Source organism: Megalops cyprinoides, chromosome 4 (genome assembly GCF_013368585.1).
Source record: "Megalops cyprinoides isolate fMegCyp1 chromosome 4, fMegCyp1.pri, whole genome shotgun sequence".
Classification (NCBI taxonomy): domain Eukaryota; kingdom Metazoa; phylum Chordata; class Actinopteri; order Elopiformes; family Megalopidae; genus Megalops; species Megalops cyprinoides.
The window spans coordinates 29107308-29237564 of record NC_050586.1 but is presented as its reverse complement, the minus strand read 5'-3'; the positions used below and the strand labels follow the sequence as shown (position 1 = coordinate 29237564).

The 130257-nt window shown below is 41.8% G+C and overlaps 8 protein-coding genes and 1 non-coding gene across 14 annotated transcripts; 5 read left to right on the top strand and 4 right to left on the bottom strand.

The window, feature by feature from the left end:
* Nucleotides 1–11607: 11607 nt before the first annotated feature.
* Nucleotides 11608–16759, bottom strand: LOC118776449. The gene is made up of 5 exons (XM_036526808.1): nt 16708–16759; nt 14307–14672; nt 13267–13359; nt 12069–12155; nt 11608–11645 (listed from the first exon to the last, which is right to left on the bottom strand). Exons 1-5 carry the CDS (start codon nt 16757–16759, stop codon nt 11608–11610), a joined length of 636 nt encoding a protein of 211 aa, XP_036382701.1.
* On the bottom strand, nt 13080–13220 carry LOC118777298. The gene has a single exon (XR_005004944.1). It is a non-coding gene; the product is annotated as a U4 spliceosomal RNA (small nuclear RNA).
* Nucleotides 16760–23606: 6847 nt separating the features above from the next.
* ostf1 (osteoclast stimulating factor 1) lies at nt 23607–30824 on the bottom strand. The gene is made up of 10 exons (XM_036527629.1): nt 30573–30824; nt 27882–27928; nt 27131–27181; nt 26718–26781; nt 25879–25932; nt 25259–25366; nt 25074–25123; nt 24713–24791; nt 24435–24533; nt 23607–23696 (listed from the first exon to the last, which is right to left on the bottom strand). The coding sequence occupies exons 1-10, from the start codon at nt 30604–30606 to the stop codon at nt 23638–23640; spliced, it is 645 nt and encodes a 214-aa protein (XP_036383522.1). The 5' UTR covers nt 30607–30824; the 3' UTR covers nt 23607–23637.
* On the top strand, nt 29810–35374 carry nmrk1 (nicotinamide riboside kinase 1). Of its 6 annotated transcripts, none has more exons than XM_036527623.1 (9): nt 29810–29836; nt 31178–31307; nt 31758–31822; nt 32419–32509; nt 33197–33245; nt 33494–33665; nt 33898–33969; nt 34353–34459; nt 34694–35374. In XM_036527623.1, exons 2-9 carry the CDS (start codon nt 31257–31259, stop codon nt 34786–34788), a joined length of 702 nt encoding a protein of 233 aa, XP_036383516.1. In that variant the 5' UTR covers nt 29810–29836; nt 31178–31256; the 3' UTR covers nt 34789–35374. The 6 variants fall into 6 exon arrangements, with proteins under 6 accessions (XP_036383516.1, XP_036383517.1, XP_036383515.1 ...); XM_036527624.1 differs by lacking the exon at nt 29810–29836 and having other exon boundaries at nt 30966–31307; nt 34694–34830; nt 35007–35374; XM_036527622.1 differs by lacking the exon at nt 29810–29836 and having other exon boundaries at nt 30966–31307.
* Nucleotides 35375–35719: 345 nt separating this feature from the next.
* On the top strand, nt 35720–39147 carry LOC118776678 (alpha-1-antitrypsin-like protein CM55-SI). The gene is made up of 5 exons (XM_036527170.1): nt 35720–35785; nt 36759–37463; nt 37693–37960; nt 38142–38289; nt 38899–39147. The coding sequence occupies exons 2-5, from the start codon at nt 36767–36769 to the stop codon at nt 39094–39096; spliced, it is 1311 nt and encodes a 436-aa protein (XP_036383063.1). The 5' UTR covers nt 35720–35785; nt 36759–36766; the 3' UTR covers nt 39097–39147.
* Nucleotides 39148–40516: 1369 nt separating this feature from the next.
* Nucleotides 40517–45941, top strand: carnmt1 (carnosine N-methyltransferase 1). Its single transcript, XM_036527432.1, has 8 exons — nt 40517–40665; nt 41924–42119; nt 42782–42948; nt 43295–43435; nt 43961–44139; nt 44713–44826; nt 45145–45248; nt 45531–45941. The coding sequence occupies exons 1-8, from the start codon at nt 40517–40519 to the stop codon at nt 45714–45716; spliced, it is 1236 nt and encodes a 411-aa protein (XP_036383325.1). The 3' UTR covers nt 45717–45941.
* A 586-nt stretch (nt 45942–46527) lies between these two features.
* wu:fa19b12 (uncharacterized protein LOC560551 homolog) lies at nt 46528–48067 on the top strand. The gene is made up of 2 exons (XM_036525903.1): nt 46528–47037; nt 47735–48067. The coding sequence occupies exons 1-2, from the start codon at nt 46618–46620 to the stop codon at nt 47906–47908; spliced, it is 594 nt and encodes a 197-aa protein (XP_036381796.1). The 5' UTR covers nt 46528–46617; the 3' UTR covers nt 47909–48067.
* Nucleotides 48068–52540: 4473 nt separating this feature from the next.
* On the top strand, nt 52541–78988 carry trpm6 (transient receptor potential cation channel, subfamily M, member 6). The gene is made up of 38 exons (XM_036525962.1): nt 52541–52635; nt 53658–53696; nt 54426–54606; nt 55051–55264; nt 55673–55797; nt 56245–56416; nt 56771–56945; nt 57036–57159; nt 58414–58486; nt 58846–58946; nt 59530–59664; nt 60307–60360; nt 61334–61493; nt 61855–61937; nt 62145–62410; nt 62855–63083; nt 63723–63875; nt 64330–64461; nt 64705–64833; nt 66086–66337; nt 66417–66591; nt 66924–67038; nt 67375–67568; nt 67780–67912; nt 68259–69373; nt 70363–70469; nt 71106–71232; nt 71784–71830; nt 72144–72208; nt 72723–72748; nt 73034–73075; nt 73176–73241; nt 74467–74753; nt 75301–75383; nt 76010–76215; nt 76956–77007; nt 77690–77799; nt 78760–78988. Exons 1-38 carry the CDS (start codon nt 52541–52543, stop codon nt 78840–78842), a joined length of 5925 nt encoding a protein of 1974 aa, XP_036381855.1. The 3' UTR covers nt 78843–78988.
* Nucleotides 78989–85491: 6503 nt separating this feature from the next.
* Nucleotides 85492–125988, bottom strand: rorb (RAR-related orphan receptor B). The gene is made up of 10 exons (XM_036526737.1): nt 125771–125988; nt 97974–98059; nt 96780–96921; nt 95361–95771; nt 91962–92083; nt 89686–89818; nt 88712–88819; nt 87413–87523; nt 86652–86764; nt 85492–85836 (listed from the first exon to the last, which is right to left on the bottom strand). The coding sequence occupies exons 1-10, from the start codon at nt 125775–125777 to the stop codon at nt 85681–85683; spliced, it is 1389 nt and encodes a 462-aa protein (XP_036382630.1). The 5' UTR covers nt 125778–125988; the 3' UTR covers nt 85492–85680.
* Nucleotides 125989–130257: the final 4269 nt, after the last annotated feature.

The window sequence follows — 130257 nt, the reverse complement described above, 5'->3', positions numbered from 1 at the left end:
ACATCCTCGTTTATATCACAGCGATCAAACAGGTACGAAACTTTATGATCTTTTTGCGCAGCCTAAGAGGCTGCAAAAGTTGCATAAGCCCACCAACCACCTGCAGCCTGAATTCGCTCCGACCACAATCCCGGTGGGCGCACAGCGCCGGTGACAAAAACAAGACAAGTATAATACGAACAGACGCGAACAATAACACCAGAGAAAACGTATGATACATAATGAAAAAAAAAAACGATATTCCAAAAAAAAAAAAGATACACAAACAGCACACATCAAATTTAAACAAGCTCTGAGGACAAATAATTTCAACATATGGAAATGTGTAGAATTCTCATTGCTAAATGATATTTTGGCCCGGCGGTATCGAAATCCATCCCCTATATCTGCTCATATTTCTACAGAATGGCAGAATGGAAAAAAAAAAAAAAACTGTAAACAAGCATTAACGGGTGCGGACTGCACAGTATTTCATTTAGGTCACAGGAAAGTACGATAACCGCAAAAAGATGCTTGTTTTTCCGGTGACTTAAATACAAGTTAACAATTACCTGTGAAAACGCTGTATTGCGCTTTTCAATAATGCTGGCTCATGTTGAAATCAAATATGCACATCGATGCAAAATGTCTTCAGTAGAACAACTCTTTTCAATTATTTTTGAAACACTGCTAGGAAAAAAACTGCACTGTCACCACATTAACAAAGGTAATAGTTGCTAAATATAAACACGATAATATCCAAATTGACTAAGTATTTCAGAAAGGCAATATGCACACTGTCTCCTGAACTTTCTGATAATTCTGTTGTGATTCCATCCTCTGGGTTCTGTCAAGTTACGCTTTCTCATAAAGGTTATGGCGAAACCTCCCCCTGGTCGAACATGAGGCAAACTTCTACACGTCTTGTTTGAAATTTATCTGGTATTGCAACGCTATGAGTTTACATTGTCATTCCACTGTAGTAATACTGACCTCGTTTTCGACCCCACGAATACCAAACATGTACGCTGTTTTCATGTTTTAATGAAAGAACAGAGAATAGCCATCTATACTTCACTTAATTTATTGCATGTTTGACCCCGGTACCGCGAATGTTTTAGTTGATGTCTGGCCCAGCTAAGCTTTGTATTAGTCAATATCATCCCCTGCTGAGAAAGAGATCACACTGCAAATGCTATACCCTGATCATTTAACTAAAAACATGCAGCACAGTAGAGTCTCAGGTCAAGGGAAAACGAGCCACGCTGCCACCCCCACCTGACAAGCCAATTGCGCCAATATTACTTGTGTCTTGGCATCTGTCAATTCTAACGAACAGCATCATTGGCTATGTTGCCAGGCAACTTTTTTTTCATGCATTAATACAAGTAGCCTAATATTAATCGATATTAATAAGCACCTCTCTGGTGAAGGTCTTGTGGGCAGGCGAGTATGACCCGTGAAATGGCCGGCGATGTATACTTTGAGCTCTTGAAAATCTTTTTTTGTGTGTAACAGCCTTTTAAATGTGCACAGTAGATTGAAGGTGATAAAGTTGACGAAGAATGATAACAACAACGATACTAATATCACTGTTACTAATATAATACTGTAATTTTGTTAATATTATACTGGTAATAGTAAGTCTGGCCGCAGGTGCGGATGTCATCAGGGTAAGACCTTTAAATTAATGACGTTTATCTGTAGGACGGAGTGAGCTAGGCTGAATATTGAGTACGGAATCCCGCCCACGTGTTATTCATGGCCGGGGGTTCCTTTTCGCATGACGAATCATCAAGAGGGGATTGAGTGATTTCTTTTTCAGAATAACAAAGGGTATTTTTCAAAACTAAAGGGCAGCCACAGAGCTTGTCCTTTTGCGGTTAATCCCATGCTATTTCCAGAAATGACAAAATTTATACAGGCGTACTCGTTCTGATTTGTCTCTCAACCCCGAGGAATCTGGCAGCGGTAAATAGCAACGCAGATCTCTCCTCTTATAATCACTACATAGAACAGCAGGTCATAACTGCAGCCGTTTTTACAGTATTTCCCTAGTCATAATAAACCAATTTCGTGTAATATTAGCGATATAGCACGAGTGTTAAATTGCTACAGTGCCTAAATTTCAAAAACGCAGACTGCGCTTCAGCGTCCTGACTAGCCCTCTCTGGCCGATTCAGGATCATCAGGGTTGCCCCCTTATTCTAACCCCAACTGTACTGTTCGAAGGCTAGGTGCTGATCATGGAACAGTTATAGTCCACTTCTCAACAGCCACATCCTGTTTTATTTCCTGCAATATATAGCCTATACGAACATATAATATGGTACGTATATTGTATATTTTCATGAACCACCTGATCTAAATTTAATATAAACCTGCTAGCGCTGAAAATGGTCGGATCTGACTCCTAAAGTAGCGTGGCGCTAATAAATTATTCATGTATGAGTAACACAGGTAAAGCTACTTTCCCCCTCAAAAACACATTATGAATTGCATTGTATATCCACAAATGTCACGGTGTTATATTACAGTGACGTCTGTTACGAAAAAAAAAATTTTTATGATCGCTTTTACCGGTGTGTATCGACTGTCTTTACGCGCAATGGAACTATCATATGACTCAATCCTGGACAGTGACAGGAAGTAAATGGTGTGAGCTCTAAGGACGACAGCTTATTGTAATTCTATTAGTGTGTGCTTTTTGGGGGTGGAAAGTAACAGTTGTTAACACATTCACTTTTTGTCTTGCTTCTTCAATCCCTTGTAGCATGTCTTGCTGTGGGCGTAAAGACTGTTCCGTTGGAGTTTTACTGTGAAACGCATTGCCACACTTTTGCGTGATGACAGTGGGGGGCGTCGCTGTTGATGCAGAATTGTGCAACATGCTCTTGTGACATTTAGAAAAATTGCACATTTGAAGGAAATGTAACATCCAGTGTAAATATAAAGGACATTTACCATTGCCTGAAGGTGAAATGTCTGAACGCTTTCGTACCGATTCGTACTGACACATCTCTCTCTCTCTCTCTCTCTCTCTCTCTCTCTCTCTCTCTCTCTCTGTGTCTCTCTCTCTGTTTCTCCTTTCGGACTCATGTAAACACCTTAAAACATTTTGTGAGCATCTATAAAACCCTTTCATTGTTTGCTGTTGAAGATGTAAATCTATCAAAATATCTGCAGAAATATTATTCTGTTAATGCATTCGCTCTCAAGTGAGGTCTCTGCTCGCAAAGGGAGGACACTGAGGGGGAAATCCAAGACATGAAGATGAAAACAAAACACAACTCCTCAACGATTCACCAGAAATTCACCCTCATTCTCTAACTATGTGTGTGGCTGACTCTCATATACAGGAGGAGACTCTGTTGTCCTGCCTTGGGGGGGATTCTCTAGCTCTGTTATGGAAGAGAGGTGGGAGTCCAGAGAGAGAAATTGGAAGAGACAGAGAGGGGATTTACTGTTAACCGAGCCCTTTGCGTTTCCATTCTGGTATCACCCTGGGCGAGCTGAGTCAATTGTTCCCCTGTCTGAGTTCTCTCTACTGGCTGAAGCCCACCTAGGGTTCCCTGTTTGAGTCACTGTGAAACCAAGAGCAAGTCCAACCTGAGACAGGGCCTTCTGACACTGTGTATGTTGGTACGTCTGTGTCTACCTATATGAGTGTATGTCTGTGCATGTGTGTGTGTTCAACAGGGGGATGCCGGTTTCTGTAGAGGGTCTCCACTGTGTGCTGGCACCGTAGGACACAAGAGGATGACTAAAGGTGTTCAGCACCTGTGTCAAGGGAAAATGGAGAATGAGAAGTTAAGGCATCTCAGACTCAGGTACAGAGCCATTCATGTTTGTTATTGGTCATCAGGGTCTCCAGTAGCTTTGGAGGGTCTTCAATGCAATTCTTTACTCAGATAGCTGTGGTGGTCAAATTTGCATTACTGAAATACAGCTGGAGGATTCTGCCCCTCATATTTACATCTGAGAACAGGAGGAGGCTTTAAGTCAAGAAGAGAAGAAAGGAAGAGAGAGACCAAAGGAAGAACTAGGTGTGCAGAATTTGTCTTCGATTTCTCTTCCCCAATGTTATACCTTGAAAGAGTCACTGTTTCAGTTATCATTGTTTTTACCATGACTGTTTCGTTTCACTGCTAATCAATATGTCCATTTGTTTTAGCTCAGATTTACCCACATGTCGTTGTACTACAGTGATGCTTTTTTAACTGAATTGAAATAAATTGGACTGAAATGCAATGAACTAATGAGTCAAATGGATGAAAACAATGATCAATGATCAATTGAATCAAATCATTGAATTAAATTGAATTTACTTGAATTTAACTGAATCCGGAGGTAATCTTTTGATACAGGGAGTTTTCCTCTGTACAGATTTTTTGGATTTTTGGATGGTTAAAAATTATGAACAGAATTTTTATACATGGCTTCCTCATATTTTTCACTTCATCAAGGCAGATTTTATCATAAAACTTATGCACTTCTGTAATGGATTTTGGGGTGTTTAAAGGTTGTTCTTTGTGAGGCCAATGTCTTTGATGTAGGATAGGTTCAATCTAACTGCAGTTCTCCGTGTCCTTCACTCTGGTGGTAGATTTAAACAATTCTTTGTATGTGTGTGTGTGTATGTATGCATGCGTGCATGTGTATGTGTGTGTTTTCTCAGTCAGTACTTGAACAATATTAGAGTTCCTTTGATACTGAAATGAACAATAGCGTAGTAAAAGAATAATAAATTAAAGTAAAAATTTAATTGAATCATTTTTAAATAAAAAGGGCAAAGCACATTGCGGTTAGATTCAATATCATCTTAATCATGTCCCTTTCTGTCATCTAAATGCTGATTACTTGGTTACCATTCCTGGGCCTTACAGCGATTTGTGCTGGACCCAGTAGATACTCTTCACTACCAGACTGTATCAATAATTATTTGCCTTGAAACTGATAGTTGCAGACTGTCTTTAAAGAAGAATTATGTGACATCATAATATTTTTTTTCATAAGTTACAGTATGAAAACCTATATATGTATATACAGTATACATACCATACACACACACTTAAGTAATACAAATGTTGCCTTGTAAGAGACAGGAGAAACAATATCTTTGTAATGATATGTTATTAATGAAAGTTTGAAAATGATGTAGAGTTAATAAGATGTCAATAATCTTAAGGGAAAATGCTGCCTGTTGCTGTTTGCATGTTGTCACTGAGATCAGTACACACTTAATAAGAAAACACATTATTTTGTTTTATTCTTCATTGAAATGCAACCTAACATGTCACCAAATGTGAAAAATTTGAATTTACATAAACATAACTAATACAGTAGAGCACTAGCCTTGCAGTGTTAGGTTTGATTAGTGTGAATGCTGTGAAGAGGTATAGTGTGGATTTAACCAATATTTTATTAACTTCACAATGCATTTTGGTGTTCATTGGACTTATGAAATTGTATTTGTAAATAAAGGTGCTACTTTATTACTGTGTTTAATTGTGAGTTGAAGTTAAGGGCAAATATTTCTTGAAGACAGTCTGTGCAACTACATCTCTCAGTCCATAACCTTACTTGCTCCATACCAATTAGGTTTCACAGCTGATCTGAGGCAGAAAATTCCAAGCACCCCTATGAAAACTATTTGTGTTTTAATTAAAAAAACGTCAATTAAAAAACAATACAACAACAGTATTATTCTTGGTGTAACAAAACCCTGACACAAACGGTAAAGAAATTCATAAAATATGCTTTTCAACTGTCTAAACAAAGTCGTATTTACAAAAACATGACAAAATCTTCTGTTCTTGATAGTCACTTTTCCTAAGTATGATCAGAGGTGTGGGTCTATGTAACTGTGAAGCAGAATCAACAGACACCCTAAACAGTAACTATTTACATTTACATTTACATTTATTTATTTTACATTTATTTATTTAGCAGACGCTTTTATCCAAAGCGACTTACAAAAGTGCATACAGTAAGTATAGCGACAGTCTGGGGACAGGATGTGTACAGTTCCACAATGAGACAGTTCTCAGCTGAGAGCAAGATCTGTTTGAAGACACAGTACTATCAGATTTGTACAACTACAGCGTATAGGGCGACTAATACGATACACCTTCAAACAGCAAACTTCAACAACTTCAAACGGCGCAATGAGTGTCAGGGTAAAGGCGGCAACAAGAAACCATTTAAAAAGCACAGCAATTTACGACAGCACTGATTTGGGGGGGGGGGCAGCAATTGTGTGCTGGGTCAGTCCAGAGTCTGAAGAGGTGCGTCTTCAGGCCCCGTCTGAAGGAATGGGATGAAGGAGCTGTCCGTAGCAGGACAGGGAGTTTGTTCCACCACTGGGGAACAATGTAGGTGAAACGTCGATGTCTGGCAGAACGAGCACCTCCTGCCTTGACCATCCAAGGAGCGAAGCGTCCAGTTGCTGCTGAGCACAATGATTTACTAAAAGCCATTTAACAACTGCAGGGCATTCTATGTTCAAGATAGAGAGAGTTGCATGAGGTGTACATGCAGTTTTTGAATTTTGCATTTTGTCAGAGCATTTTTCTGAAGCCAAGATGTTTGGTGAATGTGAATTTAGTTTAAAATGTCCATTTTAGAAAAAAAATCCTCCTTTGACTACACAACGTCTATATCTAAGGCAGCTGTCTATCATAATGGTTAGAGCAGAGCTTGTAAGTGAAAGGTTGCTGGTTCGATTGCCTGCTGCTGTACCCTTGGGCACAGTACCTAACCCAGAATTGCCTCAGTAAATATCCAGGTGTATAAATGCATAACAGGTAAAAACTGAAGTTGCTTTTGGTAGGAGCATTTACTAAATGACAATAATGTTCTGTAATATTTATCAAGGCTGTTTACGCAGTTTTGTGTAGTTCTATTCCCTAAAAAAAATGAACCACCAGTGAAATGTCAAGCTTTATATGACACACGCTTATCGATACCTGATTAATGCCTCTAATTGAGCACATTCCTTGCATTTCATCAGTCAACATTAATTTCAGCCTCTAATAAGCCATTCAGGTTACTTAAAAATAGTAAAACAAAGGCAATGACTGTTGTTTTTCCCTGTGTGTCTGTGTGAAATTAGTTACTGTAAATAAAAGCTAAATACTCAAACAAAGAAATTCAATAAGGAGGCCAATTTTATACTGGATGTATGTATGCAAACCATGTTGAGCTAGAACTGTAATCATCTAAAGATAGTGGAAGCCTTGAAATGGTCATTAGCTCCTTTGTATTAAATGCAGACAGTATCACCGCTCAGCACAAACATAGTGCTCACCTCAATTATATGCCATTTCAAATTCATGTGTAATTTTGAGAACTTCCTGTGTTTAATGATAAAGTGAATGCATTGTTCTTTCAGATGTGTTTGGTGTCAGTTATTTCTGTGTGTGAGGATAGTGAATGTTTCTGTAGAGGATTATTTTCCTGGGGTGGCGGGTGGGGGTCGTGTTTCGATGCAGTGGGGAGACAGTACTCCCTCCCTCCATAGTCTGCACTACATACAGACATACAGCCCACCACACAGCTCTTACTGGCACAGCTGTGTCCTACAGAAGACATCCTCTTCTTTCTGTATACACACACACACATACACACACACTTGCAAACACACACTTGCAAACACACACCAGGTACATGCACGCTCACAAATACCAGGGTTCTATAGACACACACACACACACTCACCAACTGCTCAACACACACACACACACACAGACACACACACACACACACACACACACACACATACACACAAATACACAAGTACACACATACTCACAAATACCAGGGTTCTACACACACACACACACACACACACACACACACATTCACCAAGGTTTCTAAACATACTGTACATGCACATTCATACATACATCGTAAATGGACACACAATACACACACACAGCAAATGGTCAGAATAAGGGACACAAACTCAGTCTGAAGATATTCCTCTCCAGGCCACTGAAGACAATTAGGAAATTTAACAAGGATTTACTCAAATTTCACAGTATTTTATAAGTAACTTCATCAACCATCGCCCTACCCCTCCCTCCCACTCCTGTCCTCTCTTGCTTTCTCTCTCTCCTTCTCTCTCTGTTTCTCTTTCTCTCTGCCTGTGGCACGGTCTGTGGTTGCTCTGCGGTCTCTTTGTTTCAGCACTAAGTCGAGAAGCTAGAAGTTGAAAAGCTGCTTTGGGTTCAGTTCACAAACTGATGTAGAGATAGTATCTCAATGTGTGCTGCACCCTCCTTCCCTCACTCCCTCTCTCTGTCCCTCTCTCTCTTTCTATCTCTCATGTAAGTTTACACAATCCACACAGGATAGAGCCTTAATCGTGAGGTTGATCATGAGGTCGTATTACAGTAACCCATCATTAATGGGTTACTGTATCATGGTACCCTGTATCATGCTCATGCATGGATGCATACATGACACTGCTATGATATGTGACACATGAATTACAATGCGACTTTCACAATTGCAAACAAGATTAAATGAGGGCCCAATTACATAAAATGATACACGTGTAGCAGGAAGTAGCCACCTTTTCAGGGAAGGCAGTTCTGAGTATAAACACCACAGAGCCCCCCTGTGAAAGAGCCACACACTGTCACTGTCTCCCACTCACAGGAGAGAGGCAGGCCTTTGATGTGTTCTCTCTTCCCACAGGCAGAGGGGTGGAAACAGTTCTCTGTTTCGGACCGCGCCGAAGAAGCAAGAATCGAGACACGCACACACACACAAACTCAAAATGCAGGTGCAGTCTGGCACGACGGGCAGACACTCAGCTAAAGGATTAGCTACACTGCTCGGCAACCTAGTGACAGGAAATGGAGAGAAAGAGATGGAGAGGAAGAGACTGAATGACAGCACAAGAGAGAGAGCGAGACAAGGAGGTCAGGCAGCATAAGCGACAGCCGCACCGTCACTCAGTCATTAACAAATCGAATGAATCACTTTTACTGAATTATGAGTATAACCCTTTTCACCCTATTGGGGAGTGCTTTGCGAGAATTCCCACAGGAAACACTGTGCTCACAGTAACATGCCCAGATGACCTCACACGGCTCTGTGGGTTCTGATGGTTACATCACAGGCCAATACCTAGCATGTGGCAGGGCACACAATCAACCAACAGCTCATCTGCAGTTGCTTTTAACACCTTTGCTGTTGTTCCTGTTTATGAGTGTTAGCAAGGGTCAAAGTTCATGCAGCGGAGTATCCGACCGTGTGACCGGTGTTGCAACAATGAAAGCAAATCACGCTAGCGCACTTACAGTGCAGCTTCTTAAGGCACACGGATCAGCAATAGAACAAACTAAATCTGTAACTACACTTTTATGTTGCAGTACAGAATGGTTTAATGTTGGCATGTCCAAGAAATCTCACAGGACATCGTCACCGTGGTATACAACATAAGATTTTATTGGGAAATATCAAAGATGTGTCAGACATTCATTCACAGTGAAGCCACAGAGAAATTCTGTTATAGACGCACAAATTCTGTGCTGAGAGATGCAAATACAGTCATCAAATTTACACATCATGATTTTTCTTCATAAGCCAACAAGTGTAAAATTACAAAACAAGCTGTACATATACAAACAAGAGGTTGTTCATATTTATACATATTTAACAATAAATGAGATTAAAACATTCCAATCATAAAAAAAATATACCCATTACTCACAGACAGACATCAAAAGACGTTTTTCAGGTCAGCACACTTTAAAATCAGATTCACAAGGCATTACAGCTTGGTGTTCATGCTGAGAAAATGAGACCAAAATCCAACTGTATCACATGCCCATGGGACAATTAATTTTATTTCCTTCAAATTTGCTGCATTAATTCCTGGTCACTTTTTTGCAGAGTTAAATTGAAGTAATTAAAAGATTCATATAAATATAGATAATGTTTTTTTTTTTTTGAGAGAGAGAGAGAGAGAGAGAGAGAGATGTATTTTGTGAGATGTATTGAGATTAGTGCCAGTCGAGTCAGAATTGGTAACTTTTTCATTTTGGAGGGAAGGGTGACGAGGGACCAGAGGAGATCAGGGTAAAGTATCTGAGACTGAGCCAGTATGCTTAGTCATGAGTAACACCTACAAGAAAAGCAACACAAGTAAAACATGTAACTCACACAAAATAAAAAAAAAACAAAAGAGAAGCAATGTATCTTAAAATATATGCTATTTATTATTCTTACTATTGATTCATTGGCTTATGCTTTTATCCAGAGTAACTTACAAGGCCATAATATTTTGCATTTCATAAACATTAATAACAGCCTGAGAATGGCAAGCAATACACCAGCAATAAAGTGTGAGAGTAAAAAGTTGCTCAGATATTACACAGATATATTTAACAGCAAAACACATTATTTTTCCAATACATACAGCAAATTTAGATATAAAGATGACATGTTTTTCACATTTTACAGAGGTATATTTCAGTATGAATCACTGTTTCATAACAGGAGTGTGGTGGTGCTTCAGATGGCCCCCCAACAATTTTATGCACTGCTTGGGAAACCTTTTTCTCTGGGGGGCCAAAACGCATCAAGAAAACCTGAAGCAATTGCCCACAGTCTTAACAGTGATCACTGAGTCTATCAAAACCCACAAAGAATCCATCTAATTTGCACAAGCAAGCACATACAGTACATGCACATAGACACACACACAGGAGTCAAATATGTGTCACAAAATTCATATTCATATAAACAAACATGTGTTTATGTATCTGTCAAATCCTATGTATACACAGAGCTAGGAAGCATGTATATGTGGCACTGCACCATAGGATTTCATACTTTTCTCAGACAGATGTGCAAGCATCTAAGATAATGTTGCTGTGTATGCTATATGTACAAGTTTACACACTGGGTATTATATAATATGCTAGGTATGACAGATGCCTCACCTGTGTGGGTGTCACCTCATCCAAATTGGAGCTGTTTCTTCCTGAGGGCAGAGAGACAGACAGACAGACAGACAGACAGTGATTCCTACAGTTAAACTGGCCACAGTGACCAGAGTGATGTGCGCATAATAATGTAATGTAACGTAACATAATGTAATGTCCTAATGACCAGCAGTGTGTCGTAGTGGAAAGGAGCAAGGCTCATAAATGTAAAGTTGCTGGTTCGACATTGGGGCACTGTTGTTGTGTCTTTGTGCAAGGTACTTAACCCACAGTTGCCTCAGTAATCATCCAGCTGTATGAATGGATAAAATTGTAAGTCGCTCTGGATAAGAGCATCTGCTAAGTGACAATAATTTAATGTAACATGGCGTAATACTCAGGGGCTGAGGCAGCTGAGCTCGTGAGGCAGCTCGTGAACCTGAATTTCACCAGCAAAGACAAGGCTTTGGTACACAGGTGGCATACAGAAAAGGTGCAATCTGGTCATCTTCTATTAAATTTGCATTGCATGCTTGTTGGTCATGCAAAAACAACAGCCATCAGATCCAGGATAGTGACTGAGCATAGGTACGCTCCATGTCTTTGTCTGTCACTCGCCAGCTGGAACTGCTATGGAGGGTTACTGTGTGTGACTCTGCGTAAGCGTGTGTCAACGGGAGCACTGAACTCACTTGACAAGGCGGTGGTGGCATTTCTTTGGCAGTCCTGAAAGACAAACAGGGCACCAAAAGATTTAATCTAAAAAAATTCACAGAAATCACCAACATGTCTATAACATCACGTCACTCATCTTTATCAGATTCCAACGTCCTCCTCACAGACACGCTTACAGACACACATCACTCTGCCGAATTCACTGTGAGCACATACGGCCTTCAAAAGCACCCTCAAAGGGCTCCACATCATATCAACCCACATCATTGCCTTTTACCAGGTAGTTGTGCAAGAAAACCAAACTGGTACTTCAGTTCAGGTTTGCAGCACCACACATAAATGTCATAAAAAGGACTTATTTCTTTTCTCATGCAAAAGTCATAAAAGTGTGAAGTAGGCCTGTGATGTTGTTACAGACTGGTTCACAGCGGAACCCATACGCAGCTGGTACTGTGTGGCAGACAGAGTACTCACGGCTGAAATAGTAGAGTGTGGAGATCAGCACTACAGCCAGGCACATGAGCACTCCTACCAAGGGCCACAGCACCAGCCGACCACAACCTGTATGCAAAACACACAAACACACACACACACACACACACACACACACACACACACACACACACACACACACACACACACACACACACACACGTTACATGTATCACATATCCCACACAAGGTATGACGCCTGCTTCACACTACACCTCACACCCTCCACCACAAGACATGACTCGCCTAGTATGTGTGTAAATGATACTTAAAACTCAGCATTTCACTGAAATTAACTGGCAATCTATCTTGCAATAAATATTTAACGTGTAACTAAACCATGAAATAATCTTTTTCCATTCCTGGGGAGAAAGCCAATAAGCAACAGAAAACAACCCTTCAGGAAAGTGTTCTTTGGCCATTGATGGAGCCCAGTAAACTAATCTAAATTGTAAAATGTTTTTGTCTTTAGTCATTACCGTTTGTTTCCTTTCAACATACATTTACATACCCAAAATACACATCTTGTCTATCGTTGTTTATATACATAAATTCTCCATTAGACACTATACGTAAATCCTAAAGCAGCACCCTTTCTTCTGTTACCATGACCTGACGAACTGTCAATTGATGGCACCCCAGTGAAATGGCTACGCAGCACCCAGCAGGATCAGGCGGAGGGATTATTCTCCAACGTCTGCTTGTCTACATATTCATATGTTTTATTAACTTTATGGTTGCAGACTGAAGTTGGGCTTGTGTTGGGCTCATTCACTGAAGCTCTTGGGATGAGGTTTCTTGCTATAAATCAGTGTTGCTCAGAAGGCTAATTCAAAAATGCCTGGTACAGCCAAACAAAAACTTTCCCTTTTCCTTTTACAGAAGCAATTGTGTGTTAAGTACCTTGCCCAAGGATACAACAGCAGTATCGCAGCAGGGAATCAAAAAAGCAACCTTTTGGTTACAAGCCCTGCTCCTTATCACTATACCACACTACTGCCAAAACTGTCAAAAATTGCTAAAGCTGACTGTATTTCAGGTCACCTTGGTGGGGAGCTAGGTGAAGCCTTCAATCAGCAATAACTGTGCCTTGGACAAACCTCATGGGCTACGATACTGCCACTGTACAGGGAGTGTACAGGGCTTTCTTGGGGTTGATGGTGATGGTTGGGATGCGCACCTTGTGGGTCTCTCCGGATTACTCTGTTGCGACAGCGGCAGGGTGGGAGCGTCTTCGGGGGTTTAGGGGGTGGAGGTGGTGTGGGGGCCTTCTCTGGATGAAAGGGAGAGAGGAAGAGACAGAGAGATGAGGGGGGATGTTGGATGGAAAGGATCACATTCTCGGACGCTACGTCACTAAATTAGTTGTCAGTATCGAGGAGTATGGGGAGACAATAACAATATATGAAAGAGGTTTATGTCCAGAGTAAGCATATGTTGAAACCATATATATAGGAAAATTGTAGATACTAGAAAATATAATAATATAATAATATAATAGAAATAATATAATAGAAAATATCTGTCTTTCAAGTCCAAGTCCTTTAGTAATTCAAGAAAATGTTAAAAGCAGTTATGATTTTGACTCCAAAACAAAAAAATCAGCAAAAAATAAATAAATAAATAATATATATATAAAAAATAAATATATGGGTTCTCGATTAGTAGATAATTATCATCAAAATTTGTTAACTAGAAATAAGCTAGCCGCAGCTCACTCCAAATCTGGGCCAAGGAGCCAGTATTGTGCCTTTAACCTTTTCTCCATTTGGCATTCCTGTCCATGCATGTGTGCCATATATGAATGCATTGTATTGGAATGGCCTGTTTAATTCTAGGACTGACCCTTGTATTCAATCAAAACTGGCAAGTCACCCTATGGGAAAGAGATATACAACTGGAAAAAAAGAAAAAAAAACCTCCACAGAGTAATGCGATATCATTGTTTCATTGTTTGATATCGTTGTTTGAGGAGCTTGACTGAATCTCGGAGCTGCGTTATTTTAGCATGGTATTTGAGAGTGCTTTTTTATTTTAGATTAATTAGCATTTCCCTTCAAGATGACTTGCCCATTGTGATTGAATCGAGGGACAAAGTCACGGCACTCATAATTTCATAACTTCATCAGTCCATTATTGACCCACTCATGAAGTCCATTTAATATAGATTGTGTTTAACACATTTATAACACTGGCCCCAGGTTCCTAGGTGAATCTCACCTCCTGGTCTGAGCTTGATCCCAGGGCTGCCAAGCTCATTGCGGTTAGAGTACTGGATCAGGCAAGAGTAGAAGCCCGCGTCGCTCTTCTGGATGCTCGAAATCTTCAGCAAGTAATTGACCCTCACCCCGTCCTTCCGGCTACCTTTGTACTTGGTCTGGTTGATGGCCGGCCCATACGTGACCTTGTCCGCATTGTTGTAGTAGAAGAGGAAGCGGAAGTCGCTGGGTCTGCTGCTGGGTTGCCAGTACCAGAACACGGCCTGGCAGCCCTTTTCTTTGCATTCGCAGAGGAGCAACTCCGTCTCATTCAGGACAGGGTACTGCGTCTGCAGTGCGTTCAGGGACTGCAAGGAATGGGCGATCACTTTGGACAGAGGTGAAGGGAGGAGATGGACAGAGGGAGAGGGAAGAAGAGAGAGGAGGAGAGGGGATGTGGGTTTCAGACAAATGTTAGCCACCTTTCTAACAAAGACATGCTTTTAAACCTCCTGTCCAAGAGAGATTTTACATCTGTTTATAGCTTAATGATAATAATGATAATAATAATAATAATAATAATAAACTTGAAAAAACTGGTTGTCTGTCTTGTGTCTGATGAATTGGACATGGACATTTGACATAAACATGGACATACACAGTCTGTGACTAGAACTAAAACTAAACTGCTATGATGCAGACAACTCAGAAAATTCTAAATGTAAAGGAGTTTATTGATGATTGCTTCATATATTGTGAAATTATTCCATTTTCCTGAAACCTCCTGAAGACAGATACCGTACCAACCCTGACACAGCAGAGACACATTTAGTTTTCAGTTTTGTAATAGCGGAAAAAGTACAAAACTTACGCTACTCAGAGAGAGATAAAATCATAAAACAGAACAGAGATAAAATCATAAAACAAAAAGCAAAATTACACACACGTGTATGGCATACATATATGTGTATACAAATACACATACATTCACACAAACATAAAATCCTCCTATTATTGTCATTTGGGGCAGAGCAGCTTTAACTACTTTGTGATCTGGATATATTGAGTATATTACCTGCAAGAGGCAGGTTGGAGAATATTAAAAAATATTTAATATTAAATTCTGATTCAAAAGAACAACACAAAAATTCCCTGCCCATTCTGACACTGGACCTCATCTTTGAGTGGTCCCTCCATGGCTACTCTCTCTGTCTGCTCACAGACCACAGTTAAGCGAGTCGCTGTTTCGATTAGAAATACATGCTTTTGAAATAGATTTTGAAATAAAAAATACACACCTTTGAATTTGAATTGGCACACACTATAGGTGTAGTTTATCTCTCCATTACTCTTTAGATACTAAAAAAGTCACTCCACTTAGTTAGGTCCAAATGGAACATTAGCGGTCACTGACAGGTCCACACAGTGGCCGTAAGGTCATATGTTCACCCATTTATCTAAGTCATCTAAGGGCTCCTGTGGCATAATTTGGTCAAACCGTTGGATGTTTGTATGAATCCTTGGCCACTCACGACCCTGTTATTGTTGTTGGTGTTTCTGTAAGCACTGCTTCTGTGAAACCATTTTTTCCAGAATTTGTGAATGTATTTCTTTAACCAATATTTGTTCAATTGAGAGTGAGAAGAGCAGTGTAAAATTAATGCCAAAATACAATGACATTTTAAATGAATTTAAAAACAAAATACAGGTGAATCTATTTCTTTATTTAGAAAAAGATTACTTCAGGGTGTTCACTAGAAGCATCCTGTCTTAGGTATTTATATCCAGTGTTGTAGATTACACAATTTGACCAAAGTTCAAAGTCTGCGCAAGAAAAAATGGTCAACTTTCTATTATCATTAAATATTATTAAATAATTTACCACGCATCATCAGCATTTATGTTGTGATCACTGATCAAAAAATGTATTGACAGTTTTCCTACATTCATTTATATGTTACAAAACCATTTAGATTTAGATTTTACACTTCAGAATTATATTTATTGTAAAGGGTGTTGATTAGCTAGTGGACTGAACAAAAATATTTCGAGTTACGGCTTAGCAAATGAGGATGTATTATAAGGGAACTCTGATGTTAACAGCAATAGGCCTATTAGTTTCCGCTTGCTCTCCTACGTTTGTTTCCTCTGTAGAAGGAAGAATACAGCTAAAACTGGCAGTACTGAATAAGCATATTAAACACACACACACACACACACACACACACACATATATATTTATATATAATCCTTACCATTAGGAAATTGTTCTTTGCTGATAACATGAAAGAGCCTGTGACCTGGAGCGTTAGACACAGTAAGATAGAAAGAGAGGGTGAAAGGGTGAGAATGAGAGACGGAAAGAAAGAGTGTGAAATAGAGACAGAGAGAAAAGAGGGCTGGAGGACTGTGGCCAGGCCTACCTGCTGTCCACACGCTCAGTGTCACTGACCACACCTGGGGTTGCCGGGCCATGCTCCTGCTGTCCCCACAGCACTGTCTCTGCTTTTCAGTGTCTCAGCGCTTGCCCGCAGGTCTGTGTGTATGTGTGTGTGTGTGTGTGTGTGTGTGTGTGTGTGTGTCTGTATGTGTGGGGGATGATCAACTTCTTCTGCAGCACTGCCTGTTTGACAGCCCCTGAGTCTCGCCCCACCCCTTTTGTCTCGGCAGCCAATCACTGACTGGCCTCTCTAATCACAGGCTGTGAACACTCTACCGTGCACACACACACACACACACACGCATGCACGCTCACACACACACGGTTTCTGAGTTTAAGATGATGAATGCTGATACTGTTTCAATGAATCAGGAGAAATCACTCAAGTAAAAAATTTTGTCTTTTCAAAATGGAAATCTTTCTCACCTCTCAGAACCTGCCTTTTCAAAGAGGAGAAGAATGGCATGTCTCCATGGTGTCAGATCACTTATGCCAGTCAGAGATAGGTCTGAGGAACGCTTGTCTGTAAGACCTGTTGTGCTGAGGTCCTTTTGAATTTGACAACAAAAATGTTTTAATACATTTTTATTTTTGTCATTAAACCATTACGACCCTGTCAGTGTCAACACTTGCATTTACAGTAATATTTTGGAACCATAAAAATACCTGGACATGAATATCTGGTTCCTTATTTTGATTAATTAGGAAGTGATCATCACACAACTTACTGATGAATTTCAATAAGAATATTATGAAGCAAACACTAACTTGTGGATATATTTTTCAGCGCGCTCGTTTCTGGGGTGTTCGTGATGAGGAGCAGGTGTGCGGGTGAGTGGAGCTCGTTTCCCAGGTGGAGCGGAGCCCAGCCTGCCTGCTCTGTGCACCAGAGACCAGGTGTGCAGCCTGGAGCCCGCAGTTCCACAGCTGCAGCTGAGCCATATACTGCTGAAACACTGTCTACATGCTCCCGATACACTGTCTATATACTGCTGATACACTGTCTACATGCTCCCGATACACTGTCTATATACTGCTGAAACACTGTCTACATGCTCCCGATACACTGTCTATATACTGCTGATACACTGTCTACATGCTCCCGATACACTGTCTATATACTGCTGATACACTGTCTACATGCTCCCGATACACTGTCTATATTACTGCTGAAACACTGTCTACATGCTCCTGATACACTGTCTATATACTGCTGAAATACTGTCTACATGCTCCCGATACACTGTCAATATACTGCTGAAACACTGTCTACATGCTCCTGATACACTGTCTATATACTGCTGATACACTGTCTACATGCTCTCGATACACTGTCTATATACTGCTGAAACACTGTCTACATGCTCCTGATACACTGTCTATATACTGCTGATACACTGTCTACATGCTCCTGATACACTGTCTACACACTACTGAAACAAAATATACTGAAACACTACCAAAACACATGTCTAAAATCTCTCCACTACATAATGTGCAATACCAATGTACTGCGAAGATTTTTCACACGGCCACTACTGTATACATCATTGAAACATTCTATACACTGCTGAAACTTTTCCCATGGCCAAATACTGTCTGCAATCTGCCGAAGCACTCCACAACATGGCAAAAACACAGCCACTGGCTTCTTGGCAATGTACATTTAAATATGTAACACATACGGTTTAAATTTTGCACATATAAAATATTTAGTGTTAGACCCAAAATTTAACACAATCATCATTCATAACATTACCGGAGAAGATAAATTCCACTGTGCGAACTTACAGCAGAACAATTAATACCATGTGCATAAATTAACTTTAACTACAATCTTCACGAAAATTTCCTTTTAAACCATCACTGTGTCAGGATCACAGACAGTCTTATGATATTCAAATAAATTTCAAGATTCAAAATAAATATTAAAGTTTACACATGCCATACGCTAAGGAAAATGGAAAAAAGAGAACATAATCCGTAAACAAATAACAAAGCAAACTGATGAAAAATTATATTGGTTACTGGGTTGAACAGTATAATTTTTGAGCTGTTTCAAAACAATAAAAATAAACTACTCTACAGCCACTCAATTTTCAGGAAGAAAAAAGTCTTTCTTTTCATGTTTTGTAGACAAGGTTCACATTTAACTACTGTTCTGGTTGGCGTTCATGCCTTTTCAAAGATGGGAAGTCCTTAAAGGAGATGTTTCATTTTTGGAAACAATATTATTACTAATAAACACACATTTTGGGTTATTCGCAAACATTTATTGTCAGGAATGCCACAGTTCTTCAAGACGTTAAGATCTGGTTTATTAATATTACAGAGAGTGCATGTATACAGTACACTAGCAGACTTGGCATCATGAATACATAGTGCTACACATACATATACATATACAATAATGACCTAATAATAATAATGAGAACGCTAATTTAAAAAAATACAAAAGGCCCCAAAACTGAGACAAAAATGGTGACTATTCAGACGTGTAATATATTTAGCTTTAAAATACCTGTACTGACACCTGCGAAGTACACTGAATAAATCTTATGTTATGTCATCTACTGTACATGATTAGCTTTCTAAATGCTGAAAAAGAGAGGGATCGGTGAGGGCACATGGTCACAGATGATGGTGTTCAGCTTTCTCAGGGCACTCTGCAGTTTAAGCAGCTACGACGCCTGCGCTGGGGGTTGCGGGGAACGGGGAAACAGGCAGTGGGCACACCACAGCACTCGGGGGTCGAGGGTTTGAACAAGACGACAGGAAAAAAAGCCACACAATTCTTTGAAAACAGGAGATCCAGGGGGCTTCAAATGCCATCTTCTTCATTTCTGTATGTTACAAAAACCATTCCCTGTGTGTAAAGATGAAATGCAGTGAGTGTGTGTGTGTGCACGTGTGTGCATGTGTCTTTGCGTGTGTTTAAATGAACTGTAACAACTTCTGAATGCGCTTGCCGTGTTGATTAATTGTTGAACATCTGTGATTAAGATGTAAAATTTTACCTGTTTGAAACTGAGTATTCAGTGTAGAGTCCATGTGTTTTGAAGCAATATGTTGCGTAAGATCATTTTTCCATAGGATTTTATATACTATCAGGCTTGTGTATCTCCTGCCAGATGGGATAATGGTACCTTGACAGACGCATGTACAGTACAGTAATATCAGCCTGTCTTCAACAAACAAAAATAGATGGAGAAGGAGGGACATCATCTTTTAACTGATTTGCTCAGCTTATTGTTTGAAACAAGGACAGACAATTCCAGACAAACAATCGAGACATGTAACACAATGTCAAATAGTTGCACTAAACTGAATCCTTGCCAATACATTACAGCACAGTAAATGATGAGGCTTGGTTTGTGATGCTTATTATGAAAAGAATTTGCTGTCCTTCATGGAAGACTCTGAGACTAAATTTTTCTACTTCGTTACAAAGAAGCATGAAATTCCAATTTTACCATCTGATTTCACCATCGGTATGATCAATAAAGTATTGCAAAAAAGGGTATGGCACAGGTTACTTGTTCCAGGAAATACTAATGTGGAGCAATCTTTGATCACAAGGGGAGAGGGCTTTATTGCGTTTTTTATATTAGCACAGATTGTTAGCAACAAGCAATGCATTTTAACCACTACGTAGCATGTTGAGTGCCATGTTAGGTATTGAAGCCATCTTACTCTGTTCTTCTTATTTATTGGGCCCCCACAGTGTTAATAACACTCTGAACTAATTCACAGTGCAGTAAAACCCTCTCACCGTGCAATCAATGAAAACACCATATGCATCTTTTTCTATCAGCCAGATTGATTACACATTGTGACAAGTTCCTTGTGTTACTTGTATGTAGCTAGCTGTCCTTCATTTGGTGCAGTAAAGCTAGAGGATATGCGTAGCCCATCCCTCTGTATTTCTCTAAAACCAGAGGATGGGAGCATTAAATGTGTGGTACCCCTATTCACACAGGTGAAGCATTTTCCACTCTGTAAAAAGAGCAAAAAAAAAAAAAAAAACAGGGTTGAAAAAATGGGTGAGATTGCTGTCAATCCTCATGGCCTGTAAAAATGGTCAGAGCCTTGTCACAGAGTCCTGTGAAAGCAACAGTACTTCTGCTGAACACTGATTTGGAGTTAGTGAAAACACCGAACAGCATCAGGTCTGCCACTGCTTCTTGCAATGCACGAGCAAGGTGCACTGACATGAGGTGAACACACAAAGTAATAACCCCCCCACAACCTCAACACCTGTTCATCCCTGACACTCTACTCTGTCAGCTGTGACACCCCCCCCCCTCCCCCCTCACCACACCGGCTGCAAAGGCTGGGGGGAGTTGTTAAGGCTGCATCATTATGACCTCGTTACAACAATCTTTAGAGACCTGCCTTTCAGGACCTCCCCACCAACAGAAGACCTTTGAATCCCTGAACTACAAAATTTAAATAATTATCATATAATACAGATGATAAATAGCGTAATAACAATACATTTTTTTAATTCTAGAAAGACAGGTTAAGTGACCCCCCCAAAAAACAAATAAATCTGGAAAAAATAATACAGGCTTTTAAACTTACATTTCAACCCTCCTCCTTTTTACTGATGCATCTGTGAGTATTTCTAAGGGCTTTGGGTGGATTTGAATATTAAAAACAATATTTCATAGCCAAAGTGAATGATTGAGTACAGTAAGACTGACTGTCCCAAGTACTCATACAAGTAGTGTGGCCAACTTGTGTTTCCCTAATTTGTCATTTTTCATTCTTAATATAATTGCTTTATGCTCTGACACTAAGTAATCACTTTCAATCAACACAACTCTGACCTCTCAGCCATGTCACTGAAGGAGTATAAACAACAAATAACATATACATTTTACAAAAAACTCAATGGTCTGTCTTTGGGAATGAGAGAAAAACTGTTTACTGGATTTTCACATGTACATTTTGTGTCCTTTGTGTTTGTAATCATCTGTGCAAATAATTAACAAGTGCATTCATCACCTGCTTTGGAAGAAAATGAAAGAACAGAAAGGAAGAGAAAGAAAGGAAATGATCATGAGCCACATGAAGAGAGGAAGGAGTATGACAGCCTTTCGCATTGGCCCACCTGTTCCTCTCTTGCTTCCACCCAACACCTCCCTCCCTTTCTTTCTCTTTCTCTCTCTGTCCGCTTAAACGACACTGCGGTCCCCTCTCACCAGAAGCCATTAGAATGCACAATGTGCACAGGAAGATGAACTGGGAAATCGTGTTTTAATCCATGTGCATGTTAAAGCATTTTATTTAATTAGTTTTAATTTAAATTTAATTATTTATTATTACTGTGCGTGAGTTTTACAATCTTATCTGTATATATGAGGAGAGGAGACCTCAAAATTGCTCACTGGCACCACCTCATGGCAGTATGCAGGAAATAATACCATGACACATTGGATAGAGATGTCATTGCTGCCCGCTCAAAGTCAGAAGTCGAGGTGGAAAGGAAATAACAGAGTATATGTCTAAGAAAAAGTTAACTGAAGATGATGTCTGTCACAGCCATCTGTGTAAACTGGTGGGGGTCTGTAATCTCTGCCTATCTAAGAGCAATCTAACCACAATGAGCAAAACATACATTTGAGAATGCAATTTCCTGTCGACATCAGCCAAATGATTAATAGTTGATGCAGCATGAACACGAGCAGGCACAGTGGGTTTCTAGGCTGGAGTTGCACCTCAAGTGTTAACAGCACCATCATGATTAGGACTACATTGGAACTAACTGCACAGATTAACAGAAGCTTTGATCACCCAAATTTTAGAATATATATTTTCATCATTATCCTCATTTTCAACATTAGGGAAGTCTCTTGAGGTTAGGAATCTCTAAGAAAAGTCAGCAGGGAAAGTACATTACATGTCACTGCTGTACATCAATGTGCACATAAGCCAATCACAATTCAGCTGAGAGACATCACTACAGACAGCACAGATATTACTGCTCTTTCATGTTATATCTACATTCCAACTTATAAATGAAAGTGTTTTTTTTTTTTCAGGCCTCAAAGCATTTCTATCTTAGTGAAATGCCTGTGAACATCAAACAGACCAATATACAATAACACACTAACTTCCTGAGAGTGATACTAAGAACATGAATGATGATATATCTTACAAGAAATCCTAAATAAGTCAATACAGTCACTGTGATAATATATTCATCATACTTCCCAACAGCACCAGTGTGAAACTATTGCTTTGATGTGAAGGAATCAACAGCGCATTCATCAGCCAAAGTATGATCATACTGGACTAAAATAACTGAAGAGCAGAACTACAATATCTGAGGTGTAAATTCATTTATTGCATAGTTTTAAAAGGGACAGATAAGCAGAGTTGTAATATTGGAAGAATAAAAACCAAAACTTTTGGAATACGAGGATACAGGATAACAGCTGTATCACACGAAAACATGCAGAAATGCAGAAATAATTTTAATGCTGTTGCATTTAGTCCTTAAATATTTTTACTGTTGGTCCCCTGCTTTTCTATTAAATGTTTTAGTACAGAGATAAGACACTTTTGTGAAGCACAAAATATTTTGAAACTAAGAGCAGCTGTTACATGATATATACAGAGGAAGAGAATGGAATGAAAAGGGATTTCAAATTAAAATACATTCAGGAGAGGAACATGCACACTTTAACTCGTTCAATACCCCTTTCTTCACCTGAACCAAAATACCCAAACACACAAGGTTTATAAGTTCCAAAATTTGCAAGGGACAATTTATTTATATATTAATATTTCTACAACAAACTAGAGGATAGCTTTCACTCTTCCTTGAACCAAATATTTCTTGGATTGTAAGCAGCCATAATGCCCCCCCCCCCCCCCAGTGGATAAGCACAGACACAATGTGGTTTCAGTCAGAATCTTCATCATCCAGGTACTCCTCTGCATTACTGAGTGTTCGAGCAGCAGCTGTTTTAAATAAGAGAAAAGGGCTGTGTTAATGAGGTCATCACTGAAGCCTTGATCAATTCCGCTATCAGGAGGCTGTTCGGTCAAAGTGCAAAAAAAGCTTGGCCTTATCTGTTCATCAACAAATCCTAATGAGTGAACCACACCCTTAGTTTTATGCTTGAATTCTTCAGGGGTGCCAGAATGGTCAAGTGTCTCAGCCAATCAGTCGATCTTGTGTCTCTCGCCATGTAGTGGCACAACGAAGGCACTGTTGTGAGCTGGGTAGGGGGGCACAAGCTTGGAGCAGCTCATACAGAGAGGGAGTCAACTGATGAGAGATACATCCTTCAAAGGGCTGCATAATCACAGCCAAAAAGGGCAGATCACTGCCACTTTTACACTCCTGTGAGGGGCATGGCCGATCTACCAAATTAATCCATCCATTTTGGTGGACTTACTTATTGCAGGGGGACACTAAAAGATTGAGTCTCCCCAAATCAAAAAACATGTATGAGATGAGAGGGGAATCTCACAATTAGATCTCACAATGAGATACCCTTAGTCTTGAGTGTGAACCTCAACTCAAACAGCCAAGCAGGGAAAATTAGGATCGTTTCCCCCTAAATGTGTCCCCTTGGTGTATCTATCATTTTTCCCCATGTTCATCAATACGGTCACAATGCCCATGCCCCAGTGCCAAGCCCCACAGGACCATGTTAAATAAAAGTGTCAACATCAGCCTCTGGTGGGACTTACTGGTTCCTTGTTTCCTCTTCAGCAAGGAGGCACACTGTGCGTTGGTGGCCATATCCAGAGCCAGCTTCTTCTCATTGTTCAGGATGTCTGTCCTGGCATCTGCCACAGGAAGGCGACAGTGAGACAGCATATCACAGAGCATCAGCATCTACTGCATGCAAACATTATTTTACCTGAGCAGCATGTTACGTAACAGGCTTATATGTATCCCATTCAGTGTGTGCATGTGTGTTGTGTGAGTCACTTTGCACATCAGTATGCCAGTAAGAGGAACTTACTCTTGTTGAGTAACATCTCCACAATGTCAGAGTATCCCTTCCAGGCGGCAGCATGCAGCGCTGTGTCTCCCAGTTTATTCTGCAGGGAAGAGAGGACATGCATCTAACACTGCACACTGCTGACTGCCACCAAAGACTGCACTCTCACAACCCACAACTGTGAAACTGTAGTCCAGCCACAAGAGGGCATGCACATTAACAGAGACTACAGCACTCACATTAACAAAGACGACAGCACTCCTCAACCCTGCATAGACTCCCAGCCGCACAGACTCGTGCATTGTTCAGACTCTACACACACTCACTTCCTCCCACCCCGCATAGACACTCCTGTTCCTGGGGGGGTGCATACAGTACCCACCTGTTGATTCAGCTCAATATTTCCATGTCCCAGCAAGAGCTCCACAACATCTGTTTCAAAGGACAGCAAAGGGAAAAGCAATGAGACGGACACATAACAACTCAGCAGAGAACACAAACTGCCCAGTCCCGTTCAGAGAGAGAAACCATCTCTGTCCTACACAGCACAAAGTGCCAGTGTTTTACCTTTGTGTCCTCCATGACATGCCCAGTAGAGGGCAGTGTTTCCAGCCTTATCCAGCCCGTTGATTCCCACCTTATTTTCCAGGCATTCCCTCAGCCAGCTGAGATTCCCTGTAGTTCAGAAACACAGGAGTTTATGTGTGATGTGAAGCCAGGTCATCTGCTTTCACTAAACATCTTCAAGCCTTCAATGCTGGGGACAATGAGGTCTCTCTTTGAGCAGAGCAATGGTCTCTGAAGAACTTTTCAGTTCTTCACCTGAGTGTTATAACTTCATTTTACACAACTACAGCATAAAATGTATTATATTTATGGAACAGCCACCATGTATTAGGAAGTTAATGAACAAAATTAAGTCATCAGCTCTTAAGCTTGACATACATATAACCTGAACAATTCCTTTAGAGTTCCACATCAAATAAGGCCTCTTATGGGTTACAGGTTAAAAATGAAATACTACTTCTTCAAATCTATGAGTCTTCACTGGGAGACCAATTCAATGAGGATCTGTCCTTCTACAGATAATAATATAATGATAAAATAATGGCCTTATTAAAAATAAACAAGAAAATGTGGATGATGTGTCAGACACTTGACTGTAGTCTGTGGTTTGGGTTTCCTACCTCGCTTAGCGGCTTCGTGCATGGGATTGTCTATCGACTCGGCCTGCTCAGCAACTGCAAATTCCAAATTACAGATATTGTGTTAAAGACTGGCCCTCTCCCCAGTCATATGTTTCTGCAGGAATCTACTGACAAAAAAACTAAATGATTACCGTTTCAAACAGCATGCCACTGAGTGGATCACCAACTGGGCTGAGAGCAGCACATTCCACAAAGGCTTGAGTTTAATAATATAGTTGGTCGGGTAGTGCAGATGGACAATGACAACGGAATTACAGTACCCCATCAGCACTATCACATCAACAATGTTAAGAAAAAAACTTTTTAAGAAGTCAGACTCCCGATTGGCTTACAATATCGCCAACATTATGCAATAATATTCATAGCTCGTAGGGGCCTCGTGGTGATGTTTGAGAAAACTGAGCTCACTACGTGTGCAATTAAGTGCTGATGGACAATGACACCGGGCAATGGTGAAGTGGTACTCTACCACTGATGTTACACTCACATCTGCAATGTGAAGAAAAAAAGATCTTACTCAGCTACCAAGTCTCCATATATTTATAATACTGGCTCATGAGCCACATTATACAGTTATTTTCCACAGTTGTCATATCTCCATGGCAACATTGGAAAAACTGAGGTCACTACTTGTCCCTGCACATCGACATAGGATGTGTACGGTGGTGTTGAAGAGAACGACAGAGACTGTGGTTCCAACTGAAAATGAAGTTCACTTTGCTTTAAATTGTCCATGCCATGATTTACGTTTATCTGTCACCGAAAATACATCACATGGGTAAAAAAAATTCAGCAAAATAAACATGTTAGGCACTCACCATAATTACTGGGGATCAGCCCCGTTCGGCCTCGGCAGGTCCCCTTCCACCAGTTACTGTCGCTCTGAGGCAGGAACACAGCAGGTTACAACTAAAACCATTTCTGTCTAAATGTCTAAACTTGCTGAAAAATCTAATAAAATGTTTTGCAATTATTCATTCTTTTTGTTAATTAAGAATTCATTACTGAGCATTCAAATACTGATTGATTCAAATACTGATTCATGTGACTGATTCATTCACGGTATAGCTTCTGACTAATTGAATATTCTCACTCTCAAATCACAATGGATCAATTAGATTCCTCGAAAAATAAAAACTCATCCACTGGATCCATATTGTAGAGCAACAGGAAAATATTAACTGGATCTTATCAATACTGGAATAATGACGGCATGATGCTGTAAACTCACCGTGTCTGAAATGTACAGAATGTCTCCTTCTTCAAAGTACAGCTCATCAGGCTAAAACATGAATCAGGTGTTAAGAATTAGGGTTCATATCACCAGGAGTAACATAAGACACCATGGAATTAATATCAACATGAATAACATTAGGATTCAATATTTGTTTCACAGTGTCTCACTGACCACTTCAAAGCTAAAACACACTGATCGCTTTCCTTTCATGGAAGAACACAGCCATAACTCTATACAAATTACTGTAATACACATTGTTCTGTTTTTTTTTCATGTGAAGCAGAACTAAAATTAACAGATTCTCCACGATCATTGCTTCCTCCTGGATGCTTTTTTCAGCAGTGTAGGAGGGACGGGGGGTGGGGGGGTGGGGGGTTAAAACAGTTGTATAACAGGTCAAAACTTACCTTCTGTGCATGATTTACAACATCTCTAAAAACTGCACCCCGCGGCCCATGAAATACCCGAACATTTATTTTCACGATCACCAGTCTTACAATGATCACCTGGCCCGATGTATTCTCTGGCAGCAGTTATGAACCGAATATTGATTTTTAAGCCACTGGACGGAAAATAATGTTTCGTTGCTTTGGTGGGAGTGATTCTTGGCCTGAAAGGTCATAAGTCCTGACTCACAGCGTAGGACACACAGACCTCTTTGAGGCCAAGATGGGAAACGGAAACCACAAGCAGTAGGAAAATAAATAAATGCCACAGAAGTACAACAGTGGACAGAGCAACTTACAGTTCTCGGGTCAAAGGTGAAGAGAGCTCTGAACACCTTCACTTGCCCTAAAAGAGAAGGAATATTAACTTGTACACTGTTCATTTTAAATAACAGATACAACTTTTTACTATCTCTTCCTACAGTGTGACCTTATTTCTTCTTCATGAATTGCTACTTTGCCAGTACTTTTCTAAATACATAAATCCTGTTAATACAGGCCTTCAGCACAGAATGCAGGGTGCAAGGGAATGTGAACTTCAGCAAGAATTTCTCTTCCAAATCTATTGCTTATAATGTTTGTTTTACTGACCAACTCAGGCTTTTCTATTGTAAGTTCTGTGTAAAAGTGGGCCAAACACTGATTTCTTATAAGGCCTGTCTACTGTATGTCTAAGGACTATTTTCATCAGTTTCAAATGATGAAAACTTTACAAATTGACACTATCATCTTTGAGGAGAGAATATGGAAAGTCAATACAAAACTGTCTTTCTTTTTCATACATCAAAAATGCACACCATATGAGAGTTGTAAAACATAAGCCCACAGCATAAATTTAGCAGTCTAGGCCTAGTCTTGGCCACCAATACTACACTTAGGTTATCAACTGATGCATCTGACTTGAAGCATCGCTAGTTTTTAGTCAGTGACTACACCTTGTATTATTCTGCATTTTATTACAAATGCCTTGTTGCACATGATCAGATGGAAATATGTGTTGCAGGGATTAAGGAAAGCCGTTATACATTTTCAATTCCTCATTTCAGCACAAGAGGACTCTACAAATCAGCAAAATGCACACCACAAGATGCTCATTTGAAGCCATTTATAGATCAGACCTGATACATTTGTCAGCAGCTTCACATCACAAGACCCAATCCACACATTACGGTGTCAAGGCCTAATCCACAGCTGGCGCTGGCCACCTTTTCAAAGCGACTGCTGTTGTGAGAGGCCTAAACACTTGACAAAACTACACTACACTATTGTACATTAAACATGCTGTACACAGCTCAGCGCCAGCACATCAGAGTGCTGAATTAAAGTTCTAGAACATTCTGTGAAGAACAGGCAAACATTCTCACGCTGGTATTTTATAAAGCCTCTTCTGTCTCTGTTGCTCTTGTCAGTTGGCCTTTAGCAGTCCGGTGAACGCAGACCGGTTGCCCATGCAATCTGGGTTAGATTGGAAAAACACTTTTTTTCCCCATGCATCACCCCTCAGCAGTGGTCTGCCCCCAACAGACAGTGTGAAACGCAATCCAATCCATCTGGAAGGAAGAAGTGGTTTCTCTGTGTACAGGCATGAGATTTGGAGAGGAATGTTACAGGCGTGCTTCCCCAGTGATAGAATGGCTGTGAGGCTTTGAGCACATTTTGACAAGCTCAGGCTTGCATAGGCCTACTGCGTGGATGGAGCTGTACAATTCCAACCTTGTCTTAAACACAGATGGCGAAGAAATTAAAGAGGATAGACGATCAAATCCTGCAATGCAATAGGCCGATATATTCTCTGGCAGGTTAGAACTGTCGAGGTTGCTCAAGAAGTGCAGTGTGCAGCAATCTGAACATTGTGATGAAACAGGACAGCAAAGCCCCAGGCCATTAACACAAAGGGTTTGGGAGTGTTGTTTTTTTTCCCCAGACGGTGCTGGATCATTAGACTAATCAATATCAATTCACTTCATCTCTGGGTAGTAGAACTGAAATCAAATACTCTTAAAAGGTGGAACTGCTTCTAGAGTTAGACGGGTGTGTGCGCGCTTTAATTGGACAAAGGCAGAGCGTGCAGGCAGCCTTGTTGTTCATTGATTTGTTCTTCCTGTCTAAAAACCTTGATTGTTCTAAGCGGAATACTTACGTCCATCCTCCCTCCCCCTCCCAGTCTGTGTTCGAACAGAAACTCAACCAATTTACCTTCGCACCGGCGCCACAGTATTGGGAGAACAGCAATGTTCAATAGCTGGTCGGTGAGGTAAGCAACTTTTAATGGACTACCTTTCAATGACGCAAACGCTACGGAAAAGCATACACGATGTCAGCGGGCGTTTCCCTTCAACTGGTCGCACGGTGTTTGCATGTAAGCAAATGCTGGTGTGGACATCACCGGAGCGCAGATGAGCGCAGTTACAAGGAAAAGACAGGCAACCAACTAAGTTAACAGCATGTTGGATCCTTAAACAGTCAGCTCCGACACAAGACTTTTAATCAGATGGACGAGGTTGGCTAGCTTGCTGGAATACAACTCGCTTCGTTAGCTGGGTGAATAGTTTAACTAGGTGGAGAGGGACAGCTGTACCCCACCCATACTAACTGGATTGTGTCTGCACCTCTAGAACATCGCCTTACTCTCTTCCACCACGGGAAAATGGGGAACTGTGTAAAATGCTACCGATGAAAATAGACACCACTTGGCCACCTAGGTTGCTCTCGTTTGCTACATTAACAACGTAGGCAACACGATTTACTGGTCTACATAACTAGACTAGCAAACTTGCGAACTTGTTGCACGGCCAAGAACACTCTTAAAATCCTACCGCAAACTGCCGAGACTAACTCGCAAGGTAGCTAATTTAGCCTGGCAAATGTTCAGCCACCACGCTAGTAATCAAGATAGCCAGCTAGCTACCTAGCCAGTGTTCTCGAAAGGAAGTTTCAAAAAAGTGGTTAGCTTGGTTAGTTAGCATACTAGGTGGATAAGTTTCTCTTACCTGGTTTGGCAGGTTTAGGAGGCGGCTTTGACATCTCCGTTTTTCTCAGTAACTCTAAATAAACACAAAACAACTGTTTCGGAATGCGCTGAATTAAAAGAGAAATACTTTCCACTAAGTGCAGCGATCAATGAGGAAGTGCAAAAGTAGAACTGCAGCGCGATGCGGAAAAGTTGCACGACGCATGTCTGTCCCTCAAACACTGTAAGCGCTGTGAGAAACCGCCCCCCCTGAGATCCCCGGAAAAAATGTACACAATGACCGCACACACACGTAAACAACGTAGCTAGCAGGCCGTCCGATTTGAGCCAAAATGGAGCTTCTTTCATAAGCACACATCGACCCGAGTATCACAATGCTAGCTCTAGACCAGCTATGGCGTTTGGTAATTTGATGAGATTCAAAATGTTTTACGTGCTGGCATATATGGGAAAGCATGACCGCTTGACATTAACTGTTGACAGGTCATGCCTTAAGTGATGTTTACCTATGTAGATAGCAAAGGTCAGTTAGCTACACATTAGCTGTTTGCATCGTTGATATGGAGAAGTCATTTGGAGGCTAGGCATCAGCCACTTAGCTATCCTTTCAAACTTGTTTTTGAGGTCATCCAAAGTAGATTTACGAGTGACGTTTGACTGAAAATACCCAATCACGAGGCCGTGTGATTGTATCCAGCGCTGAATGATCAATCGCTCAAGCAAAACCACAGTCCCGGTACTTCAGCAGTTTCGTGTGAGTATGGTATGGGCATAGCTGAAAGCTATACTGAAGTTTATTTGGTTGGAAGTGGCTGGGTTTGTGTTCATCACTACGATCTGCTGTCCGGGTGTGAAAAAAACATTCAAAGGTAGTTGATTGGGTGTTAGTTACTTTGTGCAGGTTAATATCAAGACATAGTTAACGTTACAATATCAGTTAGCTTGCACCACTATTGGTTAGATAATCTGTTTAAATGGTGTGATGCGAACATTTTAGTCAATTAACTTGTTACTGAAATTTCTGTTGACAGTTTTTAAGTGGATGTTTCTGTAATCAACCTCTCCACTTAGTTTTGAGTATGCAGGAACATATGAAAACTTTTAAGGCTCAATTTTCCTCAATATCCGTTCATTGGGTTTCAGCTTGACGTGATTCGGAGACTAACGCGAAATATCTGCGCCTTTGCTTTACCGTAAGGTACAGTACACCGCACATCTGACTCCACTTCTGTCGAAAGCCATGAAGAAGTTAGTCATTGGAATTGGAGGGTAAGAAAAAATGATGATAATGGTTATTTTAGTTATTGTGTTCGTAAGAGAGGGAACGATTACAAATATCTATTTTTAGAATGTCTGATAATATAATAAGGTTTGTGCGCATAGCCTACATACAATAAAATTTGCGGTCGTAGTTTCAGAGAATTTAGCAAGTGGTGTATACGTTGCTGAATGAATGAGTACTGGCAAGAAAAGTTAAATACACTGGTACTTGGTAGGTTGTGACAACTGTGTGTGTCTGTGTGTGTGGTGGGTGGGGGGGGGGGGGGGTTAATTATAGTTTACTGTGTAGTAAATCGACATACTTCATGTTTATTTATTTATTTATCCAGTTTTCATGTAATCTGTATTTTCAGATCTACACCCCTTCCATACTGCCCATTGTCAGTTATACCTTGTTTATGTTATGTTCGCATGGCCTCGGTCAGACTCGTTTTAACATAAATCTGTCGTGTTTATATATTTTTCAATTCAGTTGCTTCTCATTTATGGAAATATGTATGTATGTATGTATGCATTTTTTTAAATCTTTCAGACGGTGGGATGTTTGCTTGGTCAATGTTTAATCTGACTCTGGTTCTCCTCAGGATTACCAATGGTGGAAAAACTACTCTGGCTAGGAGCATTCAGGAACACATTCCTAACAGCTGTATCATCGCACAAGATGTTTTCTTCAAGGTTTTTGCCCTTTTAAAATAACTTTTTTTTATGTGTCCCTCAGTGGGGGTGTTCCACTAAACTACTTGAATACCACTGACTGAGGCAGGCCAGAATAAAAAGTTCTAATAAAATTTAAAGAAAAAAATTGAATTGAATGAAAGGGAGTGGATTATAGCCAGCTGTTATACACTATGCAACATCCCTTTTAAAAACTTAAGGTCAGCCTCAATGTTTCCCACAGTCGTATTGTTAAGGCAGTACGCCTCAAAATGCCATTTCAGAAAGCACCACAGTGACTCCCACTGGTCAGAACTGTGTGTGATACCCATGTCTGTGAGGAGTGGGCTTCCTGGTTTTTTTTTTTAAGCCTAATTGGATGGTCAAGAGACAAAACAACACTCAATAGACTGCTAAGATGAGTCCAGTTTTTGATCACCATGACCTGAATATGCAATTCATCATATTATAAATATGGCACTATTAACTGTCTGCTTCCCCAATCCATGTCTTTTGCATTGAAAGACTTCATTTGTTGTGATGTAGTGGTGATGTGGTGTAGTGGCCAGGGACAAGTGTCAACAGTACCAAGTGCTGTTGGAAGATGTAGCAGCTCCAGTGAACATCTGGCTGCATAAATGGGTAACATTGCATATAATGTGTAAAGTTGTAAGCATTTCACGTATGATTTATTTGGTTTGTGTGCAGGAGGACTACATGGTAGCTGTTGACAGCAATGGATTCAAGCAGTACGACGGTAGGGGCCAGAGCTCTGCACATTACTATGTCATTACATTATGACATTATTACTACGCCATTACTTTATTAAAAAAATTCTTACCCTACACAGAGTATATGAGAAAATTTGCTTTTGAAACCTAAGATTGGATGTTTTGCTTGCATTTTATTTCTTGCATTTGAGTAATAAGTCTGTTTTGGATGCTGTATGTGCAGCTTTTTAATTACTAAAAAAAATTGTTTGGATGACTTTTTTGACGACTTTAGTGCTTGAAGCGCTCCATATGGATCGAATGATGAGCGACATCAGAGCATGGCAGAAAGACCCTGAGTCCTTTCTCATCTCTCGAGGATTGAAAACTACATTTCCCAGAATTCCCAGAACACCAGATGAGGTTTATGTCCTTATAATTGAGGGCTTTCTGATCTTCAACCACAGGTAGTAGTGTTAACCCAGTGTTTTATGATAGAAAATGATTTGACTTTTATTCAGCGGTATTTATTCTCTGTTACAGCATTTATTTTCTTACTCCTTTACTAACTTTGGAATGTCAACATTTTGCAAAATTCAGTGGTCATTGTTATTGCTGTTGTAAATATAATCTAAACACTTACAGATTTAGGTTCTTGTACAAAAGATTGAAATATATATCACTTTGTATCATTTACAGGCCCTTGAATGAAATAATGGATAAACGATATTTCTTAAACATTCCATACGAGCTGTGCAAAAAGAGGAGGTGGTAAGGACAAATAATTTATTTTCTGCTTAGATGTGATGCATTTTCTTTATTTGGGTTATGAATGTAAAGTAGTTTTGTAAAAGATATCAAGATGTGAACTGCATTCAGAAGATCTGTTTTCCTGTGTTATTTCATCATTAGTGACACAAGTTTGTTTTTGTTCCAGGGAGTGTTTTTGTGCAAGCCTAATGAGTTTTTGTAAAAGGAAAAAGGACTGTTAGACTTGCATCATAGTTATCTATGCATTGCTCATGTTGATTTTATTGGTGCCTTCGATATCTGTCTGCCGGGTTCCCTTCCTGTCTGTCTGATTGGTCCCTTTCATGTATGTCTGATTGGGTACTTCTCTGTCTGTCTCATTGGTGCCTTCCCTGTCTTGGCAGCTCGAGGGTGTATGTGCCTCCTGATCCCCCAGGGTACTTTGACGGACATGTGTGGCCCATGTACCTGAAGAACAGAAAGGAAATGGAGGAAATGGTTTCTGACCTGGGTGTGTTCACAATCTTAAATACTGACATTTCCCACTCTCAAACTTTTCTGAAGTCAAACAGACATGGTCGACAGAGGAGGGAATCGTGCTCAGCGTGGCTTGCTCCAATTGCACAAATTACACAAATTACAAATTGGGAGGGGTGGGTGGCCGGGGAGGTTAACTGTAAGAATGTCTTTTTTCACTGAAGTGGTGTTGTGTTACCTCTCACAGTGTTGCTTTGTTTCTTTTCAGTGGACCTGGATGGAACAAAGAGCAGAGAGGAGCTGTTTGCCGCAGTGTATGAAGACGTTAAATTAGAAATTCAGCGGATTTTAGGCAAGGCCTGATCCCAGACCACAGGCTGGAAAGAAGAGTCAACAGATCCCGTGGTATTTATTTTTGCCAGTCCTCATGGTATGCAGAATTGTGAGCCAAGTTGATAGTTACACACGTAGTTGTACATAAATGTGGTAAAGATAAAAGGCAGCAATGGAATTAAATTAAAACTTGCATTTATTGTGTATTTTTACATGTATAGTTGTTTTGTATTTTTATCCCCAAATAGAGACTAAGGAATTCATGCACCAAATCCTACTGGAAGACCATTGTTAAAAATATGAACACAGCTGCACAGTGTATATTCAGATGTGGACACACCTATTTAAATAAGAAAGTATGAGTATGTCCTCATGTGATGATCTCGTTGAAGACCATATCTTTTGCTTACCATACTTTGAGTTGTGAGAACCTGAGGTGTTGGATGATGTTACTGGTATACATCTTGCAAATGAACTAAGATGTAGCTGCATTTTCACATTCTAGGGTCATGAAACATTTTTTTAATATTATAAGCTCATATGAGACAGCTTCAGAACATCAATAATATGTGTATGTATCTGGCATTCACTTTGAGAATATTGTACAGAAAGTCAAACTCAGACCATTTAAAATAAAATGCAACTTCTGCTCTTAACATTGTTGGGAGTCCCTCTTTTACTGGTGTTTGCTTAGCGCTAGTTGGGTCTTGAGCCAGCCACACACATCCACGACACCTACCCTTCCTTGCGAATGGATTTTCAGTAGAATGAGTTCTCTATTAAAGCAATCAGTAGTTTTGTCACCTCGTTTCTTTGTTTTTTTTTTCCCTGTCATTTTAATGGATCCCTGATGTCAGCACTTCCATAAAATCGGTAGCTAATGATTATGTAGTACAAATTTGAGTTTGATGTTGAAACAGACCAAAGTTCGAGAATTGATTGAACAAAGCAAGGCCGCTCAAATATATAAATTCACGGAGGCGTGCAAACACAGACAGAATACGGAATGATCTAGTGCCACAGGACGGTGAGTTGCACATTTGTTTCCCCCTGTGCTAAAATCAGCTTAAAAAGTATTGCTTCCCAGTTTGTTACTGAATTATAGTGTAAGCATGAAATTTTATGATATGTTATTATTCACAGTCTGATGACTGAAAATATATCTATGAACATTTGAAACAGTCAAATTGTGTCAGGCCTGTCCTAATGCACTGTAACAGTACAGATAGGGATTTTGGCTGTCGTTTCTATGGTTGGAGGAGCTTGAAAGTAGGTTTGAGTAAACTTGAGGGAAAGACAGAAAACAGTGTGAAATCCTCTGTTCTGTCAAGGGAATGAAATGTTAATGGAGGCAATGTGGGAGGCAAACATAGAGCTCACTGTTGGCATTCATTAGTGTCCACATGCCTAAAGATGACAGTGTAGAGGAAGGGTCCAAATTGTTCAATTTTAATAGGAGCAAGGAACTTAATATGTATTTATTGTCATTTTATTTGTGCAGTTTACACAAATATTCAAGATAATTGTGCAATAATTCTCTATTTGTAATTGTCTAATTGCAATATATATATATATATATATATATATATATATATATATATATATATATATATATATATATATATATATATATATATAATTAGCGGTGCTGTTCAAACAGTAGTATGTAGACATCTTTCAAGGTTTATCTCTACTTATGGGCCAAACACGTAGTGGAAGTGAATTAGGTGAATTAAGGTGGTATTTAATATTTAAATGTTGATTTATTTAGTATTACTGTATGTAGGCATCACAGATATTTTAGTATGTGTCACAAAGCTTTTCTGAAAGAGGGAGAAAGATTTCAGAATATGCAATCAATCAGTTTGGTTTTCTCCTGTCCAGTTTGTAAAGCTGTTTTCATTGGGGAGCAACCCCTTTAATAATGCATATTTTGAAGGTATTGGCTCACAGTGTTATTTACAAATAGCTGTGAGCTGTGTTTGTTTTTCTTTTGACAGTTGCCAAGATGAGGCTGCTCCTGTGTTTGTGTATCGTACTGTTGGTGTTCTGGTCCGCTGTCCAGGGTAATGGACACCATGGGCGGCAGCCTCACCCACGCCCCCCTGGGCAGGACCACGGGCACGGGCGCGGGCACGGGCACGGGCATGGGCACTCGCATGGGCATGGGCACGAGAAGCACCACGACGAAGGTAGCCTGAAGATACACAGAGAGAACATGGACTTTGCTTTCCGCCTCTACGAGCATATCTCCGCCCAGAACAACTCGCAATCCAAGAATGTCTTCTTCTCTCCGCTTAGCGTGTCTGTTGCCCTGGCAGCGCTGTCCTTGGGCGCGAGAGGCCAGACGAACCAACAGCTCTTTGAAGGTCTCGGCTTCAATGGCACAGACCTCACTGAGGAGGAGGTTAATGAGGCCTTCCAGCACATCTTCCAAGATCTCAACAAGAAAACAGGCGTGGACCTTTCACTCGGCAGTGCACTCTTTGCTGATGACAACTTCAAGCCCCGTACTGAGTTTCTGGAGAGTATGAAACGTTATTATCAGGCAGAGGGTTTCAGCACTGACTTCCTCAAGGCTGAGGAGGCCAAGGAGCAGATAAATAAATATGTGGAAGAAAAGACAAAGGGCAAAATAGCAAAGTTAGTTGATGAACTGGATCCAGAAACAGTAATGTTTCTCGTCAGTTATATTTATTTCAAAGGTAAGGGACATACTATGAGCAGCAGACAATTACAAGTTGATAACTGAATTAAATAACTTTGTGATTTAGAAAAGGAAAGTAATGGAGCAGAATAGAATATCTGTTAATAGGATCCATTGTTTTCTGCTGTATTTTCTGTTGTGTCATCTCAATGGGAGAACCCTTTGAGAATCTGTTCTTCATTACACTTATTTGATTGTTAGCTTAACCATAGTCTTTTTTTCAACAGGAAAATGGGAGGTACCATTTGAGCCTGATCAAACAAAGGCAGGCACATTTCACGTTGATGATAAAACAAATGTTACCGTCCAAATGATGACCGAAAAGGACCACTTTCATGTTTATCATGATGAAGAGATATCCACTTATGTCCTCCAGTTGCATTACAATGAATCCATCTCAATGTTGCTGGTCCTTCCTGAGAAAGGCATGAAGGGCTTAGAGGAGGTTATTTGCAGGGAACATGTTGCAAAATGGCTTAGATGGATGAAAAAAAGGTAAGAACCAGTAAAACGTTGTTCAATAAAAAGTGAAAACAGACTAATTTCATGCTTTATCATTTATAAAAACAAATGTTCATTAGTAGTCATTTTATTAATTTAAACATGTTTCAACACTTCTTTATGCACAACTTAGTACACTGAAAATAGTTAATTATCTTCAACTTTACCTTCACAGGGAATGCAAGGTGTTTCTTCCTAAATTTTCCATTTCAGCATCATTGCAACTCAAAGATATTCTGACTGAAATGGGATTCACTGACATGTTCAGCAATTCAGCTGATTTTTCAGGGATAACAGAAGATCACAAAGTAAAAGTGTCCAAGGTAAGAAAAAGGTTCTAAGTGGATTTCACAAAAAAGGAACTGTATGCTGTTTTATCAGCTTGTGTTTGTACCAATTATTCAAACAGTCACTTGCATCATACTGTTGGACTCCCACAATGATCTTCCAGTAACCTCTCGTGCATAGGTGTGTGTCAGGTTTGGCTTGTTCAATGCAGTTGTAGATGCATACTGGTAAGCTAGGCTAACCTCTCAGTAATACTAACCAGACCTTGTATATATTAGTAATGCTGTACTCAAAATTGAGAGAATTGTTCATATCAAGAAACAAGGATCTAACTGATCTAACTTCAGTTAGATCCTTTTTGTGTGTATTACTCTAGAGTGTTATTGCACTTGTTGTAATTTATCTGGCACTTCTAATATTCACGAAAATATTCATGAACTAGTTATTACAGGATTGTGTAATAGATTGATACATTTTCAGATGTGGTCTGTTGTGTTATGCATGTACTGTTGTTCTTATGACTTTGTTTGATGCACATTTGTGCTCTTGCTTTTAAGGCCCTCTGTATAAGAGCGTCAGCCAACTGACTGAAAGTAAATGTAAGATGTACAGTGCATTAACCTTGCCAGTGTGAATCTTCACAGTTCGTCCATCAGGCTACCTTAGACGTCGATGAGGTGGGGGCAACTGCAACTGGAGCCACAGGTGTGGGAATCACACTGTACTCTCTTCGACCATTTATAACCCTGAAGTTTAATCGTCCTTTCATGGTTATAATATGTGATCAGAAAACTAAGAGTATCCTCTTCTTGGGAAAGATTGTAGATCCAACTGAAAAGTAGGATCTCTGTTTTCTAAAAACAAATGAATAAAAAGGCAAACTGCAAATGGAATTTTGATTTTTTAGAACTGTGACACTACAGATGATTTCTGTGTGTGTGGTTGTGTGTGTGTGTGTGATTTTATTGTATTGCATAGGTTCCATCTTGACATATCTTTGACATATTTGATATATATGATATGATAACAAAAAAATGCAACCATCAAGGAATTGGAAAGTACCCAATTTTCACACTACAGCACCTCTCAGAACGATGTCCTTCAGCTGAAGTAATGGCCTAACATTTATTCATAGAACACAAGACGTCACATGATAAGTCATGTCCCACCAAGAGTGGAAACCTGAAAAGCCAGATATTAGCAGCTTACAATATTAATATTCAACATTTTCAGTATAACAGAGCCCTGTACCCAGTACTCAGCGCTGTGTTCCTTTGCCAATTTCCTTCCCTCTTTTTCTGTCCATTTCTACTGACATTTAAGATCAGCTTTGAGAGAAGCCTCATCTGTTAGGTATTTACTCCAAGCAAATATGAGGCAAAAATCAAAAGATTACAAAGTTTGAAGATTAACTCACCTTTAACCTTAACACTTTGATTACCTGAAATTCAAACTCACACCCCCTGAGTGTCCAAACACTGAGCCTGTGATCATCACAAATCAAACCTAAAATGATTCACCTCAGGCAGCCATATGCTCATGGCAGGTGAATGGGTTTGACAGTAAAAGGGGACCCAAATGTCACTCACAATAAGTGCAGAACTTCATATAAAACATATGATATAATAGAAAAATTAAGGGAAATGTTACAAGGCTGTGCCACAGATTATACACATTACAATTATTTTACATACATACACATACAATACCATCTAGTTTTCATGTCTTGTCTATGCCTCGTTGATCAGGGTCATTTTTGCGTACACAAAATTTTGTGTTCTTTTTTTTTTTTTGTTTGCTTTTTTAACACCAAAAAGCATAATTCCCTTCAGTGTTTGATGTGTGAGCGTGAAGGAAAATAAATACACCCATTACTAAATGATTTAATCATCCGATTAAAAACATCATTTTGTTTGGCAAAATTGCCTCACTTACTCCCCAGTGACATCTAAAATCTAAACAGACTTTAATGATATGTGTGCATAATAGAGCATTTGCCATTTTCAGTATAATACATTAAATAATACATAATACATTAAACACGTGTTATGTCTGAACATACTGAACGTCGCCCTTTGACAACGACACTAGTAAACTCTCACCCCCTTTCAATTAGGTTGGCCACCCGTGAAACAGAACGCTCACTCAGTAGTACTTCTACATCGTCTCTGGTTTGAACTACAACATTCAACTCGATTGGTTAAACTGTCTCACTTCCATTTGTACTCGATTGTTCTTGTCTACTGACGTCAGTTCTCAGCGATGGCCGAGCGGACAGAGGGACTGAACGCAGATGGAGAGCAAGAGGAAGCATACTTTTGCAAAGAAAGAATCAAATGCTCGCCGGAGGAGGACGAGCGCCTGGAAAGGCAACATTTCTGGAAAGTCATCGATGCATTTAGATATTATAGGTAGCTCGCTATCATACTGGAAAATAATTTACGTCTGCTGACGCTGGTGCCAGGTAGCTAGCTAGCTATCCCGCTGGCGTTGTAGCAGAATGTGTTTGGGAGGAATTTCTTATTTGTTCACGGGTGTCAGTGTAAAGCAGGCGCTGCGCAGATCCACTAAACAATCGTTGCAATGTGTGGAGGCGTGGGTAGTTTTTACAAGTGTTCGTAGTTAAGGGTGACCATACGTCCTCTTTTCCCCGGACATGTCCTCGGCTTGGGACCTAAAACATGCGTCTCTAAACGAGGACATGTCCGGGAAAAAGAGGACGTATGGTCACCCAGTTAAGCCCATCTCCATGAGGTGATGATCAGTGAACATGGGTAATGCGTGGTGTGAGGTGATGCCCGTGAACACGTCGTTGTTGTTGTTGTTTTTTTCCGGAGAATACAGGGGTGACAATGTAGCTGCCCAGCGTTTGCATCGCTTTAAATTGTAGTAATCACTATTTCAGTTAACTAGCTGTTGCAATGAAAATTAACGAACGATTTAATACGCTGTTGCTGCCTAGAAAACTCTTAGCTACCTACCTCTCAGCACCTTGCTATTATAATGTATCCATTTCAGAGAAATATTTCCAAAATGACCAACCTAAAGCTGCATACCTAAAATCTTACGAACTAGTTAGGTAGTTACGCTAGTACTTTGTGTAACTGACTTCTGCGGTGACCTAGGGAGCGGAGTAGACAGCCGCACTACTAATTATACTGCTGTACGAAGTTGCACTGCCTAACTTAGATACACTGATGCACATATAGATGAGAATTTGGTCATTTTCTTAATGTCTTGATTGAGATTACTTCGTATGTGGCAAGCTAATCTGTCCCAAAACAGGATTGTAGATAAGGTCTGCTGACCTCTGTTAACAATTTTCATGTAATACGTTGAACTTACTGTGATTGTATATACTGCTTTATTACTTTTCTAACCTCTGTGTTTGTTATCGTGTTTATCGTTTTTGTTGGTGATTTTTCAATATTATGATGCAGATTGCCGCTGCAGTGCATTGTAATTTATTCAGATACATTTTTGGACTACACTTTTTCTACCTGTTCATCTTAACATCTTTTTACTTTTCAAATCAAACAAAATAACATATATTTTTTATTTTTATACTTTTTAAACACGTTGTTTTGTTTTATAATTATGCAGTTTAAGTTTTTCACTGAAGGCAACAGTAGATATTTGATGGGGAAACTCTGTCTCCCTCCTCACAAGGATCCATGTTCATGAACGGGTGAATCGAGCAGAGCGACAGTTCCGGTCTCTCCCAGAGCACCACCGGATGCTGCTTCCCAACTTTCTGTCCAACATGGCCAAGATCCGCCGTAGCGTGGACCACAACCAGCAAGTGCTGCAGGCCATTGTGCACAACTGCGTCCACATGTTTGAGAACATGGAGTACGGTGAAGATGTATGTGAAACCTCATTGGTCCGCTGCTGACAAAGATGGCCTGCTAATGCTGATGCTGTGGTTTATTTCCTTTGTAGAAGCCCCTGTCTCGGGTCACATACACTTTACAGTTCAGTCTGTGTTGTGCATTCGATCAGCTGGAGGTTTAGCAAGGACTTTGCACAAAGACACAGCAATGACGTCCCTCCTGGAATTCCGTTAACTGTGAATGGCAGGGTATGGTTTGCTAATTACGGTGTTCACAGTTGCCATGACTTCCCTCACCTGTGGTGCTAAATGAGGTCATAAGAGCTAATAAATATATAAAGCCAATGTCAGGTTACTGATAAACTGGATAGAAAGGGATCTTTGGACTTCCTCTGAGATACAATAGTAAAAAGTTTGCATTTAACTATAGACTATGATTTCTTTGCATATACCAAACACAGAGACTGCAGGTATAATGGTCAATGCTATTGCCCATGTCTGACCTCTCCGGGAGGAATATCCTATGTCACCAGTAACCACAAACAAAAATGTGGATAAGCTTGAGGCAATCAGTTGATTTGCTCAGAGCAGGCCAACTCCTTAGACACTGTTGGGGGACACCGTTGTCCCTGTCCATTTTTTGGGGGACAGAATACGGATTGATGTTGCTTGGTGTGTGTTTCTGTCTTCTCCAGGATGACATGAGGAAGGTGCGGCCATCATCTACATTTGACATGGACAAACTTAAGTCCACCATCAAGCAGTTTGTGCGGGACTGGAGTGAGGCGGGGAAACCAGAGAGAGACAGCTGCTACCAGCCCCTAATCAACGAGATTCTGAGGATATTTCCCAGGGACCAGTGGTAATAACACACACACACACAAACTGTTGAATTTACCCACTTCTCACACATTTTCTTTATCCTAGTGTTATCCTAGAATTAGAATATATCAAACATTTTATCCCTTTCACCCTTTTGATCATTCATGTAGAGATTAATTTATTATTTATACGGTACATTTCTGTGGCAACCCTGTCTGCAGTGTGGAAACAAAAACATGTAACTATTACAGATAGTACTGTGTACAGTGTGGGGGTGGGGATTTTCACTTGTTTTGGCAAGCTGTTCTAGCCTGAATGCTACTGGTGCATGTCACATCATTTTCCCATGTGTGTGATGTCTAAGTAACCGTGCCGCTGTTTTACAGCGATGCCTCGAAGATCAGCATACTGGTGCCAGGCGCAGGTCTTGGGCGCCTCGCCTGGGAGATTGCCCGCTTGGGCTATACCTGCCAGGGGAACGAGTGGAGCTTCTTCATGCTCTTCTCCTCCAACTTTGTCCTGAACAGGTACTGAAACCACACACTACTACATATTGTGTCACATGTTCAAAATGAATGATCTGTGACAGCTCGCTCACAGTAGCCAGTACTGTCGCTTTGTCATAGTACTGTAGATTTCTCCATTAAGAAAACACAGGCATCAGCGTAGCATTGGAAGTTCTGTGCTATATCCATGTAGATTTGGGTACTTTTGTACCTGTGTACTAGTGGGTACTTGGAAAATCTGTTCTCTACCCATGTACATTTGGGTACTCATGTACCTGTGGACTGAGTACTTCTTGTGTACCTGAGTACTTCTAGGTACTTATGTACCTGTGTACTACTGGGTACTTGACTACCTGTGTACTTGCTCCCGTTGCTGCTGTGACATTTCATGTATGTTGTGATGATGGCCTTGTGAGTCACTCTGGAATGGAGAAATAATGGTATGGATGTGTTCACATGCCACCTGAATTTAACCTGTTTACACTGAAAAAAGCTGCTTTGAGAAGGCAGCTGCTTTGAATTGTTCAGCCACTCTGTTTTTATCAGGTGCGATGGGGTGAACTCAATGACCCTGTATCCGTGGATACACCAGTTCAGCAACAACAAGAGATCATCAGATCAGACGCGGCCGGTGACCTTCCCTGACGTAAACCCTCACAGCCTTCCACCCAACTCCGACTTCTCCATGGTTGCAGGAGACTTCCAGGAAGTCTACAAAGAGCCAAGTGGGTGACATACAATTCTACTCCATGCCATGGCATAGTCATTTATTGTGCCACCACTGAAAGCTTAATTCTTGATACTGCCACCCAAGACCAGTTCCTGAACGTGTCACCCAATGAGTGTCTCTTAACGCATGTCCTAGTCAGGTTGAGTTTTAAAGAGTGTGACTCTTCCTGTACAGAATATATTTCCTGCATATGTAATGTATTGAGATATGATCAAAAACAATATGATAGAAAAGATACACAGTGGATTTAGTGCAATATAATGTATTTTTGTGCTTGAAAATACTTGATATTTCCTGAATGATTCCTCTTCCCTCCTGAACTTATTTTATTTTGTTTATTTATATATTAGTTTTGATCTAATGAAAGACATGAAAGATTGTACATAAAATGTATAATAATGCTTTGGTTTTTCAAGCTGATTGAGCCCATGACCCATCTCATCAGATTTTCTAGTTTTCCATTGCTTTATTGTATCGCACATCTACAGTATACATAAAAACATATTGAGAGATAACTGACTCTTCATCTTTTTCTTCATTTATATATAATAAATGTATTTCTCACCAGATACCTGGGACTGTGTCACCACCTGTTTTTTCATTGACACTGCTCACAATGTCATTGACTACATAGAAACTATTTGGAAAATCCTCAAACCAGGAGGAGCATGGATTAATTTAGGTGAGTTAACTACAGAATGTGTATTTTTTATTCGATTTTCTTAATGAAACGGATGTTTTCTGTGTATTTTTTCATCTTTGAATATATTCATACTTTCAATACTTTTTTGCATACATTTTTTGAATTGTAGTTTAATTAAAAATGGCTTTAGTAAGTCACATCAACATTGTAAATAAACTAAATCTTTTTAATAAGTATTTTTAAAATTATAAAAATAAAATTTAAAATTTTTGGATCTATATATATATTTTTTTTGAAAAATAATTTTTGACCTTGTGATGCAAATATGTGTATGTTAAAGATGTGTATGTTTTGCAGGCCCACTGTTGTACCATTTTGAAAACATGGCAAATGAGCTGTCAGTAGAGCTCAGCTATGAAGATATCAGGGCTGTCATTTTAAAATATGGATTCCAGATGGAGGTAATGTACAACTTACTGTATGTGACTCAGTTATAAAACCAGCAATGATTTTAAGCCTAGATGTTTTTGTATGGGAACTTGGTTTGGCTCTGTGCTTCCTGATTTCCCACAATGCAAAGTTTTATTTCTGTGGGTTTAAATGTGGTTTATACACTTGGTGTGTGGCAGCCACATTCACACTTTCTACCATGTGAGTATGACATCACTAAAGTCAAATCCATATCCAGTGATTATTGCAAAAAGCTTTTTGTTAAAAAAAAATGCCACTTTGTCATCCTGCAGGTGGAGAGAGAGTCTGTTCCTACAACCTATACAGAGAATGACCGGTCCATGCTAAAATACTTGTACGACTGCGTGTTTTTCGTGGCCCGAAAACCTGCTCACCTCTTTTCCAATGGTGTCCAGGGAGGAGAAGCATGTCAGTTTGAGGAATGCCAACAGAAAGACAAGGACGATAGCATGACATGACGTTTCAAAAAAATCTCAATTCAACAAAACAAGTGGAAAAAGACAGACAGGATTTTCTTTCTTTTTTTTTGTTTTGTCTTTTGGAAATGCTGCCCTAGGAACTTTCAGAGAACACTTTTCGTACAGTACAAGTCTGGGGAAGAATGGGTGGACACTTTAATAATGAAGTGACCGATGTTAAGTGTATTTTTTTTCTTTTCAGTAAAATCCTGATTCGGTGCCTTTTGTCTGCCATATGTACATTCAGTAGATTTTGTTGTAAATTCTGAAGTGTCTGATTCCTTAGCATGCACTCCAGATGACAACTGTAATTTTCAACTGTGTATATTTATTTTCTAAAATGATTAAGGTTGTTTTAAACTTGATGTATGTTTGGATATTGATCATTTTCTGCATCATATCTGGGTTAAATTTACCAATTCACTTTACAATAAAGGAAAAAAATACTTTTTTAAAACTTTTTGAAGTGCAAAATGCATTATGTTTTGTTCATTTTAATGTGTTACATGCTGATTAAAAATGTTACATGTCAACAAAATGTATATTATCAGTAATATATTTTGTTATGCATGGTGGTGAACTAAATGGTGATTTTCTTTAATCCTCCACACCAGGCATTTTTTTATTAAAGTCCTGCATTACAAACCAGCCAGTCATTAAAACAGCCAAAGCAACGAGCGAGCTTGCGCGTGTGTCAACGATGATACATTCATACCTTGCACTTCAGTCCACCCGTCACAGAGGGCGCTGTAGGCAAAGGCGGGTTAACGCTCAAAGTGAGGGAGACATTTTATTCCGAGTTGTAGTTCGGAGGGGGGAGGTTTAAATGTTGAGCTAGCTTGCTAGCTTCTTGGCAGCGTTTATTAAAACATTTAAATAGGGCTAAAAGTCATTAGCATATATGACGAAGAGAAGAGCAGAAGACGACTTGCTCTGCGACGTTCCCCTAAAGAGATGTATCCGTTCGTGCAGGATTGATGCGCAGTTGCCTGGCATGGCTGTTGTCTGTGGAGGTAATGTTTGCAATTCACCATCGTTGCCTGCTTTGCCAGACAACTGCAGGAAGAGAACTTATAATTTTGAAGAGCAAGAAGTGACCAGACCGCGAAAGAAGTCGACCACGAACAACATGCACGGCGTTGTGGAGATGCACGTGAAAGGGAGTAACAACAGCAGTTTCAATACAAAGAATTCTGGAAGTTTCCAGGAAGAGAACAAGGCTTTCCCAGTCTCTACTCTAACCTCACACGGGGCCGTTTCAAAGAAACGAATGAGGGACGAGTCCATCGCATCACAGGATAACTTGCTGCTGTCAGAAGAGGTTAGTTTGCAAGGTGTGAGTGCAAACCAACATAGTAATTTCACAGCAAGGGCGAGAACAGCACTGGGAACGAACGCAAGATGTCGCCAGTACTCCGTGTTTCGAAGGCCATGCGCAGTTTTTTGAAATTGTAACTTCGTATGCTTGAGGCCTAAAACACGATCCCCCCACTGCGGAATAAAGCCATATAAAACTACATTTTATTACCTATATGACCTGATATTCCACAGTGCCGTGATAGTAGGGAGCCCTTTGTTTGGGAGCCCAAAGCAGTCACGGTCAGCTGTTCGTCACGTTAATTTATACTAATCTAGATGACCCTAGAAATGCAAGTTAGTCTGTATTACAGAACATGTGTCAGTGCCGAGTGTAGGGTCAAATTTGCATCATTTTGCATCTGTGTACATGCTTTTGCCAGCTGGCTATCTTATGTCGACAGTGTTGCAAGTCCATGTATGTAACGTATTTTAGATATATCGTCAGCACTGAATGCGTTAAAAAGAACACCGTCTCATGCTGCATCACCCCCAGTTGTCCGTTCATTAAATGAGTTAAGTTTTATATGTCTCTTCGTATAAAACGGAAGCGGTTAACTGTTCTTTTAAACGGCATATTACAATTTTAGATCCTCAGTAAGTTATTTCATCGAGTGATAATGCAAGAGTTCTAACAGTTCCGACTTTATTTGAATTATTAGGGGACGTCCACGGAGGATGACCTGTGCACTTTTAACACATTCCAGTTCTGGAGGGTGCCGCTGCCTGATGTGGACCTGTCGCTCCTGCAAAGTGACGATCGAGCGGTGCAGTCCTCCCACCCGCCTGTAAAAGACTCGGCCATGGTGTCGGAAATCGACGCCATGGAGACATGAACTGTGTGCGTTTCTACAACAAGATCTTGTGAATACTAGTCCTGTTTGTGTGTTAGTTTGTTTAAAAAATGGGATGTGCCGCTCCGGTATTGTTTCTTGCTGCCATGCTTAAAATGGATCCAGTTTCAATAGAGTGATTTATCAGTAGACTAAACATTCCCGTGCCACATGAGTCAAAAGTAGTGGTTCGTTTTTTTAAAAAAAAAAAAACGCAACCACAATATTACTCTCAGGGTCGGTTTCGCGGACAGTAGTTAAGCTTAGATGTTGACTAAGACGTTTCTTTTAATGGATATTCCCATAGAGGAACATCTTAGCTTAGGACTCGGCTAAACCCCTGTCTGTGAAACCGGCCCCAAATTTGCTCTCTTCAGTATTATTATTTAAATTCTGTGCCGCTATGTTTTGATATGCCGCTATGTTTTGGGGTTTGTGGAGGGAACATTTGTGACAGAAAGTCGTAGTTGCTCAGTTCCAAATCATCTGATGAAAGTGTGCCGTTTCTGAGGATATTTTTGCAGAGAAGCTCAATAAACACGCAATGTCAATCTCCATTGAGTCCTGAGAATGTTTACTCTTACTCCTGGCCACCTGCGAGTTTAACATGCACTATATGGACAAAAGTATTTGGCCACACCTGTTTTTCAGGGTTTGGGCTAGGCCCCTTATCTCCAGTGAAGGGAAATCTTAATGCTTCAGCATACCAAGACATTTTGGACAATGCTATGCTTCCAACTTTGTGGCAACAGTTTGGGGAAGGCCCTTTTCTATTTCAACATGACTGTGCCCCAGTGCACAAAGCAAGGACTATAGAGACATGGTTTGATGAGTTCGGTGTGGAAGAACTTGACTGGCCCGGAGAGCCCTGACCTCAACCCCATCGAGCACATTTGGGATGAACTGGAACGGAGATTGCAAGCCAGGCTTTCTCATCCAACATCAGTGCCTGACCTCATAAATGCTCTACAGAATGAATGGGCACAAATTCCCACAGAAACACTCCAAAATCTTGTGGAAAGCCTTCCAAGAAGAGTGGAAGCTGTTATAGCTGCAAAAGGGGGACCAACTCCATATTAAAGTATATGTATTTGAATACAATGTCATTACAATGTAATGGTCAGGCGTCCAAATACTTTTGTCCATATAGTGTAAATCTGACCACTAAACAAGCCACAGAACAACATGTCTTACCTTTCTATTTTCTTTCAGTGTTTTATGGTATGTTATTCAGTGTTACTCAATTTTCAGATGTAAGAATTAAATTAGCCTAGCTTGTCTTCTGTTAATTTACATTGTTTATTGCAACAAGTATGAATTCACTGTTGTGTTTCTTTTCACGAGTAGCTCTTATCCAAGGTAATTTAGAGGGTTTGGTTGTCCTGCTGTGCTCATCGTTGAGAATATGTATACACGCGCACGCACACACACACACACACACACACACACATGCATACCCTCAGGTACAGAACCTAGTGCTCCATCTGCTCTATCACTGAAATGTTCAATTGTTTCCCTGAGCAGTAATTAAATTTTCTCTACATTATCATATTTGCCCTCTGACCGTAACTGTGGATAATGTGACAGTGGGCTGATCCTTCAGAAAGCCTACAGTAATGATTGGCTCTACAAAGCCACTCCCCCTCAGACAGAGAGACCAATAAATGAACAGATTAAGTTAGTGACTGTTGCCCACTGTTCACCTGGGTCAGGTGTTAAGACGGGGCCTGGGAGGGTAAGATGGTAAGCACTGTGCAAGTTTTGCTTTTTTGTCCTTTCCTTATGCTGTACAGGTCTGGGAAGACAGAATAGAGTAATCGCCATTAAGCCTTTGATTTCAATGACTTCTGGTTACTCCAGAATGGCCTTGAGACTGTTACATAGTTTTACATACAGGATAGTGGATGGAATCTAAATCAGCTCTTAAGAATGTCTTAAGAAACTGACAAAGACAGCACAGTATATGGTGTAGCTGTTAAAACCTTCTTGGTATAGGAGCTTCTGCTGAGTAAATGCCTCATGGGTAATGTTAGAGCACTATGTTACAATGCTCCACGTAGGGTATTTTCTTTGCAAAATAATTATGTTGAATTAAATGCTGCTGTTACAGGGCTTGGCTATTCTATACTGTGAATATGACGCTGTGGAATTAATTATGCATTTATAAACCATTTGATATAATTTAAATTAGGAGAAAAAATAATGCAAGACTGAGGAGGCTGAAATGCAGCATATTGTGTTGCAGCTTTTAGCAGAGCTGGTGTGTTGCAATGATTTTTACTGTGCCTGTGCCTCCTGTGAACGGTCCCTAGTGCTGTTTGCTCCTCTATTCAGTGTTGTCAGACCTGCATGGTCGAGGGCCCAGGCTGGTCAGTGTGTAGACAGACTGAGCTGATAGCCACCTGGGTACTGAGAGACCCATTCATCAAGAGGGCAAACATCACACCCTGGAAAGAGCACTGAACACAAAGCTGTCACATTCCTCGCTGGGCAGGTTGTTTGATTGTCAGTGTGGCAAACTACAACAGGGACAACCACTGCTGGACGGCCAAGAGAAACAGATTCCTAAGACAAGTCGTGCGTGAGGTGAGAGCAGTCTCTTTTTGTCATTTTGGATTTGATTTGCACCAGGGCTGTTCGCGCACACACTCCCCTCTTCTTCCAAAGGTCACTCCAGTCTCAGGTCTTGTGGGGTCGTTGTTGAGCAATAGCAGCTATCATTGTAGGGCTGTTAAGTTGCAGCAAATAGGAATGGGTGCTTGGATTGTTGAAGTCACATGGCCTTTTCATCTGTACTATTTCAATGAAGTGTGGCCTGGTGATAAGGGTCAAGGATTGCAGCACAGTGGTTGCAAATTTGATTTGCAAGTAAGACATTGCTGTTGTACCCTTGGGCATGGTATTTAACCTGAATTGCGTTAATACATGTCTGTTTAAATGGATGATATGTAAGTGGCCCAAGGCAACTTCCATACCTGACCATACATGACTTCCTTACATTATTATTCATTTATACAGCTGGATATTTTCTGATCCAGTTCCAGGGGATTATGTTGTGTGCTGTTTCATTTTGAAACGAAACACTACAATAAATTAATGTGTATGTTGTCATTTTTGCATATTTTCTCTTTTGCAGATATGAAATGAATTTGTTGCATATGGTAAAAGGAAATACATTATGGTATTTCACTGTTAATGATCTGATGTTGCTGTTTTTCTGGGTAACCAAGCACAGCTTGGCATAAATGCCCTCACACTGTCAGTTTTCTGAATTGCATATGATCTGGGAAGGAAGGACCTTTTTTTCAAGCATTTCCTACTTGACTTAAAATAACACCCGACAATCTTGATTACGAGTTTGAGTGGGAGGAAGTTTTTTTTTTTTTTTTCCCTCAATGGCCACGATCTAATGTGAGAAGAAAGATCTGTGAGGATTTCTCAGGACAGGCGTGGAAACGACTTTTGGGGAAATGGAACTTCAGAGGAAGGTAACGTTTCTGTTGTGAGTGTAATGTTATATGTGTGTGTGGATTGCGGGAAGGCACTTAACAAAGACCTGAGGTCCAAGGGAATGTCATGAATGTGTTTGTGGAGTTGTCTTTACAAGCTTGTCTAAGCTTTGCTGACCACAATATACACAAAGAAGTGATAGAAAACCTACTTGCGATGATGAAGAGTCTATTTATGAATGCCTGACATGAGAATGCTGAGAGGTCCAGATGCTTCACTGCTGCTTTTGAAGGAATGCCTTACTCGCTGACTTAAAACATGCTAATGGTTTGGACAAAAGTTTTCCGTTGGAAGTTTCAAAATCTGGTCCTACAGCTCTGAGTTTCTGTTTGAGTAACGTCTGTGGGGTTTAAGTCTGAATTTGAGTTAAGTTTGAGTCACTTTCACTCCTCTAAAAGGTGCCTGTTGAGAGATAGATAAAGCTCTCTGGTTTTTATCTTGATTTTGCTGCAATAAAAAAAAAAAAACATTTCTCAAGGAAACTGTCTGAAAACAAGGGCACTCTCATGACTTTACAATCACAGCCATCTATACAAAACAAAAAAAAAGTGTTTGCCGCAGCAGTTAGAAAAAGTAATAAAACTATATTGAAAGTACATTATTAGGTATGGTAGTACATTGCATAGTTCTCATTGAAAGTCACCAAAATTATTTCTAAAAATTGAACAATGGATTGGTTGATGCTTTAAAACATGCAGTATACAGCTTTTGATTTCAGGAAGGGGGGTGGATTTCCTGCAAATGCTTTTTGTGTGATGGCATTGTAATCATTTGGCAAGAGTCCTTGAGAGGAAATATCCCCATTCATTTCTGAGGCTGAGGGTCAGCAACTTGCATAGTATTAAATAAATATTATTACAGTGTTCAATCAAAGGGATTTATGGGACTCCAGCTGTTTTTCAAGCAAGACTCCAATCTATGCCCTTCACTCTGTGTTTGGTTCAACTTAATAGTGGCCCACTGTTTTTAGAAAACCTAACTGATAGTATCAACATTCATTTTAAATTCGTAACTATCCTTTAATCTGCCATTCAGGCTTTATAAAGTTGTCCAGTTAATTCATGCAAACCTGCCTGAATTTCCTTCAATACAAATCCAACACTGATCAAAAAACATTTATGCATTATGTTTTTTTTTCAGTCCAGGAAATGTTGGATTGAAGAAACCTTTTGTAAGAGAGACTGTGTGAAATTTATCCCAGCAACCCGAGATCTCCACAGGTGAAAGATTTATCCTTCTTATATTGTTAACATGCTCATAACTTAAATGAGAAAGCACTGACTATGATCACATAAAAAGGTAGTTGTCTCCACCAAGGGAAACTGAAGGAGGTAAATCAGCTGCTGTTCAATAATCAGGCAAGCCACAAGGTCATCATTAATATCATTATTTTTATTGCTGCTACATATTATAGGAGGACCGATCACAAAATAAGTCACAGAAGAATCAAATTACAGATAGGCAGTAAGAATGTGTTAGAATAAAATGATAGGTTTTCATACACATTCACCTGTCTAGAACAAGACATTTTCTTGCATTACAATTTTGTGTGATGAGATTATGTGATGAAAGTAAGCTTCTGTGTGCAGTTGCAGATCTCTACCACAAAATGACAGGAAGGTGTCTGTCTTTAGAGCCATGAAGCTCCCACGCGGCTTCCTCCACACCCAGTGTTAGTGTATAAACAGAGAAATGGACCCCATTTCCACTGGCTGCTAATGCCTTGGCATGACTACAGAAGGCCTCTTTTAGAGTTATTTTACAGGCCAGTGTTTTGCAATGCTGGTTTCTGTAACCTTTCTTCCAGTCTGCCTCTTAAATATATAACACAGCTGTGTTGTGCAGTCTTTTCATTTTATGTATGTATTTAATGCATTTTGCGATGGTGGCCATACAGCTTGCTGTCAATAAAAGCACTTATCTCTCATCCAGGAAACAAACAAATACAGAATCAATTAATAATGGATGCGTTGGTATTGAATGTGCTTTAATTAGCTACAAAAATGTAATGTTGGCTGGTGAAATAATTTCATTGTGGTTATTTCTCTGTTACATAAAAGTACAACCCAAGTTGTGCTAATGTTGAATTCTATACTGGAAAATATCAATGTCTTCAGTGCTGTGGCTATTATTCATGCCATTGATTCTTATTGGCTCGTCTGTTGATTGATTTCACCGGTCACTATGTGCGCATACTCCATGTGGTCCTGTTGTTTATAGTGACGGTTCATGTTTGTTTCAGATGCTCTCCTGTGTGTCAAGTATGCCAAAACTTAATCAGGTATGACATCACATTCAGGTGTGACATTGTGTGTGTGTGCTACAGCCCAGGAATAGATCAGCTGTTTGAGGAAATTATCCTTCTAGAATGACACAAAGGTGTACTGACATTTTGACCACCATTTCACGGATGAAACACTTTCCATAGTGTCTTTACATACCATTGTGCTTCTCCCAATCAGGCCATAAAACAAACTTACATTCCTTTACTACACAACCATGGACTCAACTGACTCTAGTTGCCTTGATTGAGCAAATTTAGCTTTCTCTTTCCCTGTCTGAGATTATTAATGGTTTACAGAGAGCTGATAAACCAGCTGTATTGTAGACTGAGGACTAGGGCTGAGTGACCTTGTTCTAACACAGAATCCTTGCTTTTCCTTACTGTCCTTTCCCCTCTCTCCCCTCACTCTCTCTCCTTTTCCCTCTCTTCTTTCTCTTCCTCTCTTGTTTGTCTCTCTCCATCCCTCTTTCCCTTTCTCCCCCATTACTCCTTTTCTCCCTCTCCTCTCTCTCCTTCTCCCTTTACTCTTCTTTCTGTCTTTCCCTCATCTATCTGTTACCCCTCTTTCTCTCTCTCCTCTCTTCTTTTTTCTCTTTACATCTATTTTTCCCTTGCCTCATTCTTCCTTTCTCCCTTCCCTCTTCTCTGTGTCTTCCCCTCCTCACACTCTGTCTCACATTATCTTTTTTTGTCATTCTCTGTGTCTCTGACTCCTCTCTCTCCCAGGTGCTGCTGTGGCCGTCTGATTGGGGAGCACAGTGCGTTGGACCCAGCTCCACCCCTGCAACCCCCGGGCGAGTTAAGAACAGAGGAAGAGTGGTCGATCGAACGGCACACTCGAGCCAGCCCCACAGACGCCTTTGGAACCATTGACTTTCAGGACGGCAGCCGCTCCTGCCGTGCTAAGGTCAGCATTGCTGGACTCTCAACATGCCACCAGAAGGTCATGGTTTCAAATCCCCTGGTGTGACATGGGGATAAGTGAATTAAAAAACTCTTGTGCACTTGAGTCATGCAAATATAGGCCACCAAAAATGAGGCCATCTGTTAACTCAATAAACAGTGTGATGTAATGTTTCTGCAACTCCATAAAACATCCCGGGACCTTGTCAACAAGTAATGTTGAAGTGTGTGATGCACTGCCTGGCAATCTAATTAAAATACTCTCATATAGCTGTCTTCACGATCTCTGATATATTAAAAAAAAAACAATTTCTTCTTGAATACATTTACTGACTTGCTTTGATCCTGAAACACATCTTATGAGTGATGAAAAAGTAACTGCCTTCAGTTTGGTTTAAAGTTGTAAGCCAAGGCCAAAACTGATTTCCACTCTTGCCTGTTGCTGCAGTACCTGCGTCTGTCATGTGACGCAAAGCCAGAGCAGCTGCTGCAGCTGATGCTGAGACACTGGAAGATGGACCTGCCCAAGCTGGTCATCTCTGTCCATGGCGGCACAGAGAACTTTGACCTCCCGCTCAGGGTGCGCCAGACCTTCAGCAAAGGCCTGATAAAGGCCGCAGAGACCACAGGGGCCTGGATAGTGACAGAGGGAATCAACACAGGTGTGTGTATGTGTGTGTGTCTGTGTCTGTGAGAGAGAGTGTGTATGTTTGGGGTGACTAAAATGGATGGGTACATGCCTGCACGTATGCCTTTGTGTGTACATTTGTTTTCCTACTTTTACTCCGTGTATGTGTGTGTGTGTGTGTGTGTGCAAGTCTGTTTGAGGTGACTCAAGCAGGTGGGTGTATGTGTATAAGTGTGTGTGTGTGTGTGTGTGTGAGAGAGAGAGAGCGAGAGCGAGAGAGAGAGAGAGAGAGAGAGAGAGAGAAAGAGAGTTTGAGGTGACTCAAGCAGGTAGCTGCATGAATGCATGTTTGTAAGCATGCATGTGTGTGTGTGCTTGCAGCCTGTACTGTGATGTGACATACTTGTGGTCTTGCATATTGTGTCGGTGTCACCTCCCTCAGGCGTATCGCGATACGTGGGGGACGCGGTGAAACTACATGGAACTCATAACCTCCGGAAGAGGTACACTGTTGGGATTGCTCCCTGGGGGGTCATTGAGAATCACAGCGACCTCATGGGAAAAGATGTGAGTGCTCTGCTTTTGGCAATGACGGGGAGCTAGTTTATGGATGCATGCAACTGAATGTGTGAGCGAGTGAGTATGTGAGTGATTGAGTTTATGTGTTTATGTGTGACATGAGCAAGTGAGTGCACGAATGCATATGTGTGAGTGAGTACATGTGAGTGAATGAGTGTGTATGTGTGAGTGGGTGAGTGAGTGAGTGAGTGAGTGAGTGAGTGAATGAATGATGTGTATGTGTGAGTACGTGTAAGTGAATATGTGTGTTTGTGTGTGAATTTAGTTAGTGAATGAGAGTGTGTGTTTGTGTATGTGTTAAGGTATATTTGTGAGTGAATGAGTGAGTGAGTGTGGGTGTTTGTAAGTCTGTATGTACTTTAATTGCATGAATTGAAGTCCCTTGGTGCTCTTTTGTTGTGTTGTATTGAAGAGTGCTCTGGCCTCCTGACCCAGGTGATTAGACCCTACCAGACGCTGGGGAACCCCCTGAGCAAGAGGACCTGCCTGAACGGCCTGCACTCTCACTTCCTGCTGGTGGATGACGGTACCGTGGGGAAGTATGGAGGCCAGCTGGAGCTCCGGCGGGGGCTGGAGGCACACCTCCAGCTCCAGAAGATTCACCCCAGTGAGTGAGTCTGTGTGTGTTTGTGTGTGTGTGTGTGTGTGTGTGTGTGTGTGTGTGTGTGTGTGTGTGTGAGAGAGGGAGAGCATGTATGTTTGAGGTGACTCCAGAGCAGGTGTGTGTGTGTGTGTGTGTGTGTGTATGTGTGTGTGTGTGTGTGTGTGTGTGTGTGTGTGTGTGTGTGTGTGTGTGTGAGAGAGAGAGCATGTGCATTCCAGGTGACTCTAGAGGGTAGGTGCATGCATGTGTGTGTACGTGTGTATGCAGTTGTTTTTCTACTGTAACTTTTGCAAGAGAGAACATTATTGTGTGTGTGCTGACCCTCTCTCTTTCTCTCTCTCTCTCTCTATTTCTCAGGGCTGACCCAGGGGGTACCTGTTGTGTGTGCGCTGGTGGAGGGAGGCCCGGGAATGGTCTCCCTGGTACTGGAGTACGTGAGGAGTACGCCACCTGTGCCAGTGATCATCTTTGAGGGCACTGGGCGGGCAGCAGACATCCTGGCGTTCGTGCACAAACAGACCAATGACAACAGGTGGGCACCCCTACTGATCTCTGCACTGTAAACCGTTTTCTTAATAAAAATCAATGTAACTCTTGGTTTCTCTTGTTCCCCTCTGCCAAGACAACTGGATACAGATATCAAGGAGGATGTCCTTCTGAGGGTACAGAACACTTTCTGCCTGGGGAAGGCTGAGTCCGATCACCTGTATGGACTCCTGATGGAATGCATGGACTTCAGAGATTCAGTGAGTCTCTTCATTCAGAAACTTTTCTCTCATTTTCGGAAGTTCACAAGGTAGCAGACTTTTTGCTTCTCAATCAAGCAAACTGCTAAACTTTCCACTAATAAAGTATTTTCCATAAACCAGATTCACTCTCTGTCTGTATCTCCCTGTCTCTCTCTCTTGTTATGTTTTTCTAACACAAAGTTTGCCAGGGTTACACAACGCCCGCTTTCTGCTCCGTGGTAATTAATTAATTCTGCTTATTTTCCGCACATGTGCAGAATCCCCCTGACGTGCAAGCGCTCATTCACTCGTCTCTCTTCTTTTAGATTCTGCTGTCTGGCAGGGTGGCAACTCGCTCTCTCCCTCCCTCTCTCTATCCCTCCTTCCCTCCCTCCCTCTGTTTGACTCTCAGCTGTAAATAATCATTGTTTTGTGCGCCAGGCCGCCTGCTGTGGTTTGAGAGCCCCGACACGGCGCCTCAGCGCTCGCCTCCTCGGTTGCGCGGTCGTTGCTCCGGGGCTGGGGATCGCTGCCGCCCGCTTAGATCTCAATCAAACAGAATTGTATAGTTCGCAGTCAGGCGCAAATCAAAAGCTTTTGAATTTCTAAATTGAGAGTTAACAGAATAATTGGAATAATAAGCACGAAATGTATTTACATATTTATAAAACTGGGGATATTAATTTGGTCCCCGGACTGAGCTGACTCGAAACAATTGGAAGTGTATCACTCGTCAGCTGAATCGAGACTGGAAAGGCATAAAACGCGTTCGCTCTTCGTCCCCCGTTCCGCACCATTATGATAACCCATGTAGAGACAGCTCCGCAAGGGAGAGGATTCTGCCATATTCAGAAATATGGGGAACACTTACTGCCAATTAGAAATAGTTTCAGAATCACTTTTTTCATTTCGAATGTCTTCTGTATTATTTATTTTTTGATAGTATTGCATGTGTTCTTTCATGAAGTAGGCTGTGAAGGAAACAGAGAAAGTTCACAACTAAATGCATAGAGGTAAATGCCCAGGTATTTCAAGGTGCTATAAAAAGACAAGGATATGTTGCATGGATACATATTAGGCCTACTCACTCAACCAAGTTTTCCGATTTACAGTGTAGTACTCACACGCATGCACACAGACATACACACACGTTTCCATTCACATTTAGACAATTAGCAGATGTCCTTATTTAGAGCTACTTACATATTGCACAAAGGAAATCTAATGAAATCAAGTTGTATACATGGACTATTTGTTCTTTTCCACGCACAGATAACAATCTTTGACTCCGAATCGGCAGAGCAGCAAGACTCAGACACAGCGATTCTGACTGCTTTATTTAAAGGTACTCTGTGCAATGTGCCTTTTATAGAAATGTATTATCTAAAATGATCTTTGCATGTTTTCACAGTGAATATTTTTGCACTCTGGGGTGTATCTAATGTTCGAGTGGGGCCTAAGGGGGTCTGCCAAGACGAGGCTCATGGGTTATGTGCAACTGAGTCATAGTGAACAGTCATTCAACTCAAACAGGGTTGTTATTTTGCTTACAATCTAGCTGTGTTAAGTTACTAGGAATCCTGGCAGGTTATTGCACATAATAATAATAATAATAATAATAATAATAATAATAGTAGCTTTCAACATGTGTGGTTGCTGCTGATGCATCTCTGCTTGCTGCCTGATCTGTTGTGTTGCTGGTAGGTACTAAAATGCCTGCCCCTGACCAGCTGAGCACTGCACTAGCGTGGGACAGAGTGGACATTGCAAAGAAACACGTTCTGGTCTATGGACAGCACTGGAAGGTACTTTATATGTGTCATTCATGGTCATGTGTGTGTATATATGTCAGAGAGAATCTGTTGTATTGTGCAGTCAGTAACAGGTGGGTCTACATATTGTGTCTTTGTTGAGTATATTTTCTATCTGTACCAATTGTTGTCTATGATGTTTGTGAGTTGTGTGTTTATACCAAGTGGTTGTGCATGTTGTGTATTACAAATGGATGTGCATATTTGGTATATATTTCTTAAAACTGTGTATGTTGTGCAACAGATGTTAAGTTGTGTAAATAAAAAAATGTATGTGGTATGTGTATATTGTGTGTGAATAACAAGTGGCTGTCTACATGTCTATGTTGAAGAAATGGAGTAATTTGCAGATATAGGATGGTTGTAGGTTGTGTAACAGATGGTAGTGTTCAGTATATTGCGTTTTTAGGTTGTGTATGAATAATAGGTGGATTTGTTTGTTGTATGTGTAAACTGCATACTTAGCGTGGATTGTATGTGCTGTATGTGTATACCAGTTGGATGAATATGTTGCGTAAATTATGTAATGTGTGTAAATTGTGTGGGTTGCGTGAATGTTGTATGTCGTGTGGTGAAGGTGGGTTCCCTGGAGCAGGCCATGCTGGATGCTCTGGTGATGGACCGTGTCAGCTTTGTCAATCTGCTGATCGAAAACGGGATGACCATGAACCGCTTCTTGACTGTGTCTCGGCTAGAGGAGCTCTATAACACGGTAACATCCCACAAACAACATAGGAATCCTGAAACAACATGCATGTGCAAAAATACAAATTGGTCATTTCCTGCAGAATCTCAGTTCTGCACTGTAAATAAAAAGCACAGGATGTATGGCATAGTATTAGAAGCATACAATATCCGCAAGTTACTTCAATAAATGTATTTACTTCTCTTTAAATTGTTTTGATAATGACATTTTATGATAATGGATTTCTGGGACAAGCTGTTCTTTTTCTTCACTGAAAAAATCAGTCCTGCCCTAACTTTTTGGCAAAGTAATGAATGATTAATATTTCTTTAAAAGTTAGAACAAATTTCCAGATATATTTTACTTTTTATACTTTTAAACTTTTTTAAAAAGCCCAACATGGATGTAAAAAAAAAAAAATCTGAGGTCCCATCTCATGAATAGGGATTCTTGTGACAAAGTTAGATTAGTGTTTGTTATATTTCTACTTTTGTATTGCAATGTCTTCAATAACAACAATATATTAAAAATTCAGGAAGTGATACATAATGGGAAATTCTTCTGTAAATATGGGAGTACTGGTACTCATAACAGTTTAATTCATTTTCTGTCCTAAATTGGGTGCTTACATTTGTAATTATATTTATGTTTATTTACCCCTGTGCACAGCAGCAAGGACCAGCTAATAATTTGCTCTATCATCTTGTGAAAGAGGTGAAACAGGTCAGTATCACATGTGAAACTCCTCAGAATGTATTTTACTTTAAATAGAATCTCCTTAATTCATTCTACACAAGTGCATGAATCTAAAAAGGTAAGCACAGATAGCATATGAAAGTATGCTGATATTAACATACCAAGTTATTATAGATTAGAAGTCGTAGTAGTAACCGTACTTTATCAACACCAGATTAAATCGTTTTATCACCAAAAACAAAGCACAAGTACATTGTTGCATACAAGGCATTAGAAAGAGGTTTTTTAGAGGTACACAGACACTGGAAGATTAAAACCAATGAGACAACCCTGTTAGCATCAAATATAAAGACAATAAAACAAGAATTGAATGATTTATCACAGCACTTATAATATAACATATTATATTGTATTAATTATATATTCCTTTAGTATTCATTGTACATATTGCATATTTAACCTGTTAGCATATAAGGCACACATATGAAAAAAAATGCTTCAGATTCACAATTTGCATCTACACTAAGTAGGCACCTTTGCACATTACAAGTGCTGTCCAAGTATATTTTGTTAGATATTTTGTATATCTATATACAGGCTACGAGTTGGATGTAGTGTTAAGGCTAGAATCATTGCTGGGGTAAAATCTGAAGTTAGGGTTATGGTCAGGCCAGAGAAGGTCTAGTGTTACTATCAAATAAGTACAGACATTTTCAAATAAATAGTTATTATTTTTAAGATGTTTATCTGAACGTTTCAGAAAATTACTGAAATCTCACAAATGGGTCTCAACCATTGCCTTGTTACAAGATGTCCATACATGCTAGGTACTCACATTAATTATACAGCAATTACAACGTCATTGCCTTAAAATGGCCTCCTTACTCATAACATAAGTTCACCCAAATTCATAACTGTGTGTCATGATCTTGGTTATCAAGAAATACTTACTGTGAGTGTACTTTGTTGTTCTGGAGTTAACAGTTATTGCTATTTCTAGAGCTATCTGCCTGTGGGGTATCGGGTCTCACTGATTGACGTGGGCCTGGTGATCGAGTACCTGATTGGTGGTGCCTATCGTAGCACATACACTCGGAAGCATTTCCGTGCCATCTACAACCGTCTACATGGCCAAAGAAAGGTATGGAATGCCCTGAACTGTCAATCACAGGAAGCCCCACCCCCTGTCACTGCAAGCAATCTAATAGGGCAGCAGAGTGGTTTATCAGACAGGGGTTTCAAGTTGAGGTTTTGAAACTTTTGTGTTATTAATTTCAGCAGATTGGTCTGGCAAATATGCAGCTGTGTAAGTAGGTGTTGTGTACAATGTAAACCGCTTAAAGCAAAGCCATTTGGAGAAGGTAATCTTGAATTATGCAGTTGTTTCAACCCCAGCAGTCAGTCAGTCTTTGCTTCCATGTCTTTCCTCTTTGTTATTGCCTCTGAGTTTCTTATTGTCCTGTTTTCATGCAAAGGAAAGTAGCCGGGAGAATGTAGGGCGGTTTAACAGGCCGAGCAAAGCTCCCAGCATGCAGCTGGAAAACGAGGTCGCAGCTGTGCCCCGCCCTCACTTCTTCCGCACGGCGCAACCATACAAACGCAAGGTCATTAAACCCATTTTCTTCAACTCTGGTTCTTAAGGCGGTTGCTCAGTCATGAGCGGGCCTCTTAAAGTAGCGATCGGGTCATCCTGATACGTGGTTATGCTTTGAAAACATGATTATCCGCTGCATGCAGCCTTTGATTTATGGTACAGTGATAGTCACACACAAACGCAGTCTAACTCGTTTTTTAATCTTCTGTCCCTACAGGAGAAAGGCGTTTTCACTCCAAAATCTCGGTTGAATAAAAAGGCCGAGTTGAACGACTCCCAGCTGTTTGTGTACAACTTCAACGACCTGTTTGTGTGGGCAGTGCTGATGAGGCGCCAGCAGATGGCGCTGTTCCTGTGGCAGCATGGGGAGGAGGCCATGGCCCGTGCGGTGGTGGCCTGCAAGCTGTACCGGACAATGGCCTACGAAGCCAAACAGAGCAACATGGGCGACAGCGCTGCTGAGGAGCTCAAGACCTACTCACTGTCAGTCCCTGCTTTCTGTCAGCGATAGCACGCTCACATCCCAGAATGTCCATCAGCACCCCCACACTTACATCTTATTGCTTTGAGTCAATATGGACATACAAGCATCCTGTTACGCACTGTCCATCCAATCTAGTGCTGTTACTCAAACACATTACTACTGACAAGCAGCACCGTGGCACTCACATCCCACTATTCAGTATCCGGTCCTGTCTCGCTCATGTTCTGTATGCTAGATGTTATTGGCTTTATCCTGTTTTGAACCTGGCTTATGTTTGTTGTTCAGTTCACTCAAAGAAAAATGTAAGACTATGTATTTATAGGAGTAAATCCTTGTGCTCCTTGTTAGTTAGATTTCAAAGACCGCCCCAACCTGAGACCAGCTGACCAATGCTTTACCTGATATGCTCCACTAGTGAGCAGACCTGTTATTTTTTTCCCCAGGGAGTTTGGACAGCTGGCTGTTGACCTCCTGGACAACGCCTTCAGACAGAACGAGAGGATGGCCATGAAGTTGCTGACCTATGAGATGAAGGACTGGAGCAACTTCACCTGCCTGCAGATGGCGGTGTCCTCCGGGCTGCGGCCCTTTGTCTCCCACACCTGCACGCAGATGCTGCTGACAGACCTGTGGATGGGGAGACTGAACATGAGGAAGAACTCCTGGTTCAAGGTGAGCAATGGGACAGGTCATGACAGGACACCTCTGAGCACACAGTGCACTCGCAGAGTGAGGTTAAATCCTGAACTTGAGTAAGAACTCTTGGATCAAGGTGAGCAAGGCATTCTGGCGGGACACCTCAAACACAGGGCCCTTGAAAGTTAAAGAGTGATATATTAACTCCAAGCATCAACACAGATGTACGCTAAAAAACACAATAACCATGCACTGTGTGAATACCTTGTACAGCATGTGCAGGTTTGTATGAATAGGGTGGACTGTGGATGCAGGCGTGTCCTTCAGGAAGGACAAAAACGACAAAAGACATTTGTGAAGTGTGATGTGAAGCTTTTTCTCAGGTTCAACCCCTGAGTTACACAGTGCAGGTTTGGTTTCTCTGGCTCTTTCATAACCTGGAAATAAGTGCAATTTGTTTGAATCGGATCTGTGTAATTATTTGGAATGGGGCTCTCCTCAGCAGTTCCCTTCAAGACCCTTCCTTTCCCTTCAGATCCACCCTTTTCTGGGGAGTCGTTCTTTTCACGGCACCATTATGGCTGCGCAGAAGATACACTTCACTTTGCTGCAGCTGCATGCTGTGCTGGTTCTTCACTCAGCTGGACCCGGTCCTTTGGCTTCTTTGTGTTGCAGATAATACTGAGCATTATGTTGCCTCCCACTATTTTGATGCTGGAGTTCAAAAGCCAGGCTGAGATGTCCCATGTACCCCAGCCCCAGGAGGCCCTGCAGTTTGGCTGGGACACCGGAGGTCCAGGAGCAGGAGACAGCGGACGCACAGGCGTGGTAATCGTCCCTCTCACACCATGACCCTTTCTTCTTTTAACAACACTGCAAACTTTTTTTTCTCAGATGACTTTCCTCAGCTCCTCCAACCTCACATTCTAACTAGCTGTTAGAATTTTTGTTCTAATTTTAACTAGCAATACTGTTCCTATATTTTTTTTTGTCCAGTATATTTTACATTGTCTATTACATTTAATGTGCAAAATAGCTGTTATGCTGGATTGTGCCTCTGCAATAACAGATATTTTTTCTAGTTTGTATGAAGTCTAGTAATGGGAGAGTGAGGTATCATTAATCCCATAATGGGTGGAGCCACCACATACCGTCACTAACTGGCTCTAAAAACCTATCAAAATATTTTGCTCCCAGTAGCAAAACACTCTGAACGGTTCAAATCTGTGAGGTATTGACAACCTACTCCATGCATCCTTACGCTTTTCCTTTATTTTGTAAGAGTCACTTTGATGTGGAAAAAGGCCACAAGAATGCCATCCACAACCCAGATGTTGCATCGCATGGAATTCTCTGGACGAGAAAGGTCTACGAGTTCTACAACGCCCCAGTTGTTAAATTCTGGTTCCATTCGGTTGGTGTGCTGTCTTTGTGACATCATGTTCTCAGCAGATTCTTTACCTTACATCTCATCGCATTCTTACACATTGTGCTACTGGTGGATTAACTGCCATTATGTGTGCTGTTCTCATGCACTGCTGAGGAGTACTTACTGGTGTCTCTTCCCTTCGTGTCTCTCCACTGCTGTACAGAGCCTGGACTCACACTGAAATAAATAAAATGGCTTTTCTCATGTTGAATTCCTGTACTGTTGCAGATGGCCTACCTCGGCTTTCTCATGCTGTATTCCTACACTGTGTTGGTTAAGATGAGTCCCCAGCCAAGCTCCCAGGAATGGCTGGTCATCATTTATATCTTCACCACCGCAGTCGAGAAAGTGAGAGAGGTAAGCGCATGAGCCCAACGAGTTCATAAAGTCTGTATCTAGTTGACAGCACCCATAAAAATACAAGTTACTGAAAATTGCTGTCTTATCTCAGATTTACTGAAATCAAAGGTTAGAAGTCTCACCTTTTGTGGGTGGGTGTGAAAAATTTGCCATCTGCCAGGCTGTTAAAGTTGACCTCAAAAACAATGGTATAATCATCAGCTACAGACCACTGACAATAAAGCCCTGCAACCCAACCCAAACCAGACAGGACCCAACAAAACATGTCGGGTTCAGGATGGATCAGTGTGCATAATAATTGCGTTATATCACTCAGGTTTGGTTCAGGCGGGGCTCACCGCTTCTGGATATCAAGCTTTGTATGCACAGCCACCTAAAATCTGGTTTTAAATCTCATTCAAATCTCTTTGAATGAATGACATATACACAAAGGAAACTAATGTTTTTAAGGCTACTGAGCATATCAAGGTTGAATGGAGGATTTATTTATTTGCTTATTTATTCCGATAGTTAGAATTTATTTCTGCCTAAGTGCTTTCCGTTTTCCCAGAAAGAACTGTTCATTTTGTTGAACTGTTGAGCTGAATTTTCCCATTGTATCCTTTTTACTTAAACAGACTTCATTCATTGTATAGTGCACTGTTTCCCCAACAAGGACAGACTGTGTTGTGGTCATCTGTTGAACTCCTGAACGGTACATTCTGTGCAACCTATTTTTGTGCAAGCCTTTGGTCAGATAAGTTGTTAAATGTTTGCTGCCGAACACGATTTTGATTTTATTTAATAATTATCAGTAAAATGTATTGTCTCATAACATGTGCTCACATTTGTGTTTGTTTTTGGTACATTATTGTATGCCAGAATCCAAGTGTATGGTCTTCCAGGACAAGCAATGTTTTTTATCTGGTTTGGTAATTACTGTAAGGCCATGGGTATACTCTTGGCTATAAGCGATGATGGGTATATGAAGGGTCACTGTGAAAATTGGTCACTACTGGGTTCAGAGGAGAAGAGTGACCTCCGGTTTATTGTCAAGGCAATTCCTGACATTACACAAGTCTATAAAGATAATGAAGAAGGGAAGTGTACACCTTTAGGCTGACATTAGATGACAAAACTTCAGAGTAAAATTTGTCTTTGAGAACATTAAACCATGGAAAGTCTAAACTTTTTTAACGGGTTTATGGTTAAACTCACATACACAATAAATAAGTTAAAGTAATAAAATGACAAACTGTTTAAATTCTAGGTCTTTATGTCGGAACCACGAAAACTGAGCATGAAGCTGAAGGTGTGGTTCAGCGAGTACTGGAACATGAACGACTTCATCGCCATCGTTCTCTTCCTGATCGGGTTTGGCTTGCGTTGGCAAGACGACCCTTTTCAGACTGCTGGTCGCATTGTGTACTGCCTGGACATCATCTTCTGGTACGTGCGGCTTTTGGACCTTTTTGCCGTCAACCAGCACGCAGGACCATACCTGACCATGATCACCAAAATGGTAAGTGCCTTACCCCTCCCTGCTGTCTTTTCGCTCCGATTGGCTGTGTCACTCTAACACCTCCTCTTCCGATGTCCAGACTACGAACATGTTTTACATTGTGGTGATGATGGCCATCGTCCTGCTGAGTTTCGGGGTGTCCAGGAAAGCAATCCTCTCCCCCGAGGAACCCCCCTCTTGGAGTCTGGCCAAGGATGTGGTGTTTCAGCCGTACTGGATGATGTTTGGAGAAGTGTACGCTGGGGAAATTGATGGTACTTTATATCTCCTTTCATTCACATTTAAATTTACATTTACTGTTATTCATTTGGCAGGTATATTTATCCAAAGCGACATACAAGTGAGGCAGAGAACAACACAAGCAAAAAGCCATATAAGGAGTCAACAATATTAGAAGTGCTGCATGACCAGGTTTCAATAGTAGGCCAGACAAGGTACAAGCTAGCATTCAAAGTGTTCGCTTGAGATGAGGAATCAAAGTTGCCAACAGTACAGCAAAAACATCTCGTATGCACTGATTAAATCCTTTATCCGGATTTAAAGGAAGATGCTCACAGTGTGTGTCTTGTGGCGTTGTGTTTAACAGCTTGTGCAGAGCAGAAGCCATGTCCCCCTGGAGCCTTCATTACTCCCTTCCTACAGGCAGTGTACCTTTTCTTCCAGTACATCATAATGGTCAACATCCTGATAGCCTTCTTCAAGTATGCCATTTCTCTCCTTTTTCAAACAAACATTGTGTGTTATATATTTACACAGTACAGTGCCATTTTTTGCATGCACTATATGTACATTCATTACAGCTAAGCCTGTTTCCTACTATATCAGCTTGATGTAAATTGATGTTCTACTTGCTGTTCTGTAACTATGCCCATGTAGAAATACATAAATGAGTAATACATAAATGAATTAATAGCTAAATAATAGTCATGGTACTGCTGCTACCACTGATAATGATAGAATTGAAATGATTATTTCCTCAGCATCAAGCAACGCCCCAGCAATTGATGCTCTTTGCCTATGTTTCTTTGACATGACAGCAATGTGTACTTTGACATGAAGTCCATATCGAACAAGCTCTGGAAATACAACCGCTATCGATACATAATGACCTATCAGGAGAAGCCCTGGCTCCCACCGCCCTTTATCCTCCTCAGTCACCTGACCCTGTGCCTCTCCTCCATCCACCGGCACCAGAGGAGGAAGTCAGAGCAGGAAGCCGAGTCTGGACTGAGTGAGTGCCTCAGAGCTCTGACGCGCACAAGTGGAACATTTTGAACTCTAATTCAAAACCTGAATGCTGGGCTCAGATAAGGAGAGCCAAACTGGCAGGCTGTGGTAATGGTAAAATAAAACAGCGAAAATAAATGGGTCAATCACAGGACACTTTGACCAACCCAAAGAAAGGCCCACAGCTAGTAAAGAATCCTTGTCTTCATTCACAGAGCTGTACTTGTGTCAAGAGGACCTGAAGAAGCTACACGACTTTGAGGAGCAGTGTGTCACCATTTACTTTCACCGCAAGGATGAAAACCTACACTGCAGTCAGGAGAACAGGATTAAATCTACAACCGAGACGTACAGTGTTCAATTATTCTGTCATCTTCTTTGGCGCTGAGTTCTGCAGTTATTTTTAATTTATGCTCAGTCTCCCCTCTCTCTGTTAGTAACCATTCCTTTTCATTTCCTGAAAACTACTTTTTTACTGACACTACTGACAGGTCTTCTATCAGGTAATTTGAATTAACTTAGTGTGATATTAATATAAACTACATACCTGCATGGACTGTCACAGTGCTGAACCATTTCCAAAGATGTAATTTGATATTTTACAATGTGCATGCATCTGAGAGTACTGTCTATAAACCAGTGGCCATGCCACAGCCCCGGTGTCCACGTGTCACTTCCTGTTTCCTGTCCTCAGGGCAGAAGAAATGTGCGGCCAGCTGCAGGAAGTGTCAGAGAAGGTCCACTTCATCAAGGACACGCTGCAGTCACTGGACAGCCAGCTGGGTCACCTCCAGGACATGTCGGCGCTGGTGGTGGACACCCTGGGGGTCATCTCGGCCTCGGACAGCCTGCAGGTGGAGGAGGCCCTGCTGGGCCAGGGTCGGCCCCTTGCCAGCTCCCATCGGCAGCTCCCCCACAGCTGGAGCCACGTAGGTCACATGACCCCTGTCACAGACGGCCTCTGCACGGTACCCCAGAAGCAGTACTGCAGCACCCCGCCCTCCCTGCTTCGCTGCCTCGTCCACGCCAGCCGCAGGCCGTCGCTGGACCGGCGCTGGGCTGATGGACAGGACTGCGGTGCCTCCCAGGGAGCTCAGAGTGTGGATGTCAAGGAGCTCGACAGAAACGGGCCAGAGCCCCCAGCCACACCCTGCTCGGATACCCCACCTCTCAGTTTCCGGCACACTCATGGCCACGCCTTTCTCCCACACCTAGGGAGCAGGGAGAGGATCTCCCTGGACCAGAGGGGCAGCCACCCTCTGTGCACCAGCGAGCCCCCTGAACATTTCTACTCCAGACCCTGGATCTATGACTCCCACCTCCCCCCAAGCCAGGAGGACACTATGGAGGAGGAAGAGGACAGAGAGGGAGAGGAGGAAGAAAAGGAAGAAGAGGATGAGGAAGGAGAGAGAGAGGAGGGTGAATCAGCGTTTGACTCCGACACACCCAGGGCCTTTAGCCACACCTTACTGCTGTTGGATTCTCGTTGTGAGAGTGGTATCAGGGGGTTTGTTAACCCCGCCTTCTGTGAGGACAAGGTGCCAGGAATTGGCCCACCAGGGCAGGGCCTGCACAGTAGGACGTGCTCCCGGTTGGCTTGCATGTGCCATGAGATCCCAGGGCCTCAGCCGCGAAAGTGCTGGTCCCTCTCTGCCAGTTTGGAGAGCTTGGGCCATCCCCCCAAACCGCCTCGCTCCTCTGTTCTGCCACTCGACACCCATCTGGACAGAAACAGCTGGGAAGGAGGGCGGAGTCACAGCTTGTTGTCCCCGGGAGCTGATACGCTCCTTGACTCCAGCCAAAACAAAGGTGACGCCAGAAAACAACACAAACTGTGAAAAACTCCACATGTCACTTTTGCAGTAGTAGTTTTGCAGTAGTAGTAGTTGCGGTAGTTAGGTTCTAAACTCGAAATCTTGTCAATCACTACCCTCCAGACTGGGATTCATGCCAAAGGAGCAGACTTTTATTCACTAATAGAGCATAGGGGAGAGTGTGTCAGCTACAAGCCAGACAAGTCTCTCATGGTGATAGTTTCAAAACATAAAATATACAGCAAAGGAAGGGACCCAGCCCACACTTCTCAGCAGTCTACGTGACAGCCTTATCTCACTTTCCTGTACTGCTGGAATCTTCCGAGACATCCTTAAGTCTGGTACTGAGTGTTTCCATACTCCTTTGGCTGGGCTTCAAGACTATTGTGTCAATCTTACCTCAAAGTCATGAATAACACTAAGCATATATAGAAAACTTAGTTATTCTGATCAAGGTGCTGAGCATGACACAACACAGCAAAAAGTGAAAAAGTGTGGCACATGCCTTTCCTGCCTCTGTAAGGAAACTTTTATTATGTTCTTAATCTGATGAAGATCCATATGAAAACACCAGGTGTCACTATGAGAGTTTATTTAATTGAACAAGACAGTGTGTCAGCTCTACGCTTCCTCAAAATCACTAAATTAATCAGGAATGTAACTGAAATCTTCCTATATGCGAGGTCCTTCGCACATCATAAAGAGTAAACCTATTGATCATTTCTGAATTTTTATGTATTCAGCAGAAACCCTTATTCATAGGATCACCCTACTGTAGCAAAGTACAGTGTTTGAATGGTACAGTTATGCCTCTGCCGGGATTCAAAACTGTGACCCTCAAGTCTAACTAATGGATACAGCATAGGGCTGCTCTGAAGCTTCTAGTCAAGGAGTGGATTATTTTGGCATTTATTAAATTATCTGGTGCTATCTTGCTGTGGACTCACTGAGATAACAATCTTTTATTTTTTTTCTTTTTGGCAGAACTGTCTAAATCATCCGAAATATATCCGTCAAAGAGACCAGGAAACAAAAAGAAAACACACAGCAGAAAGACTGTTAAAATTCAAGAGAGTGATGAAAACGTTTGTGTAAGTAAGGACTTATAACATTAGGTGAGGTCTACCTTTTTTGCTTTCCTCCAACATGTAGCAGGACCAATGTATGTAATTGTAAGCAACTGTATGTACATTAATTATAACTTGAATATATAAATGTAATACCTCATATACTGTATGTGTCAGGCTATATTCTAGTAGCTGTTCTATACCTTGGCTTTTTAACTCTCAAAACATATTGGAGGTGGACTGAAACTGTATGTCGTCACACATCTGTCTCTCTTAGTTGTGCTTCTCAGCTGATTTAAACTTTAACTTTAACGTTCTGGGAAAGTGCTGTGGAAGGTTTGCAGGTACAGTAGAGTGCCTCATCAAATCACATTATATTCTGTTGTATTACATTGTATTGCATTGTACTATTCCATGCCATATGCCAAAAACAAAAACTAGTGTTTTTCAGTACTATTCCTGTTTCTTTAAATAGAAAATGACATCAACCCAAATCAGCCTAAATGGCACTGATTGCACTGTCATATTATTATATATTCCCAGGCCCTGCCCGCAGCTGTAATATCCATATGAGACTGTATCTGTATGTCAGACAATGAAGATGGCACATTAAAATCAGTGACACCCCACTCCCCCCTTCCGTTTTTCCCTCCTCCACAGGGGAGAGGAAGCGACGGTCATCTCCACCACTCCCAGGGGCTGCTGGAGCCCTGCTGGAAGAGGAGGCTGAGAGGAGACGATGCAATGCGCAGGAACTGGTCGGCCTCGGCCAGTCTCACGCAGCTGAGTAAGGGTCAGGTTACGGTGCCGTCTTTTACACAGTGCCCTCACCTGGGACAGCTTGTCAGGTGGGGCACTACTGTTGAGCCCTCAGTGATGATGCTTATCCTGAATTACAATAAAAATGGCAACAACAGCAAGCCATTTAGATTTCCCTCTGTAAGGCTGCTTTTGGGGAAATAATTCAGGCGGAGCAGTTGTTCTGATAAGGAAAGAAATAAACTAATATAATTATTATGTGACCTATGACTATTTGTATATTACTTAGAGAGGGGCATTGATACAATGACCCTCTGGTCCAGAGTCCAGTGCTCTGCACCCTGCCCTCTAACCCCTGTGCTTTCATAAGTGCTCTGATTTCCTGTTTACAGTATGGATTTATTGGCAGTGGTGCTTAAATAAGCATGTGAAATCACTGCCCCGGGCAAGACATCAGAGCGGCTCAGACTAAGGAACACCACAAAGCATGCTGGGAATACAGCTGGTTACCTCCATCATTTGCTAACTCATGAACGATGAAGTGAGTCAATAAGTGAACAGACCTTTCTGGTGTTTCAGATTCCGAGCAAATGGATTTGACGCAGAAATGCGGGTTTCCCGTCCAGGTGGGGAGAATATTTCTCGTCTCGCTCATCTCTGCTTCAGCCCTGACAGAAACAATTTCACTGTCTGCAGCCCTTTACCTTAGCCCTGAGAGCACTGCACCTGCAAAGTGCATCATTCAATAGAAAGTCTCTGCGCAGCAGCGGTTAAGCACCGCGCTGTGCGTTCCGCTCTCAGTGAGGTTTAACTGATGTGACGGGCTCGTGTTTGTGATGGGAGCAGTTTGTTGTTTCCATTATAAAGTGAAACACTGTGACAGTGTTGATTTGTATTTCTATCGCACGGTTTGACGACGCGATGGCGTTTCTCCTGCAGGAGTCTCTGGGTGTCTCCCCATCTGTCTGGAGCAGCTGGGCCAAATCCCTCAGCCGCAGATCCTCGTAAGCACCCTCACACAAAATGTGTGCCAATGGATATGTTACCATCTATTAAAAGAAATAAGGAGCAGCTTTTAATATATGTCAAAATATATATGGCATATGTTTCAAATTATTATTGTATATGTGTCATATGTACATTCATATATGTATGTATATGTATTATACTAGAACAGTTGTAGACTGTTATTACTATACTATTTTGACTTTTCGTACTCAATTTAAATGAACACATTGCTCAACAAATAAAACAATACTTAATTATATATTCATATTAAATTGAAAAACATCTATTTTCCATGCAATATCTTATGGAAAAAATGTATATGTGTCGCCTTTAAATTTTGAATTATATTCAGACATAAAATACAGAATATTAGTTGTTTTGGTCCCAGTGTCACTTCAAATAGATACAGTCAAGCTTTAAATGAAAGTGCAGTTACTAAACTGTATAATGAAAGCTCCCTGCTTTTCATCAATACTGCTTCCATCTGAATGGGCCTCTCTCTGTCTGCAGGGTGCAGAGTGCGATTGGATTGGACAGTGAGTGTCACATTTACAACCATTCAGTTCACATTCTTCCCTTAAAACATCCACTCTCTCTCTCTCTCTGTTCCTCTCTCCCACTCTGCTGTGATTTTCCACTCCTGATAGATTTTTAATTAATTATGTTCTTCATTAAAGGGATATAAAGCTAATAATATCAATAACAATAATACATAAATAAACAAATAAAGAAAAAGGTACATTTATAAGGAATTCATCTAAACCTTTTTATATCCTCTGTCCCCCCCATCTCAACATGTGTAATGTGCTTTTCTCTCCCAGCTAAGAGCTCCACCTTTGAGGACCTCGACCCTCATTACTCAGGTGAGCTTTAGTGGCCGTCCCAGATTTCGCGCCACGCCCTGTGCTGCTGCCTTGGGCGCTCACGCTCCCTTTGATGTCGGTTGCTGTTGGTGTTTTTCAGCGGTGGAGAGGAACAACCTGATGAGACTGGCTCACACGATACCGTTCACTCCCATCTCTCTGCTAGGTGAGTGTGGACGGGCCACCAAGCAGACACCAGATACGTGAGAAGATGCGCAGAGATATCTGTGTATCTGTGATAAGTGTCATTGATGAGTAAGCAAACTGACAATCTTTCAATTCAAATGACCTTCGACAGGCCTATAAAACAATAAACAATAATGGCCAAGAAGAGTATTTCTTTGGGGCATGTGCGGTTTCTCTCCAGTAATTGTGCCAAATGTGAGATACATGAGTGAATTCTGTGAAAAGTGCTTGTGTGAAAAATGTTTTGGCCATGTGGGGTGGCAGTGTAGCATAGTGGTAAGGAGCAGGGCTTGAAACCCAGAGGTTCAATTCCCCACTGGGGCCCTGCTGCTGTACCCTTGGGCAAGGTACTTAACCCACAATTGCCTCAGTAAATATCCAGCTGTATAAAAGGAAAACATGTAAAACTGTAAACTATGTAAGTTGCCTTGGATAAGAGCATCTGCTAAATGACAATAATGTAATGTAATGTAATGGGGCATGGCCTCAGATTGTGCAAAGAAAAGCAATTGTGGACTATGACCAATAAGTGTGCCAAATTTAAGTGAAATCACACAATGCCCTTAGGAGCTGTGGAAGGAAGTAAAACAGGAAGAAAGAAAAAAGAAAGGAAAGGAAGAAAAAATAAATCTGAGATAAAAGCCTTTCAGCCATTATGACCCAAAAGACTGCTGCTTGAGCACCATTCAGTTTGTTTGTGCTTGATACATTCATCTAAACATGTTCCATGAGGTTAATTTTCAAAGGCTCATTGACCCTTTTCCCAGATGATTTCATTCATCTTTTTAAAATTGAATTAATTTTAAAGCCTCATGTAGAGGTCATGTAGAGCCTTGCATGATAGGTCATAACTGGAAGGTAAATGACTGAAAAATGACTGGTAAAATGATGGCAGTTCTCGCCTTCCAACAAACCAAAGTTTTACCTTAACTTATAGGTGTTTGTAATTATTGGAAGTATTTTCATGTACTTATTGTTTGCATTTACGTTTGCATTTACATCATCGTACTGACATACTACCATGAAACTATCTTAGATAACAGCCAGTATTATTTTCAACAAACTAGATTCTCTGTGTCTCCCTCTGGCTGTATCTTTGCCGTGGGATTCCTCCTCCTCCTCTTCCTCCATCTTCTTCCCTACTGACCTCCTCTTGTCTCTCTGACCCTTTCGCCTCCTCGTCTTCCTCGCTGTCCCCTCCGCAGCCGGGGAGGAAGTGAGCGTCTACAGCCTGGAGGAGTCCCTGGTGGCGGAGCTGGGTTCAGGGGAGCCCTCCTGGTCGCAGCGTGGCCTGACCGCGCTGCTGCAGCCTCTGTCCCACGAGGAGATGGACGGGGGTCTGCGCAGGGCCACGCGGGTGGTCTGCACCTGGGCCGAGGGGGACATCCTGAAGCCAGGGAGCGTCTACATCATCAAGGCCTTCCTCCCCGAGGTGGTTGAGGCCTGGCAGAGGACCTTCCCCGGCAACACACTGCTGCATCTCTGCCTCAGGGTATCCATTAGCACTGTCTGCTCAGGGGTCGCATCTGAAGGCCGCTGCTGAGTAGCGCAGAGTGGTCACTTTTTTGAGGTTCAGAGCCCTCAGGAGAAGAGGGCTCTTTGTAATCTGGCTGTGTAATAGTGACATGTTTTTTGCCTGTGCCTCACCGAGCATCTTCCATTTAGAGTGTGAGCTGACAGGTCCTCGTTCACCTCATCCCCTCTGTGGAACATTAGCTCCACTTCCCTGGAACTCATGCCTCTGGAGAGTCCTTTCATAGATCCGAAGGACCAAACATTTATTCTAGGGAAATTGGCCACACAATGTTCCCAGTCTCATGAACTTGCCTTTTCTAAGAAAATTGTTCATCTTCCCATTATTCCCAGTATATATATATATATATATATATATATATATATATATATATATATATACTGTATATATGAGTAAGACAGAGAGCTATGTTTACAGATATGCAGAGCACTTGTCCTCCTCTAATTTTTCTTTGATATTTTTTTTTTTTGCAAAGATTAGAAATCCTTCATTTTTCCCCTCACAGGAAATCCAACAACAGCGAGCAGCACAGAAACTCATGCACATATTCAACCAAATCAAACCCCATAGTATCCCATATTCTCTCAGGTAGGCAGTCCACTCTTCCATCAATGTTATTACAGAAATCTAAACTATAATTAATGAACATGAGTTTAACAGTCATGAAGAACATGACATTAAGAAAACTTTGACATAGACCTGCGGTCTGTTGTACTGTTGTAGAAAATATGAACATTTGTGTGTCTACATGGCTCCAGTGTTTGTCGTTGGGCAATGTGTTTCATTAGACTTACAAAGAAACGAGAGCATTGGTTCATTGTGACTGAAAAATTTAAATATGTTTACATTTACTCATAGTCACCGAGCAGTTGCTCTTATCCAGAGCAGCTTAAAAAGTAAGACTACAAGTCACATTCATTAAAGCTACTGCAACCATGGCATATACAGAACATCACAGGCCATAACCCAGAGAACATGCAAGACTACATCCAATATTTTAGTATTTCAAAATATTTTGTGTATATGAACATGCTGTTAAGGATACTGTACAACAGCAGACATTTCTTGCTCACTGCAGCAGGTTTTGAAATATGTTTTGCTTATGTATACATTTACGCCATGTGTTCATGGCTTTGTTGAAAGTGCTGTGCATCAGTTTACACATGGCAGTGCTGCTGGTGACTGATGTGGCACATGTGTTCCTCTGGGTCCAGGTTCCTGGATGTGTATCTCCTGCACTGGCACTCCCAGGACCAGTGGCTCACCATCGAGAGGAACATGAGCGGGGACTTCAGGAAGTACAACAACAGCACGGGCGAGGAGGTCGCCCCCTGCTGCCTGCTGGAGGAGACTGCTCTGGCCTTCTCGCACTGGACATACCAATACACCAGAGGAGAGCTCCTGGTCCTGGATCTACAAGGTTCCCTGTTCTGTGGCTAGCGAAGGGGCTCTGTCACTCATAGCTGGCTCATGGGAATACCACACTGTACATACAGAATTGCTGGAAGGCCTATCATGAATACATGTATGAGAGGTGGCGGATCATATTGTTCCTTTCTCTTTATTCCATTTCAAATGTAATTGACGGAGATATGGATTTGCTGTCAGCATTCCTCATTCTGTTTGCCATACATGTAAGAGGCAGCGGGTGGTAATGATTTGTGTGTGATGGGGTGTAGTTTTTTTTTTTTATGGGAGTGGGCTGGAGTTGTTATGCATGAATTGTTCCGGTTTGAGCGTGTTTGAGTGTGTGCAGTGCTGGCTTGCGTGCAGGGTGTGAAGTGTTTGCAGTGTTGGTTTGTGTGGGTGTGTTAAGTGCATGCAACGCTGTGCAGTGTGAAGTGTGTAAGGTGCTGGAATGTGAGAGTGTGTTAAGTGCATGCAGTGCTGGTTTGTGTGCAGTGTTAAGTGTGTAAGGTTCTGGAATGTGAGAGTGTGTTAAGTGCATGCAGTGCTGGTTTGTGTGCAGTGTTAAGTGTGTAAGGTTCTGGATTGTGTGAGTGTGTGTTAATGCATGAGTTGCTGGTTGTGTGACAATGTTAATGCATGAGGTGCTTGTTTGTGAGAGCGTCTTAATGCATGAGTTGTGGTTTGTGTGAGTGTGTCACTTGCTTGTAGCGCTGGTTTGTGTGAGAGTGAAAATCTCAAACTTTTCTGCAGGGGTGGGGTCAGACCTGACAGATCCAGCAGTCATCAGGTTGGATAATACAAGGTAAGAATAGACTGGCTCCTGGACAGGAGTGAAAGATGTAATTGTACCAAAGTCTATTTTAAGGCTTATGGTGCCATGTGCACGGTTAAGAGCCATTCACTCAATGTGTAACCCTTCGCAATACTGTGAAACTAGTACTTATGCCAAAAACTAAAACAGACCAGGCCCCATGTTATGTAAAGAGTACTCAAAGGTATAATATCCTCCTGTATCATTGTGACCCCAGGCTGGTGGAAAGAGCCTGCTAATGGTGGTCAGGACAGTGTAGTCACAGGCTATCTTCCACCGCAGACTGGAGAAACACCTTTTCAGACTGCAGCTTGACTCCCCTACCCTAACTCACATTCTCTGATTTTGTGTAGCCTTACTGTGGGGTTTCTCATTATTCTAGACTATGTTGTATTGCACTGCATGTATTGAACACACTTATGTACATACATGTACATACAAATTATTATCAGAACAATGTGCAAGGGCCTTACACATGATTGAACATGGTCAGTCAGTTGTGTCCTGTCTGTACCACTTTATTATTATTATTGTTGTTGTTGTTATTATTATTATTATTATTGTTGTTGTTGTTATTATTATTATTATTTTCATGCCACTTTATTACATGCACTTGACTTGCTTTTTGAAAATGTGTACATTGTCTAAACTCCTGTACACTCCAAACCGACAGCTCACCTGGTGACACGGTGTTCGGACCGGCCAGCCTCGGGGATGACACTATCCAGAGCTTTGTCCGGAAGCACATATGCAACTCCTGCTGTGCCAAGCTGCATCTGTCAGGTGAGCGCCACAGGCCTGGTGCAAACCCTCTGTCTGACAGATAGAATGACTCACAGCCCATACGCTGTGTCTCTCAAATACTCTGACACCCTGGAGTCTATGCACCGTGTCTCTCACTCACAGATGTATGTACGCTCTGTCTCTCAGATACTGTCTCCCAGAAGTCTGTACAGACTCTTTCTCAGATACTCTGACTTCGAGATGTGTGTTTGATGTGTATCTCAGATACTCTGACTCCCAGAAGTCTGAGTGCTCTGTGTACCAGATACTCTGTCTCACAGAAGTCTGTATAGTCTGTTTCTCACATACTCTGACTCCCAGAAGCTTGTATGCTCTCTGCTAGATACTCTGACTCCCAGAAGTTTGTACACACTGTCTCTCAGATACTCTGACTCCCAGGAGTCTCTACGCTCTGTCTCCCAGGTACCGAGCAGATGCCCTGGCGTTACGCCCTGGCATCTGTGGAGATGAGTACCGCCAAGATTCCTCCCTGCACCGAAATTAAACCGTAAACTTCAGATGAATAAAAACCATGCGGCTAATTAAGCATGGAAAAGCTTTTATGAAAGAGAAAATGATGATATTTCCATGACAACACAAAGGCAGCTGTAATGGGAGGGCCATCTTTTGTGCTCTAAAAAAAGTGTTTACTTTGATTACATATTAATTACAGTCTCCTCGCAAACAGAGGATGCGTGGTGCTCAGATCTAGTGGGATCCAGCTCCTCAGAAGTTCCAAGGAAAAACAAACAAACAAACTGATGAAAACCCCTCTCTCACACATGTTTTGATTTTTCAAAGGTGCTTTGTTTTCCTATCTGCTTCAAGAACACCATCAAATCAAAACAAATTATTCATGTGAAATCTATGGACTTAATTTTCAGTCTCATCAAATGTCTTTTTTATTATAATTTATTCATTTCCGCTGCCATATATTTGACGAGCTGTTTTTGTTGTCAGATTTGAGGAGGAGCAACGCCTCGCCGGGAAAAATAAACCCTGCCTTTGAAGAGGACAGTGCGGTGATAATGACCCGGCTTTGACCCCTGACCTGGAAGCAGAACTGGAATCCAGTGAAAATGAATACTGGAACTTCTTTTTGATTAGTCTGGGTTCACTCTCAGAGTGGGTTGCTTCTGTCCAGCTTTATCAGCTAAACTGAGCCATGTTAAAAGCTGATTGTAGCGGCTGTGGGAACAGCACCGGAACAGCGTGGTAATGACGTTGTGGTTGACGTACTGGCCTTGTTGCCTTACACCAAATGTATCATGGTGTCAGTGACTGGGTTTCAACGTATAAACCATTGACTCCCATGGGAGTAAAACAAGTTAAACATTATGCTGTCTCATGGATATGCAAGATGTTTTAATATGTGATGGTGTTACATTGATAAACGTCTAAAGCGCTCAGGACATTTTAAACAGTTTTGATTGGCTGGAGAAAAGAGGAGTTCGAGGTGCTCCTTGATGGTTTGTGGCTGTGACCTCAGGTGTGTACATATCTACGCTTGTTCTGTCAGATTAGCCAGATTAGAAAACTGAAGCATTTATGCTGTCAGAGCAGCATCTGGCTCACTCAGTAATGCTGTTGAGTTCTACTCCGAGGAAACACGTGTGGGATATCACACGCACCAAAAAAAAAAAAAAAAAGAATAAATAAATAATAAATAAAATATCTGTGGCACATAGCAGATTTTACAAACTTTATTTTTTAGCATCAAAGAAGGAAAAAACAAACATTGATTGTCATTTACAGCAAACATTCAGAATATTCTGTGCATTATAAAATGAAATCTAACAGTATTGGTTGAACTACATATTTTTCTTTTTTTTTTTAGAACTGGAAATAAACAAGATTTATTTTTTACATTCTAATGTAATGTAAAACATTAGATGCCTTACATGATTACGTATCATATATACAAATTCAAACAATGAGACCTTTTCTTCCACTTTCTGGGTAAATCTGACGAAAACAGTGATCTCTGGGGTATCAATACACAGTAAAATTATGTGTCCAAATGACAGCATATAAACAAAATAGCAATGTCAGAATTCTTATTCCTTAGGTAAAATAAGCATACACATAAAGGCAAATTGAATTTTATTTTTATAAAGACTTGGGAAGTACGAAAAACACAATTCAGTCCCTTTTTTTAAAGAAATGCACAGACTCATTACTCAAATGCTTGCTAATAGAGATTTTAATTACAGTAACACAGTATGTCTCACTTTTCATAATTTGTAATCCCTTTCTCCTCAACTTATATTTAGGGAATACCTAATATCCATAAAATATATTTTTATTTTATTTTGTGTGAATGTACTGTATGTGTTTGTGTTAAAGGTTTAAAATGGACAAAGAATCTGGATGTAAGAATTACAGATAGTTACAGGAGAGTTTACCAAAAAAAAAAAAAACTGCAAAAGCCAAAAAAAAAAAAAAGAAACACTGCACACAAAAGCCTTGTTTCAGTTTTAAAAACATGTCCCTTCTAACCTCTTCACATGCGCCTAATACTGGGCATATACTTCAGTTTGTTTCGTTTCCATATCCAGGGAATACAAGCTTGTGCGTGCTGTGCATTGTGCATGATTTTAAAAAGTGACTGTTTCTCTCTTTAAACAGTAGAAACAGGGCCCGGAGCATGCAATTGTAACAGAAGTACACCCACCCAACGTTATGTATTTCATTTTATGCTCTAAATGACTTTCTGGGTTGAATATAAATTCCAACTGGACGTAACAAACCTTTGCATAAAAGATGCAAAAATTGCTTAGTGTTAACTGAACATTCAGTTCATACTCTTTGGAAAGCCAGGAGAACTCAAAGAACACGCCACACTCCTCTTCTGCTAAGTTTGTTTGTACAGTACCACCCAAAAAGACAGCTGCTTGAAAAGATGCGTTACAATCAATTCATGGTAGAAAAAAAACAAAACAAAACTGAAATATCCGTACAGCAAAATGAGGAAAATGCATCCATAAAATTTGCTTTATTATTTTTTCCCACAAATGTCTACAAAAGCATTAAAATATAGAATTTAACAAAATCATTCTTCGCTTAATCATGGCCTTCGCTTATTATTTACAACTTGAAGGAAGAGACACTAAATGGCCCTGACCAATTTAGAACCGGTTGCATAAAAAAAGAAAGACATCTGTACTTACCAATGGCATTTTAATGCCGTCTCCCTTCAGGGAGCCGGCTGCAATATCAGGTTTTTAATTTACAGTGAACAGTTAGGTCAAAGTTCTTAATTGGTCAGAGCCTTCCACTGAAAACAAAAGAAAAAAGAATTCAATGTACTTCTTTCACACTTGCTTCTGAATTCCCCTTTTGATTGTTTCTCCAGTCAACTTGTACAGTAAAGCATCTATCCCACGATGCCCCTCTTCATGCTAGCTATGGCACTTAAAAAAAAATAAAACTTTTTTTATATCTTATGTGGTACTAAAAAAAAAACATACCCTAAGATCCTTTTAAGGGTTTTGGTCTCAGATGCTACATATTTTCAGGAGGCAGACACATTCTAATCAGTTAAGTCAACACAATTTGAAGCTCCCAATTTTACATGCGCACGTAATACATTAACTACCTTTTGAAAATATATTTCGCAGAATATCTCCTCACCTTCCCTCCTCACACACATTTTCGGCTGGCGCTCAAAACTGTCTGTGTGGGAGTTGACTGTAGTCGCCTTCCAAAGAAAACCAAACTGCAGAAACAGTGTAAAGAGCCACACCTCCTGTGGAGCGTTCATGGACTCCAGCCCCCCACAGAGGCACGTGTGTTGTAATGTGTAGTGCGCTTTGAACGCAGGACACAACTCCAGGACATTCAGAGAGAATTCCCGCTAACCCCCCCCCCCCCGCCCCCCACCCCCACACACCTCCCACTTCACATGAAACTTCATCTTTATGAGACAGCATGCAAAAAAGAAGAAGAAACAATAATAACGACAACAATATAATAACAAAATAAAAATAACTTTACAATGCAAAACATGACAGTATTAAATGCTTCCAGTTATTGCTACAGTACCTAACATTGTTAAACTTTTGCCCAGACCTCCTTCACAGTCATGTCAGAAATAAACAAAAACACAACAGAAATCAATAGATTTCAGTGCAACTCACTGCACCTTATGCATGAAGTAGAAGGGACCTGCTTATATATGTTTTTTTTGCTTTTGTTGTTTTTTTTTATTAATTATTAAACCTGTTAACATTTAATGAAAACATATTCATGCTTTGACTGTGAACTCAGCTAATTTCTCTCCATCTATACACATGAAAGCCTTGTCTGGGTATTTCCTAGTTTGACCTCTACAACTAATTATTTCCAAATGGTCACATTTTTTCTATCCTCTTTTATGCACAAAGAAAGTTCCCTGAGAGAGGTGCAGCTGTCAGTGGCCGCACCGAAAAAAGTGATTGTCTTTGAGAGGTGATTGAGAGTTGGCCCGACAAATGGTGTCAGTGGGGTGTGGCTTGTGGAGGGGCGGAGCTGGCAGGTGTGAGAGCAAGATGAGGGGTGGGGGGGCTGAGGTTAAAAAAGAAAAATAAATTCATTTTTTTCTGGTTGGCTGCCAAACATAAACTTGAAAGTGAAACATGTATGGTAAAGTCTCTTAGGACATGATTCAGTCCACTGCCTTTGAGGTTCAGTTAACAGTGACCAAATCAAGGAAGTGTGGGTCTGTTCCATAACTCACTATACTTTACATGTTTTCTTTGTTACAATGAGAAGGTTAAATTCCATTATGGATGACTAAAGGTTCAGTAAAAGAAAATAAGTAAATAGAATTATATCACCAAACCCCTCCTCTTACATTTTTAAGACAGATTTTAGACTTAGGCTTTTTCCTTGAAATAGACATGGTCACCATTCCTAAACCTATAATTGTCATGAGAGTCTGACTTGATATCAGTTTAATTTGGAGAGCATCATGCAAACATAAATGTAAGCATCCTTTCAGTTACCTCACTCTGCCACCTGTCATCAGTTGTATATTCACCTTTTATATTTATTCATTTAAAAATTCCCATTTACTCCCTTTAAGTGCTTTCAATATTTTTTTCATTTGCTGTATCTTGTCATATTGTCCAATTAATCAAAGGTAAGATCAACATCTAACTCTTTCATGACACATGCAAAACCCAATAACGATTATAGGATTCAACCATCAGGAAAAACAGGGCCTAGAAAAAAAAAACAATGCTTTGTCATGAAATACCATAAACACTTGCATACTAGTAATATAGCCATTAAATATGGGGGTTATTCCTATGATTAATGAATGAAACCAGGCAGCAGTGAACATTCACCACTGAGAAGTGATGTGAAATTATTAAACAACTTTATAATGCTTCCATCTAGTGGTGTAACAGAGCATTTTAAACTGTGCTCTCAAAATGGTTCTAACTATAAGAACGTTCAAAAGAAACACTAGCGCTCCCCTCCTCGCCCCCAAACGTAGCGTCTGAACTGTATTTGTCTCGGTGAAAGATAGAGTGATAGAAAAAGGTTGTGACTAACCAAATGGTTCCCCTGAGCATTCAAAAATAAATAAAACATACAGTATACTAACCAAAAGCAGTTATTTGTAGTGGCCACACAATTTATTTTAATTACAGTTAAAAAATGTATCGACAAACATGCTGAGAACTTCAGATAAATATTGATTGACTAAAAAAATAAATAAAAACACACTAAATGATTGTCTAGCACAGTTTACTATTAAAATTCGATTGAAGTATTGCAACTGTAAACTGTTGAAGTTTCAGTGGAATGACTTGATTTTGCTGTCTTCTGAATTCAGGACTAAGTGCTCTTTGCTGGGAGAATGGGATTCTGTCATTGTGTCTTTTTTAAACCAATGAGGAGAGAGGAATGGCTCTGTACAGGAAGTGACAGCTGATTGCAATCAGAGGGATAAATGAATGCAGTCACGCTGCAAGCGTGAGGAAGTCTTCCACAGTGTGCGGTACTATGGGAATGGTCGTCAAACGCCGAACTGTACGTAAAAAATTGCATTTACAGAAGCAATCTTATAGCTCTCTTCTTCCTTCGAGACACTTATTAATAGGAACAACAGAAAACAAGGGCTAATAAATCTGAATGAAAGCCACGTAATTTTAAAATGGAATAGAAGATTTGATTTTCGAGTGCTTGAGAGTGGCTCGAACCTACCAAAGGCCATCCTATCACCACGGTGACCAGGAAAAAAAAAACAGATATACCACAGGATATTCTATTTTGACAATGCGGCTGAATACAATTTCCTCTTAAAAGTATTTGATTTTTATCCGTAGGGACAGAAGGAGAGAGGAGATTGAATTCTCCATGATTGCACTGATCAGTAGGTTGCCGGTGTCACAGTTATTTTTAATACACAGGTCTGTCAATCATGCGTTGGTGACAGGGCCTCTCCCAGTGGTACAGCTGTTAAAGATGCAGGTACACACACTTGAAAATGTTTCTCACAAATGAAACAGACGTGTCAACCATTTCTAACAGGCTTAAAATTAATCATCCCGTCTTTCACTTGAGAAATCAAAAAGAAAATCAATTGAATTCAAATGTTGGAGTGAAATGATTGCTTTCAATATATTTTTTAAAGCATATATATTTTTTTGTTTGCTTTCTAGTAATATAGGTATTGCATTTTGCAGTTCAAATATCATACTTGGCTGATAGAAAATACCCTGTTTGTAGGAAGTTTCCTACAAATTGAGGATTGAAATAACACAATTATTGCTGTTCTATGAAAATCTTTTCGTTGAACCAGCTTCTGTCTTTGTAGGCTAAATGTGCAAAATGTCTATCTTCACAGATTGAGGGTTTATAGATTACACTCAGGTTAGAGTCTCAGCTGGCACATGACACCCGCCAACATCACTGCAATGTTGAAGCAACGTTATTGTGGAAAACCAACGTCACAAAAACGTTGAGAGAACATCACGAGTCAACTGAGGTGGCAGTTTTTTTTTTTTCCCTACAGCAACAGATCTTCAGCGATTGTTCATCAGCAGTCCAGTCATAACTGACCTTATTGCAACTACAAAATGTGATTGACAGGACAGCAAATTTTGTTCAGCCAGAATCATTTTCACAAAATATATATCTTCATGTGGAAAAGTTGCCATTTTAGAAAAAAAAATCATTTACAGTTCTATAGTACTCAACTGAATGTTGTAATATCCTTTTTACATCAACATGTCAACATGTCTACAGAATCCAGACAAGGCTTTTTTTTAAAAATGTACCCAACCTAATCATTATGTTCCCAGTTTACCACAAAATTCTTTTACAAGTCTCATTTCAACTTTACAAATTCTGTACATGTAAAACTAACAAAAAAATCACAGACAAATTATTAACCTTTCAGGCAGATTTTGTTTTAAATTATAACTAAATTATAAACAGAACAAGAATTAATACTGAAAATCTGCTCTGCACTAGAGAGATTCTACAATAGCTTTCTCGATCAAATTTTTTCCAACCCTTCCCACCCACCCAGGAAAAAAAAAAAAAAAAAAACTGTTTCCCTCCTTCAATCCCACAATATAAAAAAAGAAAATTAAAGGATAAACAAATAAACTTACCCCATTAAAAGACAAATTCAATTGTTCTAAAGTCTGTACATTTCTGGTCAGTTCTTGAAAAGCCCCTCGTATCAGGTGCGTATTTACATTCTTTGACTGTATCGGTGAATAAAATCGTTAAGTGCAGAACATTCCTAGTGTATCACATGTGATGCTTGCTTAATTTAGTTGTTGTTGCTGTTGCCTGTTGTTGTCTTGTCAGCTCAGGTTCCACTCACAGACAACCGGGTCAATTTGCGTTCCACTCCGATGACCGCGCCTGCTTGGACGGTCACTTGGGCCCGGCCGAAGAGTCTGGGTTGAATAGCTCTTTGTATAGCGGGGGGAAGAGCATGTTCACGGTTTCGGGGTGCAGCTGCTGGAAGGCCCGAAGCTCCTCCGTGTGCAGCGTGCAAAGTGCCGATAACGTGGGGATCCTGCCAATCAGCTGGGGAAGACAAAGGGAGACGCACGCGTGCGCGCGCAGAAAAAGGGCTGTCAGGAACAATGAACAGGAGAAACAAGCGATACAACCCCCCCCATGCACACTCATGCAGAAAAAAAGCACACAAAGTCAACGAACTCTGCACTGTAATGTTAATGGAGGCCACCCTGCACTTCAGAGGAAGACAGCATCAGTAAAATGGGGGTTCAGCAACAGTTCATGCTGCGGTATGAGGCTCTGTCATGATCTCCAGAGAAGATCAAAGCCTGAATCATTCCTTCTGCAGCCCTCCTGGAGGCTCGCAGCCGAAGGACTGATCTGAGAGGACATCTCTCAGCTCTGCCTTCCGTAAGCCCTCGTCTCAATTTCACTGATGTCTGTGAAATTTTCAAGATGCCCAGGCGTAGCAATAAAAAAAAAACACAACAAGCTAGACAGACGAGGAAGGAAAAAAAATACTTTTGATATAAACAGAAATATATAAACCAGATACGCTACCACTGCCACAATGAGAAACTTCACAGTATGATATCTGAAGAAAAACCTACAGCCCACAGGTTTAGAAATTCACAACCTGGATCTTTTTTTTTTTTTTTTTGTATTATTTTTTTCTTAAAAAAACAGAAAATGCAGCACAGCACAGTGGTAGAAGTACTGTGCTGTAGCAGTTATTAATACTTTGCCAGCACTAGTCAATTTGTATCCCTGGATCTAAATGGCTAACCAGCTGTGTGACATCAAAAAACTGACACATTGAGAGACATGCTGGGTAATGGTGTAATAGGTATTATTAAACAGCAGTGGAAGTGAAGACCTACTTTGGCCAGCGCATCCTCGTCCAAGTGGTTCTTCTGCATTACGTGCTGCAGGGCGAAGTAGATCTTCTCCTGGAGTTTCTGAACCTTGCGGGGCTCCATTAACCAGGGGCGGTCTAAAAATCACAGAGAGGGAGAAGGAGGAAGGAGAAATGTCAAACTGCAGGCTTTACTCTGGTACACTGACTGACTGAAATTCAATGTTCAACGTAATGTACAACCTGTGACATTAATTTCTGTGGGAGTGTTTGGAAGTGTTCTAATCTCTCATTTCTAAAAGAAACAATGGCAATATATGTACATAGAATCAAAATCTGACCTCTCAATTACAGTGAAACAAAATATTCAGAGCTGAAATGAAGGGGACAGAGGTGATCATTTTTGTCACAAAAGAGTAAACATCATTCAATGTTGCAAAGTGACTGCTGCAACATTTTTATGAACTGGTGCTTTGTAGCTAGACAGCTATGTAAGATAGCAAGGTAGCTATACCCATGCTAGCAGTAATTAAAGGAACTCATTAAAAGCCTCTGAAGCTGTATCTCACTGTAGGTAGAAACAGCCAACTGTACTGGGCTCTGTAGCCGAGACCTTCCCACTTAGTAGCTCAGTGAAGTAGCTCCAACTGACGACTAGTCCTGGATGTTGTAGCTGACTGCTGAAACTAGGCTGTGAAGGTAAAGCTCACTGATATAGATGAGGGTGTCTGTCAGAGCTAGACTCTGAAGCTAGCTGAAACTAGCTGATGGAGGCTGCGCTCTCACCTGTTGAAATTAGGACAGCTGCAGAGAACAGCGCTATCTCCTCTTCTGTGAGTGCCAGGGAACACAGGCTCTTGGCAAAATCGAAGACCGCGCTGACCAAGTCATCACAGCCTGAGAGGAGACAGAGAGAGAGAGAGCCCCATCGTTGGTTCCGCACACACCCTCTCAAACAAGTGCTTATACCTCAGCTACTGTGTTATCATCTCATTATCTAGCTTGACCTTGCTTTTGACATCATCACTTTATTAGTCTGTACATCTCTTAATTAGTGTGGTTTCCCATAGGGCAAGCACACTAATGTTCTCATGTGGTTTATTATTTATTCTTCTTTTAGCGCCAACTGTCCCTACACCGTTCACGCTACAGACACCGAAACAACGCCAAATTGACCTGCTCGTTCACCATTGGTGTATTTGTACTTTTATAATTTTATACTTTTATAATTTTAACAATATTAAAAAAACACTCTAAATTTACCCCCATTCAAAAGTATAGGCACAAACAGCAGCAGAATTTCACTTACGTGTTTGAACAATATGTTTATATGTGAATTCTGGCTCTACAGGCATAAATACATCAAAATGGAGGAAAAATTGTGCAGATTCTCACAATGTTTTTGGCTCAGGGCTGTGATGAACGGTTTTTGAGTTTTGAGCCTTTGTTCGGTGTTTGGTATCCTCTCACTCTGACCATTTTAACAGTTGACATTTAAATTGTTGCAACGGAGCCAATCAGAGACAGACTGTGTCAAGTTACTGCTCTGTCTCAGTCTCTGTGCAGCGCCAGACACAGAGGGAGGGGGGAGGGAGACGGCAACTCCGATGCACACAAATTCATGCATATGGTCAATCACGCAAACAAGCAACCACACATTGCATTTTCTCCAGGAAATGCACACAAATCTAGTTATGACAGTGTTCTCTTCAATTCAAACAGCTAATTTACAAACTGCGTTTTTCACAAAACCAAATCGACCATTTTGCAAGAGATACAAAGTAGTTGAGTTGTTACAAGTGAGATCTACCCCACCTCTGAATCTCCCTTCCTCCCAAAAGGCCACTCCTGCTCTCAGCACCTCCTTCCTCCTTTCAGCACCCCGCCCCCCCAACCCCACCACCCCCTACCACCTCCTCCAAGGGAACCTGCTCTACTTCCCTGACCCATAAACAGCAGCGCTCGCGCTGTGGGTGAGTTCTGTTCTGATCCTTTAAAGTGCTGCCTTATTAATGAACTGATAATCAGCTGCCAGCTCCCTGACCCAGATTGGAGCGGCGGTCGCACCGTGGTCGGCGGCAGTACCTAGGGCCTTGAACATCTGCATGCCCCCGTACTTCCCCTCGAAGAGCACGGTGTTGTTCAGCGGGTTGAATGCGCGGCACATTCGCACCAGGACCACCTCCAGGCAACCTTCAGAGGGAAAGAGGAGAGGGGGAGAGAGATGCGCTCGTCACAACTTGGCATTACAGTGTGTCCGCTTCAATGTCGGCAGCAAGACCTACGGCATTTATAAACGATCACCTCATACTGACAGCTGTCAGTATTTTGCTTTTAAAAAAGGTAAAATGTAATCACATGTATTTTGACTGCTTGTGCACATGCATTTCAGTACAGACATCATTTGAAATATATACAATCGGACAATATTGAGAGGAGCTTAGTTACTGCTGTGTACTATAGGTATCATAATGGTGGAATATAGTGACTGTTAGGATTTGTTTTGCCAGCTTGTACGTTTTTGTGGAGATGGATGTTATTTTTAATTGAATGGGGTGTAGTTATAATAGTCTGACTCCACATATCAATATGTTAGCTGAAAGAATGTCCCCCTTTGGACCCCAGAGATATATATTCTCTGACACGACATCACTGATGTTATTGGTATGTTATAATCAGTAATTTGACTGGATCAGAGCATGGATAAAGTGCTGCAACTTAAACATTAAACATGCACAATTCGGAAATGTGTCTGTCATCAGAGATATGCAGGCAAGATAACATTAGCAGCATTTTAGGCTATAAGTGGAAATCTTAGTAAAGTGTTTTTTACTGTTAAAATTAATTGCACAATGATACTTAGCTGAAAACACATTTCCAGCCCCTTTATTAGGAAAAAAAAAGTCTCTGAGCAGATAATCAGACAGCCATAAAGCTATGGATATTTAAGGTATTCAGTTGAAACACGTGGAGTATGTGTGAGAGTCCAATTGGCACGTGGCAGTAAACCCTGGAGTGATTGGTCAGAGCCACCTGTCGGTTGACGTGCCCTCACCCACCTGATTTGAGGAGCAGAATCTGGTCATTTTGACAGAGCTCCATGAATCCGGTTATGCGCTTGGCGAACTCGACGACGTACTGTATCGCGTGCGTGATCTGGATAGCACACTGCTGCCACAGCATGTCCCGTGTCTGCGGATACACACACACACACATAAACAGAAAAATCGTTCACAAGCAGTAAATCAACTCAGATATGAGCATGTTATAATGATGAGGACAGGACGTTCAGTCCTCATCATTTGTCTTGCACCCGTAATAATAATGGTCAAGTTTACTGAAAGAAAGGTTCTCATGGGTTATAAATCATATACAAAAAACAGCAGCACAGACAGAGAAGTTGTCAAGTTTGTATCTAATGCGGTGTCTCACCCTCACAGCCAAAAATTAATGTTTTGTACAACTCTCATCCAGATTGATGTAAGAGTGTATTTTTTTCATTCTACTTCTTAGATTTTACTCCCGTAAAACATTTTAGTGGTGCCATTCACCATAAAGTGTCTTGCTCAGAATAGTTCATTGGTAAAAAGAATTCCTATTTATGACCCATAAATCAAGAATCCTATGATCGTATCACATATTATATTGCCACTATTAAGCATTACAATATATTCCCTGTTCTCCTTATCCTCTACTGCCTTGGTTTGGTTGCACCAGCGGTGTCACGTGCCTTTCTGAGTTCAGCTGTAAAGCCTCTAAGTCCTTAGTTGTTACTAGCTAGTTTATTACTGGTGCTGTCTCAAATCCGGTTGCACAACATGTTCTTATGCATAAGTGAAAAGAGTTAACCACGTACACCCTTTTCATCCAGCAGGGTGAGGCTACACATTAGCAACAGCCAATCAGTCTTCACAGAGTCTGTCAGTGTTTTTCATTTCAGGTTCCATTTCATGACATCATTATGACCTCACCCAAACCATGAATCTAACCACAAATCAAACATAGCCCTTTATGTAATAAGCTGGACAACTGATGTAACAGAGGCCATGCTGATCAGTTACAGAGCAGTCATTGTAATTACATAGTACTTACATATTTAACAACTGTGTAACAACAAAGTAAAATGTTAATCTAACGTGGGGCTTGAAGACGGGGGGAGAAGAAAAGCAGCATTTAGTGTGGGGACGTAGTGAGAGGACGCTAGTCACGAAGCAAACTTTCTGTACTCAAAAAAATGCTGTCTGAGAGCAAATATTAAGTTTGAACAGTGACTGCGAGCTTCGTTAAAGCAAAGTTCATGATAAAAGATCATCTGTGTGGGTTGTTAAGTCAGAAAGATTACCACAAATTTTTTTTTTTACTTTATAAAACTTATGAATTAGCACAGAGAAAAGACTCCTCTAACAAAGAATATGATATCAGCAAATTTTCTACATGCATTCTCAATTTCCACTGTCAGAAGATCTCCATGAAAGACATTTCAAAGCGTTTTTTTTTCCCCCTTTTTTTATCTCCCGCGGTAATTACTAATAATCAATTTGACACATAGAAAATGAAAGGACGGCGCGCATGTCTTCCTTTAAATTTCACACAGGCCATTAACTGAAGATCTGTGAGTTTAATGAAAAGTCAGCTAGCCCATTGTAACAAACAGCCTGGCGTCAGCAAGAGGCCGCTCCGGCTCTTTAGCGGGAGCGGATTCGGCGGAGGTGCCTCCCTTTGTTAGCACAGAGCCTTGGGGGGAGGTTACCCAGTGTGTCTAACGAGCTGTGAAATTTCAATAAGCCAATGGAACCGCTGGAACAGAGGGCCGCACTGCGTTTAGCGAGGCGAGGGAGGGGGAACGCAGGCGGTGACAGAGGTGTGGGGGAGAGAGAAAGAGAGAGAGGAGATACAGGAAGGAAAAGAGTGGGAAGAGAGGGAGAATGGAAGAAAAAAGAGACGCAGAGAAATAGAGAGAAAGGGAGGGGGACAGATAGAGACATTTTTCTTTTAAAAGCCTCTGTATTTGATAGCTGTCCAAAAAAAGCAGAATTAGGAAAAAAACAAACAAAGCTGCACTATAAGCTCAAAACTCCTAAAACAGCCAGACACACAAAGAGAGACTGAGAAATAGAACAAGGAAGAGATACTGAGAGAGAGAAAGAGAGAGACAGAAGTGGAGAAAGAGAGATGAAAAGAAATTAGGAAAGTAACACAGAAATTAAATGAAATAAGGGAGAGAGACAGAGAGACAGAAAGAGAGAGGGATGGGAAGAGGGAGAGGGAGATTGAGAAGTGGAATAAAGAGGGAAGTAGAGGAGAGGGGCGCGCCGCTCCCTGCACGGACCCCCACCTTGCTCTGGTACATCTTGACCTCCTCGTACGTGTGCGTCTGCCAGGCCAGCTGCTGCAGTTCCTCTGCTGTGTACTGGCAGGTCTCCAGGTGGGACTTGATGATGTTCTGGGCGATTCGATCTGCACACAGGGGCACACAGACATGCAGTCAGAAAGGTGAAAAGGGGGGGGACACAAATGGGCGGGGGGGGAAGGGGGGGCATGATGGAGGGGATGTGAGGCGGGTCACTCTCTCTGATGCTCCTCAAGAGTTTAGCCCCCAACTTCAAAAGCAAACACCACTGCCACCTGCCTTGGAAGCACCAGGGCCTGAACTTGCACTAGGGTTGAATCTTACTTCTCAGTTCAAGTGGTCACGCCTGGGAGGGTTTGGGCTCCAGTCACACCAAAGTCACATTGCTACAGAGGTGCCCATTCATTTTCTCATTTTCTCAGAGATGGATTGTGGGTAACAGCCAGGGGAAGCATACTGGCTTGACAAGCAGTTTCACGCAGACCACATGAGGCTACCAGTGCGAAAGCGAGAACGCAAAGAATGGCTCTGGAGCGAATCTGGTACGACATGTGGGTTATGAAATATCCCGCTCTCCTTTTGAATAGCCCCACTGAACCAAACACATGGCTGTGAGGGTGCCACACTGTAATACATACTCATATGTCTTGTTCTCAGTTGCTTGAACAAAGATGCAGGGGGAAGAGCCACAGACTGTTAAATTAGTCCAACTTGAAGATTTCCCACCGGATAACAAGTGGCTTAATTTACATCCCGACATCTGGAGGACGGTTATATTAGCTAATACTGGAAGCATTAGGCCTATCTGCCGTTTACATAACTATGGCAACATGATTACACAGACTCCACTGTAGCACTGTGAGCACGGGGAGTTTGGGGTTAAATCGCAGACGAGGCTGCACTGACAGCCATGCACGACGCTGTTAGCGGTACAGAGTCTGTGCCGGCACTCAGCAGCACAGACCTTTAGGGTGTGCGCTCCCTGTCACTTTGAAAGCCGTGCTCCCTTTGATCCAGATACGGAAAGAAAACCAAACGCGGATTGTTACAGAGGAAAGCCTTCAGCCTGTGTTTACTTACTACATTTACAGCACCCTGTGTTTATCTCTGTAAGGAGTCTGGAACGTGGCCAAATAAAGATGCAATCAGATTTCATATTTACTTATTATTTATTCTGTTTTTTCACTTATAGAAACATTTGCTGTATCTGTATGTACCATATTTAGATAAATGAGAATCCATGACCAGTTCTTTGAGACCAGTGATAGACCAGTGATAACTTAAATGCAAATTGTCACTGTGTGTGTGACTTAACGACATGGGTGTTATAGCAGTTGGCTACTGGTGCCACAACATCTCAATAACAGCAGATGTTCACAGTCTGTATGCATGCTTCCTGTCTGGAAAGAGACAAGGGATATTCTTCTACTGAGTATCATTGGTCTGAGAATAGCAGCAATATTGACAGCAACATGACTGTGAAGCTTCTGAACACCTGAACCAGCCCCAGCAGGTAACAAGAGATTTGTTCCTAAAGATTTACCTTTTTATCACAAAGGAAATTGTCACATCTTTTCATTCCTATCATTTATTGTGTTTTCATCCTCCAATGAGCAAAAATGTTTATTTAACTTAGTTTGTGTGATATGTAACTATACAGGGGTTCCATAAGACATTCTTTTGTTAATTCTTTAATGAGAAAGAGATCAGTCAGATACACTGATGGTTCTTTTGTTAAGATTGCTATATCAAATCAAATTTGCTGGACTGGTTTTTCAGAGATGAGGACACACACAGACACGCACACACACACACACACACACACACACACACACACACACACACGTACACAGGCGTCCAATCAGATTGTGTCATGTGCAGGTCTTCCCCCATGCACATGTGGCCTCTAAATCTGCTGCATCTCTGAGCCTTCCCTAAGCCCGTCTGATCTGCCAGACCCTATTTATCAGCCTGACTCATCACTGCTGCCCAGCACCCCCTTTTAAATGCTATTAATGCTTTCCAATGGCTTGTATTTGGTAAATAATGATGGTTCTCACGGACAGTGCATTTCAGTGCATTTAAATGTCCTAACATACTGCAGGGGGAAACATATTTGGATTCGATACTTCCTGTAACAACACCTTTTCTCTCAGCCTCAACATGAAGCAGGCCAGGACATGTGAAAAAGACACATCATCGATATTTTTATCCCTCTATAAATGCTGGGCCCCATACAAAAATACATTTTCATTCATACTTCCTGTTTTCACTCGATGAGTCACTGATGCATTGGGGGATTGATGTTTTATGAATGGTGCAAACTTGCTCTCAGTCATTTCTCAGTCAGACCAGCAGCATGTCAGAGACAGACCTCAGCGCTCACCATCCTGAAGCTGACAATTGCAATCACACCCAGTTTTCTATATGCACAATTACATTAATGCAGGAATCGGTGTGCAAATGGCCATTCACATTAAGGCAACATTATAAATGTGAAATCAGTGATTTCTGACAGACAGGCTTAAATACAAAAAAAATCAGAAACTGCCTTCTGAATCTAGTAAGGCTTTTAATGGAGAGCATTCCTCAATCCTCTAACCTGGTCAGCTGTGACTGCATGTTGACCAACATGTGGCATCCAGTTAACACAGTGCTGGGTTCACTTTCACTAGGACTATGGGTTCACTGACTTCTATTCTGACAATTTACCATATTTCCATGACTGTTCAATGATATTTTAAGGATGAATGTAAGATTTGCAAGGATTATTTCTACTGCCGCAATTGTCAAATTCCCGTGAAATTGGGTTATTTTTAGGAAAATCTTGGCAGCGAACACCAGTCACCAGCGACTTTTGGAATTGTGCTTAACATGTAAGCCAGCGGGCTAGCCACTTTGCTGGCAGCTTTAGCACACTGACATTGCTTGAGTTGATAGTAAATGACATCAAGCTAGAGTTGGCAGGAAAGATGAACGCATTTAGCATTGCTGTACAAGAGAAAAAAAATAAGTTTTTATTTTTTTAAAAGATGTGGGCAATTTTTCACAACATTTCAAGGACAGTGGAGTCTTTGCCAACTTTCCCTGACTTTTTAATGACTTTCAAGGAAAGTGGGAAACGCAGAAAAACTCCCTCCTTTTTAAGATTTGCCATCGCCTGTTGGCAACAGATTAGTTCCCTTTTGAATCCATACATCAGCCAGTGCCTCTCACTCAGAGGTTAAGGTGAGCTGGTCTCTCTGATGTAACATGCGGGCAGCAGTCTAGCACAAAATGGCTGCCAAACATCATTCACCCAATGGGTTCTGCACATTGCACATCTGTCCCACCCCTAGCTGTAAAGGTGCTACACGAGTGCAATCCATTGTTATCATTACCTACCCAGCTCAGTCATGGTGACTCCGGGGGCCAGCTGGCCATCAGGGTACGAGCTGTAGGTGAAGAGGTTTGGCACAGGGGTCAGGTCGTAGATGGGCTCCTGCTTGATCTGCTTCATTCCCGCCATGTCCAGGCCAGACTGGTCGGGGGAGGGCTGGGTGGAGTCGATGCTGTAGAAGCCATTGCCCGGTGGGGCCTTGGGGAGGTCAATGACGTGGCCATTGGCGTAGGTGCCTCCGATCTCATTGTTGAGGTTGCTGAGGCCGTTGCTGATGCTGCTGGTGTAGACGCGTGCCAGGGCCTCAGCCTCCCCGGTCTGCTGCTGCCGCTGCTCCTGCAGCCTCTGCTGGTGCTTCTGCACCTCCGCGTACAGGCTGTCCCGCTGCTTCTTCGACATCCTGCCGAATTTCACCGCTGCGCGGGGAGAGAAAGGGACAGAGAGAGGAAAGAAGGGGGAGAGACAGAGAACAGTGAGGAAGAAACGGGAACAGTGACAAAGGGAGAAAAGAGAGAGCGTATTAACTAATTAATGAGCTGCTGTTATGGTTATTCTTGTTCTTGTTATCAAAAAGCAGCAGTACAAAAATGTCATTTTTTAAATTATTTTGTTGTTATTCTTGTTATCTATTATTATCATTACTCTTTATGATTTTTATGTCCCTCTTTTTCATTGCCATTCATCATGAAACTACTTCAGCAACACAGAAATGATCTACTGTGCCAGTAAAGCTCATTTTAATTTGAGTACAGAGAGACAGAGTGTGACAGACAGAGAATTAGAGAGTGTGAGAAGGAAAGCAAGAAGAAGAACAAAGATAGAGAGAATACAAGGTGAGGAAGTAAGAGAAGGAGAAGGAGGGTGTGAAAGTAGAAAAGAGGGAGAGAAAGACAGAATGAGGGAGAAAAACAGTGGCAATAATAAAAGATGGAAGCAGTGAAATACACAGCCAGACAGAGAGAAAAATAAAGAGGTAGATGGAGATAGCGGGGCAGAGAAAGGAGAATAAATAAAGAGAGAGAGAGAGAGTCCAAGAGTGTGAAAAAGAAAGTGAGAGGAGATACAGTAGATTACAAAGTTATAAATAATGGTGTCCTTCACAATCTCAGAACTTCTTTTGAAAGCTTCAGTCCTTGAATTCTTAAACACCGTCAGCCTCTCTCTATGCATAAACGAGAGTCTGTAACTTGAGATCTTAAGATACTGTTACTTTCAGCACACAAATATAATTTGAAAGAAATTCAGTATCTGAAACAAATTTAAACATGATCTGTCTACACATGCAAAGATTTATAATCTGATTTTCATGGGAAAACCCATTGTCAAATGTGTTATCTCGTCTGTAATGCACAGATAGCGGTTTGAGACCAAGTAAAGACCAATCTCTGCTGGTTGCGATCAGGCAGGCTATGGGGCTCTCTCACCATCTCTAGACATTCCCAGGGCGAGACACTTCTGCAGACGGCAGTGTTGGCATCGGTTCCTGTTCGTTCTGTCGATTAAACAATTCCTCTGGCGTGGGCAGGAGTATGAGGCATTGTTCTGCTGGCTCCTTCGGAAGAAACCCTGAAATGGTCACAGAAGAAAGGCTATTCAAAAGCAGTGCAATAAAGACAGACTAAAAGCCAGTGGTGTTTTAGTGATGAGGTGGAAACCAACAGCAGTTCCAGTCCAAGATCATCGGGTGTGATAATCCCCATCATTAGCTGGACTCAACTCAACAACAGACAGACAGACTGACAGACCTGTATCACAGCAGATACAGGGCATTATAGCAGGCATAAATGTCCACTGGGTGCTGAGGTGTGCTGTGAGTCCACTTTTTATCTCTGGTCCCTGATTCCAGTTTTATCTCTAAAGCTATCTTTTCTGTCTGTGTATGCATTTCAGCACATCAGATCCCGATAGGTGGGTGATGCAGTGATACAGGTGCACACTGAAGCATAAAAAGCACTACTCAGCTCTACTGATCTGATGGAGAGGACGACAAATGCTAGCATCGCAACACAAATATTCCTGACTCAAGAGTTATTAAAAAGTATGAATATTTTCACTGTTAGAACGTGGTAGCTCTCCTGTAAAACCACTGATAAAAAACTCTCTGAGTAGGCTGAAAGGAAAAAAAACAGTTAAGGTATAGAATGAAGCTGGCAGGTGCTAAAGCAGTGTGCTAATGCATATATACCTCAATTCAACAGTATGTAGTTATGGGTAAAGCATTGGGCTCTGGGCCTGAATGTTATGGGTTTGTGTTCTGGGTGGTAAGCAGCTGTTGTGAATTTAACCATGACATTTGGCACCATTTGCTTCTGGATAAATATATGAATCCTGTCAATCAAAATGTAAGTGCAGCATACCTGAGCATGAGCACACCCTAGTGGTTGGAGGTAAGAATGCAATTAGTTCCCTGAGCTGGGAGCCTTGGTCTTTAGCCTGGTCAGCAGATTGTACCTATTGTTACGCTATGTAGATGTCGACAGCCGTGGCTGGACACTGGCTGCAGACCTTGCCCTCCCTGACACGAGCACTGCCCTTGCACTGGTGGCCTAATGAGCACATGCTTACAGAGATAAGTGCTAACAAACGCTAGTGGCAGTGAGGGTAGCAGCGGGGCAGACCTTGCATCCTTCGCACGTGATGACGCCGTAGTGGATTCCGGATGACTTGTCCCCACAGATTTTGCATGGTATGACTTCAATTTGGGCTGTGGAGACAAGGAGCAGAGGGTATGGTTCAGTGAGCGATCAGCGCAAAGGCCCTTTCACACTTGGTTTCCTCCCATGCCTGATGGAACCTGGCACACAACAGATAATCCCTGGATAGAGACCAATAGGGATCAATAAGCAAGCTGTTAGGATGGGAGGCTATTGAATTCATCTGGCTACAGTGCCACTCGACCCCCAAGCTAAACACTGATAAAAATAAAGCACTAATTAGTTGTTTTCATTTCACATACTGAATATTAAAAAATGAAATACACACACACACACACCCACACACACTCACTTTGTAAGTAGTCCAAACATTTCACTGAAACATATTCATTACAGTATCTCTCTGCCCACTGGGGCTCAAGTCTACAATGTCTACAGGTTGCAAGACCAAATACAACCATTTGGTTTTACATTAAAATGACAGTGGTAGCTGATCTGATGAACGTGATTGGATCTGCTGAGATATGAACACCTAAGAGAGCCTCCAAACACTAAATGGACAGGACTCCAAAGCACCGTGCTAAAATGCAGGCTTGGTGACAAGTTGAATTAACTTGGTCAAGCGGAGAACTATAACACGTGTGTTCCTAACATTGATGCAGCCTCCAGCTCGTCATAACCAGCCTCTCTCACATACACATGTCCACTTATACATGTATACACATGCACATACACACTCATACAGGCACGCATATCGACATAAATGCACACACACATATGCTCACACTCTGACAAACTTGCACACACTGATACTCTGTTTCATCACAACCAAAACTGTATTTCTCATTCTCACATTTATGACGAACAAAACTAGCACTTACATTCCCAAATTCCCAACCAACAAACCTGTATTTCTCATTCTCAGATTCCCAACAAACAAACCTACATTTCGCATTCCCAGATTCCCAACAAACAAACCTGTATTTCTCATTCTCAGATTCCCAACAAACAAACCTACATTTCTCATTCCCAGATTCATGACAAACAAACCTGTATTTCTCATTCCCAGATTCACAGCAAACAAACCTGTGTTTCTCATTCTCAGATTCTGCACTACCCCTGTTCCCTAAAGAAATACTAAATAATGTAAAAACCCCCAGAGACCTGCAGCATCCTGCTCCGGGAGAGAGGACACGGCCGCATCCATGACACGCCTGCTGAGACTGCACACTCTCTATAAAGAGATTAGCCACACAATCTAATCCTAAATTATATGGAAACATGCTTCGCTGCACTCCGAAATGGCTTATCTGAGACAGCAATTCCCAATTAATCTCCCACTGCCAGAGCTGCCTTCATCCCATTCAGCACACGAATAAGACCTCTTTCTCCAGCGGTGCACTGGGCAAGGGCACGCTCAAAACCACGCCCTCCTCCCCATGAAAGAACTTAATGAGTCCAGCTTGGGAGCTGACAGTGATGAAACTCCATGCCCAGGGTGTGCTACGAGAAGAGAGGGTAGCCACATTCCTGTTTAAAAAATGCAAATCAACACTGTGTACACTCACCTAAACAAACCAAAGCCTCACTCTGAGACCACATCTACCCAGGTTTTTACTCGAGAGAGGCTAAAACACTACCCTGCCCCCAAAACATTAAGTACAGACTCCATTCAAACTGAAAGCTTAATAACAGCTCCTTTGATAACTATCTCACTTTTGGGATGGCCACTTCCTGATGAATTACCCTTATTATAACACTCTGAGATGTAACCTATCCAAGGGTTTAGTCACTGAGAGGAGCAACAGATGATACAAGTTAATTTCAAAGCCTACTGAGTGCAAGCACAATGTGCAGAAATCCATCCCAGCTTTCTACCTCTGCCCACCCCCACCATGTCAGGCAAAAACAGGAAGTGTCCCTCTTACCTACGACATCAGTTTTCATTTTTTTTTTTTTTTAATTTTCCGCAGAGTCCCACACGGACGGTGCGGCGTCAGAGGAGCACGGAACTCGGAAGGGTCGGCTTGACCTCCTGAGTGCGCGCATGTGAGTACGTGCATGTAAATGTGTGCGTGAGTGTGTGTTTGTGTGTGTTTGTGTGTGTGTGTGTGTGTGTGTGTGCGCGCATCTATCTGCTGTCCCTCAGCTGACAGGATAAGCAGCAGCAGCAGCGGCAGCAGCCCCATAATAAGATTAGAGAAGGAAGACGTGTCGAATATGGAATGTTCCATCCAGCTAAGCCCCCGGATTGGTCGGCCGGGGACTGGCGTTTCGTCATCCCGGCCCGGTCGCAAAAAAATGACAACTCAGACTTAAGTCTGACTGGCAGGGTGGAGCACTGTCTGTGCCCCTCCATCGGCAGACACTTTGCGACAGAAGGTCATCGTTATAATGCTACTCCCATCCCACCACTTAAAATGAGAAATGAGCTTTAGTTATATATCTGGGCCCATGTGAATCAGACACATATTCAAGGCAAAAGTTCATGTAGCTCCACAAGTACACTACAGCACAGAAATATGATTTTTCAATTTTTAAATAATCTGTCATGCATATAACTTTAAATGGAAATGCAAAAGAGGGACTTTTAGTATTAGAAGCTAGGGACGGTGTCTGGTTGGGGACACTAAGAACATACCAAATAGATGGCTTTCACAGGGCTTATTTTTAATAGAGCAACCTCAGGTATCACAGGAGGAATATATGTGCAGAGATTGATGCAGCAAGGTGACTGACGGTGTAAATGATTGTGTTGAATTCTGAATATCTGTTTCCACTTAGAGCCAAGCACTGGAAATTAGCATAAGCTATAAATGCTCTGATACATTGCAATGCATTGTTGGTATACAGTTTCTTGTGTTTTTACAGGTATCTGCCCCTATCAGATAAACATTACATAAACAGTTGACCTGCAGGTGAGAATTATTCTATTTATTGTTATTCTGTTTATTATTCTTCATTAAGTGCCAAATACTGCATGAGCACACACCCACTGAGTTGACGGTATGCTGAAGGTCTATACATAAAAACATACAGGTGTTTAGACATTATCTTTCACATTGGAGAAGATCTGACATTTCCATAAATTTACTCATCAGTAGGCTAAAGGACTAGTAATTTTCCAATATTTTCCATGCATGTGTACATTACTTCTTTTTTTGTCCTGTATTTGTCACCCGATAACAGCTAAATGTCTCTTTCTTTGCTTTGTTCAAACATGAAATCCCGTAGTTTTTCTGAACACAAAGAAGATGCAGTATGACCCAGTGTCCGATTCCCCCTAAGTATAGTCAAATCTCAAAAAGCAGCCTCAAAGAAGGGTTAAGCTCCTCTTACCAACTGACCACCGCTAATTACATCATGACTTAGACGTGCACTGTCCTATGGATTTGAAGTTTGACTCATAGTTTGTCATAGGCTGCTGTTGATGCACAGCTCTGAGCATCCAGAGAGAGGGAAACTGAAAAAAAAATACTAACAATCGCTGCAATAAATCTTACATGCACAAGTGAACCAGTGCACAAGGAACAGCCCAAATGGTCTTTCTCGGACCTCTGTATGGGGCAGAAGTGCATCACAGCTGCCTTTCCTACTGTTTCCTAGCATATGACCTACGACCTCCCGCCACCATTCTGACACATTCAGTCACACGCGAGAGACGAATGTACCGCTCCTCTTATTCTTTTTCCTCTCTGATTACCAGGAGATCACATTATATGGACTTTACTGAAAGGTGTGAAGATGCCAGCCACAGACAAGTAGAATAAAGGCGTCCTTCATCAAGCAGAAGTGAGAGCGCGGGGACTGAAGCTTGAGCCTGAGGACCCTTCATGAAAGGAATAACGCGTGATTTCATCACCTCCTGGCGCCCTCCTCTCACAGCCCTGGGACGGGAGCTCTGGGGCACCGGGCACACTCTGTAGGGTGAAGTGAGGTGTGGGGTCAAGCCGTCCGCACTGGGCTGAAAGGCGTAGGGCAGGCTGGAGGATGGCCGTGTCGAAATTTAATCAGAGGTGACGATTGTCCTTTGACAGTCCTCTAGCAAAGCTCCTCAGGTGCTATGCATTCTGCAGAACAATGCCGTGTCTGTCATTTATTAACAGACGCAAAGTTATCAAAAGAAACCTCACGCTTTTTACTGGGAAATTTGTTTAATAAGAGAAGGGCTGGATTATTAGTGTTTAAGGATACAGAAAATCTACAGCAGCTATAGGTCTAATAATTTTATTTTCTAATAATTTTAGTTATGCTGTTACTAGTAGGTCCACCTTTGCTGTTTGGTGATAATTTAGCATCTTTGTTGTCTGATTCTGTATGTTACTTCCTAAATGAACATTTTTTGCCAAACCACAAATTAAAAAAAACAAGCATTAACACAGCATTTCAACAGTAAAAGTAGAGTGAGGCTTCATGAACCCCATGATGGGTGGAATTAATATGTGCTGTCAATCCTCGACTTGCATTAACCTATCAAAAGACTTTGATAAAGACTATCCAGCATAACTTTTCCAGTCTGCCCAAAGTCAAGGTCCCAGTAGCAGTGGCTGCCATGTCAACAATTTGGAACAGAGCTGTTCTGGCCCAGAATAAGTACTGCAGCTTAATGCCCCAATGCTTCCATTGCCATCAAGGGGGGCATGGATTCCATCTAACAATATTTAATAACACTTTGAATTGCACAGTGTGTGAAGTTTACATTGTGCAATGGAAATTCTGAAAGGCAGCACATATAGAGATTTGATGGCCAGATATCTTTGATAAAACTGTCCTGACACGTGGAAGCCTGGCCTGTTTATTGTGTAACTTCACACGCGCACCCGACTTTGAAACCTACCAAACCTGCCGAAAACACAAAGCAACACAGGACAATCAATTTCCTTTGGTACAGAAAATAAAATCAACAACAACCGTTACATCTCTGCCTGTTGTCGTGTCACATGACACGAGAGACACGTCGCCATGGGTACGGCGGGACTGGCGCAGACCGGTGCTGGCGGCGAGTGCGTGGGAACATGGGGAGCTAAAAAGACGAAACTGTAAGAACTTGTGGGGAAGAGTTCAGATAAAAGGTTTATTTTCCAGCAGACTTCCTCACTCATCAGACCCAACAGGCGGACATGGTGACAAAAACAATTTGGAGGAGCCTTTTATCACGGCTGCGGGCTTGTCAGGTTACTGGCAATACTGGCACTTATTAATTCACCCTTAATAACTACGCAAAATCTAAACCCTCTGGAAACTTAACAGCACCAAACAAACAATGGGTTTCGTCTGAGCGGTGGGCTCGGAGATTTAATAAAGAGTGTCATCGCTTTGAGCTCTCCGTCACAAACGCAATTCATTTTTGGGATCCAAATATGAAACAACAAAAAATGTAGGGGGAAAAAAAGGAAATATATTTTATTATATTAAGAGGTACTGAGGTTAGCACCCTGGGAGCTCTGCAGATCCTGGGCTTGTGCAGTCTGCCTCTCTCATTGAACCCTGAGTCCTATTGATATTAGAATAAGGCACAGTCTCAGTATGAGGACCGCTATGTGAATGAGCTGGTCAACAGCATGGGTGGAACGAAAACATGCAGACAATGCAATTCAGTAAAATAAGCCCCCAATTTCCGATAAATATGCCCTCCACAACAATTCATCCACAGCCCCACACACACACACCCAGGAAAATGTGGCTATAATCATTCTATTGTGTCGATTTTAGTATTAACATACTAACGATTTTCAAAGGGCTATCAAAAAATAAAGAATGCACTGTTTTGCTGGATTTTTAGTCACTCTACAAATATACTTTGCTACAGCGACAGTAATAAGTTACTACTAATCATGGGATAAAGTGCACAGAACTGGACCGGCTCACGCCCCAGCCTGAGAGCAGTGTTGTACATGGGAGTAACGGCTATTGGTCCAGTTCCAGTGCTGACCCACTTTAGCGAACCCATCTGCCCACCAATCGCTGGTGACGGTTCTAAACTGGGTCACAGAACCCCGGCCTGCCAGGTCAGGGGGACCACGCATTGTGAGAGTCATTGTGAGCCCTGTGCGTAATTACCGCAAATGAGATGGTGTCCAATGGCCTTGCCCTATAAATAGCTCCAAAAAAGAGGTCACTTCTGTGGGGCACGAGGGCACTGCCTCCATCCACACTGTTATGCAAAGCCTAGTTCAATTTAAATATGCAATAAAAACATGAAAAAACACATTTTAATGAACCCGTATCTGCAGGATGGATTTGGCGTTCCTGGGTAATGAACCTAAACTCTCAGCGGTTTGGTGACCGTGACTTCAAAATCATTTCCCTAAAATCTGTGGGACTCAGCGCCTCAGCAAAGCCCATTAAACAAAGTGACAGTGGTTCCCAGCAGGGTTTTTCCAGTGGCTCATCCAATTTGTCTTCATTCTCAATTTATTCGGACCATGACCCAGACTGGTTTTGGGTGACCTTTGCCCTCCAATGGCTTTCTCCTTAAAATGTCTCCCTTTCATGCATGTATGTGGACTTGACAGTCAGCTCACTGACTTACACACCGAAAATTCTGTCTCTGCTATTGTTGAAGCCACAAGAATTCCAATTTGCTGGCTCGTTATGAACATCCTTGAAGGGGTGTGGTCTAAAAAAAAGTCAACACAGAGAGAGTACCAGAAAGCACAGTACTCAAACACCCTAGATGGAAGACAGAAGGAGCATCTCTGACATGGTTTCTTCCACCTGTCTTTACAATTCTCATAATCAACCGGTGCATTCAATGTGTTGCAAAATAGTGCATCCTTTACACACAAGGGATAAGGATGTTTTTGCCTGTTTTTGCAAGTGACCACGATACCCTCTCCTTGCTCTTCTCCAGTTCACTCTGTTCTGTTACATCCAGCTCTTTGTATTATTTTTTCATCTTTTCCATCCTATTCTCATCTATCACATCTGTTACTTTCTCGTATTCCATTTTCTTTTCTCTTCTCCATTCTGTGCCATCGCTTTCCGCACACTCTTGCTCCCAGCGGTGCCAGGAGTGATTGATTCTTCCTGACTGTGCAAGACACCACATTCAATGGAGGGCCGCACACGTGGTGGGCCCATGAGGGCGGTCGCACAGTGGCACAACGTAGGCGCTTCGGTGCTCCGTCTCCTTTTGTGCACGGAGGGCATAACGAGCCCAGATTTGCGTCGGCTCACATTCGGTGTCGCAGATTCAATTTTAACCCCGGGTTGAAGATTATTAATTATTGCAGATGTCAAAAACATCACTGTACGACCCAGACCGGGTATCCTTCCATGGGCAGGAGTTTCAGCCCTGCTCATGTCAGGAGTGTGGTTAGAAATACGCCAGCACACGCAGACCCCCGAGGGGTGCTCGACCAGTACTGTCAATACACCACGATGAAGAAACACACTCCTTCAGTTCAAATCACGGTCCTCACACATGCCTGGCAGTTATACCTCTATCTTACTGTATTTACAGACTATTCAGCTGATGCTGCATGCCCAAAAATGAAATCAGCCATCATTTCACAGGAACCTCATCTACAGCGACACGGCGCTCCTCGGCCCGGGTCCTGCGAACACAGACAGCAGCCGCGAGAACGCCGAGGGGCCTAAGGGAGGAGAGACCCCGGGAAACAGTAACATACATAATGAACGCAATGCATCCTGGGGCTGCGGCGCGCCTGACAAACCCGGGCTGGCATCCTCTTCTGCTCCACTTGAGGTGCCAGAAGTACGCCCCTGTTTCTGTGGAGAGCCGCTGTTCAGGGGTGCCACACAGCAGGGAGTCAATCCCATTTTACACTGGTGTAGCTTCAGAGTACCTCAGCACACCTCGCATTCAATCATTTCAATTACAGTGGATTGGCTTCAACTTAAATTCAATTGCTGTTGCATTTTCTTCATCATAACTGGATAGATTTTACATAAAGAACACAAAGGTAAAACGATGATACATCCTATCACTTCACACTTTCTCAAAAACGAATGTTACTAGCTGGTTTTACTGCCTGTAAAAAGACTATACTTCAGCTTTGGATCAAGCCAGATACTGCAGTGAAACAATACTGGATCAATTCTTTTCAGAACATTGTTCTTCTAGAATGCCCCACTGCCAAATTAAATGGAGCTCAGCTATCTACTGTATAGTCATGGTTGGGACTTGCCTCAGCTATTAAAGCTTATGTTTTAAAATGATATTGTGATGTGGAATATAAGACGACATCCTTGCGTAATTGGCTGTGTGATGGCATTTTTGTTTCTGTACTGCCAAATAAGTGTATTTTTTTTGTCCTTTTCTCAGACCTACCATTTTGCTTGTCATAGCAATCTTTGTTTGTAGTTTTTGTGCTTTATGTTCCAAAAATAATAAAAAGCATAATCACAAAAAAAGAACACAATGGTAATGGTATTTCATTATATAAAATATGCAAAAATGGAGTCAGCTGCCGCTGGGGATGCCTCGCTTATGCTGGCATGCTTGTGCCAGACAATCCAGAGCAGGTTCACCATTATTATCACACTGAAGGAAGTTCTAATTCTGCGAGCACGCCTCATATAAAATGAAAAAAAAAATGGCGCTAGTCCATGCACGTTCCAACAAAACATATGGAAAGGAGAAAATTTCCAAAAGCAATAAATAATTTATTTTTAAAAATCAGCGAAACAGATACTTACATGCTTCCAGAGCCACATAACAAACAATGCCTACTAATAATCACAGAACACTAAAGCAGAACGCTGAATGGACTCAACGTCAGGGATCTGCATTGGGTCTGTTATATACCCCTTCCTTTCGAGGCCTTCTAATGATTAATTACGCATACAAATATGGTTATGAATGGTCACATGGCACCCCCAGGTCCACGCACCTCACATGTCAGCCCTGCTGGTACCCTCGTTGCCAGAGGGGTTTTTTATGGGTACGAGGTGACTTCAGACGCTCTGTTGTGTCCCAGCCAGCTTTCCGACAGCCACGCTCTCTCGCAGCAACGACCTCTGGCCCCGTTAGGATTATGTGGCTGGAAACATTTTTCAAGTCCCAATTAATCCCAGATAGGCTCGTTAAGCCATGGGGAAGTGGTTTAGGGAACTGGGAACAGATCCTGAATGCATTTTAGTGCAGCGTGGAAAATGCAAGATGTGTAAAGTTTCCTTAGCTAACGCTTCCAAAAACAAATACTGTGGAGATGCTTGAAAAACTCTTACAAACATTAAGAGCAGGTTTTGTGCCCAAAAGGACATTACTGTAGCACACTGTCTCCACAGAGTATGGACACTGTCATGCAATGCAAGTTTGTTCCACTTTTTTGATTACAATATTTGGGGTTGGCTTTCCTTTGTGAGATTCAATCAAGAGCTTTTCTTTTTTCTTAAATGTGAAGAATATAACACCGCCCTCCCCTTTAACACTGATTGTCAGAGTAGAAGTGCATGTGACATTGCCTGTTAGTGGCTGGTGCTATAACAGGCAGTGCCTTTTTCCCATGGATGCTGGTACACAGCCCAAAAAGCCACTATGTAACCTGTGTGGTGACCACATCATAGTTACAGTCCAAGGCTCTGGTGGTGACATTATTGATTCAGCCTCACACCATTGTCCCTATCCAGGTGGGTGGATTCGTTCATGTGGAAGCCATCCCACTCTGGCAGGAAGTGAGGTCACTGGTCTATGTTCTTCAGGCAGAACACCCCCACCCCATACCTCTGGGCGGGCAGCTTGAGAGCCTCCAGTTTTTTCTATGTTGTTTCTCTGTAATTTAACTGTGACATCATAAGTGGGAAAAGAACCCAATGCGCTTGATGTTCCAAAGCGTGAATTTGGCTGTGAGATTAAAGGCGGCTCACATACAGGCTGTCTAAAATAACCCCGCATGTAAGAACCCTCTCGTTGCCCTCGCGGTGAACCGATACGTGCCGCCTCATTACAAAACACTGCACGTCTTCCCCAGACTGCGCAACCCCGGGGCGAGTGCCGGACCCCTGCAGCACACCTGTGCACTCACCCCTTTCAGCTCGGCGAGAGCCGGCCAGCTCTTAGTCAGGTGTTACGTAACCACGGGAGTGCAGGGCTGGCTATTCCACAGCGCAGTAAGCGAGGCTGAGCCGCTCAATCCCATCAGAGGCTGAAGGGACTCACAGCTGCACTCCAGCCATAATCACCCAGAACGCACAGACAGTAACTACACAACTACACCTCTACTCTACTATATATCACACGGCAATTACGAATGTTAGCAATTATTACTAATGTTCTTAAAAAATATTACATTATACGACAAGCTTATATCTCTACAAATAGATAGTGTAAGTAACAATAACAATATTTTTGTTAATGTTAAAATGATAATGGGAAGGATGATGATGGTGGCTTTAGCAGATGTCCAGCTGTTTAAATGGGTGCTCTGCAAAATGTAATCTATATGAGTAGTGGTGAAATTAATGTGGTGACGTTAAAAGCAACAAAATCAATTAGAATATACATGATTATTATGATTATTATAATTATTACTAACAATACCATGATGATCATGATGATGAAAATATTAAGCAAATGCAAATATGTTTTTTAAATGTAAAATGCAAACAATGGCAATTATGTGAGCTGTGCTCTATGACCATGTCTGCTGGGGAAACTAAACCCATGATAAACCAATTCTCCAGATGAGCAATGGTGAACTTAACCTCTTACCCAGCTGGGACCATCAGTGACCAGGCCCAATACATTAGGCTAAAAAAAGGTTACTGTGCCAAAGCTACCCAATTTACCATGGATGTACAGCTCTATCTTGCTGTTCCTCTTCTGCAGATAATTAAATCTTTTATTCTTCCTTAAAAGAGGAACTGAAGTAATTATACGTACAAAAGAAAAACGGGCATATCTATTTCATGTACTGCTGTTATCTCGTGGATATCAAAAGGATGTCCATTTATTTTACAGAAATGAGGAAGAAATCTTCAGAGTCCATTCCCTCCGACACGAGCATGTTTCACGGACTGTCACAGGGAGGGAAAGACAGAAAGAGAATGTGTTCTGTCCAAAGCATGTTTTTTTTTTTCATGCCTGAATCACAAGGCACACAAAAGACATACATGGGGGAGAGAGAGAGAGAGAGCGAGAGAGAGAGAGAGAGAGAGCGCGAGAGAGAGAGAGAGAGAGAGAGAGAAAGAGAGAGAGAGAGAGCGCGAGAGAGAGAGAGAGAGAGAGAGAGGGAGGGTTGAAGCTTGTTTAATCTTAAGCACTTTTCCAATGCTCTCTGTGTGTTTTCAGAGGAGGAGCAAGAAGAGATTGTCGATTTTTTTTTTTCAGCGAGGCTCTCTCAGTTTTCTGTCATAGTAAAGAGCTCCTTTAGTCCTAGACATGTTTTTTTTTAGGCTGCCAGTGTGTCATCAGCCTGCCGATATGGAGTGGCAGCTGAAGTGTGCTAATTGATTTCAAATTACCAGAGGTACTCCAGCGCACCTCTGGGGCTTCTCCGTCTCTAAATAGTTACTTAATTAGCTTAATTAGGGGACACGAGTTCCATGATAATTCATCTCCGTGTTTGCACCATAAGCTCTGTAGCACAGTCACGAGTCAGCAGCGAGCGGAGGCTTCAGAGGAGGACTGATGGCGCTTCCGTGTCTCGTGCCTTTTAAAAAAAAAGGCACGCTCCCGACACCGGCGCTGTAGTATTTGTTCCATCGGGACTATTTATACTTTATTAATCGGAGAGCCTGAAGCACTGGCAGTAAGGCCTAATCCACTTCAACAATATTACCATCTCAGTGATATGGAGTCAGATTACGATTAGAGTAAGACAGCAAGCCTCGCTGTTTGGGTGCTGGGATGCAACCTGCTGGCGATCCACTTCCACCCCCACTCCGGTGGCCATCGTGAGAATGTTCTGGAAGGTTTTTCTTCAGTGTTTCTTTATTTTAAAATGAACTTAATTTTCAGTGGCTTCCAGTCTTTTTTCTCCTCAGAGAAATATCTGCTCTCATTAAGAACCACCAATCCAAGAGTAAGCCACTGCAACACCAGCTAGTATAATATGTAGTCCTGATTTAGTGGCAAAAATGTTGATCTTAATTGAAAACATCTCTTATTTATCCTTCAGACTGTTTGTGCTTTGAATGTTGTAGCGATACATCCAACATCAAATAAAAGGAGGCTCTCTCTGGGAATTAACAAAAAAGTTAACATAAGCCACTTTCCTGTGAATCAGTAATTTGATTGGCCACTTCCATACTGTACAAAGTGTCCTGCACTTTGTTTTGTGGTGAGATGAGAACAGATAGGAATCACCTGCCTTCAGGTGATTGGAGTTATCCTTTTCTACAGAAATCACTTGCACAAGTACGCAGGTACACAGGTACGAAGGCAGTCACGTGTACTCTGTGTTTGAAAGCAATGAATGGGAATGTGAAGTCACTACTGAAACAGACTCATGCAGCTCCCAAACCAAGGTTTGCCTGCATCTGTCTGTGTAGTGACTTCAGGATTGCAACACAACTGAAATGATTTTGTAGGGAGTCTTACTGGTTGGCCCATGTATGCTGAGGGAGGCATGTCCATGACATCACTTCCTGTACTTAGGAACATCTGCCCTTTAAAAGTGTGCTGAACCCGGCTGTTCGCTGTTTTGCACTTTCCAAATGAGAGGTTGGTACTTAAGCGTGAATAACAAGTGAATTCTCAGCGCCATTTTTTTTTCACATTAGTTACATTGGCAACTATTCACTTAGCAGTAACTGTGGTTTTAATCTTCTTCCAACCAAAAATGTAATCGGGAAAGAAGAGGAAGGGTCAGGGTAGGTCAGGGCTGGGATGGGAGCAGGGATCAACGTCACCAACTGATGCACCCAAAACTGGACTAAGCAGGGTGAATGCTGGGCGGTAAGAGCAGAGGCTGTGAGGGAGATGCCACTGGCCAGCCTCAGATGTCATTTCATTTTTATTTTTTTTATTCTGTTAGTTCCACTCATCATAAGAACCCTGTCATCCACCACAGGTCACAGGACCTGTAGTCTAAGCCATTCACCCTCACTGGCTGTCTGCCTGATGGACTGAAATTGACTGATTCCACATTACAACTATTCCACAGGTTGGGGGCACCTTGGACAGAATTAGTTCTTTACCCGTTCAAGCTTAAAGGTGAAATGAAAACAAGTTCACCCTCAGCAAGCATAGGTTAATCGTCTGTTGACGGCACTTCTTTGAGATTGCCCGGGTCCTCTCATTTCGAAGGACTGAGGAAAAAAAAGTCAATTTCCTCCAAAAATAACAAATATAACAAGCGTTGAAGGCCGATACTGTGTCTGTCCACCCACGAACCCTCCACTGTTACACCAGCCTCTTCCCACAAACAGAGATCCCACAGAAAAAAATGGTGTCTTTAACCAGCTGACCAAGACTAGGACTTACGAACTCGCAAACATGAGAAGCATTGCGCCGGAGGAGGGTATCTTACCTCCCTCTCTTATACATCTACTGTGAATAGCCTTATCTCTTCATATCCTACACTTTGCATCCTTGGTCCTTGACAGAGAAACATGTCCTTCTACCAAAAGCAACAAAGAACTACTTTTGCTGTTCTCTCTGACTGAAGCTGGGAAAATAATCTAACAGAGCTGGGGAAAAAAAAAAAAAAAAAAAAAAACAGAACAAATATTTCACTCCATCTCCTGAGGGACAGTACATCACTATAAAGACTGACTACAAGGTGACAGAGTAATCAACAAGATTTATTCAACAGTACGGGGACCCATTCTCTGTGACTGTACACCTGGAAGGAGTCCGACTGACTGAACAATATCACATAAGACAGTGTGTATTTGTTTCTCATTCCCTCACACATTTTTTCTTATTTCTCTGGCCTTCACACCTCTGCCTCTTCAGAGGGCGATGTTTAACAATGGACTGTATCCGATGCACAAACACTTTGTGAATTGGGGTGCTATGATTGGTTGACTTGTAGGGTAATGGGGGTCTCTAGGGAGCTAGGATTATTTTTAACTCTGTATTCTATGTAATGACATTGAAGGGGTGGTGAGAGTATCAGGCTAATAATATTTTACTACTATAATCTATTAACAACAACAAGAATAGTAAATTCCTGTTAAATAAGTAAATGAAACCAGAAATGTAATGCCTTAAATGTAATTTTTTTCTACAAAGCATTTCTCTGGTATCTTCTACCACAAATAAACAAGACCAGAAATATAATGCCATAAATGTAATGTTTTCGACAGAGCATTTCTCTAGTATCTTGTTTCGAGATTTTGCCAAATTTTAAAGGTAATTGCCCGTGTTTCTAGAACTTACACTCAGTGAATAATTATTTCACATTGTTGTCTGCATTATACACGTGTCCTCAAAAGCTCTAACAACCATCCTTGTCCAGAGCAAGAGCTAAAGTTAAAGATGTCAGTCAATACATAATTGATATTAAAAGAAAAGAACTGCTGTATGTGCCCTGCGTGAGGATGGAATTCTACCACTAGGTGTCACTGTAGGCACCAGATCGCCATCCGTTCAGTCATTGCATAACAGCTGACAGGAGAGGGTGCCCAGTGCTGTATGCTGCAGTCTTGCATGTTACATGACATGGGTTCTGCTCTTTTCAAACTAAACAGTGAACAGAGTTAATACATACACTGATTTAATTAAAAAGGAACAAAAATAATTCTTTTTTAATTCAACACTTTCTCATTCATTGAAAATAAAAAGGCAATACTTAACTGTATAGCTAAATGCACCAAATACACTAAAAAGCCCAGTGCACATTTCTCTGACATACTGTAATAATCATGTTCCCATGTAATATGTGCCTGGCTGCTCTATTTTTTTTTAACCATACCTGGGGGACTAGCCCCCTGCAGTGGGAGAGCGCTGACTCTCACATGTCTGCCAACAGGAGGTCATTATCACCATGTTCAACCACTTCAGTGGTTTCAGTTTGCCACAGTGCATTATGGGTAATTGCTCAAGCATTTTGTGTGTGTGTGTGCGTGTGTGTGCGCGTCTGTGAGCCTGTGGCAAAGGGCACATCCCAGTCCAGCTTGCTGTGGTAGTGCACTACCACAGCAACTACCCCCCCCAACTACCCCCGTCCAGCTGGCTGTGGTGAACAGTACGGGTAATTGGTCAAGCCTGCTTCCAGTACCCCTACCTCATCCCCCCCCTCCCCAACCGCCTGCCATCCTGATTGGTCTCTCCCCATTGGCTCAGCTTCAGCTGTCTCACAGAGAGAAGAGGCTGCCCTTGTCACTGATTGGAGGCCCCGGGGAGGGCACAGAAGGGAGTCGCTGGCCAGCCATTCCCAGCAGAATGCCCCTCACCCGCAGGAGTCCTGAGCCCACCGTCGTCTGAACGCTTAGCAGAGGACGCGCTCACACTCCAACAATGAGCACACCACAGCATCTGCCGTAACGCTGAGCTGCTTTCTGAACACTGTGAACACCAAAGCCACTGCTGGGTGACCAATTAATACTTTACAATACCTGCATTGGAGAACAAATTGCTGTATGGATGGTAAATACACTGCGCATGCTGAACACACACTGACAGCAGAACATGGCACACACTGATGGCTGAACGCTGAAAACATACTGCAGGGCTACCTAACCCTTGGCTGGGAATATTGCACTCTCCAGGACCAGGGCTCAATAGTACTGCATGCACAGAAACTATCAAGAACTATGGATGAAGAGCCCAACAGACACTGTGGCCAGTGTTGTGCACGAACGCGTTAAAAGAGTGCGTTCATCGAACACGCTCATTTTTTCGGTGCTTGAGCTCGTTCAGGATTTATGCGGGATTCAGAATCCTTGGGTGTGTTAAAGTTACTGCTTGATGAATAAACACGGATGGCGTTATTCCATACTTGAGGCATGTTTATTAGTGCAACTCATCAGATGGACAACTCGACAGCTCGCAACCAACTGCCCATATCCCACGTAACAATCACTGCGCATGTAGACGTACACATAAAATAGTCCCTGGACCAGCTCATTTAAAAAATGGAAGAAATGAACTGGGACTGTGAACTTGTTCAAAATTCAAAATTGTGAACTATGAACGTGAACTTGTTCATTTTAATCTGTGTGAACTGAACTTTGAGCTAGCTCTTGTGAAGTGAGAACTTGCACTACAGAACCTAGTGGTGAGTAGCCTATGATGACCAGGGTTGAGTAGCTGTACAAACACAGCAGTCATACAGGACCTGCGTTTAAGTGGCCCCGCAGACACTGCGTCCCCCCAGGACCCAGGGTTGAGACTTGCTGATGTAATGGGTTAGGACGCCCTCCCGGGGAACACCCCACACCCTGATTACCCACGGGGCCCCTGATGTGCCATCAAAAGGCCCTAATGAACACAGACATGCCGTGACCTTTGACCCCTCAGACAGGGTGGCCACACAGGGTCAGACCACAGCTGCAGGGGGGAGGTAAGCGTGGGAAAGACAGCACAAGGCGTTTGTACTCCACCCCACCATAGCTCTTTCCACCTCTACAGAGAGAAATACTCTTCCCTGTAATATTGAGGATGTCTGAGGGTCCCTACTGTGAACATAAATACACACACACACACACACACACACACACACATCTCAATTCTAAGATGTAACTGGTTTGTGTTTATGACAACATATTGTGAATCATTTTGGCTTGACAGGCATTTCCTCATAATTGCTCTCAAAAGTAATTTTATACTACTACTGCTACTACCAATAGTAATAATAATAAACATTATCTCCTCATTGGTTGTCTACCTAGAAGAAAATACAAGAGCCTAAAATCTAGATTTGGCAGAAGTCTGGCTTCAGATTCATATTAGAGCCAGCAACATCTGCTGCCATGCATGCAAAGCCTGGCATTCCCTCCAGTGTGAATGCCAGTCAACACAGCAGAATCTGCAAAGCTATGATTGACTGGTGACAAAACTGTTAACAAAACCCCACACGTTTAATTCACTTCTAAATTTCATACTTTTAGTTCCCTTCACATGACTGTAATACGTGTGCTTACAAAGTGTAGGCATTTGCAGGATGTGCATTCCTCCTCATTCAGTGTAGTAGCAGCTCAGTATCGCAGATGTAGGCTCCTCTGTCTGCTCCGAGGGATAGTTCTTAAGCGACAGGTAAAGAACTGAATTATCTGACTCCCCTGTGAAAGACATGTCCTATTAAAGACATTTTCAGGTTCCGGTGAATGTGAAAGTGTGGACGGAGGAGAGAAGGAAAACTATGATTTGTTGTGTGCAGGTTGGAAGTTCCGTCGTAACCTAACAACCTCACCCTGCTCTTTCTCCGGGTCACGAGGGCTTCATCTGGGCTACGTCGGGTGCCCCCCGTCACTTTGAAGGCCACTGTCAAGAGACGTGTAAATCCCGGCGCGGAATGTCACCAACTCACCAGCCCTGCAGCGCTAAGCGCTGGACGGGACAGAGTGATGCTCGTCTGTTTGTTTCTGATCCCTGCTTTCGTGCCACGCAGACGAGTGTCGCTTCATCCTTGGCTTGAAAGACGCGCCAAAGAGCTTTCTGTCAGCGCCGCCCTGTCCTTTCCCTCTTCGTGCTGTACACAGTGCGGACCGACCACTGGCTGCAACAGCTGGTGAACGAAGCCACCAAACTATCAAAAGGGAGAAATTAAATCAAAGCCCCACCCACCAGCGAGGTGCTCAGTACACGCAGATAATATCAGTGGTTTATGAGGACAGCAATGCTAAATCACGCAGAGCCGTTTGTCTGCAGATGTAAAGTTTTGACAGGGCAATGAGCAAGGATGTGATTTAATCCGGCCATTTATCTAGGGGGAATCTGTTTCACAAAAGGCATTCAATACCGCTTTTCACTTTCAGTAATTAATCGACTATTCGGTTTCAGCTCCACTTCATGCCTACTTTTAATGCCATTAAGTGGCTTTGTCCTTCCTATCACTGTTTGCATTGTGCCTTAATTTGTCCCAACTGACGCCTCAGTGCTAAACATTACACTTTCATTTTAACTACGTCCGTATGTATGTACGTATGTGTGTATGCACATATATATTTTTAATAACAACAGCACTTGGTGTCGCTACCTTTGAATATGATGATTTCGTAAGTCTCTGCTCTGTAACAGTTTTCGCTAGTGGCTCGGACCTGTGTTAGGAAGGAGCAGCATGTGTGTTTTAAATAGGTCAGTAAGACAGTGCACTTCGGGAGAGGCGGAACAACCAGGAGAGCTGGGCCATGCCGCTGGTCGGTCATCACCATCAAGCTCATCCTCCCCGCGCCGCCATCAGGGCTCCTTCCTTTAGTGGTGTGCGAGACCATTCTACAGTTAAGAGCAGCTTTGTTTGCTTAACCAGCGAAAGAGAGAGCGAAAGAGAGAGATCGAGAGAGAGAGGGAGAGATTGGGACAGAGAGAGAGAGAGAGATAGGGAGAGAGTGAGAGTGACAGAGAGAGAGAGAGAGGGAGAGAGTGAGAGTAAGAGAGAGGGAGAGAGTGAGAGTGAGAGAGAGAGAGAGATCGAGAGAGAGAGGGAGAGAGAAAGAGAGAGAGAGAGAGAGAGAGAGAGAGAGTGAGAGTGACAGAGAGAGAGAATGACAGTGAGAGAGAGTGAGGGATCAAGAGAGAGAGAGAGAAAGAGAGAGCGAGAGCTTATGTAAGAGGTGGAAGTATTCCAGAAAGCGTTGTTGTTTTGTGTTCCAGGCCTCCTTGTGATCTGATCCATGGCTATCGTACCCTGGTGCTGGTGACCAGAACGGACTAGGCGAAAAACGGCGGCGTGATATTGCACCTTCCCCTGCCTCATCTCCCAGGAGCCGTCAGTAATGGCTTGCCTTGGGCCACAATTTAATTCAGTCTAACTAGGTTTTCCTACACTGCCTCCGAGGGGGCAATTTCTACAAGAGCAAATTGATCAGAAAGACAATTTGGGACCACTCTTCACCCACAAACTATCTCTCTCCCTCTCTCACTCACATACACACACACACACACACACACACACACACACACATATATATATATATATATATATATATATATATGCGTAAACATAGAGATACTGTATATGTGCATGTACACACAGCATGTGCGTACACACATAAAAGCTGAATATTGTTTAAATGCACTATGAATCACAGGCATTCTACAGACCCTATTTAGGGAATAGATGATGCACAACAAATTAAATAAATTGGTCGTCCATGCACTAGACATCCACAGGAGCCAGGTCTCCTGTTTGTTCAATCGATATCTATGGTGGTAGCCATAAGGATAATGGCCACATTTTTGTCCGTGTTCAATATATATGTTTACAACAGTAAAAGATTTTTTGGGAAGATATTGTTACCATGTTTCTAATTTTTAATTATAAGGCACCTTTTCCTTCTATCTCATGTTTATGACTTCATGTCCCTTTTTCCTCATAGCCCACTATCAGATGTTTATGAAGTCACTGTAAAAACAGAATTCAAACAGAAAATGTGGCTGGGATGAAAATGTTCATAAATTATCAATTTAGTGTGTGCTCCTCATTAGAAATTACCAACAACTAAAACTGGCAACCCTTTTAAATGTGTCACTGTTTCTCCAGCGATTTAGGTAAACATAATTAAAGGGAATTAGACACACCTGAACATGATTACGGTTGTTTAGCTAAGCTCATCTTGCAGGTTTAAAATACTCCTTCCACATCCCTTGCCTTAACTTGTCACTTAGCTCTCTCTTTCAAAAGGGCTTTTCCTTACAGGCCTCTCTAGGCTGAAAGGGAAATGTGCAAGCGAGTCTGCAATTTCGAGAGGAATGTGGAAAACCAACATTTCATTGCATCTAACAGTGCGTACTGCGTGAGCTTCTACTGATGAGGTGACTTCACAGTCACACTTGAGTAAAGCACAAACACACACATGCACATATATGCATGCACACACATACACACACATACACATGTATTAACATACAGTGTGCTCACTCAAACAGGCAAACACATGTATTTGCACAGTTGCATACACATGCACACATATGCACGCATGCATGCGTGCATGCATTCCTGCAAACATGCACACACATATACAGTCACACACAGGCAATGCCACTGCACACACACACTCTACAATCTTGTGAGACAGCATCAGTGTGTGCAGGTTCATCTATCTCTGTGGTTTTACAGCAGGCCACAGACATGCTCATGACCAAGCGTCACAACAACATTGATTTTGGGGTAGCATCAGGGCCTGCCCGGGATGACCCGGCCCTTAAAGCACCACACCACGAAAATCTGCAGCCCCTTGCTGGAGGAAGAGGCCCTCACCTGCTTCCCCAAAGCCCGGAATGAGCAGCTGAGCAGATTGGATTTCTACATTATGTAAGGGCTGATAGCGTTTAGAGGCTCTCGCGTATGCTGGTGAAAGCTGAGGGCAGATTAGTGCTATTTATACGGGGCTGAAGAGGTGGCTCGAGGTGCCCTGTGAGCCACACCACTACTAAAATTCACCTGAACAGTGGCAGCAAACATTCACACATCCACACGGACAGAGGAAGATGAACTCAGATGGCTCTTACAGTGATTCTAAACACTCCCACCCCTTTCATTTCCAAACCGCAGTATTTAGCGGTAGTGACACTGTGAGAGAAGCTTGGCCTGGACCCCCTGCTGACTCCAGCGCGCACATCCTAAAAGCCCCTGGGGGCTATTGGAGAAACGCACCACGCGGGCTGTCATCATGTGAGCGGACGAGTTTTTAAAGCATGCTCATTGGTCGTTCGGCGCAGGGCCACCGAGGCTGCCGGTTTTATACCAAGCCGCAACAAGCCCTGGCGAATGAGAGGACCGCGGGGGCACAAAAAACACTGGGGGGGTTTTGTTCCTGTCCCTGAGAACCACACAGCTGTCTCCCCCCGGACTGCCCTGTCGCTTCCTCCCCACCCTGCGCCCGCTGAGCCCCAGGCGGAACGGAGCGGACCTCACGGGTCAGCCGGCCCAGGGGGACCTTGGTCCGCACATGCAGCGGGTCCCCACAGGACAGCAGAACTCCCACAGGCCCAGTCTCTGGGAGAGACTCACCAGGCTGCCTTTATAACCCCCCTGCTCTTTGTGTGCATGTAACCAGAATACTCCTCAACATACACACAGTCACTTCCTGCAGAGATGCTCCAGCTTCAGACCCTCAACCAGAAACAGAGAACAAACAAATAAATAAATAAGTACAAAATGAATGCAGAGATACGGTACGTCTATTTATTTTTTCATCATTTTAGTCGATGCCACAGGGAATTCAAATAAAAATAAACACATTTATCAGCTGGTTTTGCCTGTTTTTAGAGGCTGCTCTCCCAGGCTCACAGAATAAAATCAGTCACACAGCTTGTGTAAATAGATTACACACTAGCACAAATACCATGCATTGAGCCTCATACACACACACACACACACACGTAAATGCACACCAGCATACTTTTTTCCTGTTTTCCTTGTTGCTTTTGTTTCTCTATCACTTATGTAACAGCTCTCTCTTGTATGTAAGCATTTGCATTTTTTGATTGCAATTAAAATTTGTGGGGCATTTTTACATTTTTTAACACACCCCTTTTATTTCCTTAGAGCTGAAATTCGAGGAGAAACCAAGCTGAAGGACGAATGAAGCAAAACCGTTTTTTTAAACGTTTTTTTTTTTTTTGGAGACACGAAAGGTAGTAAGTTCTGCCGTGTATTTTTACCTTGCTGTGTTCCTGTGGCACAACCCCTCTGTGCTTTAGTGGATTAGTTTCTTGGGCTGGGCTTTGTGTAATCTTTTGCATGTTACATAAGTCTAAGCCATGAGTCAGCAAATAAAGCAAAGAATGACATTAATTAAGTGATAAACATTTGAGGCGCTGAAAGAGCACAACTGAGCACAACATAGCATACAGCCTACATATAACATCCAAGTGTTAGATTGGTACCTGACTCTTACCTCTACCTCTACCTCTTACCAATGATAGGTGGAGCGGGCATTACCTGAACGCCCCGAATCTGTCCGTTTCTATACAAATAGGATAACTTTACAAATACACACTTGGATTTGGACAAAACTTGGTAGAGCAATTTAAAAACACAGCGGCAGTTGTATTCTACTGAGGGCCATTCCAGTTTTATCTGTGAACTTAACAATCTGTTCTTTGGTCTGTCCAGCTCAGGCGTGTTGAACTGTGCAGATCAATTCAGGCCAGATAAGTCCATTTTTTTTCAGGGCCGACGAGTGATTTATTGGAATTGTGACATCATGCATGGCAACAGCCATTTCTGTTCTCTGCTCTGCCACACAGGGAGATTTAGCATGAAGCACATAAGCATATAATGGCAACGAGCCAATGCCAGAGACCATATCTCCCTTGGGACGACTGTGCAAGACAATGTCAGACACTCTAAGTACCCTCAGACCAGGTGAATGAGTCAATGTCAGACAAACCAATAATCTTAGACTAGGAATGAATCAATGTCAGGGAAAACAGTACCTTTAGAATGTAAGAAGTCAGTTTTCCGGTGCTGACCAAAGGTCTCTAAAATTAAGCACTGTAAAAATAATAATAATTACACATTTACAACTGTCATTTAACATTCACTTCTATTTGGAGATTTAAATATATTTAAAGTTCTCTAGCAACAACAAAGCACCTCAACATCAGATAGAGTGCCTGGAAAATGACAAACATGCACCAAGTCAACAGCACCTCACAAGACTCATTTACAAAGTCACAATGTGTCCAATCGTACACTTTCCCTGGGTTTGATTTGTTCCCACAGAAACACTGTTAAGAGTGTGCGAGGTCCTGTCCTCTGGTCTGCTCGAGCACATGAGCCTGAGATGGCGTCACGCTCCCCTTGCCTGTGGCAGCACAGGTGTCTTCCCCCTGTTATGCCTCTGTCACCTGTAGCTGCACAGGTGTGTTTTTGTCACCTTTGTTTTGTGAGCGAGCGTAAGAACACCACACAAAAGCCGAAAGCAGCCCTGCTCTCCCCCCACACTCACGCTCGGACGACTCCACCTATCCTGCCCACACCCGCGCCTGCAGCACGGCCAGTGGGTAAGGAGCCCGTTACCTGCGGCAGCAGGAATGACGCACGGTAGCGGCGCAAGTGAACGGCTTTCAGAGTCCTGCTTCTCCAGACTCCCGCCGTGTGAAGCAGCTGAACGCACAGGCACAGCACAGCAGCGTGGTGTACGGTGTGTGAGATACAACAAGGCTACATTCTGTATGTCAATGCCCTAACCTCAGCCCTGCTTTAAGGTACTGGCACAAATCTGAAATGAGTATGGTGCATTGATTAGTGTATCTATGCGCGCACCCGGTAATGTACAGTAAGTGCTCATGCATTCTCTGTAGGGTTCCATCTATCTGTTAACACTAATGGGTAGACCCTCCCTGCTTATTCAGAGTTAAGTTGAAAGGTACATACGGTTCCATACATGCAGTACACAGAGGCGTTTATGTGTGTGTGGGTATATGTGTATTCTTCTCAAGCTCTCCCCAAGGGTATGGGAAACATAACAGCATGAGTGTCATATCAACACCCAAAACTGGGAAGTTCAATCCCCCCTCCCCCCAAAAACATACACTTTGTCCCTCAGAGGTGAACTCAGTGACCTCTGGACAGCAGTAAACCCTGGCTTAGTGCTAAAGGAAGGCAGCCTGTGTTTTATTCACTTGTAAAGGCCCGTAGAAGAAACCATTTCTAAACCATTTCTAAACCTCTTCTAAGCCATCTCTTCTGTTCTCAGCAGTTACTTTGGAGGAGATCCCAGAGGCGCCAATCTCTAAAAGCATTGTGTGAGGGGGCTGCTGGCGCTGTGTGTATGTGTGTGTGTAATATATATATATATATATATATATATATACATGTATGTGTGTGTCTGTGTGTGCATTTGTGGGCATATTTGTGTGTGTGCGTGCGTGCGTGAGTCAGTGTGTGTGTGTGTGTGTGTGATAGAGAGAAAGAGAGACAGACAGAGAATGAAAGGCAGAGCATTCTCACTCTATATAGTTATATTTAGTTAGTATTTTAGCAGGTTTGAAAGCTGATGGTGTGTGTGTGTGTGTATGAGTGTTTTTTTTTTTGGGGGGGGGGGGGGGGGGGGGGGGTTAAGGGCTTTCTTTGTATCTACCCACATCCACCACTGCCCCCCAAAATGCAAACAGGTAATTTCAGGTTTCACAGCCTTGGGGACATCACAGCACTTCCCGGCTCTGTCTATCCAGCAAACAGGAGCAGAGGCTGAAATTCTGCAACAAAGTGAAATCCAGCGAGTCTGATCCTATCAAAAGACCAGTGGGGAAACACACAGCGACAGGTTTAGGGGTGGCTATTTTTTTCCCTCAGAGTTTGATTTTTCAATCTGAGCTGTGAGCCAGAGATGTTTAAAAAATTCTATTTTAATCTGCGATTGTGTCGTGAAAGTACGTTCGATAGATTCAAGTATTCAGGTAATAATGTAAATTTGTAAATTTACCAAACTCCGTCCTATCAGATCGAACTGCCACGCGCGCAGGTGAGCTGAGAGCACTACGGACGAAAAAGCTGCCACAGTGAATGAAACTCAGAGTTTTAAATAAAGTACAGAAAAACTTTTTCCACACGAGAAACTTTTAAAATGAAGCCTACTCGTTGCAACTCACGTGAAACAAATATAACAGTAACGCGTCAAGCAGTGATTATTATTTATACAGCTAGAAATTGGCAAACTGGAACATACATTTTAGAGTTTTACTTACATTATTAAGACATGAATATGACTTTAATTAGTTGTCCATACACACGCACAGTAACTGTAGCAAACACATTCTTAAAATAGTGACGAATGACAGACTATTAGACGAAGAAACTCATTTTGCAGAACTTCATAGATTACTTCTCAACAGAGGTATTCAGTACAACAGCATTTCAAGATACACTGTGCTATAAATCTGCTATAAAGTGCGAATGACTTTGAAGAAAAAATATTCATTAGCGTGAGTCATGTTTGCGGAGCCTTTTTCACACTATAGGACTACAAGCGTGGGTAACCTGAATGCCTCTACATTTGGATATCTTTATACGGCGTCATAGTGCGTACAAGAGATTTGGAGGAAGCGATTACAAAGGGGTTGAATGATGTTTTGTTGCAGGCGTGTGTTTATGGCAAAACCATTCTTCCTTCCGTTTCTTTTTTCCCCCTTTATCCCGTCTTGATGCACCCTGACACACATAACATCACTGAGGTAAGATGCAAAACAAACTATAAGACAAACAAAAAACTTGAATGCTCAACTGTTAAAAAAGAAGAAAAACCAGTGAACGGGTCTGGTTACTCATATGCATTCCGTTATGATACGCGTTTGTACAACGCACGAATTTTATTTGTATGACAGTATATTCGTCCATATATATGTTAAGCAAAGTAACAGTTTAGTGTCAGAATGCATCAGTCTGCAGTGGACAAATTCTGTGAGAGGTTCCACATTGATTTAATTCTAGCTGACAAAATCCTTTGGGGCGTACAGAAAGGGAGAGAGAGAGAGGGGAGAGAGAGAGAGGAAGAGAGAGAGGTGCTTCGGGGGGACATTTTAAAGTACTGGCTATGACTTACAGGCAAATGTTGAGGATTTCACCATCACCACTCCCCCCGCAAAGCGCATTTAAAGCGCGAGATGCTGGAAGGAACGTGGGGGCTGCGAGTGAGTAACGGGAGAGAGAGACAGAGAGAGAGACAGAGAGAGAGAGAGAGAGAGAGAGAGAGAGAGAGAGAGAGAGAAAGGGGGACAGAGGAGGAGACACAGAGATGCGGAATGGCATATATGTATTTCTGCCGCTCATATATTCCTGTTCACGCACAATGAAGTTGTTCTCATTCAGGCTCTGTGGTAGAGGGCGATCTCCTTTCTTTAGTTGATCTGTGTGGTTTTGTATTAAACCGTACATGCTGTCACGTTTTACCTATCCACATTAATTTGGTCTTTGTGTGCAACAATACTGGGACATGGCATTTTCCAATACTTGTTAGTCAAACATATACATTAATCCCAAGTGGACTCAACTCACACGCAATTACACACACACAAACACACACTATGAAATCCTAATTAACAATATAGCCCTATTACATTTGCAACACATTCGTATTATATCACTACGTCTAAATATTTAAGTAAGTAATCATGGCAATGATAATAACAGTGTGCTACATTCAATGGTTGAAAAAGTGTTGCAGCTATATGAGTGCACACAGTTACATTTTGTTAATCACTAAAAATTATCTGCGTTTTCCTTTGTATTCAGTAATTCAGCAATAATTTGTTAAATCGACACTCCTTGAAAATGTTTTGCATATTGTCCCTGTGTTGATGTTTAAGAAAATAATTAACTTATGATACTTATATAACAAGCAAATTTTCTAAGCATTTAACTTTTAAAGACGCTGTTAGTAGAAGCAGTGAGCAACTCCGAACAGTTTTCGCATTTCAGCTTCGCGAGCGAGTTGCACTGTTGTTTTAAAACACATCTTTCACTAACTAGGTAGTGGACAATATTACTGTCATATTATTCACCATATTATTCACTATATATGGACAATATTTTTTAGTCACGGGAATGTAAGCTTACATGCTCAGAGACTGTATTAGTGTATTTTGTGAAACGCATTATGTGTATTGTTTATAATACATAGTATTTATATGTCGTACATAAACATGTATTAACAACAAAATACATATTTTCATGCCAACATTTTACAGTGAGTACAGAAAATATATCTCTGTAGCTAGTCAAAATTAGACCCGTAAAAAACTGCTGAGGCGCGAGAAGCAAAATAACAGCGCCTTTTCTGCACGTAAGTTTTAAGCACCTTTCACAACCTTGACGTAAATTGAAAGAGGCAAGAAATAGTATTCAGCATTTTTAAAAGCCTTTGATCCAATCCGCATGATTGTGCAGCCGAGAGAAACACGAGAGCTGTTCTGTGCGTGAACTTACGTCTGCGGGTCTCTGCATTGATGTTGCACTTCGGCGTTTCAGCGCAGAGCGGCGCTTGACTGATGGAAATGGGTCAGTAGAACGCATGACATGCAGGAATACAGACACTCAAGCTATCCAAACCGGGTGCAAAGGTCCGTACCTTTGGGTTTTAGTTTATTTAAAAATTATAAGATGCTTGTGAATGGCTGAATTTTTTGGAGGGCATATCGACTTTTGATATTTATTTGTACTTTACAGTGAATGGCAGAGGCATTCGGTTTAGTCGCGCGGCCCCTCTCCGAACAATGCTTTACTTCACAATTCCCATTATATTCGAAAATAAATAACGAAGTTCTCACAAACACCAGACTGTATTGAAACATTTATGCCAGTGAGGCCATCTACAGTTTTTTTTACGAGAAACACGGATCACAAAAACGTTAATTCCACGTTGCGCAATGTATCCGTAAATCAGTGATGGTCAGTATAGAAGCGTTGTGGCTAACTGTCCACTCCACTCATGACACATCGGTGAGACAAAACAACGATAAGTTAAACTTAGTCTGGCTGATATTTACAATAATAATCACTTATTATAATAATCAGGTATTAAATAGAACACTACTTACGAATATTTTGAACAGAGCACAATAGAATTATTACAATACGTTGCACAATTAACTTAGACACAGCTGAGTGCATTTTAGAACAATCTGCAATTATCTACAAAACAAGAAAGATCACGTTTGATTCTAAAGTCAACAGCAAGAACAGCACATGCATTTTGTGTACCGGGTTTAAATCAGCTGTCAGAAACAGTTGTATTCCTACCTCGCATGGTGGTGGTGGCGACTCGCTTCTGAATGCAGTCATGAAGATACAAACCTACACGTTTAAAGCAAGATCCTCAGCAAAAGTTTAGCTTTGTCAGCGTCTAGGAGTCACTTTTTCTGAGTAAAAGCATTCCAGAGAGCCAAGGCAGAGCAAGTTTGTGTTTGATAACAGCGGTCGGCAGTTTTAAAAAGAGGAGCATGCGGATTTTCACATGACATCTGTGTCCGCAGATCCAAGTGCGGTTTTCACTGTTTCCAGGAGCGAAGGGAGAGCCCCTGAGAAGCTTATAGGAGACGGGATTGGACTAACACTTTCCGCTCCGCCTACTTTCCAGCGTCTCCAATCATTAACTTCTACTCCGCAGACGCTCCGCTGTCTGAGTCGACTGACACGGCGGTGCGGTGCTCAACAAACTTTTAACAGATATGTATTGAATATTAGTATTCTATCTAAAACAGTGCATTTAACAATTCCATTTCATGTACTGATACATTATTTTTTTTCTGTCATCGATAGTTATACCGTTGATCGTATTTCAGTTAAGGTGTTTTGTGAAATGAATCTAGTCTGTTTTTATTTATGTATTTATGTGATTATTCAGTCATGCGTTAATCATTCATTTATCAGTTTCTCGTTCATTTCAGGCAGAGCTTGCCATGGTGTGCAACGCAGTCTACATTTTGTTTTCATTATGCACAAAACATTATGTATTTATGCTGTAAGTGGATTTAATTGAATGGATTTAATCAAACGTGACCGTGGCAGTTTATCAAGTGTTAGCCGTAGCCTATATTACTTGTTCACATCGTGATTCATTTTTTCACAATTATGCTCCTTTAAGACAAGATGTTTACGAACAACAGTTCAGTCTAGAATTGTGTAGTATAGCTGTGATTATGGATCATTTTGTGATTAAATATTAATATTTCATTCAGCAATATCAATGAAAAGACAAATTATTCATCTTAGATTTTCAGAAATGCAATACAGCACCTACATTTGTTGAACAGCTCTGTTGAGCTTCAGATAGCCTTGTTTAGCCTTGTTCCTGAAAAGGAATCGCATTGCAATTAGACCGATTGTCTTGATTAGTCAAAGCGTCGCAGAGTTCTGTTTCTCGGTGTTGAATGGCAGTTAAAGTTTTCAATCAAAAGTAATCTGCCTGGTTAACACGAGCTGATATGTGTAACCACATTACATTTAATACATCTATCGTATTCTCTTCAGCTGTGGCAGAACTTGTGGCATGGTCACAGAGCTTGCAGTCATTTAGATCACAAGCAGAAAGAATGTGCTTAATAAAATTACTGTAATAGTTATGATTATGCCATACCTCAATTTCCTTAAACTGAGAGTAGTAATGATGGCTAGTGAAAGTTCTGATATATTCTGATGGCAGTTTGTAAGTAAAGTTCAGCAATATATATGATTTGTGAAATTACCACATGCAGTAGGTCACCCCAGGCATAGGCGTAGCAAATTGTAAACCAATATTACTGTTCTTACTGCACACCATCCACAATATGTGACATCTTGAAAATAATGCCAAAATGACACAGAAAGCTATAAGAACCCACAAGGTACTGCAAAAGCACAGGTCAAAGAAAATTGGCCTAACATATAACAAACTGCAGTTAGGTCTTTCATTTTCATTACAGAACCCCTGTTTAATCCGCATGATTTGGAGTGAACTCTATAGGCCTTTGTGGAAATAAAATCTGAAGGATATCACCATGTTATAGCCCAGGGCCTCAGCATTAAACCCTTCCCCCAGAACCTGAGACTATGTTGTGGTGTCCTCTGTCGAATCATTGCTTCACATCCCTATTGAAGTGCACACGTCCACCCCAAACAGACTCCGTGTGATTGACTACTGTATTATCTGAGAAGAGATGAGAAGCATGTTTCTACGACAGCTGTACCTATTTGAGAAGAAAGAAATTACTTTGATGACTACTGAACTTGTTTAAGCAGAGGTGGTAATAACAGTTTGATGACTACCGAACCTATTTTAGAGGAGACAGGAAAAATGTTTCAATGGCTACTGCATCTAGTCTATATTTCATGATAGGGAGGAAGAAGGATTTTGTCAATTATCTGAAGGAGACCAAAGACAGTTATTTCCTGGAAAAAAAAGACAGTAGAATAAAGCAGAGAAAGGCAAAACAAATGTGTAAACATGGTAATACTAAATCCGGACAAAGGATTTAATTTAGAATAAGACAGATGCTCCATATTGGACCTGAATCCATGGCCACAGCATTTGATATGGTGGTCTGCTAGCAGGATCTCTCATTACTCATTTGGAGCATTATGAGTTTGAATCAGTGAATAGCTCTAAACTCTTCACAGGGGGTTATACTTTTGAGACTATGAATAGCGGAGCAATTTCTCTAGCAATGATCCACCTGCAAGAATGGGTTGGCTTACATGTTAAATATAAAACAATAAGCGTTGTAGGTTGTGTCACTGATAGTCAAAGACCAAGTCAATTTGAAGTCTCTATGCTTGAATAGTGTGCCATTGCACTGATACTTGTTGCCAAAAACCTGCAACAAGCATTGAGTGTTTCAAAAGCTGGGAAAAGAGAGGCAAGCCAAGAAACGCTAATATAAAAGTGAGCACTGGATTTTTATTACAATTTGAAAAGCTGTGCCATTTGCTCTGGATAATGGCACCATAATGAATTTTTAAAAGTATATAGTTATGTAATTATCATAGGACCAGCCCCTGAGTCCCAACAGCTGGCCCATGCAGTCCACGCCCTGGACCCACATGGTCTCAACTGTTTGGAACTGGCACAATCTAGCTGTCTGATGCCACAGGTTGTCTTTCATACAGGCAAATAATAATAAAGATAATTTTAATAATCATCACCATGAATTACATTTATATGTCACCTTTCATCCCACACTGATACGGCAGGGGGGTGACTTACTTCAACAGCAAAGTGTAACACCCAACTGGGTGATGTACATCAGCCATTTTGCACCAGAATGCTCACCCCACATCATCTGAGGTGGAGAGGGAGGGAATTATGTAGCCAATTAACATTTGGGGATGATCTGATGGCCAGATTGAGAGAGGGCCAGACTGGGAATTTGGCCAGGGCACAGGGGAACCCCCTGCTCTATGTGATAAGTGCCATGGGATCTAATGACCATGGTGAGCCAGGACCTTGGTTTAAGCTCTCCTCTGGAAGATGGAATGAGGGACACATGAACATGGCAAGCGCACAACATCAGCAGCAGTGTGGCATAGCAGCAAGGAGCAGGACTCATAACCAAAAGGCTGCTAGTTCAATTCCCCACTGGAGAACTGCTGTTGTTCGCTGTTGTTGGGCAAGGTACTTAACCCACAATTACCTTACTACGTGTCCAGCTGTGTAAATGGATAAAATTGTAAGCTGTATAAAACTGTCTGCTAAATGGCAATGATGTAATGTAACAGGGGATTGCCATTTGACAGTGAACTGTTGGACATGAACAGATGTGAATGCAATGTGTTGTTCTGCATGATGCTAGATGAGGAGTGAGACATCAGAAATTAGGGCAGAGGTGGAGAGGTTGTAATGGTCAAGAGGGGCTATGTCTCAGCACAGGTGGTTTTTGTTTTGTAATCACACGCAATTTTTTGAGCTCACAATGCACTTTTGCCGCCAGTTTGTGTTGCTTTCTCCAGCTATAGGGGAGTAAGGTTTCTTGAACCGCACGGAGCTGTTACACCCCTGAGCAATGACCCCATGACATAACCTAATCGTTGGTGTTTTATTTTGTGTCTGACCTCACACCACACTGATCATACTCCACCAATCACAAAGCCTCGCACTCCCATCAATATCATTTACCATTTCGTGAGGCGTTCCCAACCTGGTTGTTGTTACAGTAGACATTCTCCCTGTGCTTGGTTGCATTACGTGACTCCAAGAGACTCCAGGACATTCCAGGAGGTCTGGGCGGTCTGGAAACACCTGACCCTAACCCTAAGACATCTGATCATGCCCACTCATTCAAAAGAAGCACCTCCACCACCCTTTACCCAGTGTCAATAGAGGCAGCCTCTGCAGGAGCTTCCATTGTTGTCAGCAAGCTTTCAACACAAACGACTCCAGAAACATTGCGTTCTGTCTCCTTTCCCCAGCAATGTGGCAGCACAGGTTACATCCCTTTTTAAAATGATTACAACGCTCACAACAAGCACACAGAGGGGAATGACAACACCATTCAAATTCCCTCATTTCACACTCTCCTCCAGCTGAGGAGAGGGTTAACATTTCCCCCATTACGTAAGTGGTCAAGGCCTCATTGAGGGACTCTGCAACCAACCTGTCACTCTCAATAAAGCCCATCTCCTGCACTGACGACTATTGCCATCAGTATGCATGCATTTCCATTTGCCCCTGCATATCAGCCCGCCGTTGTTTCTGTTGCTCCGCCGCCGTGGATCATCAAAGAGTCGACTTTGTTGTTTCCTCCTTCCCAGAC

Excerpts from the sequence above, each read along its gene's own strand:
- ostf1 (XM_036527629.1), bottom strand. The coding sequence starts at position 30,606 with ATGTCAAAGCCGCCTCCTAAACCTGCCAAACCAG. Across the intron at positions 27,929-30,572 it reads TCCTAAACCTGCCAAACCAG|GGCAAGTGAAGGTGTTCAGA; the intron begins GTAAGAGAAACT and ends CTTCTCTTTTAG. Across the intron at positions 24,534-24,712 it reads GGAGATGTTACTCAACAAGA|ATGCCAGGACAGACATCCTG; the intron begins GTAAGTTCCTCT and ends TTCCTGTGGCAG.
- rorb (XM_036526737.1), bottom strand. Across the intron at positions 92,084-95,360 it reads AGTCACCATGACTGAGCTGG|ATCGAATCGCCCAGAACATC; the intron begins GTAGGTAATGAT and ends CCCTGTGTGCAG. Across the intron at positions 88,820-89,685 it reads GATTCTGCTCCTCAAATCAG|GTTGCCTGGAGGTGGTCCTG; the intron begins GTGGGTGAGGGC and ends TTCCCTCTGAAG.
- nmrk1 (XM_036527623.1), top strand. The coding sequence starts at position 31,257 with ATGATCAATCGCTCAAGCAAAACCACAGTCCCGGTACTTCAGCAGTTT. Across the intron at positions 31,823-32,418 it reads TTAGTCATTGGAATTGGAGG|GATTACCAATGGTGGAAAAA; the intron begins GTAAGAAAAAAT and ends GGTTCTCCTCAG. Across the intron at positions 33,246-33,493 it reads TGGATTCAAGCAGTACGACG|TGCTTGAAGCGCTCCATATG; the intron begins GTAGGGGCCAGA and ends TGACGACTTTAG.
- LOC118776449 (XM_036526808.1), bottom strand. The coding sequence starts at position 16,759 with ATGGCCCGGCAACCCCAGGTGTGGTCAGTGACACTGAGCGTGTGGACA. Across the intron at positions 13,360-14,306 it reads GATCAAGCTCAGACCAGGAG|AGAAGGCCCCCACACCACCT; the intron begins GTGAGATTCACC and ends CCTTTCATCCAG. Across the intron at positions 11,646-12,068 it reads CACACTCTACTATTTCAGCC|GACTGCCAAAGAAATGCCAC; the intron begins GTGAGTACTCTG and ends TTTGTCTTTCAG.
- LOC118776678 (XM_036527170.1), top strand. The coding sequence starts at position 36,767 with ATGAGGCTGCTCCTGTGTTTGTGTATCGTACTGTTGGTGTTCTGGTCC. Across the intron at positions 37,464-37,692 it reads CAGTTATATTTATTTCAAAG|GAAAATGGGAGGTACCATTT; the intron begins GTAAGGGACATA and ends TTTTTTCAACAG. Across the intron at positions 38,290-38,898 it reads ACAAAGTAAAAGTGTCCAAG|TTCGTCCATCAGGCTACCTT; the intron begins GTAAGAAAAAGG and ends GAATCTTCACAG.
- carnmt1 (XM_036527432.1), top strand. The coding sequence starts at position 40,517 with ATGGCCGAGCGGACAGAGGGACTGAACGCAGATGGAGAGCAAGAGGAA. Across the intron at positions 42,949-43,294 it reads ATATTTCCCAGGGACCAGTG|CGATGCCTCGAAGATCAGCA; the intron begins GTAATAACACAC and ends GCTGTTTTACAG. Across the intron at positions 44,140-44,712 it reads GGAAGTCTACAAAGAGCCAA|ATACCTGGGACTGTGTCACC; the intron begins GTGGGTGACATA and ends ATTTCTCACCAG.
- trpm6 (XM_036525962.1), top strand. The coding sequence starts at position 52,541 with ATGTTTTTTTTTCAGTCCAGGAAATGTTGGATTGAAGAAACCTTTTGT. Across the intron at positions 67,913-68,258 it reads ATTAAATCTACAACCGAGAC|GGCAGAAGAAATGTGCGGCC; the intron begins GTACAGTGTTCA and ends TCCTGTCCTCAG. Across the intron at positions 77,008-77,689 it reads ATCAGGTTGGATAATACAAG|CTCACCTGGTGACACGGTGT; the intron begins GTAAGAATAGAC and ends CCAAACCGACAG.
- wu:fa19b12 (XM_036525903.1), top strand. The coding sequence starts at position 46,618 with ATGACGAAGAGAAGAGCAGAAGACGACTTGCTCTGCGACGTTCCCCTA. Across the intron at positions 47,038-47,734 it reads ACTTGCTGCTGTCAGAAGAG|GGGACGTCCACGGAGGATGA; the intron begins GTTAGTTTGCAA and ends TTGAATTATTAG.